Source organism: Alnus glutinosa, chromosome 11 (genome assembly GCF_958979055.1).
Source record: "Alnus glutinosa chromosome 11, dhAlnGlut1.1, whole genome shotgun sequence".
In the NCBI taxonomy this organism is placed as follows: Eukaryota; Viridiplantae; Streptophyta; class Magnoliopsida; order Fagales; family Betulaceae; genus Alnus; species Alnus glutinosa.
Genome location: NC_084896.1, coordinates 23,638,868 through 23,755,831, shown reverse-complemented (window position 1 = coordinate 23,755,831; position 116,964 = coordinate 23,638,868). Strand labels below are relative to the sequence as shown.

Here is a 116,964-nt window from a genome sequence, read left to right as displayed (position 1 = left end):
ATTAGATCGCCGTTTGATAATAGTAGAAGTATGAAAATACTTGGTATTGAGATCCTTGCGAGTTAACCAGGTTTCCGACATTTATTCTTCCAATAAATTTCTTCCATAACAAGCAAATCTTCTAGCTCTAATTTCAACTGGGTTTCCAAAACAGAGGAGTTCAAACTAGCAGGGCCACAATGTACCTTATCAATACTGATGAGAGTGGATTTAATCCGGTTATGAATATTGCCAAAGTAAATAGAATTCCACCGTTGTAGAGCAGCCTTGGTATGTTTAAGTTTTTTGACCAAGCAGAAAGCAGGGTTCCCCGAGACAGCCACTTGCCAGGCAGCATCAATCACTTGACCACAAGTGGGATCCTTCGTCCAAAATTCCTCAAACTTGAAAGGCCTAGGCAAGAAGAGAGGGGAGCCGGAGGTGTTGAGAAATATAGGGTGATGGTTTGATGAAAAAGCAGGAATATGTAAAAGAGAATATTCAGGGAAGAGATGCACCCAGGAGCTGGATGCCAGACCTCTATCTAACCTTTCTTTGATGATGCAATTTCCCTGTCGATTATTAGACCAAGTATACTGATTTCCAGTAAACCCCAAATCAACCATACCAAAAATATCAAAAAAGTTACGGAAGGGACAGTTGGAAGAGCTGACAACAGGCCTACCACCAAATTTCTCAGTTTGATCCAAAACAGAATTGAAATCACCTAAGCAAAGCCAAGAGCCAACAAAATTTTTCCCCACAGAGGAGAAAGAGTCCCAAAAAGCTAATCTATCCCTTCTATCCGGAGGACCATAAACACAAGAAAGAATCCACGGATTATTTGGAGGATCAGAATAACACCAAGCAGAAATATGGTTGTCGTTAGAGGCAAAACATTCCAAATCAATACCCGGTCTCCAGGCAAGTAAAAGGCCTCCTCTGGAACCAGAAGAGGCCACCTGGGAAATGAGATAAAAACCAAGTCTGTGTAAAATATCGGTTGCATGATGAGGAGCAATTTTTGTTTCAGACAAGAAAGTAACATCAGGATGAAAATTGCAAATTAACACCAGTAAACTTCGGATTGCAGAGGGACGAGAAAGCCCTCGACAATTCCAAGAAAGGAATTTCATAATTTCGGATTGCAAAGGGGACTGTTTGGTAGAAGAGAAATCACGAAACTTAGGAAGATGTGAGAGCACGTACAGAGTCGGCTACAACAGGAGTTGTGAATTCGTCAAATTTTTTGATCTGATATGGCATACCAAGGGAGCATTTTTGCGAAGAAAGTTGCAGAATCGGCAAAACCAAATCAGTTGCGTTATCGAGATTTCTGGATCAATGGGTTATAGAGTAGATTAGAAGCTGGAAAACAGGGTAGGGAAAGAAACGTAACTGATATTTGAGTAGAAGGTAAAGGAAAATTTCCAGATGAAGGTGAAATTGCAAAGGGTGAAAAGATAGGTTACAAAGACCTAATATTTTCCTTACTCTTGGTAAGAGAGAAGGAGGAGATTCTCTCTCTAGAAAAGAGAGCAGCGTTTGTTTAGTGGGTGATTTTTGAAGTGGTTTTGGATGGGTTTTTTAATCAACCGATTGGGTTGATTTTTGGTAGGTTGCCGTGGGTTTTTGAAGCTTGAATTTATTTCCCTTGTTTTGGTTCCTGATTTTTAGAATGGGGTTCAGTTTTCGGATTGATTTTGTTTAGTTTTGTTGAGGTAACCGAATTGTTTATTGTTGGATTTGTAAATTTAGGGTTTATGTTAACCAAAATTGAAACTCATTGTGGATTTTGTTGCAGTTTTATGGGATGAATTTTATGGGTTTTTGGGTTGATTTTTGGTGGATGATTCTTGTGTAGGGCTGTATGGAATTGGGTTGGATTTGTGATGGTTGATTTGGATGAGGTGTTGATGGTGTTTATGACGATAGAGTTTTGGCGGCAGATTTAGAGTAATCTTTGATGGGCTTAGAGTTACATCTTGGGGCTGTCTTGAGGTTTGAATGATGGGTGCTTTTGAAGGATGTTTTGCTTGCTTGGTTGGTTAGAAAAGAATTGAAGAGTTTGAAGTTAATGAGTTTAAACCGTTTTTATGTAAATGACAAATACGGTTGAAATAGAAAATAGGTTATTAGGGTGTCTAATAGAATAAATTGAAAATGTAATAGTTAAATAAATGAATAGGTCGAATAAGTAAGTGAATAACTAGTTTTGAAATAAATGCAAGAATTGTATCAAACAAATATAGATAAAGTATTAAACACATTGATAGTTGCATTTAAAGTTACAAACCGAAAGTCTAAGAGTAATATTATCGGGGACAACGATTATAATAAGAATGTCAAAAAATTGTAAATTATTCAAATAACCCTAAACCGATAAGTATAAGTTAGTAAGCTTATAGGAGTACATAAATAGGCTCTAGATTTATTTAGTATCATAATTATATGATTAATGCGTCTCTCTATATATTATGGAATACCTAAGTGTTTAAGGTTGTGCTTAGCTTAATAAGCATCCTATACATATATGTATATATATGTAAATACACATGTATGTATATGGACCGAATACACTTAGCTCGCAGAGAGGTCAATCCAAAACCCTAGAAAACGCAGCACAACACGAAGACGAGAAAGTGAAGGAAAGTTTGTATTTATACAATGTAGAGTTCAAAACCCTAGCTTCTCTAAAGTGCTTTGTTGGGCGAGTCAGAAATAGCTTGGGGCAGGTTCACCTAAATCAAGCCCAGTATCCAGCCCACTTAGTTATTAGAAAAAATTATACTTTTTTTTTTTTCTCTATAAATCACGTCTTGCGTCATTTTTTTTTTTCCCTAAAGTCAACGTTAGTGCTATATATATATATATATGGGTTGGTTCAATCTTGGTGTACTATATAATAAACCATTTTTTAAGTAGGGCTGTTCAGCGGTTCGGAAGTCGGTTAATCGGTCAAGTCGGTTCGGTTAACCGACCAAGTCGGTTAAGTCGGTTAATTACCCGACATTTAACCGACAAGAAAATTTTCCGAAATTTTCGGTTAAGACGGTTTAGGCGGTTAGGGCGGTCGGTTGGCGGTCGGTATACGGTCGGTTACGGTTTCGGTTAACATTCGGTTAAGGCGGTCGGTTAATCGGTTTTGGGCCTCATTTTTTTTTGGGCCTCATTTGTTTTATGGGCCAAAATTCAAAAAGACTCAAAAAAAATCAAAATAAATTTGAAGCCTTTAAGCCTTTAATCTTTATGCAATTATGCTTGAAACTTGATTTGTTTCCGAATTGATTCTGAATTCAATCATTCAAATTTCAGATTTGTTGTCTTGTTGATTTGTTTCCAAATTGAAATATTGGTCTGTCACTGCCAGTGGTTTTTCTTTTTACGTTTTGTGGATCATTTCTAAATTATGACAGAAAATGATATATCATATATGTGCTTAAATGATTAAGAAATTAAGAATGGTCTTAGCATTGGTCTTAGCATTCCCTGTGGCTGTATTAGAGGCTTTAGAGCTGCAAGCCTGCAAGTGAAAAATGGGAAAACCGAAAATGGTCCAGTGGTCCTATTTTCACAGTTCACACAGGCCACAGCAAAATGGTCTTGCAGGCTTATAAATTCATTCAGCAAAATGGTTTATTTTCAATGGGGGAATTGAAGGTACTGCATAAGTACTTCACCTAAAAGTTCTGCCCAAAGGCTCAAGGAATCAAAATCCTGAACAAGGAAAGCATCAAGCATCAATAAAAGCATAAAGAGCCCTACTCCAGTGACCTACATGGACTTTTATAGGACATTGACACAATTATATACATTAGAATAAATTAATAAAACCTAATAGCTGAAAAAAATCCTAAACACAAGCAAGATTTGATAGATAATGCAATCAATCAATGAATAAATCCTAAAAGCTCCAGAATTCCAAACATTACCAGTTCCAAAAACTCCAGAATTTCAAACAAAAGTTACAAAACCATAATTTAATAGTAACAAGCTAAAAATTACAGTTCTAAGTCTCCAACAAAAACTCCAAAAGAGAAGGGAAATAAAAACTTCCTCCAACAGACATGTGATGAGTTTGATGACTTTCAATTTGCTTCCTTGATCAGTTGATCCTTCAATGATCAAACAAATAAAAAAACATAAGTTATAAATATAGACTATATAGTGATCAATAAAAAAGAGTAAAAGACCATTAGATCACAAATAAGTAAATGTCAAGAAATTGAAGAAAATAATAAGATGAAAAAACATACCACTTACTTTCAACGTGACAAAGTACATCCTTCAAGCCTCATTGTCAAATGTAATGGAGTCAGACATAATTTCTACCACAAGAAAATTTAAAAAGAATTAATAAAAATCAATTCAATCGAATAATTAGAACAATGAACAAATATGATTCACAAATATTACCTGAGTCAAGCTTATAGCTATCTTCATCTTCAAAAGAAAGAAGATGTAACTCATCATTCGCACTGACATAAGAAGATCTCAACCAACTCTGAGTACATATAAGAGCCTCCACTGTTTTCGGAGCTAAAGAACTCCGAAAAGGATCTATGACACGACCCCCAGTGCTAAATGCGGACTCGGAAGCAACAGTGGTGATCGGAATTGCCAAGACATCTCGTGCAACATCAGCTAAAACCGGAAACTTTAATGAATTTATCTTCCACCACGTCAAAGCATCAAAACTTTTATTTGGTGGCTCAACATCTTCCGCAAAATATCTTTCTATCTCTGTCCGACACAATGCTAAATTTTTGGATGCTCGAAATGAATGGAAGTCTGTTAAAGCATTTTTTTTACTTCTAGAAGTAGTAGAAGCACCCGCACCCATGCCACCCACTGAGGCTGAATTTCCGCAACTCTGCTCTTCATTTGACTTGTTTGCACTTCCTCCAACGTTCGTTACATTCTTAGCATAGTGATTATACAACTGCTCCAATGTATTCTTCAATTTGGTGATAATCCTCTCTGATTTTTCTTCACCTACGTTACTTCTGAACCAAAATTCTAAAATAATTATCTTGTAACGCGGATCAAGCACAGCAGCAACAAACAACAAAGGGTTAATTTTCTCAAAGTCTCCCCAATACTTGTTGTATTTTATTTTCATCCTGATCGCCATAGAACTCAACAAATCATCATCACTCTCACAATACTCAATCAAAGCATTATAAACATTTTGGAGTACATTGAAATAATTGTTAGAAGTTGAGTATGAGGAACCAGATATCTCAATTGTCACCTCATAAAACACTTGCAAAAATTTAGCAAAGTTCCTAACATTTTTCCAATCTTCATCAATCGGAACCCCCAACCCCCTTCTCCCTCCACCATCCTCACACAAGTAGTTCCCAAAACTAACATCTTCATCTAACATTAGTTCAAATGCACTTTCATACTTTTCTGCCACATCCAACATCATATAAGTGGAGTTCCATCGAGTTGGAACATCAAGAACCAATGAAGCATGATACCCAACTGTCTTCCTTTCCGCACAAGACTTGAAGATGGCCAATCTTTGAGGGGATCCCTTTACATATTTCACCATATTTCGGATCTTTACGATTGAATCATCTACATCTTTCAATCCTTCATGCACAATTAAATTGATAATATGTGCACAACACCTTACATGAATAAACTCATGGCGACAAATAACTCTATTATTGGCCATAGTTCGCTTTTTAAAACAATCAATCGCAGTATCATTTGCACTTGCATTGTCAAGTGATATTGTCAATAACCCTGAAATCCCCCATTCCTCCAAACATTGCTCCAATTCTTTCGCAATCGTTAACCCCTTGTGATCCGACACTTGGCGAAATGCCAATATTCTTTTTTGATATTTCCAACTAGGATCAATGAAATGTCCAGTGATGCACATGTAATTCATATTTTGAATCGAAGTCCATGTGTCAGTGGTTAAACAAACCCTTTGACTAGTTTTCAAAAACTTGGTCCTCATTGTTTCCTTAGTCCGCATATACAACTTGATACAATCCCTCATCAATGTATAGCGAGAAGGAAGCTTAAATCGTGGCTCAAGAACCTTGAACAATTTCTTAAACCCCATCTTATCCACAGTTGAAAAAGGCATTTCATCCACAATAATCATCTCACAAAGCGCCTCCCTAATGATTTTTTCAGAGTACTTCGCAATCATTAGGTTCTTACAACTACTAGTACCACCATCACCCTCACTTGGCACAGACTCAAAAGTGAACTTCGATTGAGATACATCTTGACTAGCTAATAATGCTTTGTACTGTTGGCATGCTTTGATATGGTACAACATGTTAGAGGTTCCATTGCTCTTTCCGTGACATTTATACTCAGCCCCACAATAATTACAACGCGCCACAGGTTTATCTGCAGGACTTTCTGGATCCTTAGTAAAATGTTGCCACGCTATGGATGTTTTCCTAACATTTCGTTTTCTTTTGTTCTTAGGGAGTGGTGGTCGTCCACCACGACCAGCACATCTAATCCCCTGTGTATCTGTCTCTAACTCATCAGAATCACTGTCAACATCAATGCTTTCTTCAATACCTACTGAACTATCAATAGGAGGAGACGGATAACAAGATGCAGCTACTGATGATGCAGGTGTAGGTGCAGGTGCAGGTGCAGGTGTAGAGGTACCAATAACCATAGGTGTAGGTGTAGGTGTATCCATCTGACCATCTAAATTATAAAAAAAAAATAATAATAATAATGATCAAACTTTTCATACTACCATGAAATCATGAGAATGTATAGCACTGCTCCCTAACAATACTCCAAGCAATTCAAACCAGTTTTGGTCTTTTAAAGCTTTTGTCCACAATAAGAATGAATCACTGTTTCATAACAATACTCCAAGCAATTCAAACCAGTTTTGGTCTTTTAAAAATTTAAAGCTTCTGTCCACAATGTTGTCAAACCATCAAGTGGGTATATCAAAAATTTTAAGTACAATTTTTCTAGTTAATAAGCAACATAACCGAGCCTCATAAAGACAAACTCAAATACAGAATTACCCACATACACGTGATACACAAGGAAGAGGGAAATTTTCAACTTTTGAATAACAATTCTTCCAACCCAGACAGATTTTATGCAAGAGGGTTTAATGGGTCAACCTAAAAAGCATCATAAATCTTATGGGTACAACAGAAAAGTAATTTTTTTTTTTGAACCAAAATTTCATCTTACACGTGAGTTTTGAAAGGGAGAGATATTACTGTTTTTCTTCAAATTTTCAACCCAAGCTCATCAAATAAATGAAACCCACTCAGATTCTATACCAAACCTTCAATGGGTAAACTAGAAAGCATCATAAATTAGTTGGGCAGCTAATGGTTTTGCTTAAAAAGATTTATACAACTTATGGGTATCAACTTTATTGAATGGGTCATCAATTTGTGAAAATGAAATCCAGGCATCCAGCAATGAGCTAATCTACCGAAAAAGAGAAAAGGAGAACAGAGATAAACATGAAACTAGAGAAGTTGAAGGAATTACCTGCTGTGAGGAGGGGATGATGGATTCGGTCTTTCTCTCTTAACCGAATGCTTCACTCTGCTTACTAGAGAGGTCACCGACTCATAGGTGGCCAGGTGGGGTCGTAGGGACTCGGGGAGGCACCGCAGGCCCGCAGCAGCCGGCACTCGAAAGGCGGCAGCAAAGAAAATCCCAGATCCAAGATTTCAAATCCCAGGTGGAGAAGAGGTCTGATGAAGAAGAAGAAAGAATGCGATGGTTATATAGTAAGCCTAAAACGGCGTCGTTTTATCTGTAACAAAACGACGCCGTTTTGAATTTATATTTTTTTAAAATGAATTGAAACGTACGACGTCGTTTTTTATCATTAAAACGACGTCGTTTCTGATTAGTCGGTCGGTTAAACGACCGGTTAACCGGTCGGTCAAAAAACGGTTCGGGCCGGTTCGGAAAGTCGGTTAACCGCTTAACCGACCGCCTACCGAACCGACCAGTTTCGGTAAAAAAAATCTATTCCGACTACCGAACCGAATTTTGTCGGTTAAGTCGGTAGGCGGTCAATTTCGGTTCGGTCGCGGTTCGGTAGGCGGTCGGTAGGCGGTAATCGGTTAATCTGCACACCCCTATTTTTAAGTAGGCCGGTTCTTAAATCAGTCCATTTTTTATATGATCTTAGAGCATTCTCAAGTAGCTTACCAAATTTTACTAGTCAAAATAATTAAAAACCATTTTTGGCTATTTTGATGAATCACTTTTTTAATGCACATTTAAGAACCTCATTATTTTAACTATACACTATCATTATTCAATTTAAATAATACTTTTTCAGATTTCTTTTAGACAATCATTCTAGCAAATAACCCACAACTCAAGAATTGTTCCAAGGAGAAACAGTAACGAGGCTTCTTACCGTCGTGCAATAATAATAGACATTTGAATTAAAATGAACATATAGAGATAGGCTGGAAAGTTGCCTACCTGTGAAAGTCGAATATATCTTATTTGAAAGATAACTATGAGCCTTCAAATTTGTTGAAATTCCAAAACTCTGGATGAAGGGACTGCTATTTCAGAATCAATTTTTGTTTGTGAAAGCATGGGCATAGGAATCTTGAAAGCAGGGGAGAAGAAAATGGTACGTGAGAGTTGGGAGAAGAAAATGAGATAAATAAAGGAAAAAAGTGGTGTTGTGCTGTCTGATTTGTGTGAAAAGAAAGGAGAAATAAAAAAAGAAAGAAGAAGAGGGAAATGACCATTTTATAGTTTTTGTAGTGATTTTATAGTGATTTTAGTATGATTTCACCAAATTACAACACCAAAAAACTATTTTGACGAGATTATTAAAAATGCTCTAAAGTTAGGTCCATTGGCAACAAAACACATTTAATGGGCCATAGGTCATCTATATCAGGCCAGCAGACCAAGCCTATCATGAATAAACAGATGCAAGGGCATCAAGAGGATCGGAGCTGCTTCCATAGTATCCCAACTCATATCACCTGGATCACTTTACAACCAGAAAATGACGAAAACATGAGCTCAGGGGATGGAAGCCATAAAATCAAATTTTGTTAGCCACAACCTCTCCCTCAAACAACTATGCACCAGAAACACTTTATAAAAAGGATATGAGTTAGATCATTGAGAGGTGTGCTCACATTATCCTTAAACAAATATTTTTGTTTGGTCTGCTTACTTTCATTTTCAAAGCTCATCATTGACTTAGACACGATGGGTCATTTGACCTTTATTTGTTTCTTATATCTTGTAAGCGTTGGGGATCCGGAGCTCGATGTGCAATCAACCAACATCTTCAAACCTCTTTCTCAAAATCAAAAGATATTGTATTTTTATAGTTAAAAAAAAAAATTATTTAATATAAGCTGATTTAGAAAGAAATATGTTAATTTTGACAATAAAATGATAAAGAGACCTATATAAAATTCAAGAAAAATTTAAGAATATAATTTTTGAAATTAAATATGAATTTTTGTTTACATAAATTTATGGTGATCGAGTTAAATCTTCTTAAACGACGTCGTCTTCAGCTAAACACTAAATAGTCAAACACTTTCTTCTTGTCAGTGGTCTAGTCCCATAGTCCGTCCCTCTTCTCAATGGCGAGTGAAGCTGCTCCGTCTTCGTCTTCTTCCTCTGCTCCACTGGTAAATCGATCGGACGACACTTTTTCTTCTTCTTCTCTTTTGATTATTTGTTTGTTAGGTTAGGGTTCTAATATGAGTTTGTGAATGATTGACGCAGAATGAAGAGGAAGACTTATTGTTATTACACGGATCGGAGTCGGGTTGGGTTGAGGCTCGGACTCGGTGCGATCATCTCGCTTCCCTGTCATTGGATCTGGCTCACATCCCCACCCCCGATACTCCTTGCTACAGGTTGCTTCTTAGATCCATGCTCCATTTCACCCTTCTAATCTTACCATAATTTCCACTCATTGGTGTTGTAACTTAACCCACTCAAACTCAAACGTATCTCTATGTTTATTAGTCATTAAATGCGATCAATTCTAAAGATATCTTTAATGAAGATTTGAGAGCTTTGCTATTTGATGCGACTCATGCAAGTCATATATGATTTTTTTTATCTGTTAAATAATAATTAGATGATTAAATTCATTATTTTTTGTTAAGTTTTTAGAGTAATCACTAATCAGTAATTTATCATGGTGGTTTTGAGTTCTACTTCTTTTATTTTTTGTTTTAAAGAAAAATATTGTTGGTGGAATAAGATGCTCTTTCATTCAAATTTTATTTTGTTGCATTTAACAATTGTACATGGTGCATTGCTGGTTCAGTCCCACTTACATAAGAAAAGTGTTAAAATAAATCATTTACAAATGAAGCTTTGAATATTTAACTGAAATTAAGTAAAATGTGAGATTGTGGTTCAAATTTAAAACCTCTATTATAATAGCAAGTTAAATCATCGGTTATCTCAAAATTTAAACTGATAAAAAATATTGAAATTTAAAATAATTATTGATTGAAGTATATAATCAAGAGAGAGCGAGTGCGATTTTACGGACCTCTCTTCTGAAAATCTTATTTGAGTGGGAGTTTTGCTACCGCTTTACCCCGTGTCTCTAGCTATGTAGATTTTTGTTCTCTTTTCTATTGTTCTTGATTTGTTGGGTGTTTTCACTTGTATACTTTCCATGTACTTGGGTTGCACCCTTTGTGTGTATAGTGAATTTCCTTTACAAAAAGAAAAATTGAATTTATTTGCTCATGTGTGGAATTATTGATATGTGCAAAGGTGCCAACACCCGGATGAGAATTGGTTGTGTTTATGCTGTAAGGACGTGCTCTGCAGCCGTTTTGTGAACAAGCATATGCTCCAGCATCATCAGCAGTCGAATCATTGTCTGGCCCTCAGCTACAGGTATTATGTATTGGCAATTATTTTCTTCAAATTGTGTCTTCTTCGAATTATTCCATTTGACTTTCTCGGCAATGCATTATAAAGTTGTCTTGCTCAATGCTCATGTGGTGGTTACTTTGGGAAACAGTGATCTGTCGGTTTGGTGTTTCTCCTGTGATGCATATTTAGATGCTCAAGTGATTCTGCAACTGCGGCCTGTTTATGAGACAGCCTACCTACTGAAATTTGGTGAGGCACCACCGTTTCGGGCGGATTAATGTTTAAAATTTGTGATAATCAAGTTGAGGGTTGGAGGGCTTGTGGTCATGCCGTTGAGGTTTTTTTATTGTGGTCTTGGCAGTTTCCTTTGATGCAGAGGAGGTGGTGGAGTTTGAACTGACTGTGGACCAAATATGTAGCAAGCTGGATTAGCTATAAAGCTTAAAATCTGTCTTTTTATTTATGTCAAGGGCAAAGTTTTTATCTGAATTGGGTCGGAGAAAATTCTTTAACTCATTCTATTGAACTAATATATGTATTTAGAACATGTGATTCTCGTATGTATTTTTAATAGGATTCTTCCTCCAACCTGTACACAAGCCAAGGTTTCTCGAACTCAATTACATGAAAGGTAGGGAAGAAAGGGTCATCTTAGAATGGACCCAATATCTATTATCTTGCCACTTTCCAGTCAGTTGATTTCACTCGCCAGCTCCTTCTTGGCGATTACAAGAAATTCTCAGTTTTTGTTGCTTCTAGTTCAAAAAAGAAAAGGGGACTATGCAATAAGGCAAAATGGGGTCACCCTAGCTCATTGATGAAAATTTTCCAACGTAGATTATGTTAAAAGACAAACCGGGTCTTGTTGGTGAAGGTTGATTAGTAAGAATTAGTAGTTTGGCTGAATTTGCTGTTCAGTTGATGTTATAAGAGCAACGAGTCAGTAAAAAAAAAGTTTCAAAAAGACCTTGAAGCTTCAGATTCTCCCCAGGGTGATAAGGGAGGAGGCTTGTTAACCATACAATTAACCGTTGTAACCTTCTATTATGTTTCCACCTTTTCATTTGTCTTCACAATAGCCTGCTGAGGGACTTGACAAGTAATTTCAAATTCTCCCTTACAGCCTCATCACTGTGAAATCCCCGAATATCAGAGCGCTTATATTCTGCAATGGTGGGAGGATGGAAAAGAGGAGACAAATTGAGGGGAAAAAAGAAGAAGAAAAAAGCTCATGACTTGTAATCAGCAAAAGATTGTAGGCATTTTGCCAATTAGCATCTCACCTCAACGTTCTTCAAGGCCAAAGCCAGAGTTTGAATGGATTTCTGGATGATTTCAGTGTTCTCAGGGGTCATGAGGGAGGGAGGGAGGGAGTTCACCTCAATTCCTCAGAGGCTTCCATGAGGCTTCTGCTTAATTTCTCAACTTCCCGTAGCACACCACCATCATGAGCTTCAGCCAGTGCTTTAATCTATGTAAGCAATGGGTTTGCGTCTTCAATAACAGAGAAAACACGTTGAGTCAGTGAGGAGCTATGGGCAACGGCAATGTCTGCTGCTTCACATCCGAGACAGGTGAATATCGTCACCAATGCATCCAAACTCACCCCTTGATTTTCCTTCATCTTTTGGCGATCGCACATGATCAGACCTTCTTCGGCACATTCAGGGTCCAGCGGTCCTACTATACTGAAGGCGTCGGAATTGGATCTCACGGTGTAATATCAATTAATGTTTCCAGAGATTGTATTAATTGGGTCAAGTCCAAGAAAGGTGTATTCAGGGTGAAGTTATTTTTTGAGGCTATGATGGATGATGGAGATTCTTGGTTCCCATGGAAGTGTGTGTGGCGGACACAGGCCCCCCCGAGGGCAGCGTTCTTTACTTGGTCTGCAGCCCTAGGCAGAATTCTGACCTTGGACAACCTTAGGAAGAGGAATATGATTATTGTTAATAGATGCTGTCTTTGCAAGCGGGATGGAGAATCAGTGGACCATATTCTTTTGCACTGCGATCTAGCCTCAGCTCTGTGGAATAATATCTTTTCCCGCTTTGGTATTTCATGGGTTATGCCTAGAAGTGTGCTTGACCTGGCTGCCTGTTGGTGGAAGAAGGGGAGAGTAGGAAGTGCTACCTCGTGGAAAATGGTGCCTATTTGCATGTTTTGGAGCATATGGAGAGAAAGAAACCTTAGGACTTTTGAGAATGTAGAAAACTCCCTAGAGGAGGTGATAGAGCTGTTTCTCCATACCTTGTATGGTTGGTCGATGGCTTTTTTGTACCCTTTATCTATCAGCTTTGCTGAATTTCTTACTTCTTTCTCGAATTCTAGCTAGGTGATTCCTGTTGTATACTTCTAGCGTACGGAGGGGCGCCTTACGCTTTCAATAAAAATTTCATTACTTATCAAAAAAAAAAAAAATGTTTCCAGAGAAGACCCAACCGGTTCACCTCGATGACTGAATTTAGAGGTATGATCATTTTGTCATCTTCGATTTGGAAGTGAAATATTTAATTGAAATTGTGATAAATGATAGAGATAAGATTCGAATTTAGAAATATTATGTTAAACTACTATTTATCCCGTAAGCGTAAGCAGATAGAAAGTGAATTAATGATTTAATTAAGGGGAAACTTCACTTAATCTTCCTAAACGTCTATCACTTTTATAACTTCTTCTCAAAATTCAAAAACTCTCAATTTAGTATATCAAAGTTTTATTTTTTTTGCAATTTCACTACTCTCGTTAGGGTTTGAGGTTAGGTCAAACGGTCAAAGGGTAAAATAACCGTTATACTCTTGTAAAATTATAAAATTACCCTTAAATTATAATTAATTTGGTTTTTAAAAAATAAGGGTATTTTGGAAATTCTTACCCTTCCGTTAGAATTTAACGGGAAATCCTAACAGATAGGTGAGATTGCAATTTTTTTTTTTAAAATTCGATGCACTAAATTGAGAGTTTTTAAACTTTGGAGATGAGAGATTGCAAAAGTGATGAAAGTTCAAGAGGGTTAAGTGAATCTTTTCCTTTAATTAATATTCTTACAATACCCTTCGCGTGTGGGTTCAAACTCTTCCTTAATTAGTGAGGCCCGATACGTGGAATATTTAACTGAAATGGGGTTGATTGAGGAATCAGGGTTCAAACTCATAACCTCTAGCTTTAATACCACAAATAATTTCATAATGAGATGGAAAACTATGAAAACTAAGAAGAGTTTCTTGATCTGTTACTTACCTTACAAAGGTGCTGGAAGCACACTTATATACATGGGTGTTGAGGAATAAAATAATACAAGTTGAATCAGTAAATTAATGCAAGGTAATCACATGTAATCTTCTATCTGCGGTCATTGCAGCACTTTGGGATATGCAGCAAGAGTCGGAGTATGGTGCTGTCTTGGGGTTGAAGAATGGCTTGGAGTGTGGTCCATTGGCTGTACAGTATGACCGTTACTTGTGATAGAGTCACCGCATTCTGCAGTTGAGGTTGTAGCAGTACGGGCAATACTGCAATCTGCAGGTAAGGCCCCAGCAGGTGCTGTCATGGCAGCACCTGCAGAGGGAGTTCTTCTAACAAACTAAAGGTAAAACGCGAAAGAAAAATTGAAAATGGAGACAGGATTTTTTGGTCGTTCGATTAGACACCTAGATTTACTTCTAGGTAATTGCCTAAGGGCTACATCATCGATATATCTTACATTATAAATTACACGTGTGTGTATATATAAAAGAGAATTGGAGTAGATGAAGGTAATACAAATACGGTAATCAAATTCTATTGAATTGATTACAATCGAGTAACTATGAAAAATATATAAACCCTATGTTCTAACACATTCAAAATTTCAATGATCCCCTCTAAACGAAAGTAGGGAGCTCATTTGATAGCAAAATGGAGTACATTTCAACCTCTGTTATCAACCAGTTTGTAACAATCTGGACTCCTTGATACAATGAGAGACACCATATTAACGTGGTAACGTTGAGCTGCAATATGAAGAGCTGTCTTTTCCAATATGAAGAGCTGTCGTTTCCTTTGTGTCTTTCATGTATGCATGCCAACAAACATGAAAAAAAAAAAAAAGGAAAAAGAAGAAGAAGAAGAAGCTAGCAAAGGTACGAATACATTGATGAGTTTTATTTACTTATATGATATGGTAAGTTTTGTTTAGTGTAGACACTCAATTATAGATATATAGAAAGCAAATGGTGGAAATAATTAGGGAGAATTGTTAGATCCCATAACCCTTATCTGCAATATTTGATGATGATCATATCCTGAATTTACCCACCTTAACACAAAAAAAACATTCCATAGAATCGCATATAGCTTCGCATTGTTGCTTGCATTCAAAGGCGGTGGTACCTTCAGCATTGCAATTGGTCAAGCACTTTTTGTTGCAACGCTGGTCCACTTTCCATCTAATGGCTTTCTCCAACCACGAAATGAAGGGCCCAAGTCGCAGTACACCACTTTTTAAAAATCCAAGACTTTTTTTTTATATGAAAAGTGAAAAGAAAATACAAATCTTGTAGACAAAGTGATTGTAGTTCCATTGTATTATTTTCTTCATGTATAATGACGAAAAATCATTTGTGTCTCAATTAGAATTAAGTTAGATTACTTAGGCGGTGTTTGGATGTCTTGTACTTTCTAGTCCCTCATATTCTCATATTTTAGTGCTTCTCACGTGAGTTTGATTAAATAATGGATACTAATGTGACGTCTCATATCGCCTAGTAATGCACATTTTTTGACACAACGTGTTTTAAAGTTGTGATTGTCATAAACCTATCAGAACTCCGCAGTTAAGTGTGCTTATGCGAGAGTAGTACCAGGATGGGTGATCTCCTAAGAAGTCTGGTTTAAGAGAACAAAAAGCAGACAATATTGTGTCATTGAGAGTGGGCCATTACAAATGGTATTGCGCAGCTTGAGATGGGGGGAGCGTGCACAAGTCCATGAGGGTTGGCAGTGGGCACTCGCTGGGACGCCAAGAATGGAGTGATACAGTGGAGACGCTTGGTCCTAACATGGGGTGATTATGAGGTCCCATATCGTCTGGGAATGAGGATGTGCTTATATGTATAAACGCATATTTTTTGACACAACGCGTTTTAAAGCCGTGATAGTCATGAACCTATCAGAACTCCACAGTTAAGCGTGTTTATGCGAAAGTAGTACCAAGATAGGTAACCTCCTAGGAAGTCTGGTTTAAAGGAATTAAAAGCGGACAATATTGTGTCATTGGGGGTGGGTCGTTACAAATAGTAATGACCCAGGGAAAAGCGCTAGTCAGATCTGCGCTGTCACCCCAAAAGAATTAGTTGATTTGAAGCTTCTCTATCTTATAAAGCCCAATTTCACCTAGTAACTAGGTAATGTGAGACTTAGCACTCATGACTATTTCTTATAAACCACTTACTCTATGTGAGCTATTTATCTCTTCCCAATATGGGACTAGGGTGTTACAAACTCTCACCCTTAAACCCATGAAGTTCTCGTTAGGGCCACATCATGCGGTGCTCCAGCACTCGATGACTTGGCGTTACTAGGTGGTTCTGATACCATTTGTAATGACATTGGGAAAAGGGCAAGCTAGATTTGTGCTATCACCCCAAAATGATTAGTCAATTTGAAGCTTCCCTATAATTCCTTATAAAACTCAGTTTCACCTAGTAACTAGGCAATGTGGGACTTAGCACTCATGAATATCTCTTATAAACCACTCACTATATGTTAGCTATTTATCTCTTCCCAATATGGGACCAGGGTGTTACAACTAAGTTCATAAACTAGTATATATAATTTATTTTTAGAGTATTAGCGTCGACCTAGTGGGTTATTCAAAATATATTTTAATTTATTTATTTTGTATGTGTAACTCATTAGTGTCCACAATAGTCGATGCTGACGATAGACTATTAGTGTCGACGTATTTGTCGACCACATATATCATTTGCGTCGATATGGTGGGTCATCATCAGCGTTGACCTCTACGTCGATGCTAAAGATAGACCTATCAACGTCGGCATATGATATCTGTGCTACAATCTTTAGTGTCGACCACATATATCATTAGCGTCAACATATGTCGATGATGGTGGGTCATCATTAGCGTCGACCTCTAAGTTGATGCTGATGATTAGCTGATTATCATCACCGTCAGAGCTTTCGGGTCAACCTATTGACGCTAATAGTCAATAGCGTCGACTTGGGGACTTTTAACGTCCACCAAGTGTCGATGCTAATAAGCAACTTTTTTGTAGTGAATTTTACATTAAAACCTCAAAATATGTTAAAGACTAAGAAATCAATGGCATGTAAAAATGGTAGTCTAGAATCAATGGCTTGTAAGAGTTATAAATTAGTAACGATCATAGCTATTACAACTGAATTTTTCTTTCATAAAAACTCATGAACACGTCCTAAGGTCAAGCAGTAAAAACGTTTGAAACGGCTGAAAACAAATCATGTTTGTAACAATACAACATGTCTTAGCAAACAGGACATCAAATATCAATATTATGTAATATGTAATATGTATCATCAATTCGTAACATGCGAAATTAAGTAACAAGAAAACTCATTCAGACAACACTTGTCACTAATTAATATATATGATTCTGAGATATCACATCTGAATAAAACATCCTGGATCTCTTTTTACATGGTTGATATAATGATCAGTAATTCTACAAGTTCTTCATGTGTTCCTTTCAATAATAAAGTGGTTTTTAAAATCACTATTTGATTAAAATTTAATAATAATCAATCACATGCTCATGAATAATAATTTTAAAAGTAACGTCATTGTTAGAGGGACATAAGAGTAACTTTTAGCATTATAATTCTGATTGTATAATTGTATTTACATATTTGTTCTCCGCATAGTAGTAGATAACGAAAACGGTTAATAAGCAAATGATACTGTTAGGAATGGCAAGATCCAAGGAAGGCGCTAAGACAGCATATGTTCCCGTGACAAATGCCAGTACCATTGCTATGAAGGCCATACAAATGAATTTTAAGGCGGCTCGGAAGAGAAGTAGGACATTTTTGTTATCCTTAATATGCCTGTTGATCAAAAATGGCACCAATAGGTGGATAAAGACAGCAGAACTTGAAAATGCCATGGATATTGTATCCGTCATGACAAATACTTTGAAAACAACACTTTTTCTCAGAAGTGCAGAGCCTGAGTCTTCTCCACTTTGCACGAATCCCCCAGGCATTGTGATACATGCTGCAAAGGTTACAGTTGTAATGAGTGCAGCCACTATCAACTGGGGTCCAGCTGTCTCCCGCAAATAAGATAATGTCTCCTCGTCTGCTGGTTCCTTGGTATTGTCTTCGTAAGTTATTACTCGTAGAGGTGGTCGACCCTTTGCAAGCCGAATTTCATTCCTCTGTGTAATATTTATAACGATATTATTAGGGATTTTTATTTCAAATAGGAATTTAACATGATTTTTTTTTCTAAAAAAAAAAATGGGTGTACATATCCCTGCGCGCAATATAAGAATTATAAGAACATTTAGACGAAAAAAGTCTATCAGATATGTAACTATGATCAAATTAAAATGCTCAAATCGTTTAAAGACAGAATTGGAATTTAAAACAAGAAAGAGAAAAATTTTGCTGCTTGTTATGGAAAGAAAAAGGAAAAGGTAAAAAAAAAAAAAAAACATTTATTTATTTATTTTTTATTTTAACACTTTTTCAATATAAAAGTGAAAATATATAATGGCATTATTTATTTATGGCCAGAGTTTTCCTCCAAACTAGGTTCGAGGAACTTTCTCCAACTTAGTCTATAAAAAATGTCATATGTCCATTTTTATATGAAAACCACATGCTTCTTTTAATTGCAAGGAATAAAGCTGTCAGAAATTTTATTAAAAGTGCATTTGCTCTTCCAACTTTTCCCCTACAATTAAAAAAGCATGTGTTTCTCACATACAAAGAAACATATGACATTTTGATAGACTGAATTAAAGGAAGTTTCTCCAACCTAGTTTGGAGGAAAAATTTGTCATTTTAAATCTGTTAGTGGTGGGAGCGGCATCTGAAAATATATATGTTGGGTTAATTCGTATTTGAGGAAAATTTTGAGGTTTCGAAAAGTAGAAGAGGCTTTTTCAAAGTTTTTTTTAAACAGATTCTTTAAATTTTCAAATTGCAAACAAAATTGTGCATTGTCAAAAACCGCATGATTTTAAAAGATAAAATCACAATTTTGAAGGCCGAATCATGATTTAATAAAAAAAAAATTATTTTTTTTCAAATCGCATATTTTGAAACTGCTAAACCAAAAGGACACAAAATTTAATAAAAAGACAAACATCCCATATTTAAAATGAGACAAATATTTAAAAATATTTCTGACATTTACTAATGTTTATTTAATTAAGATCACTAAATAGAAAAATTATATATATATATATATATATCTCCAAAAGAAATTACAAACTATAGCAACAAGCTAGTACAAGAAACGGAAAATAAATACAGGCTTAACAACTTGAAAACCCAAGCTAGACAAACAACATGCAAGAACCTTCAGACACGGAAAGGGAGCCGTAAAGGTTGAAGTCACTTGCAAATGCAGCCAAAAAAAGTTGTGGCATACTATGATGGGTAAAACCATTGAGAGTAAAAGAGCCTCTAAAGACTCATATTTAGACTAGTTTCCAAGGAAAAAAAGTAGACTAAGAGTCGGAACAACGGAAGAGGGATCTTCTTCAAAAACAAAGAGTTTGAAGCCCAATAAAATTGGGTCAAGTAGAAAGCAAAAACACAAAGAGAACAACAATACATATAGAAAAACAGAATAAAGACCAGGAAAAAAACTCTAAGCCCGAAAATTAGCAACACCAGAAGTGGAGGTGGAGGGGACGAGGAGGCGTGTGAGATCCACGCGTTGTCGCGAGAGAACCAGCAAGTTGAGCGGGAGGCGGTGACGGGGAGCAGGGAGGCTAGAGACGACGTCGGAGAGGCGCATTGATTGGCGGGGCTGTCGGAGGGAGGCAGATTAAACTTCAAGGAAGCCAAAACCGAGACCCATGATAGATCCAAACGGAGGAGGCGGAAGGGCATTATTGGTGAAGGCGTTGAGGCTGCGAGTTCTGGAGGAGATTGGATAAATCGCACACAAGACGATGGATAATACCTCATAAGAGATTGAGAAAACTATAGGGAAAACTACCAAGGAGAGGGAAAGCATAATGAGAAAAGGAAGATGAATAAGAGAGGAGGAGGACCCCTCATTCTTCTCTCCTCCTCAAGCTGTGTCTCTTCTTGGTCGTGAGAGAAAAAAGTTTCTAACCCTAGCAGAGCGTTTTTCGCCCATTTAACTTTTAGAGATTTTAAAATACATTAGAACTTGTTTAACAATACAATTGATTTTAATTTTTCATGTATAATATTTCTATATCAACTTAATTAGATATTAGTTTCTTCTTAATTCATAAACAACTAAAATTTAATTTGTGTAAGAAAAAGGAGAAAATTAATAATCAATATAAGTTCAACTTTCTTAGTTTGCCCCCAAAAGATGATAGTTATATGTGCTAAATCAATAAATGAATTTGAACTATCTTTCTGAGAAAGCATTATAGATGAGTGATTTGATTCAGTAATTTTAGATTTTTTTTTTCTTCATATTTTTAGATGTATTTGAATACTTAATACTAAATTTAGAAAGAGAAAAATGAGAGTGATTAGGAGAGAGGAAGAGAGAGGCAATAGGTGGCCCCACCTGAAGACCTGAAAAACGGATAAATAAAGAATGATGGAAATAAATTTTTTCAAATGCAAGATAAAATTATGTGTTACCTCTTTTGTTTTGAAAACTTGAAAATAAGGTGAAAGGCGTTGTTCGAACGCGGTGAGGTTTTCTTTGTTGAAAGCCATCTTGTCGAGTCGAGGGTGACCAAAAAAATTCTCAGCTGGCCAACTTTTTTTCAAATAGTAATGAAGAGGTGTATCCCCATCGGCATTCTTCTCATTCAAAAGGTTGTTGAGACACGAATTTTCTCTAATAATTTCAATGATCCTCTCTAAACATTTGTTCTTCCCTCGTCTTGAAAAAAAGTGAAATTTGTAGACGGGGCAATTGATAGCAAAATGGAGTACATTTCAACCCATGTTATCAACCAATTCGCAACAATCTGGACAACTTGATACAATGCTCTTCACTATATCATCATTACCCCGTTGAGCTGCAATATGAAGAGCTGTCCTACCGTTTTTGTCTTTCACGTATGCTACATATTTATCATCATTCAACAACAGCGCTGCTAAGGCTGAATGGCCCAAGTATGCAGCCAAGTGAAGCGGAGTCTGATCCTCATTGTCAACTATTCTACTTATACCTTCAACTTTTTTCAGAATTCTTGTGGTCATATCTACAATAATTAAAGTAATTTGTTTGTTAAGTATAATGATCATTTTCATATATTTGATGAATTTATTATTTTTTCCAAAATTATTATAAACCTTCAAAAAAAAGTAAACATGCATTACTCATTACTAAATTAACCATGCATGTAGAGCATTGAGAAAATAAATAGAGAGTACCTTTATATTTATCACCCCATGTTACGGCAGCATGCAAAGCTGTCCTACCAAGGGGGCCGCCGCTGCCATGCATTGATGATTTGCATTTGTCTAAAATTTTGATCACCATATCTTTAAACCCTCTCTCGACAGCTATGTAAAGTGGAGTCTCACCAGCATCATTAGCAAAATATGAAAAATTTGGGTCTGTTTCGATCAACAATGTTACAACCTTAAGGTGACGATAACGTACAGCCTCGTGCAAAGCCGTGTCTTTTTCTTTGTTAGTCATCCTGAGCATTTCCTTTACTGGTTCAATCCCACCTTCTTGTGGTCATATCATATCAAATATCCTCAAAGGTTAAACAGAGAAAAAATGATTGATTTAATTATTTAATAAATAATCTAAGATAGACATGGCATAGATTGATCAGATGAAAAAAAAATAAAACTTCTTTGGTTGGCTATAGCTAGGAAACTATAACTATTGTTGATATTACTTAATAACATCGAGTTTGTTCATCTAATTCCAATTCTTCTTGGTCCAAATGTTCCAGGTGTAGCACATACTCCAAATACTACCGTTAGCTTACTCATGCAACTCGTGATGACACAAATTATACATATTAGGAGCCTTGGCATACTTGAATGAAAAATATAACTGAAAAGAACATAATAATATAGAAAGCTTAACACCACCAATAGTTAAGGCCACAACCTATTCGAACTAATATCAAACGTACTCCCGGTATCAGCGCACCCAAAAATAATTTTTAAGAGCACTGAGACCAGCTTTTCTAAATCTTATTCTATTTCCTACATGTAAGAAAAACTCCTAAAAAAACCCACTTGAATTAGATTCTCTTGTTATTCCATAAACTAAGGAAACACGGGAACAAAAAATTGTATCTTACATCCTGAGAAGCAAAAGTAGTTCCCTTACCATTATTTTAATATAAAAAACTTTATATTTCCTCTCTCATTATCTAGCATTTATTTAAAATAATATTTTAATGATTTCTCTTTCATCTCTCTTTTTCTTAGCATTTAATTTAAGAGGAATGCTGAACCTCTTTCTAGTGTTCTTCTGGTATCCATCTAGAAGGACATAAATATAATAAAAAAATTACATCTATGTCATTCTGGATGACATAGATGCAATTTTTTAATTTTTTTTTATTATATTTATGTCATTCTAGATGGATACTAGAAGCATTTCTCATAATTTAAATAATAATTCAATGATATAGAGAAATGATAAGAGAAGCTATTGTGAAATGCATTTAAATAGTGAATCAAAAAGTGGTTTAATTTCTTAAATTGAAGAAAAGTTTAAGAGAAGTTGCTACTGATTCTCCAAAGGTGAGATATGGCGAAATTACCGAGTTGAATCAACCATGAAAATGGCAGCAATGACAGTCGTAAGTAGCGGCTTCCGTCGCAAAAGTTACTTCAAGTCGATATATCAAGATTGAACTACTACGAGAAACAGAAGAATGTGATGAGGGATTGTAATACCCCATATTTTAAGACAAAACGCATTAAATAGATTTTAAGACTTGTGGCGACCAATGCACATTTTTAATCGCTCGATCGATTTTATTTACTAATCAGGATTAAGTCGCTTGATCGACGTTATTCTGATAATTGCATATTTATGCGCCACTTGTTCTTAATTGATTAATAGACACACCTAAATATCTGGTAAAAGTAGTTGGGATAATAATATTCTTAATATTATTGTATGAGAATATTTTGTGGAATAATATTATTGATATATAATATTATTGTGAAATATTTATTGTATACAATATTATTTTGGCCTAATATTATCAGTATAATAATGTTATTAAAAAATTAACATTAATTATGAAACGAACTGGACTCAAAACGAGTTTAAAATTACATCCTAGTGAGTAATTAAATGAGAAAAACCTGATATTAAAATACTTATAATTAATAATAATTAGATTTTATTAAAAAGTAACTAAAGTTAACCTAACTAGATAAAAGTTAACCATGAGTTAACTAGATATTTTTAAAGATTAACTCAGATTAATTTAACTAAGATATAATTTAACCATGGATTAATCTGATATTTTACTTTTAACTCATATTAATTTAACTGAGGTAAAAACTAACCATAGTTTATTATGTTCTATAAATTAAACCACCTTCCTTCAACAGGATTCGCACCACTCAGTTATATTTACTGAGTTTTTCTTTCTTCTTCATTTCTCTCTTCTCCTTATCTTCTTTTTCTTTTCTTTTTTCTTCTTCTTCTTCCTATACGCCTACTTCTTTCTCTTTTTCATTTCTTTTGCCTTTTCTTTTCTTTTTATATTTTGTACAACCATAGACACTAATAAGAGAGAAACGAGAGAGAGTTAAAGAGGGTCCTACCCAAAAGGCTCCTAATTTCCTTCTTGTCAAAGCCAACCCGAAAGAATGTTTCTAACCAAGAGAAAGTGAGGGGAAAGAGATGAGAAACTACAGCTACTGCATCAAACAAAAAGTGATGCAGAGAAAGAGGGGAGAAATAGCTAGAACCGAGAGAATTGAAGGAGTTGTGTGATGAACCTGAAGGGCTGCTTCTCTTTTATAGGAAAATGATCGGTTGGGATGGCTTGGATCAAGGTTGATCCAAGGGCTGAGAATTTTACATGGGGAGCAAGTTTGGGCATGTAGGGGTGAGTAAACTAAAATTATAAACGCTTCTTAATAAATGAATATTTATTTTTATAAATATTTATATTTATTTTTTTACATTATTATTAGGTCATAAATAATATTTTAATATATTTTATTCAATATTTTAATTGATGCAGCATTTACCAAACGAAGTCTTAATTGGCACACGCTGGAATCTAACTTTAAGAGCTAATAGACCAAGTCCTACTAAACGACAAAACATAATAAAACAATAAAACATAAGACATTTATCTCTACTAGATTTCTTCCTGGATGTCAACGCAAGACTTCTTCTTCACTTTGAACTCTTCTTTTGTTGTGCACCAATTAATACCTAGTTTGGTAAATGCTGCACCAATTAAGACCTCAAATCAGTGAATAAAAGAAGAGACATGCTACACATGCCCCCTCATTCCTCCCTCATCCTCCCTTTATAATAAAAAAATTAGTTTTAAAGAAAAAGTTGTCTCTGATGTGACATCAAAGACAACTTTTTCCTTAAAATCAATTTTTTTAAAAGAAAAGGAAAGACAAAGGGGATGAAGGGTGCATTTCTCATCCATAAAGAGGCATGCTACACATGCCCCACTCATCCCTCCTTTTATAATAAAAAAATTGGTTTTAAGGACATCAAAGACAACTTTTTCTTTAAAATCAATTTTTTTAAAAGAAAATGGGAGACAAAAGGGGGATGAGGGGTGCATTTCTAGCATTTCTCATCCATTTCGAGGCATGCTACGCATGCCCCCCTCACCCTCCCTTTATAATAAAAAAATTGGGATGTGACATCAGAGACAACTTTTTTCTTAAAATCAATTTTTTTAAAGGAAAAGGGGAGACAAAAGGGGGATGAGGGGTGCATTTCTAGCATTTCTCATCCATAAAGAGGCATGCTACACATACCTCACTCATGAGTAATGCTACACATAATCCTCTTGTCCACCTTTTGTCCTCCCAAAATTGATGTGGCTCTTAAAATCACCATTAGATCAAAATTCAATAATGATCTATCATAAATTCAATGATGATTTTAAGAGGCACATCAAATTTAGGAGGACAATAGGAGAACAAGAGGATGATGTGTAACATTACTCCCTCACTCATCCCTCCTTTTATAATAAAAAAATTAGTTTTAAGGAAAAAATTGTCTCTGATGTCCTTAAAATCAATTTTTTTAAAGGAAAATGAGAGACAAAGGGAGATGAGGGGTGCATTTCTAGCATTTCTCATCCATTTCGAGGCATGCTACACATGCTCTAGGGGTGTACAAGCGGTTGCGGTAGCGGTTATTTGCTCCTAACCGCTACCGCAACCGGGGTCCTCGGTTATGCCTATTTTAACAACCGCAACCGCAACCGGCCTACCGGTTGCGGTTTCTATTAACCGTCGGTTGTCCGGTTATTTTAAACCGGTTTTCTTTTATTGTTGCAATTTTTAATTTTTTTTTAATAAAAAAACAATATTTAGCTACTTTCCAATAACTCAAATTTTCAATTTGGCAATTTCTATAACAAATTAACAACATAACATGAATGCAATGATAGATGAATAAAAAAAAGAAAATTACAATCCAAGTATCCTGCACCTACAGTGCCAAATACCAATAGCCCAATATGCCATCCTCCATTTCTCACAACACATGTTAGTGAAGTCACAAATCACAAGAAAAAAAAATAATTACAAATCCAACTAGACACTAGACACTTAGACAATAATAGTATATATATATATATATATATATATATATATATATATATATATATATATATATATATAAAATAAAAAACGGTTGCGGTTACCCGGTTATAAACTGGTTTTTCAAAGAGTAATAACCGGTAACCGCAACCGGGTACCCGGTTATCCGGTTATCCGGTTACGGTTATTTTCGGTTTCTCGGTTTTCCGGTTTTCCCAGTTAACGGTTATTGCCGGTTATGGCCGGTTACCGGTTATTCGTGGTTATTAATCGCACCGCTTGTACACCCCTAGCGAGTGGTTATTGTTGCGCAGGGATAAGTTCCGGATTATTTAACTCTCATATTTGCGCCTATATATACACTTCCCCATCTCCCTATCTAACCGATCCATCACCCATATATCAATTATTCCCAATTTTCTCTCAAAACTTGAAGCATAATTAAGTAAGCATGGGTGCCAGTGGAGGTGGAGAGTTCATTGTGAGTGTGAGGAAGAGGGAGGTGGTGGCTGCAGTGTTTCCATTGCAAGAGCATCGACTGCCACAATCCAACCTAGACTTGCTTCTTCCCACTGTCGACGTGGGTGTGTTTTTCTGTTACAAGAAGCCCACCAACCTGACGTTTGAATCCATGGCCGGGGTTCTGAAGAAGGCCTTGGCCCGAGTTCTGGTATCCCATTATGCGTTTGCCGGTGAGGTGGTGCAAAACTCTGTTGGTGAACCTGAGCTTCTCTGCAACAACCGTGGGGTAGACTTTGTCGAAGCTTTTGCAGAGGTTGACCTTAAAGACCTCAACTTGTATAACCCTGATGACACCGTCGAAGGCAAACTTGTGCCGGAGAAGAAGCACGGAATCTTCGCTGTCCAGGTTTGCCACATCTGTTTCATGTGCATGTATGCCCCACAAACACAATTATCTCCCTCTGGTTTTTTGTTTGTTTGTTTTGGTATACCGTACCTATGTTTCACAAATACATCCCGGCCATATGTTTGATGTGACACACAAACACAAATATCCCCCACGTTTGAAAAGTGTTTAATGCAACCTCAGATAAATTAGATAATACGAAAGTAAAGGTAGTTATTTGAATATATCTCCCTCTGGTTTTTTTTTTTTTTTTTTGGTATACCTATGTTTCACAAATACATCCCGGCCATATGTTTGATGTGACACACAAACACAAATATCCCCACGTTTGAAAAGTCTTTAATGCAACCTCAGATAATCCGAAAGTAAAGGTAGCTATTTGAATATATCTCCCTCTGGTTTTTTTTTGTTTTTTTGGTATACCTATGTTTCAGAAATACATCCCGGCCATATGTTTGATGTGACACACAAACACAAATATCCCCCACGTTTGAAAAGTCTTTAATGCAACCTCAGATAATCCGAAAGTAAAGGTAGCTGTTTGAATGTTGGCCTATAGATGTTCACACACAAGAAATCAAAATGACTATAGTGTCCCTAAACTTCGGAGATCCTTTTTACTTCTTGCCATATTTTTTTTTGGAAGAATCAAAATCTTTATAAACCAAACACCAAAAGAATCCCACCCAAAGGTACAAGCGACTCTCAGGAAAATGGGAACAAACAACCCACGAGCCCTATCACAAAACCTTCAAACTGTACAACAGGCAAATAAACGCCCAAATGCCAATAGGCCTCAAACAAAACCACTTAAAGAATACAACTGCAAAATTGCAGAAAAGCAAACAACTACAAACAAACTAGCAGTTGTGACAAAGAATGACTATACACCCAACAGAGCCAAAACTACCACTGCAAAACAACTAAAAAAAAAATGACATGAAGAAAAGAACAAAAAACAAAACAATTAAAAAGAAAAGAAAAGGAGGTGGGGCACATACGTTTTGTTTTGTTTTAAGTTATTTTGTTTTTTCACCCCACATGATTTAGTACTATTATCTATGAAAACGTCTTGCAGGCTACTGAGCTCAGATGTGGTGGGCTGGTGGTGGCGTGCACGTTTGACCACCGAGTAGCAGACGCCTACTCGGCCAACATGTTTCTTGTCTCATGGGCTGAGATGGCTCAGTCTAAACCAATCTCTACTCCACCATCTTTCCGTCGATCTTTACTCAACCCTCGACGCCCCGGCTCCATTCATCTCTCCTTGGACGATATGTACGTCCCCGTAAACAAACTGCCTCCTCCCAAAGATCCACAACCTGATTCCGATTATCTCATCAGCCGCATATACTATATTACGGCTGAACAACTTAGCCGGCTCCAATCACTAGCCAGCACCAATGGGTGCCGGAGGACAAAACTAGAGTCTTTCTGTGCATTACTGTGGAAGATGGTTGCCAAGTGGGCTATTACTAAAAATGTAGACAAAAAGATAACCAAGATGGGCATTGTTGTTGACGGAAGGACAAGGTTGACTGATGATGGAGACGAACATAAAGCTTTACTCATGGGTTCTTACTTTGGAAATGTGCTCTCCATACCCTACGGTGCCAAGCAAGTGGACGAGCTTAATGAAGAACCATTGGACAGGGTAGCAGATGAAGTTCATGAATTCTTGGAAGGTGCGGTGACAAAGGAGCATTTCTTGGAGCTCATAGATTGGGTGGAGGCTCATCGGCCGGTGCCCTGTTTGGCAAAGATATATTGTAGCGGGACTGAAGACGGACCGGCTTTTGTGGTGTCGTCCGGGCAAAGGTTCCCAGTGTGTAAGGTGGATTTCGGGTGGGGTATGCCGGGTTTTGGGTCGTACCATTTTCCATGGGGAGGGGACGCCGGGTATGTGATGCCGATGCCTAGCCCGACGGGGAACGGAGACTGGGTGGTGTACATGCACCTCTTGAAAGGGCAGGTGGAGTTGATTGAGGCTGAGGCTGCCCATGTCTTTAGACCCTTGACATCTACTTATCTCAACTTTGACTAGAAGAGTATACTACTTTATGCTTTGTACATGCCTACGTGACTACGTCGTTCAGTACCGTATATTGCATGCCCTTTGTTCAGTTTAGAATGCTATAAATGTGGTGTATTTCATTTAATTTGTACGTAGTTTACGTTGAACTCATATTTTTTGTCAATCGTGCCTATTATTCGAAATATATATATATATATTTTTTAATTTATTTTTAGGGTGTTAGCGTTGACTGGGTCGACGCTAATGGATTATTCGAAATATATTTTTATTTTCTTATTTATTTATGTTTAACTCATTAGTGTCCACAATAGTCGACGCTAACGATAGACTATTAGCGTCGACGCATGTGTCGACCACATATATCATTTGCGTCGACTTTGTCGATGCTGGTGGGTCATCATCAGCATTGACCTCTATGTCGACGCTAAAGATAGACCTATCAGGGTCGACATTTGATATCTGTGCTACAATCTTTAGTGTCGACCGCATATATCATTAGCTTCAACATATCTCGACGATGGTGGGTCATCATCAACGTCGACCTCTAAGTCGACACTGATGATCATCACCATCAGAGCTTTCGGGTCAACCTATGTTGACGCTAATAGTCAACAACGTCGACTCGGGGACTTTTAGTATCCACCAAGTGTCGATGCTAATGAGTAACTTTTTTGTAGTGAATTTTACATTAAAACTTCAAAATATGTTAAAGACTAAAAAATCAATGACATGTAAAAACGGTCGTCAAGAATCAATGGCTTGTAAGAGTTATAAATTAGTAACGGTCATAACTATTACAACTGAATTTTTCTTTCATAAAAACTCATGAACATGTCCTAAGGTCAAGCAGTAAAAACGTTTGAAACGGCTGAAAACAAATCATGTTGGTAACAATACAACATGTCTTAGCAAACAGTACATCAAATATCAATATTATGTAATAGAGTAATGATTCAATGCCACCCAAATATACAACTTTTCACCACCTTGCATATGTGGCAAGGTGGTCCCCCACTACCTTTTGAATTTTTTTATTTTTTAAAAATAAATTAAGGTGAGGGACCACCTTGCCACATAGGCAAGGTGGTAAAAAGTTGTATATCTAGGTGATAATGAATCATTACTCTATGTAATATGTATCATCAATTCGTAACATGCGAAATTAAGTAACAAGAAAACTCATTCAGACAACACTTGTCACTAATTAATATATATGATGACAAATGCTTTGAAAGCAACACTTTTTTTCTGAAGTACAGAGCCTGGGTGTGAGCCTTCTCCACTTTCCATGAATCCCCCAGGCATGGTAACACATGCTGCAAAAGTCACAGTTGTAATGAGTGTAGCCGCTATCAATTGGGCTCCAGCTGTATTCCGCAAATAAGATAACTCCTACTCGTCTTCGTAAGTTATTACTCGTAGAGGTGGTTGCGGCCTCTTCTCCTGTGTAATATTTATACCGATATTATTAGGGATTTTTATTTCAAATAGGGATTTAACATAAATATTTTATTTTTTAAAAAAAATGGGTGTACATATCCCTGAGCACAATATAAGAATTATAAGAACATTTATATGAAAAAAGTCTATCATATAAGTAACTATGATCAAATTAAAACGCTCAAATTGTTTAAAGATAGAATTGGAATTTAAAACTAGAAAGAGAAATATTTTGTCAGAAATTTTTATATGAGAACCACGTGCTTCTTTCAATTGCAAGGAATAAAGTTGTCAGAAATTTTATAAAAGTGCATTTGCTCTTCCAACTTTTCCCCTATGTACAATTAAAAAAGCATGTGTTTTTCACATGCAAAGAGACACATGACATTTTGATAGACTGAATTAAAGAAAGTTTTTCCAACCTAGTTTGGTGGAAAAATTTGTCCTTTTAAATCTATTAGTGGTGGGAGTGGCATATGAAAATATATATGTTGGGTTAACTCGTATTTGAGAAAAATTTTGAGGTTTCGAAAAGTAAAAGAGGCTTTTTCAAAGTTCTTTTTAAATAGATTCTTTAAAATTTTAAATTGCAAACAAAATGGTGCATTGTCAAAAAATCCCACGATTTTAAAAATAAATCACAATTTTGAAGGCCGAATCATGATTTTTTTTTTTTTTTTTAAAATCGCACATTTTGAAACCACTAAACCAAATGGACACAGAATTTAATAAAAAGACAAACATCCCATATTTAAAATGAGACAAATATTTAAAAATATTTCTGACATTTACTAATGTTTATTTAATTAAGATCAGTAAATAAAAAAAATTATATATATATATATATATATATATATATATATATATATATATATATATATATATATATATATATATATATTTCCAAATGAAATTACAAACGATAACAAGAAGCTAGTACAAGAAACGGAAAATAAACACAGGCTTAACAACTTGAAAACCCAAGCTAGACAAACAACATGCAAGAACCTTCAGACACAGAAAGGGAGCCAGAAAGGTTGAAGTCACTTACGAATGCAGCCAATAAAAGCCGCGGCACACTATGATGGGTAAAACCATCGAGAGTAAAAGAACTTCTAAAGACTCATATCTAGACCAGTTTTCAAGGAAACAGAGTATACTAAGAGTCGAAACAACGGAAGAGGGATCTTCTTCAAAAACAAAGAGTTTGAAGCCCAATAGAATTGGGTTAAGAAGAAAGCAAAAACGCAAAGAGAACAACAATACATATAGAAAAACAGAATAAAGACCAGGACAAAAACTCTAAGCCCGAAAATTAGCAACACCAGAAGTGGAGGTGGAGGGGACGAGGAGGCGCGTGAGATCCACGCGCTGTCGCAAGAGAACCAACAAGTTGAGCCGGAGGCGGTGATGGGGAGCAGGGAGGCTAGAGACGACGTCGGAGAGGTGCGTTAATTGGCGGGGCTGTCCGAGGGAGGCAGATCGAGCTTCAAGGAAGCCAAAACCGAGACCCATGACAGATCCAAATGGAGGAGGCGGAAGGGTGTTGGTGAAGGGGTTGAGGCTGCGAGTTCTGGAGGATAATTCGCACACAAGGCGATGGATAATACCTCATAAGAGATTGAGAAAACTATAGGAAAAACTACCAAGGAGAGGGAAAGCATAATGAGAAAAGGAAGAGGAATAAGAGAGGAGGAGGACCCCTTGTTCTTCTCTCCTCCTCAAGCTGTGTCTCTTCTTAGCCGTGAGAGAAAAAAGTTTCTAACCCTAGCAGAGCGTTTTTTGCCCATTTAACTTTTAGAGATTTTAAAATACATTAGAACTTGTTTAACAATACAATTGATTTTAATTTTTCACGTACAATATTTCTATATCAACTTAATTAGATATTAGTTTCTTCTTAATTCATAAACAACTAAAATTTAATTTGTGTAAGAAAAAGGAGAAAATTAATAATCAATATAAGTTCAACTTTCTTAGTATGCCCCCAAAAGATGATAGTTATGTGTGCTTAATCAATAAATGAATTTGAACTATCTTTCTGAGAAAGCATTATAGATGAGTGATTCGATTCAGTAATTTTAGATTTTTTTTTTCTTCATATTTTTAGATGTATTTGAATACTTAATACTAAATTTAGAAAGAGAAAAAGGAGAGTGATTAGGAGAGAGGAAGAGAGAGGCAATAGGGTGGCCCCACCTGAAGACCTGAAAAATGGATAAATAAATTTTTTTCAAATGCAAGATAAAATTATGTTTTACCTTTTTTCTTCTGAAAATTGGCAAATTATATGAAGCACCTTCGAACGCGGTGAGGTTTTTTTTTGTTGAAAGCCATCTTGTCCAGTCGAGGGTAACAAAAAAAATGCTCAGCTGGCCAACCTTCTTTCAAATAGTAATGAAGAGGTGTATCCCCGTCGGCATTCTTCTCATTCAAAAGGTTGTCGAGACATGAATTTTCTCTGATAATATCAATGATCATCTCTAAACGTTTGCTCTTTTCACTTGGAAAAGAAAGACATTCGGGGATAGCAAAATGGAGTACATTCCAACCTTTGTTATCAACCAGTTCGCAACAATCTGGACAACTTGATACAATGCTCTTCACTATATCATCATTACCCCGTTGAATTGCAATATGAAGAGCTGTCCTACCGTTTTTGTCTTTCATGTATGCTACATATTTATCATCATTCAACAACAGTGTTACTAAGGCTGAATGGCCTAAGTATGCAGCCAAGTGAAGCGGAGTCTAATCCTTATCGTCAACTGTTCTACTTATACCTTCAACTTGTTTCAGAATTCTTGTGGTCATATCTACAATAATTAAAATAATTTGTTTTTTAAGTATAATGATCATTTTCATTTATTTGATGAATTTTTTCTTTTTATCAAAATTATTATAAACCTTGAAAAAAATTTAAACCTGCATTACTCATTACTAAATTAACCATGCAGGTAGAACATTGAGAAAATAAATAGAAAGTACCTTCATATTTATCACCCCATATTACGGCAGCATGCAAAGCCATCCTACCAAGGGGGCCGCCGCCGCCATGCATTGGTGATTTGCATTCGTCTAAAATTTCGATCACCACGTCTTCAAACCCTCTCTCGGCAGCTATGTAAAGAGGAGTCTCACCAGCATCATTAGTAGAATATGAAAATTTTGGGTCTGTTTCAATCAACAATGTTACAACCTTAAGGTGACGAAAACGTACAGCCTCGTGTAAAGCCGTGTCTTTTTCTTTGTTAGTCATCCTAAGCATTTCCTTTACTGGTTCAATCCCACCTTCAAGGTCTTGGTGGGGAGTTTTGGCACAATATTTGATTAGAACTTTCACTATGTCATCATGCCCGTACCTTGCCGCAATGTGCAATGGAGTTTCACCTTTGACATTGGCTTGCCATAACAATGGCGAACACATTTCAAGAATTTCTTCCACAAAGTTGGTTGTTGATTCCGATCCTGTATTGAGGGTTGTTGTTGATTCTAATCTTGCAATAGGTGTTCTTGATTCTAATTGGGAATTGAGGGCTGTGATGTAAATATGGAGGATTGTGTTTTTATTTGCAGTTAGTAGGAGGGCAAGAGACTTATGATCGGCGATATTTTTGAAGACCTCGATTTTGCCTTTTATTGCAGCATTGTAGGAATCACGATCCATGAAAGTAATGCTCTGGTTTTGCTCGGGCTTACTAGCATTAACAGATACTTGAGATTCAGACAAACTGGAGGGATCCATCTTTTTATGACTCCTATAGATATCTCTTCACACAATATGGTCTTTGGGTTAATAGTATTTATGCCTCGCCGTATATCTTTGATCTGCACTTCAAGAATATCATGAATTACGCATTCATAAGGTCATGTGTAACTCAAAACAACAATCCAAGGAATTGTAAAATGGAAAAGTGCATGAAAATTAGCATGTCATTTCCTTGTTGTAAAGGTAGACGGTCAAATCACCGATTATCACAAAAACTTAAATCAATAGAAAATAATTTATTTAATCATTTAATTAATATTCCAACATTCATCGTCACATATGAATTCAAACTCTCACTTTATTTAATTAATGTGGGCTCGAACTTTACATAAATAAGTGAAGCAAAACAAGTAAAATATTTTAATTGAATTAGAAGTGGGTTATAGAAACAAATTTCGAACTTTGGACTTTTTGCTCTAATAACATGTTAAATTATATCGAATATCCTCAAAGGTTAAACAGATAAAAAATGATTGATTTAATTATTTAATAAATAATCTAAGATAGACATGGCATAGATTGACCAGATGAAAAAAAAAAAAAAACAATTCTTTGGTTGGCCATAGCTAGGAAACTATAACTATTGTTGATATTACTTAATAACATCGAGTTTGTTCATCTAATTCCAATCCCTCTTGATCCAAATGTTCCAGGTGTAGCACATACTCCAAATACTACCGTTAGCTTACTCATGACAACTCGTATTGACACAAAGTATGCATATTAGCATATTAGGAGCCTTTGGCATACTTGAATGAAAAATATAACTGAAAAGAACTTAGTAATATAGAAAGCCTAACACCACCACCAATAGTTAAGGCCGCAACCTATTCGAACTAATATCAAATGTACTTCGGTATCAGCATACCCAAAAATAATTCCTAAGAGCACTGAGATTAGCTTTTTTAAATCTCATTTTATTTCCTACAGGTAAGAAATACTCCTAAAAAACCTACTTGAATTAAATTCCCTTGTTTTTTTTTTTTTTTTTTTTGACATATCCACACAAGAGGAGGGGGAAGAGGGGATTCAAACTAGTGACCTCCGCTTCCTGAGGCGTGGTCTCGAGCCGATTGAGCTACCCATTGGGAATTTCCATTGTTGTTCCATAAACTAAGAAAACACTAAGGAAACAAAAAATTGTATCCTACATCTAGGGAAGCACAAGTAATTCCCTTACTATTATTTTAATATAAAAAAATTTATAACTCCTCTCTCATTGTCTAGCATTTATTTAAAACAATATTTTAATGATTTCTCTTTCATCTCTCTTTTTCTTAGCATTTAATTTAAGATGAATGCTATAACTCTTTCTAGTGTTCTTCTTGTGTTCATCTAGAAGGACATAAATGTAATAAAAAAAAATAACATCTATGTCATTTTGGATGACATGGATGCAATTTTTTAATTTTTTTTATTACATTTATGTCCTTTCAAATGTACACTAGAAGGAACTGTAGCATTCCTCATAATTTAAATAATACTTCAATGATAAAAGGAAAGGATAAGAGAAATTATTGTGAAGTGCATTTAAATAGTGAATCAAAAATTGATTTAATTTCTTCAATTGAAAAAAAGTTTAAGAGAAGTTGCTATTAATTGTCTAAAGGTTAGATATGGCGAAATTACCGAGTTGAATCAACCATGAAAATGGCAGCGATGATAGTCGTAAGTAGCAGCTTAATTCCGTTGCAAAAGTCACTTCAAGTCGATATATTCAGATTAAGCTACTATAAGAAACAAAATAATGTAATGGGAGATGAAGATGGAGGAAAAATGGACAAATATGCATCAGAAAGAAAGAGAAAAAGAAAAAAGGCCGAGAGTTGGGTTGTAAGAGGCAACATTGTTTCCAAATATATATATAGGCAAATACCAAGTAATCACTATACAATGACTAGAGCATTAAGATGAAACATTATTGGGACAGAGTACTGAACCATGACCGTAAGATGTAAGATGGTGTACGAAAAGATTCGCCCTGTTTGATATCTCATTTTCCTTCCCCTTCTCCCTTTCCTGATGCCCACCGACAGGACATGATTTTGGCAGGAGGTCGAAAAAATTCAGCTATTTTTGAAGATGGGACAATCCTTTTTTTTTTTTTTTTTTTTCATTTTACCCCTGACATGGAAAAAAATTCAACAGCTTAAACAGTCGTATATAGGGGTAGAATAGGTAAAAAAAAGCCTGTTTTACAAATTCAGGCTTTTTTTTACCCATTCTATCCTTGGCAGGAAAAAAAATTGTGCAATATAAATAGTTATATACAGGGGTAAAACGAAAAAAAAAAAAAAAAATTATCCTATCATGAAAAAGGTGGCTGAATTTTTTCAGCCTCTACCAAAAGCCTGTCTCGTCGGTGCGCGTCAGAAAAGGGGAAGGAGATATCAAACAGGGTAAATTACCACGACGTCCAATAATTTGTGCCATCGACAAAACTTTACGTCTCACCAAACTCCTTCGGCTGGAGACCTAACGACCACATATTGCACTGATTCCACTAAATAATAATTGATCCTTGATTTGTTTTTTTTTTTTTTTTTTTCCTGTCATCCACTACTTTATTGATGTCCTCAGGCCTCAACCCAACTTAATGAGTTGTCGGATAGCATGGGCCATATAGACAAAGACTTGGGAGCTGTTTGGTAAGGAAGTGTGAAATAAAATATTTATTTGAATAGTAGTAAGAAGTGATTGATGTGATATAAAATTTGTAAATGTTTTATGAAAAAATGAAAAAAAAAAAAAAAAAAAAAACTATCCTATCATGAAAAAGGTGGTTGAATTTTTTCAACCTCTGCCAAAAGCCTGTCTCGTTAGTGCGCGTCATAAAAGGTGAAAGGGAAAAGGGAAAAGGGGAAGGAGATATCAAACAAGGTAAATTACCACGACGTCCAATAATTTGTGCCATCGACAAAACTTTACGTCTCACCAAACTCCTTCAGCTGGAGACCTAACGACCACATATTGCACTGATTCCACTAAATAATAATTGATCCTTGATTTGTTTTTTTTTTTCCTGTCATCCTCTACTTTATTGATGTCGGAGCTGTTTGGTAAGTAAGTGTGAAATAAATATTTATTTGAATAGTAGTAAAAAGTGATTGATGTGATATAAAATTGGTGAATATTTTATGGAAAAGTGAAAAAAAAATTGTTTTGTAGTGGGTTTTTTTATTTGAATAGCAATAAAAAAATTATTGATGTGATGTAAAAAGTGTAAAAAAGTTAGAATTTTTTTATTTGATTTTTTTGAAAAAAGTGAAAAGGGAATTGGAAATTTTACAATTGGTTGCCAAACAGCTCCCAATTAATCATTCATATGCTAAGAAAAACTAATAACAATTGTAGAACGTGTTAATATAAAAAAATATAACCAAGAGGCCAAATGGCTATTGAATTGTTTGTATAACTACATTTTTTTTGTATTGAATTGTTTCCTAATACAACAAAAATGCCTATTTGTAGGCCATATACATGTACAATATAAGAAATGCAAACTGCATGTTAATGATAAGATTTTGGCATTATTACACGATTAGATTCTGATATCATATGATAAGAAAATATCTAATTGAAGAATAGAAAGGAAATCCTATGGATTCTAATGTCCCCTCAAATTCCAAGTGGAAGCTTGAGTTTAAATTGCCCAAAGGCCCCTTTTTTCACGTTATGTGTGTGTGTGTTTTTCTTGATCTTCTTCTTTTCTTTTTCTTTTTTATGTAGGACAAAATATACCCATATTTTCGGTAAAAACAAAAATAGAAAAAATGTCAAAAATAATACCACTTCAAAAAACCGGGTATTTAGTGACGTGTCAAATTGGACACGTCACTAATTAGTAACATGTCAAATTCAACAAGTCACTAAAACAATTAGTGATGTGTGCATTTAGACACGTCCTAATTAGAGACGTGTCCAATTTGACACATCACAAATTAATGGCATGTACATTTTTGGCATGTCCCTAATTAGTGACGCACCAAATTGGAATGTCACTAATTAGTGACGTGTCAAATTTGGCACGTCACTAAAGTTTACACGTATTTTTAATTTATAAAAAATCAGAGTGAAATTTAAATAATTAGTGAAGTGCCAAATATGACACGTCACTAATTAAATTGACAGGTAACTAATTAGTGATGTGTTAAATTTGACACTTCACTAAATGTCACACCTATTTTTAATTTTTTTTTTCTTTAAATATATGGAAATTTAAATAATTGGTGACGTGTCAAATTTGGCACGTCACAAAAAAATAATTAGTGACGTCAAATTGGACACATTACGAATTCATAGAATTACATAATGTAGTGATGTGTCCAATTTGACACAACACTACATTTAGTGATGTGTCCAATTTGACACGTCACTAAATTAGTGAAATGTGTGTTCATGTTCGGCTCAATTTTTTAAAACTCGGGCGAGTTCAAGCTCGAGCTCGTTGAGAATGCTATTCAAGTTCATAACCTAACTCGATCTCTAGTTGAGCTGAGCTTGTTGAGTAACCCAGATTAATAGAATCATCAAATCAATCCTGGTGTATTACTTCGATTGATCATAGTGCATTAGTCTAATTGATTATGATACGATCAAATTGACACAATTGAAGGTTTTATCGAATATGTAATTCATCGTAGTGCATCAGTCTGATCTATTGTGATACGAATGTTCGATTGAATGCCCGATTAATCCTAATGTAGTAGTCTGATCGATTCTAGTGCATTAGTCAAATCGATTGTGATAGAGTTCGATCAATTCAACTTGACACAGTGAATGTTCGATCTAACATGCGATTGATCCTAAGTACTAGTCCGATCGATCATGATAGGATCATAGGATCGATAGAATCATCCAATCGATCCTGATATATTATTCCGATCGATCATAGTGCATTAGTCTAATCGATCACGATATGATCAAATAATTGATCAAACTTGACACAATTGAAGGTTTGATCGAATATGTAATTCATCCTAGTGCATCGGTTCGATCTATTATGATACGAATGTTCGATCAATCAAACTTGACACAGTATGACGTACCCCCTCTAACAGTAACTACTATTCTATTGTCAATGTTCAATGCCCTCTCTTAAACTATAAAAAATTAAAAATATCACTCCAATGACAAAAATAATCTTCATAAAAATTTTATATATATTTGCTTTAAAAAAATTTATGTCATTTTTATCTTTTTGCTAGTTTTAGAGGAACAATATTTATTTATTTTTATTTTTTAATTTGGATGGGGCATTAACAATTTGACAGTAGTTTGAGAGAAATATGTGAACTCTTCTTAAATTTTTATATAGCTAGTAAGAAAAAGAACACATAACATTTTTTATTTAAGAAGGGATTTATTATGGATTTTTTATTAGGTTGAATTTTCTAATGATGATTTACTATGGATTTTCATATATATGCCGTATAAGAATTATAAGAACATGTATATACGAAAAAAGTCTATCATATATATATATATATATATAACCGTGATCAAAATTAAATCTCTCAAATGGCTTAAAGACATAATTGGAATCTGAAAAAGAAAAAGAAAAAATATTTGCTGCCTGTTATAGAAAGGAAAAGAAAAAAAAATGGAAAAATATTCATTTTTTATTAAAGTAATTTTTTATATGAAAGTTTAAATATACAATGGGATTATTATTTAACCTTATAACCTTTACAGTTTTACAGTTTTCATGCTGATCGACTCATGTAGGTACATGACATGCGCCTTATGACACAATCAATTATTAAGCGATGGCTCAATCGGAATCCCATCATCGTGGTAAAGGCCATGTCACATTGAACTATCAACTATGGAAGCAAGACAACAAAGTTTTTACTGATATAAATTTTACAGTAAAACTTTAAAAAGGTGAAATGAGGGAATGTTTAGGAAAGTTTAAAGAAGTGTTTTAAGTTTTGAAATAGGTAAAAATTGAGAATTAATTTGGTAGGGTTATATTTGTGAAAAGTTGCGAATTAGTTTGGTAAAGTTTTTGAAAGTGTGTTTTGTAAAATTTTAAAATTGATAAATATTTTTATAAACTAAAAAAGTTCAAATTAAAAATTTAATAAAAAGTATTGGACCATGGTGGCAATGTTGTCAACGTCATGGTGATCTTACAGCCACCATGGGGCTACAATCACAGTCTAGTTGCCATTGTGGGGTCGCCAAACAATAGTCATCGCCATCTGTTGGCCACAGCACTACCCCATTTTTTTTACTTATTATTTTAACTATTTATTTTTCATACTTATCAAAAAATAACTATTTATTTTTCATACATGTAATTAGCAGCCCTTATTCCTGAGAAAAAAATAAAAATAAAAAAAGAAAATTGCATAGACAATTTGAACCTTAAAAAAAATATAATCTTGAGTTATTTTTGAAAAATGTTTTTTGTTTTATTTTTGAGTTAAATACCTAATTATCTCTTGTGTTTTCAAAACTTTATTTTTTGCTTCCTGAGTTTTCATTTTTATCATAGGAAGTACATGTGCTATGGAAAAATAAGAAAATGGTACATCCGTCCATTTTTCTGTCCAAAACTAACAGATTGCCATGTCATCCAACACGTGTCGGGGTAATATTGCGACACCTGTCCCCAGATGCAATGTCTGCGCCACGTTAACACTAACTTGTAGTTTGACATATGTATATGAATTATGTAACTTAGAACCCCATGTAGTTTTATAAATTTCATGATGTACCCTATGTAGTTTCAATAAATATTATAAATGGTACATTGGTTTTTTTATTTTAAGGCTTTTGAAAAAAAATAAAAAATTGTAGTGGCCAAACAACCCCCAAGGGCCATGGGGGTGGTTCGGCCACCCTCAAAATTGGCCTAAGCACCCCCTTGGCCAAAATGGGGGTGACCAGCCACCCCTACAAATATATATATTTATTTAAATCCTTAAAATAAAATAAAAATAATTTGGTAGCCACGTCAGCGCTGACGTGGCACTAACCTTGCATCTGGGGATAGGTATCACAATATTACACTAACACATGTTGGATGACATGACAATCCGTTAGTTTTAGACAGAAAAATGGACGGAAGTACCATTTCCGTGTTTTCTCATAGCATAGGTACCTCCTATAATAAAAATGAAAACTCATGGGGCAAAAAATAAAGTTTCAAAACCATAGAAGTGTGCAAGGCATTTAACCCTTCATTTTTTTTATAAGAGTTTTGTAGTTTGCTTTGAAAAGTTTGATAGTGGTAGGGACCACATATGAAAATCCATTGGGACATGGGTTTGTGGGACCCAATGTAGGTCCCACAAAGAGTAATTCTATCATAAAATGATTCTTGCACAACCCACTTACACAACTCCTACACAACCCAAGACACATTAGTGGGACCCACAGGTATTTGAGAAGAGTTTTTTGCATTTAAAAAGCTAGTGAAAAAGCTTTTCTAAAATTTTACGAAACAAGCCCTCATATTTTCAAACTGCAAACGAAAGGCTATACTTTTTAAAACGCATGATTTAAAAGGTGAACCACAGTTTTAATAATTGCATTTTTTAAAAATTGCATTTTCATTAACAACATTTTTAAATATTACTTTTACAAATAACATGTTTTTTTTTTTTATTATTATTATTATTATTATACAAATAACATGTTTTGAAACCACTAAACTAAATGGGCACTTAATTTAGTGAAAAAGACAAACATGCCATTCAAAGAAGAAAAGTGATTATTTAGAATTAAAACCCAAGTTAGATGGCCCCACCTGAAGACCTTGAAAACGGATAAATAAATAATGATAGATTTTTATTTTATTTTTTTCAAATGCAAAATAAAATTATGTGTTACCTTTTTTTATTTTTTATTTTTTTGGCAATTTTTCAATATTAGCTTGAGCGATGTCTCATACGGTGAGGTTTTTTTTTGTTGAAAGCCATCTTGTCGACTCGAGGGTGACCAACGAAATTCTTTGCTGATCTGAAAGAATTGGAATAGAAATAAAGAGGTGTATCTCCATCGACGTTCTTCTCATTCAAAAGGTTGCTGAGACACGAATTTTCTAAGAAAATTTCAATGATTCCCTCTAAACGAAAGTAGGGAGCTCCTTTGATAGCAAAATGGAGTACATTCCAACATCTGTTATCAACCAGTTCGCAACAATCTGGACACCTTGATACAATGAGAGACACTATATCATCATTACCACGTTGAGCTGCAATATGAAGAGTTGTCCTTCCCTTTGTGTCTTTCGTGTATGCTGCATCTTTATCTTTATATAATAACATCCTTGCTATGCCATCACGTTCGAACAAGTATGCAGCGAAGTGAAGCGGAGTTCAATCGTCATTGTCGACAATTCTACATATACCTTCAATTTTATCCAGAATTCTTCTTATGGTAATTATACCTAAAATAATTAAAATATGTTAAATGTAATGGCACAATTAGCAATAGTACTTGTCGGGAGATTGAAAAAAGCATCCTACTATATGATGATAATTGAATCTCAATCTAATTTATTATTAATATTTAGTTTCTACTTTCTTCATAAAAACCAAATATTTAACAATTATAATCTCATATATAATCACATTGTTGATCAGGCCTTATGCAAATAAATGATATCAACTACAACATACAAATGCAGAGTACAAGGAACACATCAGGTTTCTATTTAATCACTTAGGCCTTAATTTAATTTTTGAAAGGAAAGATAAATCTTTCATTAATCAAGAAAATGGTACATAACAAGCCATCATATAGGTGTACATAAGACACCACCATTAAGGTGTATACCCCACCTAAGCCAAAACAAACTCAAACTCTTACAAATAGTTATTAACAAAAAAACCTAGCCAAATAAAATGATGCCTCTGCGTTGACATAAAACTTTCCTTAAGCCGGAGGTAGGTCACACCATTAATAATATTAATTATGTTCTCTACATCTAACGTGGCTTTCATTGCAACCATGCATGTAGGATTATACTCGATGAGATCAATCAACAACAAATGGTTAGTTTCCTCATTTTTTAGATTGACTTCATTAGATAGGTTTATACTCAAATCACCATCAATCTTAAAATTAAAGGACGATATTTTAGACTGAAACAATAGGAGTGAAATATATGGAAAAAGAAATTCTCATATGTTTTTCACATTTATGATCATCTCCTAACCATACACAAAAGTCCATTATAAAGTACACTAATCTTATTGGGTTACGCTTTTTTTTTTTTTAAAAAAAAAAAAAAAAAAAAAGAAAAAGAAAAGAAAAAAGTTGTAAAAATAATTTAGTTAGAAACTTATAAGAATTGAAGATTGTTAATTGTCATACCACACATATCAAGCATCCTTATTTTCATGAATTTATTATTTTTGGTCATAATTTTGTTAAAAACTTATAATAAACTTTAGGATTTAAGCTGCATTACTCATCACTAAATTAAACCAAAAAAATTAGGTAGTACCTCCATGTATGCTTCCTTATTACGGCAGCATGCAAAGCCGTCCTACCAGGGGGGGCCCCATGCATTGGTGATTTGCATTTGTCTAAAATTTCAATCACCACATCTTCAAACCCTCTCTCGGCAACTATGTAAAGTGGAGTCTCACCAGAATCATTAGCAGAATATGAAAAAATTAATTCTTTTTCGATCAACAATTTTACAATCATAAGGTGATTATAACGTACAGCCTCGTGCAAAGCCGTGTCTTTTTCTTTGTTAGTCATCCTACCTTCAAGGTCTTAATGGAGAGTTTGGGCACAATATTTGATTAGAACTTCCACTGTGTCATCATGCCCGTACCTTGCCGCAATGTGCAATGTAGTTTCACCGTTGACATTGGGTTGTTGTAACAATGGCGAACACATTTCAAGAATTTCTTCAACAAAGTTGGTTGTTGATTCCGATCATGCATTGAGGGTTATTGTCGATTCCAATCTTGCAATGGGGGTTGGTGATTTGGATCCGAAATTGAGGGATCTGATGTAAACATGGGGTAACAATGATCGACACTATAAAAAAACTTGATTTTTAGCCACATGCAATTAGCCACGTGGATGAGGGTCATCCACATTGCTAACTGCTAGCCACGTGGGTCCCACGTGGCTAAACCGGGTGTCACTAAATGCCACTTTAGTGACGTGGCACTTTTATATATGTGGGTATTTAGCGACATGGATTTTAGCCACGTGCCACTCACATGTGGCTAAATGAAATTTTTATTTTTTCAAAAAAAAAAAAAGAAAGAGGAAGAAAAGAAAAGAAAAATAGGCAATTTTAGCCAGATGGAACTAATCCACGTCGCTAAACTCATATTTTATTTTAGGGTTAAACACCTTTTTAGTCCTTGAGTTTTGGAAACTTTATTTTTTAGTCCCTGAGTTTCAATTTGCATCACAGATTATACCTCAGTTTTGGGAAATGACCGAAGAAGTACCTCGATTAACTTCTCCGTCCAAAAACTAATAGACCGCCACGTGTCAACCTCATGCACTATATAAAAAAAATTAAAAATCTTTAAAAATGAATTTTTTTAAAAAATAATATTAAAAAAATTGAAAAAAAAAAAAAACAAGGGGTGGCTGCCACCCCCCTTGGCAACCACCCCCCCCCCCCCCCCCCCCCCCCCCCCCCCCTTGGCCGGTCTGGGGTGGCCGAACCACCCCATGGGGGGTGGTTCGACCACCCCTTGACAAATAAAAAAAAAAATTCAAGATCAGTTTTGGCCCTTGGGGGTGGCCGAACCACCCCACAGACCGGCCAAGGGAGTGGCTCAGCCACCCCTATTTTTTTCAATTTTTTTTTTAAATTTTTGTTAATATTATTATTTTTTAATTCATTTTAATTTTTTTATATAGTACCACCTCTGAGGTTGACACGTGGCGGTCCGTTAGTTTTTGGACGGAGAAGTTTACCGAGGTACTTATTCGGTCATTTTTCAAAACTGAGGTATCATCTGTGATGCAAATTGAAACTCAGGGGCTAAAAAATAAAGTTTCTAAAACTCAAGGACTAGAGGAGTACTTAACCTTTTATTTTATTTTATTTTCTCACCGGTGCGTATTTTCTTTCTGGCCCTTCCCAGAAATTTTTTTTTTCCTCGCCGGAAACTTCTTCAAGGTTGGCGAAATCTTCCCCTTCCTCCCCCATGAAATCCAACCCAAAATTAAAATCCGGCCAACACAGAGTTCCAAAAGAGTTCAAAAGAGAAGAAAAAGTGGAAGATTGGACTCGATCTTCCCGATGGGTGACCCAAAAAATCAGGTCTGAAGCGAAGCTCGACGCCTTGATCTCTGTCACTGAAGATGTCAAAACCAACGCCCCAGCGAGACCTCTATGCCTTCATCTCCGTCACTAACGACAAAAACGAGCTTCTCCGGTGGTGGCGACCGAGTCGTGCGGACTGTGGGGTGAGTCGTCGTCTTTTGAAAAAAAAAATTAAAAAAAAAAAAAGAAAAAAAAAAAGAGAGAGTGAGACATAATTTTTTGTAGTGCGAGTGGCACATTTTAAGAATTTTTTCCATAAAGTTGGTTGTTCATTCCAATCCTGTATTGAGGGTTGTTGTGGATTCCGACCCTGCAATGGGGGTTGTTGATTTGGATTTGGAATTTAGGGGTGTGATGTAAATATGGAGGACTGTATTTTTTTGTTTTTATAAATAACTTGGAACTTCTATACAACCCTATTACCCAGCTCAACCACGATTCCTAATATTTCTAAAAGGCCTAACAAACAATAAGTGAACAATACAAGCAAGTTTAATCCTTTTTAAAAATTATGTCGAACCCATTTTTACTTTACCATCATAGTGTTAACAAACAATAAATCTCATCTTAACTTGTAATAATAGGTTAAACATGTAATAATAATGGGTTAAGTACTCATCCAACCATACCCATGTAATACCCATGCATGATTCAACACAAAATGTTAAGGTAATAAACCTAGATGTTTTAAATCCACATGATACATGCTTAATCATGAAAATAGTATCTTAATAATAATATGAAAGGCTGAAATCAGTACAAGAAGAGATAATTGCACTATTAGTCATTGGGGTTGGCCTAAATTACAAATCACTCATTGTGGTTCAAAAAGTTCATGGAGGGTCCTTGTGGTAAACTATAATTACAAATCAATCCCTGAACACGTTTTTCATCCACCAAGTTAACAAATTCCGTTAGTCAGCCACGTTACACCCAATAGGAAGTCAACACGTGTCCATTACAATAAAAAAAAAAAAATGTAAAATCTAATAAGAATATAAATAAATAAAACAAAAAAAAATGTTTTTTTTTTAAAAAAAAAAAAAATACTAAAGGGGTGGCTGCTGGTTAGGCAACCACCCCTTTGGTGGTGGCCGCGTGCCACCCTCATAGGTGGCCGGGGGTGGCGCGCGGCCACCCCAAAGGCCTTCTAGGGGTGGCCTGAAGGCCACCCCCAAAGGTGGTCGAGGGTGGCTGCCCAACCGGCAGCCACACCTTCAGTATTTTTCTTTTTCTTTTTCTTTTTAAAAAAAAAAACAAATATTTTTGTTTTATTTATTTATATTTTTATGGACACGTGTCGGCTTCCTATTGGGTGTGACGTGGCTGACTAACATAATTTATTAACATGGCAAATGGAAAATGTTGTTCAATGACTGATTTGTAATTATAGTTTACCACAAGGACCTTCCATGAACTTTTTAAACCACATCGAGTGATTTGAAATTTAGGCCAACCCCAGGAACCAATTGTGCAATTATCCCTTACAAGAATAAGATCGTGTCACGCCCCTAAGAATTAACTAACATAAAGTTAACTCGATGCGCCTCCCAATACCTACTTACAACGTAAATAAGTCCTAAGGGATCTATCTAACTAGTTAACTTTTTATAAAATAAATAGCGAAAATAATTGTAACTTAATACAATATAGCATATCTAAATAATTATATTAGTCATTAAAATCCAAAACAAACACTAAATCTCCCAATAGAAATAACTTAAAAACTAAAGCGTTACAATTCCCAAAATAAACTCAAATCATCAATAAGTAAAAAAAAAAAAAAAAAAAAAAAAAAAAAAAAAAAAAAAAAAAAACTCCAAAGATGATAAAAGTCCGAAATAGACATTAAATATCATGGTTGAGTCATAATAAGATAAATCAAATAAAGGATATCGATCATCTCGCTACGCGTGTCATCATCACCATCCCAAATGCCCTGCAACCACTCTGAGTCTAGCTCCTCAAAGATGTTCCTGACTATATCTTCCGCAAGTACAAACTGTCGCTAAGGGCTTCCCATCTAGCTACAAAACACAGTTGTGTTTCAAAGGTGAAAAGGGAAAGCAAGTGTAAGTACACGACTTAGTGAAGTAAAATCACTTGTAAGGCAATTATCCTTTTTGCAGACTCATAGTTTTATAAAAAAGTTATTCCACATTAACACATATCATTGTGTAAGGCAGTTAATATCAATAAGAAGTATCCAATGCAATATAGATATAAGTAAATGATAAATTCTAATCATATCGTCATAGCTCAATTCCATATGGTTTATTCAGACCCTTATCCCTTTTTGATAGGGTTTGCACTTCTCAAAAGAACCTGTGTTATAACATCGGTGCCCCAATTTGCACAAACTAGCAGCTATCATCACACAACCCAATCGATATAATATAGATGACTTTTGCAAAGAGTCACATATCAATTGCATAAAATTCTTGTAAAACCTTTATGCTCATAGCCAAAGACATTAATTGAACGAAAAGTTATTTTACTAGAATATTTTTATATTCCCAAAAGCTACAATTCTTTGAAGATTGTTTTTGAATAAGAAATTTGTATTTTAAGGGTCTCAAATTATTTGATTGTGATAATGATTCAATGATTTAATCCCTATAAATGGCTTCTATATTTGGCGTTCAAATAAGAGGCATTTCTTTTGAACTAATAATTTCTTTTCAAAATACTATTTAAATGGAGGCTTTGATCTAATATCTTGTGAATATTGGATGATATCTTTATATATATATAGTTGACTTCTTTCAAGAGTCGCATATTAATCGCATAAAAAACTATTTTAAAACCGCATGTTTGGATGCAAATAAAATACAAATTCTACTTGCTACAGTGTTCGGGTTTTTTTTTTTTGAAATCTAGATATATAATACAACCAGCATTTAACCAAATACTAATCCGAATTCACTCCGAATTTCAAGCTCGAATTTCCCAATTCCAAGGCAAATTTTCAATTCCAACGCACGTCTTGGAGTGGGCGCCCAGATCACATCGATTGGGAAGTGATAGCTGTACATGGACATCACGCACGAATCACCTGACGCGTGCCCACTTTCTTCGCCACCCAACACCGGTGGAGAGTGCGCGTCGTCGCCCCCTCCGGACCCCAAGTTTTGGACCTCGTCCTCGGCTGGAATCCAGTGTTAGGAGGGGTTGTCGAAGGATGCAGCGATTATGAAGACGGGCCTGGCGGCGACGAGGCTGCTGATGATCTGGCCCTAGGGGCCTGTGAGGGAGATAGAGAAGCCGTTGGGGACAGGGAAGGACGTGGTGCCTAGGAACGAGGTGGTGGAGATGGAGAGGATGTTGAAGCGGCCGTGGAAGGTGACGGTGGCGTCGGGAGTTGGGGAGGACTGACAGAGGGTAACATTGGCAACGGTGCTGGAGCCGATGAGGACGCAGATGCCCATGTTCTTGCGGCAGCAAAAGCGGAAAATAGCCACAACGATGTCGCTTCCCCCGAGGACCTTGAGAACATTTTTTGCTCCAAACCAAAAACATTACTTGAATCAAGAGTTATTTTCCTATAGTATTTTCATGGTCACTAATTTGATAAGTTTGTTCGCCAATGTTCTATTTTTGAATAATTAAACCTTAATCTCAAGAATATTTATTTAGAGAAATTCGGCCCGTTAAAGAACTTTATCATTTTAGCACACAAGATCAACCCATTCACGTGTCACATGATCAAATGAAAAATTAATATATCTTATATGTTAATATGGAGCAACACCATAATGGAGGCTCTTATGGCTATCTAATTGTTACAACTATTATGAATAATCTTTTTTCTTTTTAATGCAAATATTAGCTTTCCCATATGCAGTTTCAAACAAGGTCTTGCATGCATGTTAATCTTTTCTTTAACGATTTTTAATTTTTTAAATAGTGAAGCAACCGTTAGTAGATGTAAAAGAAAAAAAAAATTAAAAATAGGTTGTCAAATTTATTTCATAAAAGATTATGAATTATAAACTATGGGATTCCTTTTTTCAAATGTCTCTTCATAATTGTAATGATTTATTTGTTTATTTTATTTATTAGTTCTCTTTTATTATAGATGCGGCATTTGGACAATTCACTTGCATTTGTAACTTTCAATATCTATAATACATTTGCATAAATAAATAGTATGGTGGTTTACCCTCTAGGCACTCCAGTAATATTACTAGTTTTTTAAACCAATAATTTCTTTTAAAATACTAGTTAAATAGAAGCTTTGATCTAATATGTTGTAAACATTGGATGATACATTGTGTTTTATATTTTATTTAATTTGCTTGAGCTTGGAGGATGATACCTCTTCACTTGTTATTTTACGTAAGTTTTTATAATTGCCTTTTGCCAAGAGTCGCATATTAATTATATAAAAAAGCTTCGCAAAACCTCATCCTCCTGGCTAAAGACATTACTTGAACCAAAAGTTTTACATAAAAAAAAAAAAAAAAAAAAAAAAAAAAAAAAAAAGAAGAAGAATAAGAAGTTTTTATTTTAAGGGTCTCAAGCTATTGATTCAAGGACTTAGTCCCAATAAATAACTTATATATTTGACATTCATATAAGAGAATTTCTAGAGCGAGAGAAATATGATGACTAGAAAATGTACGATAAAACTTATGTTGGTGATGATGAAATTGATTATCCTCGTAATACTTGAAGTGGATGCTAATGACCCTACGACTCTCTTTTATGTTTCCACTCCATTGCCAACCAGCCTTCATCCCTTCAAACTTGATAACGAGGGTATGAATTATATCAATATTTGCCTTGGCCTTAGGACAGTTAAAAAGTGTGGAGAAACACTGGGTATGGAGTTTTGTGTTGCTAAAAAGCTTCTTCAATGCCTTTTTAAGGATCCAAAGCATCCTAAACATCATCCCATTAGCCTTGAAGCTCTTCAAAGAAAGTGCTTTGTTTATTGTATCAATAAATTGAATTTTGGCCGGGATCATGCAAACTGTATAGTACGTTGCTATGAAGATAATATGAAGAAGAAGAACTGATCGAAATTCTATATCTAGAATCGATGAGCTCCAATTTTGGTAAGGTTTCCAACTACTTCTCTATTTTTCTCTTCACGGATATGAATATATACACTTATGAAGATCGAAGATATTGTTCCACAATATTTGTGAATCAATATTTTCTTATATTATAAAAAAAATGCTTAAATATCTTTTTGCCTCCCGTAATTTAACAACTTTATTTTTTATCTCATCTGCTTCATTTTGTATAACAGATAATACCTAATTTATGGCTAAAGGCAAAGATGGTACATTCATCCAACTTCCATCCAAAAATTTACGGAAGTCCACATTAGCACCATTAAGAAACTGACATATGTCCTATACCCCATTAAAAATAAAATAAATTTTTTTAAAAAAAAAAAAAAAAAAAAACTAAAAATATAAAAATATTGAAAACATTAATAAAAAAATAAAAAAATAAAAACTTTTTTAAAAAACATTTTGAGAAAGAAAAAAATAGAGGGGTGGTTCCTTTAGGCAAAATGGGGGTGGACGAACCACCCTCATGGCCCTTGGTGGTGGTTTGGCCACTCCCAAGGGTCAAACCCTAAGGCCGACCAAGTTTATTTTTTCGGCCACCCCTAGGCAGGCCATGGGAGTGGCTCAAGCCACCACTCCTTTTTTTTATTGTTTTTATTTTTTATTTTTTAATAGGGCGTAGGACACGTGTCAGTTTCTTAAGGATACTGATGTGGACTTCCGTCAATTTTTGGATGAAGGTACTATCTCCGTTTTTATTCATAAATGATGTATCATCTATGATATAAAATGAACCACATGGGCAAAAAATAAAATTGTTAAACCACATGGGAGTCAAATGCATTTAACCAAAAAAAAAAAATTACTTTTAACATTTTAATAGATTTTCAGGATAGCAATAGATAGAAGGTTCATTCTCATTTTTTTTTCTTTAAAAAATTATATTTAATCTCCTTAATCTAACACCTTTATGATACTTAGCTCCTTCATATTACCATTTCATTGCGATTGACATACTCCGTTAAATTTGTGTATTAGAGTGGATGAAAAGTTGCATGTGTTATTCGACTTAAAATACTTAAATTACTCTTCTATCACCTTTATCTATTTTTCTTTCTTTTTCTTTTTTTAACAAAATGATAATTTGAGCATTTCAAGTTAAAATTTTGTGTGTGCCATCTTGTACTGAACTTTCTATCAATTTTAATGCTACAATCTAAAAGATGGTGTAAGTATCAACAAATTGTAGTTTTGAATGAGCAAATGTCAAAAATTGAAGTTTGGAAGTATCTTTGCAAAAGAGATGTCAGTTTGGGAGGGTCAAGTGTAATTTTTCTTTCTTTATTTTTATTCTCATCACATTACGACTTGTTGCCCATTCGATCCCCATGTTATCTAATTTATGTACACCAACATTGTCTCACTTCTTGAATTTGTATTGGTGGCTTCAAGGTGGCTAAGATGGCACTATAGGTTGGTGAGCGGAATCTTGAATAGTTGGATTGTATGGATAACAACTCCTAGTTTTATTGCTCGCTTTATCTATGTCTCTCTTAAGTTGTAAGAATTTTGATGTATATAAACTTTTAAATGATTTTGTATTTGAATAATGGTTATGCGCATGATTGACCCCAATAATGTATTATTTTGGAGTTGTCTATGTTATTAGGCTATACGTGGGTTGATAACGACCATGTTAAATTTTTGGTTATTCGTGTTTAGATCTTGGAGATTCGGTAATTTGAATATTTCGACCTATGTTCATCATTTTATAATATGCCCCAACTACTGAAAAAACTTAACAGATGATATAAGCATCATATATTCCTCTTTTATCCGCAATTAGAAGTATTTCCAAAACATTAAAGAAACAAAAGAAAGAAAAACACAAAGAATCTACTTAAAGCCAGCTTTCATGGGCAATAGCTAGGAGTGTACACCGGTTACGGTTATTTCTTCGTAACTGCAACCACAACCGGGGTATCTGGTTATTCCCATTTAAATAACCGCAACCGCAATCAGTCAGTTGCAGTTATTACCAATCACCGGTTATTCGATTATTAAAAACAAATTATTAACCTGATAACCGATTTTCATACACATTGTTGATTTTTTTTTTTTTAGGTTTTTTTTTTATTATTAAAATATATATATATATATATATATATATATATATATATATATATATATATATATATATATATATATATATATATATCTAATTCGAACCATTCAATATTCAATGTTAAATAGTAAACACTATTGGACGTGCATAATTTTATTTACTATTCACCATTCATTCATCTCAATGAGCTTACAATTAAGTCCATAGATTAAATAAAATGATTGCAAAGAAAATCAAACAAACAAATATTATAAAATATAATGATAATTGTATTGTAATTAAAATATGACGACAATTCAAAAAAATACCAAACCTTCATATTAAAAAACTTAAGATGATTCATTCCTTGAATTTAAAGGTTGAGTTTGAGGCCCATCTACAATAAAAATAATGATTTGTATATATATAAACTAGTTACCGGTTTTTTAAAATCTTAAAACCGGTAACTACAACTGAGGTACCTGGTTATCCGGTGATTGTTATTTTGGATTTTATCAGTTTTTCAATTAACGATTGTTAATGGTTATTAACGGTTAATAACCGCACCACCTGTACACCCCTTGTAGCAGTTGTCACCCTTTTACCGAAAGGGGAAGGTGGGTCTCCCCCTTTGCGAGGGAGACATAGCGGGTAGGTTAATTTCTCCCTCTCTTATTTGGTTCAAGTGGTTTAATTTCTTCGGCTGAGTAATTTTTGTATTATTATATGCAATTGTATGATGCAATGGATGCATAGATAATCGTCGGAGGGAGGATTGGAAAACCCACAGAAGGGGGAAGTAAGAAGTTCACTATTTTTTTTTGTCGAGAGCTTCTACACATCCTCCCTTCATCCTCCCCTTATCACCCTTTTATAATAAAAAAATTGATTTTTATTAAAAAGTTGTCTCTGATGTGACATCAGAGACAACTTTTTAATAAAAACCAATTTTTTTAAGGAAAAAGGGGTGACAATGGGGGGATGAGAGTCTTCTCTTTAGCATTTCCCTTTTTTGTCACAAATACTGTAATTACATGTCATTTTTTTTTTTGTTTTTTGGAATTATTTTCATCTTTGGAGTTTGGATGTTGGCATCAACGTAATTAAGGAAAACCTTAGACCCCTCTTGACGTAATTGTTGTTATGTGACAGGCATCAACAACATGCCACGTGTGTATAAAATGTCCCCTCATTGATAAGTATTAACCGAGGTTTTTCATCTATACGAAGATAAAAAATGCATAAAAAAAAAAATAGAGGGCGAAGTGGGTGGCTGCTATGTGCAATATTGCTCTAATGATGCCTAATTCTATCGATTCTTGCAATTCTTGTATTGATCTTCTCTATCAAGATATTTCAACGCCATTTATCAATTAATTGCAAGAATTACGATCGATTCGAACAGCCAATTTAAAAAGAGTTTCAATGGGATTCACATGCCCGAACAAGTAGGCCTTACACCTCATGTTGCCCAAACATCTGTCCAGACAAATGAGCCCCCCATCAAGGCCCTCTCTTGTTTGAGGTTCAAATAGGTACAATTTGTCAACGACTTGCAACCAATCACAAAACTACGAGATGGGGTGTGGATGGTGAGTGATGTAGGGAATTTATGCCCAACAAAACTTTCCATCCGTCTGAGACACACAAAATCAAAACAAATGAAGCATAAAACAACCGTTGAGCAACGCACAAAAGAGTTCTCTCTAGTACTGTCGTTTCCTCCATGTGTGAGCCTTGCAATGTACATCCTCAACAACCCACTATAACATCGATCCTCTCTGCTGCTGCTGATACTAATCTCAATTTAAAATAAATTGAAGCGAAAAAGAATAATCAACTGGCCAAAGAATCCAGTTCAACCATTCAGAAATTTAACAAACAAATTCATCAAAATATGTCAAAGGAAACTGCAATGTTCCAAAAACGCGATTAAAGGGAACACCAGCAAGCCCAGATCCATTACAGATGAAAGTATTTGAATCAATGTGAAAGGCATAAAAATAAAGCAAAAATCTCTTGTTACTTGTTAGCCTTTTCTGCTAGGAATCATTTGACAATTTTCACAGCTCTTGCACGTTCAAACCTGCAAATTAACATGAAGGCGAGGAAAAATCAGCTGATTTGTCACCAAGAATGAACTCATCCCATTGGACCAAACCCGAATTGAAGCGTTGAGAAAAGACTAGAAAAGATGGGTCAATGGGTCATGCATGGGCAGTGGATCTCAGCCAAAAAATAAAAAATAAAAAAAAGATTTTTTTCATACTGACCAGGAGGGAGAGACTGCTTCAACTTGTTAGCCTTCTCTTGGTCGAAGACGCAAAGCGTGTAGAGGTACTTGGAGCAACGGACCTTGAACTTGACAACGCCTTTGCTCTTCTTGATCCTCACAGAGCGCGCATCTTTCCTTCTTGCAGTGACGATGAAATCTTTGATCTCGTGGATTTGCTTAGGCTGTGGGTTAAGCGACAGAGAACAGAAAAACACACTTCTGTAAAAACCAAGAAAAAATGACAACAAAAGAAGAAAGCCAAAAAAAACCAGAATAATGCCGAGAAAGAATAGAGATGGAGATTGGAGAGTAGTACCATGTTGACAGAGAAAGCTAGAGCTCTTCCAAGCAAAACCCTAGCGAAGACAAGAATATATAAACTGGGCTATCTGGGTTTTAAACACCAATGGCGGCCCATTAGCTTTATCACTGAATTTGGCCCATGTTATTTTTGACCCGTCTTTCTGTATTTGGATTGAATTTGAGATTATTTACAAAAAATAAATAAATAAAAGATTTTAGACCTCGGTGAAGGAATTAACAAAGAAATAGATTTTTATTTTTATTTTTTCAAATAAATGTATCTTTTTCTTTTGTAAGTAAAATGTGAGCAAACAAGTAGGGGAGGGGGTCATTTCCATGATCAAGCCAGATAGGCAGGCAGGAATAGAAGGAGATGAGAATGCAACTAAAAAAAAGAATTTGGAGACGGCCCATTTTGTCACATTGTGGATATAAAAATTTGAACTTCTGAGAACTTTTCTAACCTTCCGGGAGGAAGCAGGGATGGTGTTGAAAATGTCATAAATAATAGGAACCGTTTTCTAGTCCACTGTGAAGTTTGGATGATTGAGAGCCAGAATGACAATGAGAGACTCATCCTTAGAATGAAATTGTTGAGGCTCAGCATTTGATCTGCAAGGAGAGCTACTAGCACTTTCCATTTATATATTTGGGTCAAATGGGATACTAAAAAGGAATTTGACTTTGATAATCTTTCACGTGGGTTTGCAGGAGACAATTGCTTGTAAGGAAAATTACTAATTATTTTCACTCATTTTTCGAAGGAAAAATTATTGAATTACTCCCCAAGTATTGTTCTTTTATCAAATCATTCCTTGAATTTATATTTTTATCTTTCTTTTATCTCCATGAATTTGTTCTCATTATCAAATCAATCATTCCATTTGATGATTCTAAGTGTGTTAACGTAATTTTATTTCTTTGGAATATTTGAAACCGGCTCATATTGTAACACATTTGTATAATCGACCACTCATCACTCATACCATATTGACACTAAGAACTAAATATGGCATTCCAGAGTGGAAATACTTTGCTCCTTTTAATAAACAAAATTTACATTACATTAATTTATGTGCCACTATGCATATTCATTGTCAAGCAATTGCGAAAAAAAGAAGGAAATATTCATTTAACTCAAATAATAATAATAATAATGGGGAAGAAAATTTAGTTCCTTTCATCATGGAATCACCCTTCAAGTTCCTTTCAACATGAAGTCAATATTAGTATGTATAACAAAGTTCATTAACTTTAGATTATCTTTCATTTGTTTAATTTAAATAATGCTACTATGTACACTTATCATATTCATTTCACATACGTTAACATGACGTGATTTACTTAAAAAAAAAAAAAAAAAATGACGTGATTTAAGTGTCTTCTCATATTAGCCACTTAAAACACACCGATGTAAAATAGATATAATAAATTAGTATAAGAAGTACTCATTTAATTTTAAAAAAAATATATATAATTGTTCAAAAATAAAAATAAAAAATATATATATTTAAAAAATGATCCTTCTAACTAGTTGCTTCATTTTGCATACTTTATATGTACTTAGGTGCCGTCTTTATTGTTTTAAATAATATTGTCAATTACTAATAAAAAAAATATATTATAAAGAATGGATAATTTACATCAACCAAATGGTGCATCAAAGTATGAAGGCCCGGAAAATCAAAGGGATTTTACTTCCCTGAGAGCTATATTTGTTTTTTATATATATCAAAGTAATTGATTCCAATGAATGGGAGAATAGAAAATTCGAGTTAGTGACCTCCGCTTTATAAGCCGTGGTCCCTAATTGATTGAGTTATCTCTTAGAGTTGAGAGCTATATCTCTCATCAACACGATATCCTATAATTACAAATATATTGAACATGTAGATAGTATCATTAATAATAATAAAAAAAAATCAAAAAAATTGAAAATTATATTTAAAAATATAGTTATATTTTAGTGCATTTGATACCTTCACTTTCTTAACGTGTTTCATCCCCAAATTCTGTCATATTTCCAAGAAGATCACATGCACGCTGCTCACACTCCAGCTTGCCCCACCTTGCATCAACTCGCTCGCATGGGAATATAAGTTTGCCAAGGCTGCAGTAACACCCTTATATTAACATTAACAAGATCAAGAAGATAGCCAAGGTAGTTAAATTCAGGTTTCCAAGCTTAGGCTTTTAAGGTCAAATAGTATCTAAGAAATGACCAGGACAGGTGAACTGGTCAAACAGCCAGCAAGTTCCCTAGTTATCCTTCAGACACTAATATGGGTCATCTAAAAACATATCACCATCTGTTGAATTCCAGTTGTCCATGGAATAAGAAATGGTATCATTTGTATTTTTGTAGAGTATTTATGTGTGTGTTTGTGTGTACATATATCACGGCAATAACCATAAATAAATAAAACCTCCGAAACAATTGTCCCTTTTATAAACTCCTATTGATTCTATTGCATCTATTATGAGACTTCTAACTCTTTAAGATTTAACTCATTCAAGATAATAAATACATCCATTATATTCAATAGAACATTTAAATAGGGCATCCAAATTCTAAGAACAAACTAACTGGCCCTCCCTAGATTTCCACTTCCAAACTATCAATATAGTTACCTTCTGTTAACAACATTATGCACATGACATAGCCATTGGGAGAACTCAGCATGAGATCCAGCCTGTACAGGATTTGCTCTGTCAAACATGTACCAAAGATGCATCCACAAGTTAGGAAGGATATAAACGTAGCATCCCCATCATAGAGGGATTTTTCGGAAAACAACATTTGGCTTAGAATTACACATTTTTAATTCCAGGGTTCTGCTGAATTTGAAAGTTATCACTGGGTAGGTTTCAATACCAAGGCTCAATCCAATTAAGTCCATAGTGTCTACCAATTTCGCTACATCCTCCCCCCCCCTTTTTTTGTTGTTTTAAAATTAGGATCTCATTATGATGCCTTTCCTCCATGAGTTTGTGTTAGGAATTATGTAAACATAGCAATCACATATGAAGGATGATGTGTGAGTCTGTGTATAGAATTAAAAGGCACAAAACCCATTAACACAGTGGAGCTATGCGCAAAGTGGGAAGCAAAATAAAAGATGATAAGCAAATTTGAGATTACCTCTCTTCATAAAATATAAATGTAATATTATAACTATGGAATGGCTCATTTACGTAGTATCAAAAAAAATTATTTCAATTTTAAGCAGCGTGCAGACTAAATTAAATTCCAACTGATCTCAAAGTGGTCCAAAAATCTTTGATCCAAAATAGGAAATAGGAGACATGCCTATCATCTCTCTCTCCCTCTCTATTTTCCTTGTTTTTTCTCCATAAAATGGACAACTTCCACATAGGCTGTGACGCAGGACTGAAGCAGTGGAAAGGGATGGTCAACTTCTACAACCAGTGATTACCCTAGAATCCACCAGGGGCCCTAGAATCTACAAGGAAGAATCTTGAATCCACAAGGTGAAGAGAGAAATTCTGAAAATTTTATTAATAATTCAAAATAAGCATGAGGATCAAGAGGATGTAGAATGGCTAAACAAAGGATATAACATTCAAATTATTCTCACCTAACCAAATCAAATCTTGCTCCCACCACAACCAAGGAGAGAATGTGATGATTTCCACGTGATTGACCTTGATTCCCATTGTTTGATCTTTCCCAAAATACCTAGGTCACTTTTCCTACATGAGGCTGGAAATGGATAACAAAGCCAACAAGGGTGTAGTCAAAGAGATCACTCCGAAGGAGAGTGATTTGGCCCAAGAAGCATAGCAAGCATGAATGACATTGTAATTGAATTATATCATTTATCTTTTGCATAGCATTTATATATCTATAAACATGCACTCCCATAAACAGAGGATTACTTCAAGATTTGGACAAATGACAGGTGCAAGGATGTGTCTCTTGACTATCACCCTAGATATAACTACATTCTTGTTTGCAATATTACAACTCCATTTGTGTCCTAATACACTACGGGAACATAAAGGAGCAACATCCCTTTTAGGGTCACCCAAAGCACCTCATTAAACTTATTTCAGCTAGTCTACAGCAGATGCATAAGCTTAAGTATGGCGGTAGACCAAATAATATAATAGCTGCCAATAGAAAGACAGCAGCTCCTATTGACAAGCAATAGCAGTTTGATGATATGCAGTCTCAGCACCAGAAAGGATTGGCAAGGTAGGAAAGATGAATTGATGACTATGAACGTGATAATAATTGAATATGAATCAGGTATATTGGTCATGAACTTAACTAAAAATAATACAATAATAAAAAATAAAAAATAAAAACACTTGAGATTTGTAATCCAAAATTATTCACAGGTGCAGGGTCTGAAGAAGAGAATAATATACCTCAGAACTTCTTTGAAGTGATCTGCACACTCCTTGCAAGGGTACATTCGAGAAAATATTGCCATCTGCAAGATGAATGCAATCATGTTAGTTGCTTACAATAGCTAAAAAGGGCAACAGCTACGATGGTAACATACAGTTGTTCTCACTCCATGTGTGTACAGGTTTCAAGTATAACCATTTATTTCCAAAAAAAATAGGGATATAACTTTCTGAGCTAAAAAGATTTTGATCGTATTTTCAATTCAGAAAGAGTGACATAATGAACTTTTTAGAGTTAGTGTATGAAAAACATTTTTTCTTTCTCACAAAATGAAAGATAAAACAATCTTTCGAAGTGGGTTTGTAGTCAGTTAAGCACATTAATACAGCCACTCAAGCCCATGCCAAATCTACAATATCCTGGATTGAGGTCCAAATTTTGGTGTTGCTTCATTCTCTGTAGGCATCTAGGTTTCTACTGGAGATAAAATGTACCAGTACTGGATAATCTAGTTTTTTTTTTCCAATTAAGCATAATGATCTTACGAATACAGCACATAGATGAAACAACCCAAAACATCCACACTGCGCTGAACTTTATGCTGTCAAGGAATGAGAATCTTAGTGTATCAATTTTCATAAGAGAATGTGATATCACTTTCAAAACAAATGAAGCTTAAGAAATTGGAGATAAGCATTAGGGTCAGTGGCCCAAGGCTGATACTGGGTTAGGTTAACCCAATGATAGCCTGTTCTACTCTTAAAGCTGCTCATTCTGTGGCCCTGCCTTTTGGTGCACATTAATTAATAGACAACAAAATTGAGCTTCATAGATGAGAAATAATTCTTTCGAGACACTCCGTCCTAGTATCATATCAATCATTATCTTCTCACTACCAGAACTAATACCACCATCATAACCAATGATGATGCATTTCTTAGACCAGCCAGATCTACAAAATGAACAGTTATCATCAATTTCAGCACAGCAATAATCATATTTGGTATATTTGATTAATTTAGTGAATCAAAAAAATTGGATCAGTCTTTTTCATGACTTCTATGACATTCCGTTTAAGCCAACCGATCCTACTTAAACCACACCAATGACTTGAGTAACTGTTTAGTTTCACATATAATGTCCCTATACCTTTATCATTAAAATAATTATTTCTTATGAATATTGCTTTGCCTGAAATCCTCCAAGAAAGTCCATTAAATTCTCATCAACATCATTACCTAGCATCACTCTTGATTTCTTATTTCAGTAAAAGCTACTTCCAACTTATCTTCCCATCATTAACCATGAAGTTGAAAATTAAAAGTGAACAGTGATAACAGGTTTGAAGAGAAATAATAGGTGACTTTCAATATCAAAATAAATAGTCAAATGTGACGAATGGATGGAAATATGAGAAGAGACCACACACAGAGAGATAGACTAACATACCAATTCTTTTACATCCTTCTTCTGTTGCCTTGTTGGATTATCTGGATACTGAGAAGATCAAAAAGGTCTTTTACATTGTTGCATATAACAAAATAAGAAAACGAGACAATAAATTGACATAGATTGTTGCTTCTCTCATCCAAAAGAAGATTAACTTTTCTTCCAACAGGTCATTCTAACCAACATTTAAAAAAAAAAATGAAAAGTAATGAAAAATGAAAAACATGTATTAGAGTTGTGAATTCAAGAAGTATAAGTGTATAACCAACCGGGGGTGGGAGAAGGGGATATAAAACCATCAAAGCAATGGAAATGAGAAAACCTGAGCAGCAAGGGTGTGAAGAAAAGTCCAAGATGCCCTTCCAAGCTCTTCTTTGGTTACAGGTGAAGCAGATTTTCCCTGAAGAGAAGGGAATAATTGTGAGTCATAATGCAATTTTTCACCTAAATTGCTATGTAGATTATGATTCAATTAGTTGGTAATTAATCCAAACTACGTAGTGGAAACACAACTTATGAATAAGTAACCACATTTCTTTTTAAAAAATTTAGGAAAGGAAAGAAACTCACATGCTGGTGGACCTCACTGGATCACCTTCTATACACATGGTGACTTCAGTTAAAACCCTAAATGCAAACCCCTCTTTTGTCACCCATTTAAATAGGCTGTGTTAGGTTGATGAGAAAAACAAGGGCCCAAAAAAATCCTTCGGTGCAACTTAAATGGGCCAGTTCAACACTTGGCACCAGACTGGCACGAAATGGACACATAAACCACTTATATGGCTCAAACAAGGACACTATTCTGACCAGTATTCACCATTAACTGCGTCCGCAGCTGAAAATTTCTAAAATAACAGATATCATTGGCTTAGAGAACCCAATGAAGACCAAGAAACCGCGCTTACAACACATAAAACAATACCCAATCTTCACAATTTTAAGATACGCCAAATAAGCAAAAGATAGAACACAGCAATACCAAAGTGAAAGTTCTTTTGCAATTAGAAGATAAAGACCCTCATGCAATAACATAGAAAAATCAGAGTGCACTATTCACTTCGGACTTTTGTCAAACAGTTACTAAGCTTCAACTCAATGACATTTAAAACAAACAATTAAAAAAGAAACACACAGATATATGGAATACAAATACAGATACGAAGTGAATGAATTGGCCTAGAGGACGAGAAGAAAAATGGGTACCTTGTTGAGAATGTCATTGGGTTGGAGAGGGGCAGCAGAGTCATTGCTTGATGGGTTTACTTTGGATGGGGAAGAGAGAGACAATGGAGGCTTTTTTCTTGTGGGTGATGGGTGGTGAGGTTGGCCTAAGAGATTGGAGAGATGGGTTTGAATGGAGCTTGAGACTTTCTCAAAGGTTTGGCAGAGAGCCTGCAATGGATTTTCAGACATTCTTGAGACTGAACGAGAGAGCGGCAAATAGACATTTGTTACTCTAAACGTCTCAAAATATATGTTTATGACATATTTTAGGAAAAAATATAACCAAAAAAAAAAAAAAAATCTTATTTTAAAATTGTTCTCTGCATTTTGAAGGTAATTAAAGTAACCTATTAAACTACGTGCCAAAAATATAACTTTTATCTAAATATTTCTATTATACTTTTGTCACATGTCTTACATTATATTAAAAATAAATAAATTTAAAAATAAAATAAAAAATTAATTAAAATAATTAAAAATAAACAATAATAAAAAATCTTAATGACTGGGCATCTTATTTTTGCCGAAGTGGCAGAACCATTCCAAGACCCTTGGGGTGGCCAAAACCATCTCAAGGGCCTTGAGGTGGTGCAGCAATTCTTTTTTGGCCTAAAAATAGTTTCAGCCACCCTTACGGTCAATCTGAAAGTAATTAAACCACCCCTGATAGCTGTATTATTTCTCAACCAAGGTGGCTAAGTCTCTCCAGCCATGGCAGTGGCGGGACAGCCTAACCCTGGTTGGTTCGTTCCTAATCACTATGGGAAATATAACATTTTTCTATATTATTTATATGTCCATGTGTTATATTTTAATTATTTTAACATAAATTTTTGAATGAAAAATTTGAAAATTTCATTAATCAAAGATAATGAACAGGTGAGAAGTTTTCATTTTGAAATTAAATCACTTAGAAAGATTTTTTTTTTTTTTTTTTTTTAAAAAAATTTTGTTTCTTTAGACGAGATGAAACAGAAAAGAGTAGAAAAGGTCTCTAGAAGAACGTCATCACGATCGCGTGGCTTACCACTTTTTAGGTACTAACCGGCAATTCTCTTTCCAAATTGGCTCATAATTCAACGTGCGAATCTATCACGCAACCCATGAAAATTGCTTGTCGCTTATTCAGTTATTCCTTCGGAGGCTCCACCTATTGCCACGTGCTTCTGACCGCGCGTTTAATAACGTAAAACCCATCAAAGTCAAGGATTGATTTTTCTTCTCAATGTGATAACAATGGATCTCCCATTTCTGTGCAGAATCAAATGCTTTTGTCCCAGTATTCCACATCCTGAAGGAGTAGGATAAGAGAGAGATATCAAATCTCTCTCTACGAATTTCAGGCTATACCCACTTGTGTAATCCCTCAAAACAGGTAGTTTCTGAAAAACTAGATTCAATCTACCGCTTCATATTAGATTAGTTTGGTTGATGGGTTTTTGCTTCATAACCCAGAAAAGATCTGATATTTAAGCATATCCTAGCTGACTAAATCCTATAAACTAGTTGTAGTTCAAAGTTTCGATCTCTCCATCTCCCTCTTTGTCTGTGGATGGGTGAAGAGGGAATGGTAAGTGATGAAAAGAGCACTACTGTGAAAACAAATCCAAAACTAACATTACTGCCTCTTATAGCTCTAATTTTCTATGAGGTTTCTGGGGGTCCTTTTGGAGTGGAGGATTCAGTCAGGGCTGGAGGAGGCCCTCTTTTGTCTTTGCTTGGTTTCTTGATTTTCCCTTTAGTTTGGAGCATTCCTGAAGCTTTAGTGACAGCGGAGCTTGCCACAAGCTTCCCTGAAAATGGTGGATATGTTATTTGGATATCAACAGCTTTTGGCCCTTTCTGGGGATTTCAGGAAGGGTTCTGGAAATGGTTTAGTGGGGTTATGGACAATGCCCTTTACCCTGTCTTGTTCCTCGATTACTTGAAGCATTCGTTTCCAATCTTTAACAATTTGGCTGCACGAATACCATCTCTATTAGGAATTACAGTTTCATTGACTTATTTGAATTATCGTGGCCTGCATATTGTTGGGTTTTCCGCAGTTACCCTTGCAGCTTTCTCACTTTTCCCATTTCTGGTGATGGCTATCCTTTCAATTCCCCGAATAAGGCCTAAGCAGTGGCTAGTTGTAGATTTTAAGAAGGTGGATTGGAGGGGGTACTTCAATAGCATGTTTTGGAATTTGAATTATTGGGATAAGGCAAGTACTCTTGCTGGTGAGGTTGAAAATCCGAGCAAGACATTTCCAAAGGCGCTTTTTGGGGCTGTGGTTTTGGTGGTTTCATCATATTTGATTCCACTACTTGCAGGAACAGGTGCTACAAAGTCTGCACCTAGTGAGTGGAGTGATGGCTATTTTGCAGAAGTTGGGATGTTGATAGGTGGCTATTGGCTCAAGTGGTGGATTCAAGCAGCTGCTGCAATGTCTAACATGGGGCTGTTTGAAGCAGAAATGAGTGCTGATGCCTTTCAACTTCTTGGGATGAGTGAGATGGGATTGCTTCCAGCTATATTTGCTTCAAGGTCAGTCACTTTGCCTTGTTTGCTTCCTTACTAGGTGCTTTCTTTGAGACACTTTTCTACTTCCCGTTTTATTTGAAGTTTAAGATTTTGGAAGCAACTTTTTTGAAAGAGAAATGCTATTTATTAGACGGTTATACGACTGTTATACAATTAGGATGACGTGATAGTGAAAATTAGCAATTGATTTTTCTTTTCTAGATGCCATTGTTGATTCAAAAGCTGATTTTTATTTCCATGTCATCCCAGTTATAGGGCAGTCGTATAGCAATCTACTAAATAGCATTATTCATTTGGAAATGTTAAAGACATATCTAGCCCTCAGCTAGATATATGTCCGCAAGATAAAAGGCCTACGTCTATGCACACTCAAGATAAAGATAAGAGCTAGTGTAGAGGATCTAAGTGATAAGGTTTATTGTTTAGCATTCAAATAATCAGAATTAGTTATTGTTTAGCATTCAAACACTTAGATCAGATTATAGTCTTTCATTCTCATCACATTTGTACTCTCCTACTCAAATGTAATTTCTTTCTATTCTCTATATATACAAGAGCCTAAACCATTGTTTGGTAAGGTAGCATCAAAGCAAACACAGGTTTCTTTAGATTTTATAGAAAATAACCTCTCATTGCTTTCTAAATTTACTTCTGAAGAAGAAATTAACAGTATGGTCGGTATGGTGCTTATCTCCTGGCCTTTTTAACAAAATACTATGTCAGTATTCAAAATGGACTTATTCTTCCCCTGGTCTACCCAACAACCATATGTTTCATGCTTCTTTTAAGCACAATTCAATCTTATTTGAAGTATTTTTCAATATTTTTGCTTCCAATCTCCAAAATAATTGGCTGTTACATGAATTTTGACTAAAGTTTGGATGAAAAAGAAAGAAAGAAAGAAAACACTGTGGTGAGCTATTATGTGACAATCATTCTCCAAATTTTCCTTGTAGATCGAGGTATGGGACACCAACCATTAGCATTTTGTGCTCTGCCACTGGAGTTATCTTCTTGTCATGGATGAGTTTTCAGGAAATCTTGGAATTTCTTAATTTCTTATATGCTATAGGAATGCTTCTTGAGTTTGCTGCTTTTATAAAATTGAGAATAAAGATGCCAGATCTTCATAGACCTTATAGAGTTCCATTGCAAACATTTGGGGTGATGATGCTTTGCTTGCCTCCTTCATTGATGCTTGTTCTTGTTATGTGCTTGGCTTCTGTGAAGACATTCATAGTTAGTGGTGCAGTAATAGTCACTGGGTTTTTACTGTATCCTACTTTAGTTCATGCCAAGGATAGGAAATGGGCACGATTTGATGCAGAACAACCTCCTTTGTCTCCCAATAACACACCTGTGGAAGGCCATTCAGGTGTGTCACAGCTGCATCAAGAAGTTCAGGATGAGGCTATTGGTCTTCTTTCGAGCTCGTCATCTACAAGACAAGAATCCTCTGAAATGTTGTTGGAAGAAGACTTGAAGTCGGAGTAAGGGGAGACCACCTTGGTATACTTCTTTACTATAGGGATAGGTATCCAGGCTGCCATATTTTATTAACTATTCATTCTTATAATTATTATTGGAGATGGGATTTGACCATTCACATTGACAACACTAGATTAATTCTTCAATTGCTTATTGATATCTTCCATATTTAAGAGCTCATGTTATTATTTGACCACTGAGATTTCTTAATGATTTTTATTATGAAATTTCCACTCATCTGCATTCTGGTTGGAGGCCCATTGTTCACGTTTATCGTCTCCAGTTGAGTTATAACATGAAAACTTTTGTTCCCCTATTAATACTTTGATATATTTCCCTTTGGATATTGAAAGATAAATCATTTGTAAAGCGAAACAACCTGAATTTCAAACATGAATTTTTAAGCTGCATCGTAGCTTGGCTTGTGCTTAAACTTTTATAAAGTCGCTCAAATCAAGCTCAAACAGATCCAAATTCTGCTGGACTTGGCTCCTTAGCAACCCTATTCAAAAAACATGACAATAATAACAATAACAACAATAATAATAATAATAATGAAGAGCTTCACTAATAACTCCTAATCTTTCATCACTTTTAAAGTAAGGCATCCAAACTTTAAAACGTGTTAATTTAAGGTATTCATCTTTCAATTTTTTTCAATATCAACCCTCTATTAGAATTTTTTGTTAAATCATGTCAAAATTCTCAAAATACTTTTTTTTTTTTTAAGAAAAAAGTTGCAAAGATTTTAGTGTTGGTAGAATTTAACAGAATTTGTAAAAATACTCATGCTTGAGTTTTTGAATTTTTTGAATTTTTTTGTTTTTAAAATAATACATAGGGGTATTTTGAAAATTTTGATAGGATTTAACGGAAATTTCTAACTAATGGTTGAAATTGAAAAAAAAAAAAAAAAAAATTAAAATATGGATATCCTAAATTGACACGTTTTAAAGTTTGGATACTTTATTTTAAAAGTAATGAAAGATCATAGATTATAAGTGAAATTTTTCCTCACAATAATAATAATAATTCAAAACTCATTGAAGTGACAATGCACAATAGATTTACAATATTAGTTTAAAAATTTAAAATTTATAATGGAATTTCATAACAGATTTTTGTTTAGTTAACAAAAAAATTATGCAGTCCCTTAAAAAATAAATAAAGAACAAGAAAACCAAACAAAGTTAAAATAAGTTGTAGACAATAGGACAAAGTTTTTCTTCAAATTGGATTAGAAGAATTTCTTTCAATTTAATCTATTAAACTGACATGAATTCAGGGACTGAACCATGATGTTTATCTAAGGGAGTAGGATATAAACATGTGAGAAGCACAAGTTATTAAAACAATATATAATTCTCATATGCTAAGGAACACATGTCAATCATATATGTAGGTTGTATAGAATTTCCTACAAACCGTTTTGTAGGAAATTTGACCTTTTTAGAAAAACTTCCTGAACAGGTACACAGGACAAAATAAAAACAGCAAAAAGCTAATTATTTCAAGTAAATTCAAGCATGAAAAAAAAAAAAAAAAAAAAAAAGAAAAAAAAAAAAGAGGGTGCTCTAGCAAATTTTATTTTCACATACATTTTTAATTATCACTTAAATTTTGAATACAGGTAAATTTTAAATCTGTTTAAAATTGATGTGACTTTTAAAAATATCACATCAATTAAAAAAAAAAAAAAAAAAAAAAAAAAAAAAAAAAAAGGAAAAAAATTTGAGGCTTTCTTTTAAGATTACTTGTTTAATAATGTGTTAAAATAAATTCCTCAACTCATGTCGGAAAAAAACTGTCCCAAACAAACGGGCCCTTACAGAGTCCACAAATATCAAGCTCAAGAGACGTGTGTTTTTTTACACGAAGAGTACTTGGAAAAGTCCATTAACCCTTGAATCTTAATCCCTGTTTGGTCTCTCCCTGTTTACATTACGCAGCATCAGAAGAATTTTACAGGCAAAACATCGATCACCAGAAAAGAAACTATTGATTATTGGAGCGAAAGAGAAAAGGACAAATCAAATTCCATACCCAATTCAACCTCGGCAACGTCCCAATTTAGGTGCGTGATCTCACTCTACCTCGTTTCAATGCTCAATTCGCTTGTTGGGTTTTCGATTCTCATTGAGCTCTCAAATGGGTTTCTTTTGGTTCTGAAAATTTCTGCTAAAATATATCAATTTTTTTTTCGCTTTTGTGTCTGTTACTTTGTTTTCCAGATAATTGAGTTGCTTAATAATTTGATTGTTTGGGTAATTTCTCGTTGTAACCAATATTTAGTTTGTGAATTTTTGATCTGTAGGACGTCCCAATTTGTTTGTTTTAGAAATTTAATATATGTGTTTTGATCGTTTTCTTATTCGTTTTTGGTGAATATTCAGATGGAAACATCGTTGGGGAGTTAGGGTTTTGGGTTTCAAATTGAAGATTGTGTGTTATTTATCATCCGGATTTTGCTGGAGTATTCCGGGATTTTGATGAGAATTTTTGTTTTAGGGCTGTGAGGAATTTTGGTGGTGAAAATGTTGCCCAATCAAAACCATTCTCGAATCAACACTTTAGAGCTTAAAGCTCTGATTTTCAGAAAGATTGGGCAGGAGAGGGCTAACAAATACTTCGATCATCTTAGAAGGTTTTTCAGTTTCAAGATTACCAAATGTCAATTTGATAAGTTCTGCATGCGGACTATTGGGAGAGAAAATATCCCTCTTCACAACCAGCTTATAAAAGCGATTCTCAAGAATGCTTGCCTAGCCAAAGTTCCACCATTGAAAAGTAATAGGAAGGTGGGAAGTACCCTTAATGTTAAAGTTTCAAATGGGTTTCAGGGAAATAATCTCCAATCACTTTATGGGGATGCCTTTCCTCCTTCCCCTCGCAAGGTCAGGTCTCCGGGTAGTAGGGATCGCAAGTTTAGGGACCGCCCAAGTCCTCTGGGGCCACACGGGAAACCTGAAAGTGTTGTGTGTGATGATTTGGTTTCTAAGGAAGAAGAGCAGCAAAGTGCAACAGAGTTGGTTTCTCTTGATAGCAGACCTCCGGTTGAAGTTGCATCTGTTGAAGATGGCGAAGAGGTTGAGCAAATGGCAGGAAGCCCAGGTGTTCAAAGTAGAAGCCCTGTAACAGCTCCACTTGGTATATGCATGAATTTGGCTGGAGCTCGTAAATCTCTTTCTAATGTATCTGTATCTAGTAATTATCATCCAGAGACCTGTCAGAACAGTGGTGAGCTACCTGATACAAGATCATTAAGAAGTCGTCTGGAGAGGAAGTTGGAGGAGGGCATGGGTGTCTCAGTGGACTGTGTTAACCTGTTGAATAACGCATTGGATGTGTATTTGAAGAGATTGATTGAGCCCTGTATGGGTTTAGCTGGGTCAAGGTGTGGAAATAATCACTTTAAACAACTAAACTATCAATTCCAACCTGGTATCGGTGGGATGTTACCTTGTAGATACGCGCAAAGAGAAGCAAGATCTACTAACATTTCCATGTTCGATTTTCGTGTCGCTATGGAATTGCATCCCCAAATACTTGGACCAGATTGGGCAATACAGCTTGAGAAGGTTTGTTTGCGTGATTCTGAAGAATGAACAAAGCCTTCTTATCTTAGCACATGGATTAGAAATTCAGCAGTGGATGAGATCATGGACATGAGTTCATGTCCATATTCTTTTGAAGATTCAGTATTTTGAATTGATTATAGTCTTATATGATTTTGGTCTTCGCCTTTTAAGGAATTTTACAAGCACTTCCAGGGAATAAGTTCTGGATTTTATGGGTAGTTTTGAATCAAGTTGGTTAGGTTACATTTAGATATAGGCATTAATGATTGTAGGGGAGGGGGGAGTTGTTCATACAGTAATTGTTAACTTCTAGACACAATTAAGAGTTCTCACTTTTTGAAGTGTAACACCATTTTTCAATGATATCTCTTTTGTTTTTCTTCTTTGATGTACCAAGTTTGGCATTTAAGAAAGCATTATTTTGTTCAGAATGGTCACAGTAATTTCAGTTTCTCGTTAAAACTTTTACCAAGTTAAGAACTTAATCTGGAATCAGCTTTTTTCTTGACACTGTCTGATTCAAATATATCACTCCTCCCTTATAATCACATCTGCCTGCTCAGATTCTGTATTTGCCTATTTGGTGTTGCACCCATGAAGCAGTTTCAGGAGGAATGAGGGCTTATTTCAATATATCTAATTAAAATATTTAAAAGCCATGAGCTTTTGCCACCTGAACACCCTAAAATTGCAGAGTTTTGCCACCCCGGAATGATTCCACACCCCCCCCCCCCCCCCCCCCCCCCCACTCCCTTTTTAAAAAAACAAAATGTTAATAAGAAGGGAATATATATATATATATATTATTTGATTGAGGGAAAAATGAACAGTAATCTTGGATTTACAATCTTGGTAAACTCGAGTTTTAAATTTACAAAAATTGGAAACAGGGTTTTAAAGTCAAAATGGCGTTGGATCCTTACCTATTGGCATTGACTCCATAAAGCAGCTAATGATCCTTGGCGTGTTTGTTAATGTTTAATTGATTAATCAATCAATATTAGGCTGATGAGTCAATGTGATAAATATGTCATATGTCTACCAGAAAGGCAGACAACCAACGAAAATTTTCATTGTTCATAACATATGGAACTTAAGTCAGCCATGGCCCATGTGATATATATATATATTAAAAAAAAAAAAAAAAAGAAAGAAGAAGAAAAGAAAAAGAAAAAGGCAGCCATGTGATAGAATTCATATTTTATCAGTGTTGGATCCTTCCTTTTAGATAAATGGAAGTTTGATAGCTCTGTACCAATTTAAATCAGATAAAATCATCGTGCAGCCTTGTACTTGACTCAAGAACTTGGTGGATTGACATATGTTGGGGAAATAATTATCGTGACTTCACTCAAACACCCCACTACTTCAAATATAATTACACAAACTCACTACTTTGAGAATAACTCTCATTACATGGCAAATATCCGCACCACTAATCAGACAACTTTAGCTTGCCATGGGAGAAGCATACAGAGGCCATATCCAAGAGCCTCTCATCTTAAGAGGAGTATTCTCGTCAAAGATAAGAGAATGACGCTCAGATACGATTTTTCTCTCTTAACTTTTTCATTATGTTATTTTGTCAAATAATATACTCTTAAGTATCAGAGTGTTCTCGGTTCCCTGGGGATCCAAACAGATTTTCGATAATCATTTTCTCTATTTTGCAGGTAACCCATTGTTGGTCTGGCCGTCGAAAAATATATTCAACAACATGAAATCCAACTCCATGATTGAGTTGGCGTTCCCTATTTTTCACCTTTGACCAGTATTTCATTGATTAAACCACACCTAAGACATAAATCTCTTTTTTATTTTTAGTTGTTTCCTTCTGATTGATTTTTTTTCTTCAAAATTGACTCCTTGCATGGGATCGAAAATTGGCGAACTGATAGTAGAAATGTATATTCATTACCAAGCGATTGCAGGATTGACTCTAGACCATTTTGGCATTAGAAATAAATCATCTCTAATGAGGGGAAGACGTGTACAGGACGCATTGCATGTGCAACAGAGTATATATATTCATGAACAAGTATTTTTGTAATGTTAGCAATATTGTTTATTATTCACCCGTCTATTTCTTTACCGTTTGAGGAGTGTAAAATGAGTTCAACCGCTCGTGAACTTGGCTCAACTCAATTTGGTTAAATTTGATTCGATTTTGATTCAAATAATAAATGAATAGTTCATAAACACAATAATATATATGTTCGAACATTAAATGAAACATACTCATATAAACTCGACTCAACTCGAATAAATTTGTTCAAACTCATATAACTTTTCATTTTTCAATTTTTTTCCTATTATTTTCGCTTTGTAATAAGAAATCTTAAGTAACATGATAGATATACCTTGAATTATTGTTGTGAGTTTAGTTTTATAGATTTTTGTGTACATGAGTGTGTTTGTGAGTATGTATGGTTATATGTGTGTTTATGCACACACATAATTTGTGTATGTGCATAATGAATTTCTATACGTTCATATAAACTCGAGATTATATTATTTAAAATTCAGTTAATTTATTTAATTAACTCAAAGAATTAAATTTTAACAATGCTTAATTTATTAATTATTAGTATGGATTTACGGGAAGGAAAACAATAATGATATTTACTTTATATAAGAAATGAATAAGTTAATTGAGCAGCTCGTGATAAGATCGAGCTCAACTCGTATTCGAAATAAAATAAAATTAAACGAGACAAGTTTGAACAGAATATCTAGCTCGGTGATAAGTTCGAATTCGACTCATGTTCGAAATAAAATTAAATGAGCTAAGCTTGAACATTCAATACTCGACTCGACTCAAATCAGTTCGAATCTAACCCTACCGGTTTGACATTAAGTCATTGTCATGAGTGATTTTATAGCATTGTGAGATCTTTTCTTACTTTATTTTATTATTTTGCATTCTGATTATCTTTCGATAATTAATGTCGGAAGGCTGCACTCGTCATGTGCTAAAACTTGGCAAGTGTAGCTTTCACAATTTCACAATTGCTCTTTTTATGTATCTACAAGTGCAAGTTTCTGCATTTGCTTAGAAGCTTATGATGAGTTTATGATCCATTTCAGTACAGGTTGCTAAATTTTCCCCCTCCAAATTATCTATGTGAGAGAGAATGTAGCTAACTTATTACCTATCCTAGCATGGAATGTCATCATCTGATCTTAAGTATAGTGATTATCCTGATCAATGGCTTTAAATCCTGATTTCTCTCTACAATCTCTTGGGGACTAAAAAGGGCAGTGTGGCTCCTGCACGCATAAACAAGTAAAACAACACACTTACTGTCATGTTCTACAACATTTTATAGATTATATAATAAGCCAGTTCATGCTTGTCAAATATTTGCCAATTTTCCCTTCTGTTGGTAATGTTCATACAAATTCTTTTTGTTTACCATTATTGTATCTGATGTGGCACGGTCCCAAACTGAGAATAGAAGGCATATTTACTCAGCTATAACCTGTGTCGAGCAAATATGGTTCGACAGATTTGCAAACGAGCCAAACTGATGATTGAGGCAGGTTCACTCATTTGCAGACCCTGTTCGGACGACGTTGCAAATGAGCAATTTTGCTTGAGCTAATTTTGGAAGCAGAATCACTCATTTGCAAACCTCGTCTGGACAAGCTTTGCAAACAAGATTCCCTAGAGTCAGATGCAATCTTTCATCAAGAACGAAAATAAGTTCTACACGATTACAACTGAATGAGGATCGTCTACAATTATTTGTCCGTATTGTAGAAAATTCGAACGGATGATTGTGAGAAATCACTCGTGAGACCCACTTGACTAAATAAAAAATTAGATTGTCCAACTATTTATCCGGTCATGTAGGTCATAAAAGTGGTCTCTAACAATCATTTGCATGAATTGTAAACAATTCAAACAAATAATTGTAGCGATTCTGATCCATTACAACCTTTCACACCATAATATTTCTCCAAAACAAATTTCTTTAATTTATATTCTTGATATTTAGTATATCCTTACCTTTAGAAGTATTTTTCTCAGTTCAAGGGATTCTATTTTTCTTTTTGGATTGTTGTCGATGTATTATTTATTCAGCAAGCTCTATTAGAGTTGGTACGTTTGAATTAATTGGAAGAATTTCAGTCTTTTACAGTCAGCATTTGCTTTCTTTTTTCTTTTTCTTTTTTTGAATACCTTCTTTGACTTCTGCTCTCAACAACCTATTTAGACTAAGATTCACATCATAAATTCACATCTAAAGATCTTTGTAGAATAGTTACAAACAAGGATATATAACGAAATGAGATCATTCCTTTATATTCTGCTTCAAAGTCTGTAAAAGAATATAAACTACATCATTCCTTTATAAATGAATTAAAAGTACCACAAAAACGTGAACCAAACATGGTTGCCGCAATTTCATTTATATTCTGCTTCACCACGGTTCTGCTGTGGACATCCGTCTGAATTCCTGGAAAGACACCTAGATAAACCAAACTTGCAACCTCTGCCTAAAGGCTGTGCAGTCAAAAGTAAGATCTGTATCTTCGGATGAGTAAAATGAATCGACACTATTGAGTCAATCTGCTAGGATTTGGGCTTGCTTTCTCTAGGTTTGCCATGTATGTCATATACACAGTCCACAGATATGAAAACGAATTGCTCACCAATGGCTGTCAAAATTAAAACACCAAGGACCACATTCACAAGTTAATAACCAGATGTATGTGATAGCATCATATGTGCAAAATGATCAGATTATAAGTCACCAACTCTAACCTAGGTGATGCCATTCATGTCGTAGGCAGACATACATGCAAAACACACAAAAGAGGGGAAAGGAAAAAGAAGAAAATGAAAAGAAACACGTACTTGTAAATGGACGGGGGTGAATCTGAATGTGATAAAATCGCATATGGGCCAATACATGATGCCGTTGATAAATGTAGGCAGCAAGTCTCGCTTTAATCGGGCAACAATCTCTGTCGTGTTTTCACCTGCGTTTGGTCATCCAAGAAACCACTTAAGACACTATATGCTCTTAAATTAAAAAAAGAAAATGATGTCGACACATGAAATTTTTGGGCACAATATCAACTGTTAGTCTAAAAAAGGATAGATCTTTATCTTGATCGGTGGTGAAGAATTTTCTTGAATAAGACAAACTTATATGCAAAATGTCTTATTACAAACAGGATACATTCCACTATCAAAAGTTCTAACCCAAACATCAAAATGCAACACGACAAAACTTGGATCTTTTCCACCATCAACTTCCTCTAATTAAGTCTCACTCATACTCAGAGGAGTGGGTCTTGAGTTCAACTGATTTTTGTTCTTTGCTAATCAGATAGTTTATATCAACTTTGGAACATAAAGCCATATAAACAATGAAGTAATTTTCACTGAAATCATGAGAATAGTGCACATACAATAATGAAAAGCAATATTCATCAGAAAGATTTTAACGAGTAAAGAATCATGTATACCTTGTAAAAATGCATTTGTAGAGAAGAAAACGACAGTCATTGCAGGTCCATATATTGTCTGCCCCATGACCATTTTCTTCAATGTTGAGAATAGATCTCGCTTTGGAAAGAGCTTTGACACGAAGTTGAACCAAAAATGCAGCGATGGTCCTAAAATTAGCATCCCATATCCAGCCATGCGTAATGCCCTTACAAAATCATAAGATTCTGAAGATGACAATGCAATTGTCTGAAGAAAAGTTGATAGGAAAACCCCATATAAAGATAGTAGAAGAAAACAACTCATAAAAGCATTTAACTCATAATAGACAAGCACGACTAAGTATACACACACATAATAGACCTGCTACAAACACATATGAGCACTCACCAATTCAGACTAAAAGCAGATGACATTGTATTATGTAAATAACTGGTTGAATCAAACATATAAAGAAAATATATTCACCCACAAAACACATAAGTAAGAATAATGGAAAAGAAATAGAAGCTGGAAACCATCAAGATAGCAATTCATTTCAACCAGCAATATCTAATTAATATTGGCTGTATAGCAATAGTCTCTTTTGTATTTTACTTGAAGCAAGACGGTGTTGTTCAAGAGAAGCAGGAATGGCAAGAATTGGAATTACAAAGGTTTTATTTGGTATGCATAGCTTGACAAAATTGAAAGACAAAACCAACTCAACAAAACGAAAATTATAAATGAAGAAAGAAAACAAACAAACAAAAAATGAAAATTGTTCATAAGACCTTCTGAAAAGAGAAGCTTGATGCTCATAGCTAATGGCCAAGAGCTAGACAACAGTTTGCCAAGGTCAATCTTGAAAAGAGAGAGACAGAGACAGAGATGGCAGAGAGCTAAACCTAATAACCCAAATTCATTTAGATGCCTGCAAGACATGCATGCTATTTAACATTATTAAGAAAGAGATATTTGGAAGCAACCTACGAGTGCAAGCAAGCTGCTAGGGTATTAAAATATAAATAGTATGTATGCATATAATAGTTAAAGGTCAGAGCATCCTCTATGATAGAGAATCTGCCTCCAAGTTTCTCTACTAAAAAATCTTAAGAGAAGCTGTATATAAAGCATCTCCATTTGCTTAAAAGTTTCATGCAAAGAAACACAACTGACATTACACAATACACACATTACTTCTACCCTTTTTTTCCTTTCATTTCACAAGGGAAAACCAGGAGACAAATACAAAGAACCAGAAGCAGCAGTGCTCCAAGGTGAGGATTTTACGACTCAAATTCTCACAATTTAGGTATGGTAGAAACACAAATTGCCCGAATGAACAGATATTTGACTAGTCAAGTTCAAATATTTACATTTTCAAGGCTTTGACCTTCTTGGCGAATAATCCATTTCAGAAACAATAACAATCTCAATAAAATAAATACTCTTTAAGGTTCATTTTGATGCTAAAATGATACATTTTCTATAACATGAAATTACTAGAAAACAATCTGACCAACATGCTTTCCCCCCCAACACATTCTCCAGCCCCACCAACAAACTGACCGAAAAGTATTTTCTTTCATTTTCCTTCCATTTTCTCGACAACCAAACAGATACTACACTTCCCAAAACAAACATGAAAAAAAAAAAAAAATACCCACGGTTTTTCCGTTAACTACCTGAGAGGAGAGGTCAGCGGCTGTGTAAATAAGCCCCGAGGTTACACTCTTTGTCAAGACCGGCCAGGTCTTCACCATCCCCAAGTACCACCCCACGAACCCGACCTTCGAAAACGACGAAGTCGAAGAAGAGAACAGAGACGGCGAGATCTCGTACTCTCGCGCTCTCCTGAGGACATCGGATAGCCGGAAATAGGCTCTTGACGGCGTCGTTTTGGTGCGCAAGATCGGAGCTCGGATCGGGTCGGTGATGTGGGTGGTCGAGTGCCTCTGTAACAGGCGGGGAATGCCGTTTCTCCGGAAAGCGGCGCTCATTATGGTGGGTCGGGTCTTTGCGAGAGAGTTGGGGGTTTTAGTTAGGAGGAAAGGAATTCACGAGAGACGTACTATGAGCTCTCTATATATATATACTGGAAGGATCCGTTGGTGGGAAATTTGTTAAGTGTTTTTATGAAGTGCTTTTCCTCGACTATGAAATGGACTTGCTACTCGCTTCCCACTACTTAGAAAATTTTGGTGGTTTTTTTTTAAAGGCAATTGTTTGTCATGATGATTGATGAGCGAAGAAAGTGAGGAATTTTTTTGTTCTTTTATCTTTATTATCTTTATAAATAATTCAAACACAAAATACTCTTAAATACACAAAAACAATTTTCACCGTTAGGTTATATCTGGACATTTTTTCAAACTCAAAAATAAAAAAAACCTCTAAAACACATTAACAAACAGAGCTTTCTATTGAAAAATCAATACTTATAATACTTAGAATTTTATGAATTTAATATTGCATATATTTTTTATTTGAAAGCAACTTATAATGTAGGGGTTTAATCAATTTTTTTTCTTCCTTTCTTTTTTGAGTAGAGATAGTTTTACATTTTTTATTAATTATTGATCAAGAGTGTTGTAATAGGTACAACAACTTTTACTATAAGTCCATTATAAATTGATGTAGCAATCCACGTAACATTTGTCATGTCAGCCACTAAAATGTGGACTGCAACTAAACTTGAGCTAAAAAAAATCATTAATTACTAATTTGGATCGCTCAATGAGTACTACAAGTTTCTTACAAAATTGACACGGTGGTTCACATGTTAGCTACTAAATATGGACTACCACGTGCTAATCTATATGACATTTATTATGTTTATAAATTGTTATGTCAGTTTATATAACACTTACCACATCAATTATTAAAATGTAAACTGACACATACTCATTTCCATCAAATGTAGATTGTTATATAAGTTTTGTGAAGAGGTTTATAGTAAAAACTGTAATATTCCAAACCTTTTCAATAATTTGACAAAAAAAAAAAAAAGTGTTATGAATAGAAAGATGGATATACTAATAAAATATAGATATTATCCTTATGCAAAAGCGTCATTTCATACTGCTTATTTTATCCTTGCTCTATATTATACTTTATGGAATATATTTTAATTTAAAGTTTATTATCGTGGAATAGGAAAAGAGAGAGAAAAAAATATAAAGTAAAAGAAAAAGAAACACGTGTAAGAAGCAGCGAGCGAGTATGCTATCTCTGGTAATGCAGCGATTACGAGTACATGTGGCGTCTCGTACATGCCGTCCGCTTTGAAAAGTCCTTGCCTCCGTGCCCAATGACATCAAAAATAAAAATTGTCCAGGAGTTCATCTCTACCGTCGCTTTCTTTACACGTGTTCGGCAGGCCGCAGGACCTTCCTTTTCACTCCACGTGCACCTTTTCCACACGTTGCGTTGAAACTTGAAACAACTAAGCGGAAACATTCAGAAGCCTCTTAAGGCTTTTGATGAATTTCTTCTGGCTTCTGATGAATTTCTTCTGGCTTCTCCGATGTTGTGGTCTTAAATGGTGAAAACACGTGGAATCAGTAGCAAATCTTGAAAGTACTGGATTTTTTAAGGTTAATTGGGACGCCTCTCTTAATAAAAGGACCGGTTTCATTGGATTGTGGTGTGTTATTAGAAATTTCGAGGGTCAAGTTCTAAGTGTGAAAGCAGGCTTTAAAAATATCATTTTTGAAGTTAATGCTTTACAGGTGATCCAAGAAATACATGCTCATCATCCTCTTCATGCACGTATTGGTCACTTTGTGGATGCTATTAAGCAAGAGCTGAGGTGCTTTTCTTCTTGTTCTTGGGCTCATTGCTGCAGATAATCTAACTGTGTTGCCCATGTGATTGCTAAGGAGACTTTTATCTAAGTGCTTTTTCTAGGACTTGGTTAGAGGAGATGCCTTTATTCATTTCTGATGTTGTTTGTACAGACCTTGCTGTCTCTAGACTGTAATTTGGTGAATAGATTTGATATGCGTTCAAAAAAAAAGATAGCTATAATTTAAAAGGTTAAATGCTTTTTTAGTATATGTGGTAAGGGGCCTAAAGGCAATTATAAAACGACTATCTCAATTTCAAAAAGTATCACATGTAGTACCTCTCGTAAATCGAAATATTGACTTAGTCCTTCCGTTCAATTTCTATTCATTTTTTTTAACGGAGATCTCCGATAGTGTTCTTAAAAACTTGACATTTGTCCCATATGTAACATATTTAAGCCAACTCAACATATCCTATGACTTGGCATTGTATCGCATGTGATACTTATGCTATTTACGCAACGTAGGATGCTGAAAATATTAAAAAAGACAAAGCACCAGACTGTTGAAGAAGTAAAAGCTTTGCAAATTCAGAAGTATACTTATGATCCAACCAGCTGATTTAAAAACTTGTCATATATACAGAGATATATCTTATGTTTATGTTTATCAAGGAGGCACAAGGCTGGAAATTGTTCAAAAAGAACCAAGGTATTTTATGAAAAAAATAAATAAATAAATTATGGCATATACTCCTGAAGACACCCAGAGTATGATTTCTTCTGACCAAAAATATACAACACAACTAAGATTTATTTACAGCAACAAGAGAAAAATATTGATCAAAATAAAATATAAGAAAATTTCACTTATAACTCATAACATTTTATCACGGTTGCAAATTAAGTACTCAAACCTTAAAAAGTGTTAATTTAAGGTATTTATCTTTCAATTTTTTTCAAAAATTTATACCATCCGTTAGAATTTTCCGTTAAATCATTTCAAAATTCTCAAAATACTCGTGTTATATATATGTATTTTAAAGATTCAAGCATGAGTATTTGTGCAAATTCCGTTAAAGTCTGACCAACATCTAAATTCTTAAATTTCTTTTTTTTTCTTTTTTTTTTTTTTCCAAGAAAATGAGTATTTTGAAAATTTTGAAAGGATTTAACAAAGATTATAACAGAAGTTGCAATTGAAAAAAAAATTGAAAGATGAATACTCTAAATTGACACTTTTTAAAATTTGAGTACTTAATTGTAAAAGTGATGAAAGATCGACGGTTAAAAGTGAAATTTTCCTTAAAATTTTCTCCATAGCTGCTCAGAAATATATACATGCAATCTAATTTCTGAAAGAAATGTCAAGAAATCTAGTTAGAATAAATTGTACTAACTTCTGAAAGAAATGTCAAGGAATCTAGTTAGAATAAATTATACTAGCTATTAGTGTGGTTTTGATACGGCTATAATGGCTATAAGAGTGGAAGTTAATATGGATCGCACAAAAGCAAATATTACTGTCGAGCGTCAGGGCAGCAATTGGGTTAGATGATGGTTTTTTAATGGGAACAACTTTATGGCTCAGAAGCATAATGGAGGATTGGGATTGGGGACATCATCAAATGCTCAGGCAAGTAAAGCTGTAAGCCACATCTCCAAAAAACAATCAAAGACAGTAAAGAATCACAAGAAAAAGGTAACCCCTAGCTGCTACTAATTTCAGTTTCTTCATCAACTAGGTTTATCATGTACAATTGCTGAACCCTTTGCAATCCATGCTCAAAATATTAGCTTCCATGGATTATCAATATCCTATTGCATGGGTAGCAATAGATGAGGTTGATTGGTATCTGTTTGAAAACCTGATTGACCATAGATACAGAAGTACTTGATCATTGCTCTCTTCATCTGTGTTAGGACTTAGGGACCAAAGACCCATTCCTGGGAAAGTCATGTCTATTGTCTAATGCCAACCTTCTTATACCGTTTGCGTGAGGAAATCTATCCAACTATGAGGGAGGGAGATCTTGATCGTATGCATAAGAATCAGCTAATTCAGAAGTTGAATGAGTCTTTCAATTGCACAATCATCTTATTTGCTTGCTTTCATTAATCTTCAACCAACACATTAACTGTGTGCCGTTCTCAAATACATGATATAGTAATGCATTCTACGCAGCTACTTCATCATACAATAAAGTTCTAGTATTACAGTCTGCAGAGGAGGATCGGCGTGCTAGCTTAGCTTGCTTCAGCATCCGAAGTCATAGGGCACCAGTCCCTTCAGCTCCGGGCCATTGAGTCTGTTGTGCTCAAAACTGTAACAATACCAGGAGCCATATACAGTTAAAGCATCTTTCACAGAAGATTAATGTGAATCCAACTCTACATTCTGGACTATGACATGCTTTTTTCAGTAAATTTCTTTGCATGATCTTTTGTTGAGTAAGATTGGTAAAACTTTGAAATGACAGAAAAAGAAAGTAAAGATTGCTGGGATGCATAAAATTTCCAAAATTCTTTTTCAAAGTCCATAATTGGTTGCCAAATTTGGTAAATATAACTGACAGGGCCAAATAAACTAATAAAGGGAGTGATAGGAGGTACCTTTCCATTGGGAAGGTCGAGAAAGGGCCATCGACCGGAATTGTTCCGCAGAGGTTATTGTTCGAGACATCCCTGCAAGATTATAATACCATCAGAAACAAATTTTCAAGAATGAAAATGAACTCTTTTCTTCAATCTTTTTCCAGAATCAAACTTACAAAACTTTGAGGTTAGAGAGGCCGGTGAGTTCCCTTGGGATTGATCCTGCTAGCTTGTTGTTGTTTAGCCGTCTGAATCATAGGTTCGACCACATCAAATCCAAAATTCCATGCCAAATGTAACTTGTGGAAGTTCAAAATCTTCCAGCTAGTCAATGAAAAGATACAAATACTTACAGAAATCTGAGTGACTTCAATTTGGCCAAAGATTTTGGGATCTCTCCTTCAAATCTGTTTTCATACAAATCCATACTAACAAGGTTTTTCAAATTACCCAACTCTTTTGGGATTTTCCCTGTTATGTCATTCCTATAAAGCTCCCTGCAACCCATTAAAGAATTTGACACCCAATTAGGCAATCACTTCATAATTATATTAAGCCAAGGAAAAATTGGTATGATATTCTAAATATGTTCTTTTTGCTAATCTGGTTCCAACAATCTTAATCATGTGAGGTGAGCTAACACCCTCAAAAAGCAAAATAATATGATACATAAGATTCAAAAATCTGAATTTCTTCTGTTTTTTGTTCGTTTTTCTCGATGACCAAAAACAGCACAAACGGAAAATGTAAAACAACTTGTGTAAATGCTGAAAGAAAAGAGCAATACAAGTACTGCAGATGCTTGAGCTCGCCGAGTTCAGAACCTAAAGTCCCAGAGATATTAGAATTGCCCAAATCCCTGAAATTCAAAGCAAAGGAAATCAATTGTAGGAATGAACAAGAAAACATTAAATCAAGAAAAATCATAAGAATAAAAATAAAGACCCAAAAAAAGGGTAAATAAATAATTTGTAGAACTCAAAATTAACTTTAAAAGAGGGAATCTTACAGGCGAATCACATGGTTGTTGGAGTCGCAGGTGACATGAAACCAGGTGCAGGGATTAACCAGCGTCGGGTCCCAGCTCTGCAGCACGTTGGTGGGGTCAGAAAGCCTGCTTCTCAAAGCATGCAAAGCATTTCCTGAACGCAGAAACCATTAGCAACTATGAAACACAACCCTAGAAAATTTATAGAAATTGAAATTTGAAGCTCAGAGTCAGCATATTCTTTTCCGTAAGAGAAAAAATGGAAACCCCAAACAGAAAATCCAAAGATTTCAAAGGATTTTTCTTCCTCTTTTTCCTGGGGTTTCCAAGCAACCAAACAGGAACCCATACGGAACAAAAAGGAAGGAAACTTGAAACCCTAAAGAGAAGAAAAAAAAAAAAAAGTACCTTCAGAGTTGGTTGAGAAGGCGGGCGCGAGAGAGAGAAGAAAGGTAAAAAGGACAGAGAAAAGAGGAAGAGAAGCCATTTCAGACCACGGAGCGCTATGTGTTTGAGGGTATGCTTGTGAAGAAACAACAAAAATTTGTTGAGTTTTTGTGTTTGTGTTTTGCTTTTGTCTTGTGTATGTGAAGCGAAAGGAAGATTGTGGAGAGGGGGGTGAGTGAGTCAAGTCAAATGCATATGATGTTTCAAAGCTTTACTGTTTCAGACCAGTGCAGCTGTGCAGGCCAATGGAAGGGGAGGGGGAAAAGTCACGCGTCGGTCGTGAGTGAGTGCCACGCTTTCCGCGTTGCTGGCGTGGGCTCCCACATGGGGAAAACTGGCCTGACTTTTTTGGGAACCGGTGGACAGGAAACTGGAAACTGGAAACCTATGCTTCTGAATGAGTGCATTTTACCAACCGCAATGATTTTCCACGCCTCACAGATTCCGCCAGAAAATAATAATAATAATAATAAAAAACAAAATAGAGGGCTAGGCTTTAATTAATTATAATAGCCTTAATAGGGTTGGAAAGATTAAAAAAGAAAAAAGAAGAAGTGTGAATTGAGTATTATTCTGTTTAATCTGCGTAATCTACATAATTAAATAACAAATTATGATTATCATATTAATTTTGTTACAAATTTAATTGTAAATGTGTGTAATTGATATAATTTATGCTTATAAGATGTCAAATTGTGTTAATTAGATTAGATCAAGTATTTGCATAAACTCAATATATTAACAAATAATGTTAGATATACTACATTTTTAAGTAGGTTGGAAATAGGCTTAAACATGTTGTATTCATGTCAACCCAACACAATTTGTTTATTGAAACAGTTATGAGATGTGTTGTGTCACCCATTTAGTTAAACACGATGTGTCAGGGTTGAGGGGTTTCGTTTGACGAGTAATTATAGACATCATACTCATCTCTCTCTTGTATCCCTCTAATAATGATGCGACTTTTAAAATCACCGCTGGACTTGTAATTAATTATTATTGAATTTTAATTAAATTATGATTTTAAAAGCCACATCATTATTAGATTGACACAAAATGAACATAGATATAAAAAATGCTAGAGGTATTAAATATTTTACTAAGAGATAAGTACTAAAATAATGTGAAACTTATTTATTAGCACCCGTAATATTTATTTTTATTAATTATTTTAATCATCTCTAATAAATAAACTACACATAATCTAAATATTCATCTCTTAATAACAAATTTAATATCTCTTGCCTTTCTTATTTGGGATTTGATTCTTACACTACACCATCACAATAACTGCACAACAACCACTCACATGAAGGTGGGTTCCAGTGTGTGAGGTCCATTCTCATGTGAGAGATTATTGTACAATTGTTATATTGGTGTTGTAAATTTAACATTTTCCTTTCTTATTTTATTAACACAAAGTGATGAAGAAGGAAAGTGTGCAAAATGATTTGCAGTAATTGTCAAAGAAAGGCAGCGTGGGGTGGGGGGCTAATAGGTAAAGTCCACTTGTATTTTAATATAGAAATCTTTTCAAAAGGATATTCAAAGTTTGACCCCAACATTGGCGGCGACCGTAATTAGATTAGATTGGACTAAGTGTAAGAGACTTGTTGATTTGATTTCTTTCTTCTTTTTCTTTCTTTTTTTAATTCAAGTAAAAAGGAACTTAAAAACTATATAATTCCCTTAGCAACACGCCAACACTGCCAAGCTTTTATGGATGGCTTTTATTTTATTTATTTATTTTTTTACTAAGCAAGTACAAGGGCAAAGGTGAAGGAGAAGAGTAAATCAAGTAAAATATACAAAAAAAAAAAAAAAAAAAAAAAAAAAAAAGGAAAAAAGGTGGAACTGCCTAACAAAAATTCAAAATACAATTAATACAATGCAACCTAAAATTTATTGAAAATTGGCAAAATAAATGGCCCAACCCATTACCCACCCATTAGGTTCTTGTCCCACAAGCAGGTAACATCCATATCAAAAAAATTCAAACCTCAGTGAATTCAGCATAGGCCCCACACTGAAAATATCTCAAGCTAATTAAAAAAATGAAGGTGAAGTAGGAAGAGAGCTGAAGAACGAAAGATTCCCAGACAAAAAAATTATGCAGTATATCAAAAATAAACTTTGTTTAATATTCAATTGAAGATTGTGTATCCTAAAGTGGTATAATTGTTACACAAAAAATATAATAAAACTAATTTCCCAATCTAAAACCCTTAAAGAATTAGCTCAGTCAGCCAAAAAAGAATCCAAGTCTGCCTCCTATCTAACATCCATTATCCCCTCAACTCAAAATGAGAAATCTGATAAATCATCTAATAATTCTAATACTCCTCTGCCTATTTATAACTCAAAACCTATCAACTCTTGAAGGTGTCTGCTGCCATATCATTCAGAATCTCAATGGCAGAGAACCAAAGCTGACCAGCATCATTAGCCAACACCGATTCAATATCAGGGAGAGGACTAGTGTCAAAGAGGCGTCAACTTCCTCCAAAGAAAACATTTCATTCATAGAATACTCTTGTCTGTCATCCCAAAAACACTTTGAAATGCCATCAATTCTTCTTCAACAGCTTCAATGACTGCAGCATGCAAACTATTATTTCTCACATTTATATCCGCAGCTACAGAGGCTCTAGAACAGTTTGATGTAGTGACAGAATCAAAAAATGCCGTAGTTGCTGTCAAATAGATGCTTGATGCGGTCGTTACTGAACAATCATCCGAAAAGTTAAGGCGGGCACAAGAACTGTACATTGCTCTTGCAACTTTATCATAAGACAAGGCAGCATCAACAGCATTTTCAAAAGTACCAAGCCATAGCATTTTTCCCTTTGGCTCACGAATTTTAGCAACCATGTCCTCTGCCTAATAATTGTGTACTTAAATGATGAGTTCTCAGGACCTCCATTTCCTTTCATACATCCCTTCTTCGACTCAACACATGGAGCTTTATGAACTGATTTAGTTTGACTATTACAAGAGTCGAGTTGGGCATCATGCTTTTCCCACTTGGCGAGAGTCTCAACAACTGATAGAGTTGCATCTTGTCTACTTCGGGACTTCCTCTTCCTGCAACAAATAAATGGCAGAGACATCAAGTTAGCACCTGGATCTTTGAAAATTTCTACACAGATTGTTCGATACTATTGCACAGGGAAAAAAAAAGAAAAAAAGCAACAATCAATTGCAACAAAAGCCTAAGCCCAACCCCACAACCGCACAATACAGAGCACAATAGCAGAATCATAGAAGCTACCCAAATGTTTGATTTAACTGTAGCTGGGAATAATTCAAAGAAGTTATCTCGAATAGAATGGGCAAGCTTAACCCAGCCTATTCCAAAGCCAAAGATTAGAGGCTAGAGAATGGAAGAGCGTAGATCGGAGAAGGCGGTGGAGAGGCATGTGGATGATGGTGGGTAGCAGTAGATCTGACCTCCAAACACCCAAACAAAAAAGCAACCAGAGCAGGGAAGCTGGTGGGGGCACCAGGCACTTAAGGGGGTGGAGAGGAACAATTGTATGAAAGGAAAGAAAGGTCCTGAGAACTCATCATTTAAGTACAGAGGTGTTAGGCAGAGGACATGGGGTAAATGGGTTGTTGAAATTTGTGAGCCAACGGGGAAAAAGGCTCTGGCTTGGTAATTTTGAAAATGCTGTTGATGTTGCCTTGTCTTATGATAAAGTTGCAAGAGAAATGTACGGTTCTTGTGCCCGCCTCAACTTTCCGGATGATTGTTTAGCCACGACCTCATCAAGCATCTGTTTGACAGAAACTCCTGCATATTCTGATTCTGCCACTACATCAAACTATTCTGAAGCCTTTGTAGCTGAGGATATAAACGTAATGGTTGGAAACGTGATGGCTGTGTCAACAGCTTCAATGACTGCAGCATGCAAGCTATTACTTCACACATTTATATCCTCAGCTACAGAGGCTCTAGAACAGTTTGATGTAGTGGCAAAATCAAAAAATGCCGGAGTTGCTGTCAAACAAATGCTTGATGCGGTCGTGACTGAACAATCATCTGAAAAGTTAAGGCAGGCACGAGAACTGTACATTGCTCTTGCAGCTTTATCATAAGACAAGGCACCATCAACATCATTTTCAAAAGTACCAAGCCATAGCCTTTTTTCCTTTAGCTCACGAATTTCAGAAACCCCCATGTTCTTTGCCTAATACCTTTGTACTTAAATGATGAGTTCTCAGGACCTCCCTATCCTTTCATGCATCCCTTCTTCAACCCAACACATGGAGCTTTACAAACTGATTTAGTCTCACTATTGCAAGAGTCGAGCTGGGCATCATGCTCTTCTCACTTGGCGAGGGTCTTAGCAACTGATAGAGTTGCATCTTGTCTACTTCGAGACTTCCTCTTCCTACAACAACTAAGGCAGAGACATCAAGTCAGCACCTGGACCTTTGAAAATTTCTACACAGATTGTTCAATACTATTGTACAAGGGAAAAAAAAAAAAAGCAACAATCAATTGCAACAAAAGCCTAAGCCCAACCCCACAACCGCACAATACAGAGCACAATAGCAGAATCATAGAAGCTACCCAAATGTTTGATTTAACTGATAGCTGGGAATAATTCAAAGAAGTTATCTCGAATAGAATGGGCAAGCTTAACCCAGCCTGTTCCAAAGCCAAAGATTAGCGGCTAGAGAATGGAAGAGCGTAAATCGGAGAAGGTGGTGGAGAGGCGTGTGAATGATGGTGGGTAGCAGTAGATTTGACCTCCAAACACCCAAACAAAAAAGCAACCAGAGCAGGGAAGCTGGTGGGGGCACCAGGCACTTAAGGGTGGGCAGAAGGGGGCGGAGAGGAACAATTGTATGAAAGGAAAGAGGGGTTATGAGAACTCATCATTTAAGTACAGAGGTGTTAGGCAGAGGACATGGGGTAAATGGGTTGTTGAAATTCGTGAGCCAAAGGGAAAAAGGCTCTAGCTTGGTAATTTTGAAAATGTTGTTGATGTTACCTTGTCTTATGATAAAGCTGCAAGAGCAATGTATGGTTCTTGTGTCCGCCTCAACTTTCCAGATGATTGTTTAGCCACGACCTCATCAATCATCTGTTTGACAGAAACTCCGGCATATTCTGATTCTGCCACTACATCAAACTATTTTGAAGCCTTTGTAGCTGGGGATATAAACGTGATGGTTGGAAACTTGGAGCAGAAGTTTCGAAAGTTTATACGGCCTTAATTCCAGAGGAAAACCCTGGAAACTTGAAGCGGAAGTTTCTAATTAATAATAAAAATAATAATTAATTAATTAATTAATTAGTGTAATAATTAAATAAGTTTCATTTTCTTGATTTATTGACAAGGTCCGAGTGTCCGAGTCGGCTCGGTACGGCTTGGATGCAGACCATGTAGAGGCGCTTGTAGCCTCTGAGGGCCAAAACGACGGGTCTTACGGAGGAAGGGGGTGGGGAGGCGGTGTAGAGAGGAAGAAAGAGTGTATTTTTATCAATCACACACAATCCAAAATGATCACCCACACAAATCACAAACCCTTTTCCGCCAAAACCCAGAATCATGAGACACAAATCAAGAATTTACAACATTCAAAAGAAAAATGATGAAAAATTCACCCAACCTCGAAACCACAGCCTCCGACGAAATGGCTTTCGACGAACCCAGCCAGTGATTGTGAAATTGTAATCGTTTTTAGACGATGGGTGACAACAGCGATTCCGATGAACACCGATAGTGAAATGCGGTTTTGTTTATGCACGGGAAGAAGAATGTTGTAGAACTTCTCAAAAGCGCAAAATACGGAGCAAATTAGAAATACAGAGTGATTGTTGCTCCCAGCCTGCTACGCGCATTTGTAGAGCATTCGGCTTGGGCTGGAGATTATGACACGTGTTCCATGCTTTTTGTTAGGTATTAATTTTTTTTTTAAAAAAAAGGATATTTTTTTTTTGTAATTTCAAAATACTAATTAAATAAAGGGAAAAAATATACATATCCCCCTCAAACTACTACTCAATTGTCAATATACCCCCAAACAACCAATTGTGTCAATTGTCCCCCTTAAACTATCAAAAAATGTTAATATCCCCCGTAATACCAACAAAAAGACAAAAATAACTCTAAATTTTTTTATAAGACAAAAATGTCCTTATAAATTCGAAAAAAAAATAAAAACTAAAAAATTATTTTTTAAAAAAACAAATTAAATAAATTAAATAAAAAACGAAAAAAAATTTAAAAAAAATGAAAAAGAAAGTTTTTTTTTTTAAAAAAAAAAAACGAAAAGAAAAAGGAAAAACCAGTTTTTTATTAAATTAAAAAAATGAAAAAGAATGATTTTTTTTTTTTAAAAAAAAAAAAACCAAACGAAAAAATAACTGAAACTTACAAAAATAATTTGTTTTAACAAAAAAAAAAGGAAAAAAAAAACCAGTTTTTAATTTTTTATTATTATTTTTGTATAAATTTTGGTTATTTTATATTTTTTAAATTATTTTTTTAGTTTTTATTTTATTTTAATAATTTTATGAAGGGTATTTTTGTCATTAGGGGGACATTGACAGTTTTTGGTACTTTAGGAGGGGACATTGACACAATTGGTGGTTTGGGGGGACATTGATAATGAGGTGGTAGTTTGAAGGGGTTATGTGTATTTACGGTCACTCTCACACTCTCTAGGTCTTAAGTGCATACTTTTTAAAGTGATAGTAAAAATAATTATTAAATTTTATATGAATTACTTTTGAATTTTGAATTAGAAATGTACATTTGCCAGTACAAGAGTAGCAATGTATCTGACATTTCTCTTAAGCATATATCTCTCCTATCATAAAAGGTTATATTAATAAATTTAGGTTTTGTTAAATTCTTTTTTTCCTGTCTTTTGTTTTGGGTTCTTTTTTTTTTTTAAAAAAAAAACAAAATACTATTAAAAACATAAAAATAAAACAATATTAGGAGGACCATCAAATTGGGTCACTAGTGTAAGGTCATCTTTGTTGAGTTTTTTTTTTTTTCTTTTTTTTGGCGTATTGGAGGTCGGTAACTTTTAAAATTACCATAAGATTAATCTCAAATTTAATAATAATTTTAAAATCCATTTAAAAGAATGTAAAACCAAACGTGAAAAATTAATAGATAGTAGGTGAGATAGTAATAATTAATAGAATAAGTTCACTTCAAAAAAACTGAATTGCTAAAATAAAAAAATAAAAAATAAAAAATAGCCACGAAAAAAATTGTCAGCGTTTTTTTATTGACATGTAGGCGTCGCAATCGCAATAGATAAATGTTTGTGTTTTGGTTGACCATCAACGGAAAATGTTAAAAATAACGGCATTCTTTTTTCTATTTTGTTCTTTTGAGGGATGCTTTTCAAAAAACGCCGTCAGAATTCAAAAATAGAAGCGTTTTTCTCTCTCTCTTCAACTTAGTGGCATTTATACAAAGAGTAATGTAATCTAGTTATACTCTTATACAACTGTGTGATGAGATAGTAAAAATCAATAATTATTATTTTATTTTTACAAATATTGATTTAATTCATGAATCGAGAAATTAATTTGATTACCAGGTAATGAAACCAACAGTCATGATGAAAAATGCTTAATCAATTTAATAGACATTTAATTAATGGATAAAAGTAGCAAAAACTTTTTATTTTTATTTTTATTTTTGTTAAAAGAAAGAGAAAAGAAAGGAAAATCACAATGTGTCCTAAGGTGGTAATTCGTGTTATCTTTTCCTATAGGTTATATTTTTTTAAAAATGTCATATGCGTCCGAGCAGAGAATCGTCCAAGCTGAAAAACGAAAATGAATGTTTGCTTTTTGGGTGTGAAAAGGAAATAAATAAAATGAAGAAGATATTTTATTATTTTTTATTCTTTTGGTGGGAGAACGGTACTCGCCAAACAAAAATCACTATTTAGCTGAGGATATGGGGGATATTTTTTGTGATTTTTAGTAATTTGGCTCACCAAAACAATTTTATAGTTATTTTGGTGAGTTTACTAGGATGCTCTAAGCAATGTTAGAAACTATATTTTTATTTCACAATTATCTCACAATGTTAACATTGCAAATTGTCCCCAAATGGTAGCTCAATCGACTGAGAATCATACCTCATAAAGCGAAGGTCATTAGTTCGAATCTCCTTCCCCCTTCTTGTGTGGACATGTCCAAAATATATATATATTAACATGGCAAATCAACTAATTCTTAGATTAGTCATTGTGAAAAAAAATAAATTAATTGGGATGACCACCTCAACATTGTAAAATAAAATTGTGGCATGTAATAGTACCCAATTGTGTCATGTGCCACATACAATTGGCATATAACATATTAAATGAGAGTTGTGTAGCATTAATTAATTGGTTTGACATGGTATACTATTAATTAAACAATAGGTTGACAAAATAACCTTTTTTTTTGTATATTTTTTTTTTTGAAGAAACAAAATAACCTATTTGAAACCCAAAGACCACCTAAAAACCTAATTGTTAAAATTAAAAATATAGAGACTAAATATATTGCATGAAGAAAACACTAAATTTAATTTTTTTTCTAAAAAAAATTAAGACCAAAAAAAGAAAAAGAAAAGAAAAAGACAAAAAAAAAAGGGTGCTAACATAACAATAGTGGTACAAACTCCAAAGTGTGTGAGCTACGAATATAAAAGCCTCTTTTAGGCTTTGCCAAATTTGTACAGAATTATATGCACTTTTTTTTTCTTACTTTAAATAACCTATATATAGGCTTTTCTTTTAAGGAGACTCCCACTTTTTAAGCTATTTTTTTATCCCCACCTCTATGGGGTAATTGCCCACACTTCCAAGGCGAAGTTGGACACTGGTGAGAAAAATTACCGTTAAAGAGATTAGGTCAACACATTTCCAAAACGAAAGGAAAAAAGGATTGTTGCACAAGGCGGTGCCGGTAAATCTGCGGGCCAATAAAAATTGGCCCAAGTCCGTACGTAGCTGGCAAAACTTGCGAGGCAGGTTTCGGCTTGTTTCCTTAACACATTCATTCCTTCTTCACTTTTCACTCCTCACTCTTCACTCGATCTTTACCCTTCTCCGTTCAAATTTTCATGGGGTGGATCAAACGGCGCGTTCTTGGCAGGGGAACGTACGGCACGGTGTTTTTGGCCGAACCCACAGACCCCACGGCTCCACCCATCGCCGTTAAGACGTGTCCTCTTGCGAAGTCCTTCTCCCTCCGGTTGGAGGAAAGAGTGTTGGCGCAACTGCGCGGTTGTCCGGAGATTGTTTCCTGCCTTGGGAGTACACTCACCTTCGAAGACGATAACGGACCCAATTATAATCTGCTTCTTGAATATGCTGCGGGAGGTACGCTTGAAGATTTGATCAAGAAAGATTCGGGTTTGGGCGAGTGGGATATTCGCCGCTACGTGCGTATGATCCTCCGGGGTCTCTGTTCTGTGCATGAAATGGGTATGGTTCACTGTGATCTCAAACCCAGTAATATCTTGGTCTTTCCTGGTGAAGGAGAGCTAAATGATGATCGGCTTAAGATCGCCGACTTTGGGCTTGTCAAGGAAGTTCGACACTATAATGAAGACATGGGATTTTTGAGGTTTAATTTTCGGGGCACCCCTTTCTACATGTCGCCGGAGTCAGTTGCTCATGGTGAGATTGGGGCACCGTTAGACATATGGTCGCTCGGTTGCATTCTGGTTGAGATGGTTACTGGGAAGCCTGCTCTGTGGAAGTATCGGAATCTGACCGCCCTGAAACTTCGGCTTGCGGTTGTCCAACAATCGCCTGGAATACCTGAAGGGCTCTCCGAGGATGGGAAGGACTTCTTGAGAAAGTGTTTTGCAATAGACCCCAGTGAGAGGTGGACGGCCGAGATGCTTCTGAATCATCCTTTTGTTTCTAAGCCTGTGTATGGGACGACTCCTGACCCACCGGTATCTCCGAAAAGCCCTTGGGATTTCAGTCCATCGTCCTTGAACCATTCCTTGGGCCTGCGTCCGCCGGGTTGGTGCTCCTTTACGCCTAGTGATCAGAATTCAGAGCAATCGCAGGCTCCATCTGCTTCCTTGCCTCCGCCGGGTTGGTGCTCATTTACACCTAGTGATCAGAATTCAGAGCAATCGCTGGGTCCATCTGCTTCCTTACCTCCGCCGGGTTGGTGCTCCTTTACGCCTTGTGATCAGAATTCAGAGCAATCGCTAGACCCATCTGCTTCCTTGCCACCGCCTGGCTGGTGTTCGTTCTCCTCGACAGATTCGGCGTCATCCTCCTGTGGCTCTCCTCAGTTGCATCAGTTTGGAGGCAGCAGTGCCGTAATGTATTTTCTGGGTATGGCAGAGGACAGCAAGTATTTTGTTGGTTAAGTCTAGTCTTTGGTTTATTGCTCTCTAAAATGTATATTAAATAATTGAGAGAGACAAATATATAAATGTGTTTCATCAATTAAGTTTTGCTTCTTATCATACTGCAAAAGGAAAGTTCATGATTACTATTAGCCTCACACATGGCTTTCTCCTGGCATGAAGTTCCCTTGATATCAGTAATTTACTGGTTCAACACAAATAGAACCATCTTTTAAAGGACAAATTGAGAGAGGAGGGACGGCATTGAAATGTCCATTAAGATAAACTGGCAACAAATACAAATCTTTAACACACTAATCCCAAAAAATACACAGTTCTACATCATAAACAACCACCTGAAGCAAATAATGGGTCATAGAACTCCAAGAGACCCTGGAAAAAATATGCATTGTAACACTAAAATCTCAGAACAATAATAGAAACGCAAATAACCGTTCAAATTAGCAATCAAAACCGGTTTCCTGAATCAGTATCACCATTTTAACCAAAATAGGCCACAGAAAGTTGGTGTGACCAATGCCGTTGTGATTCTTGTGAATGTGAATGACCTTGCTGGTCTTTCATTCACAACTTGTAAAAAAGACAGAGAGACTCATAATTTCTAATCATAACAGTGAAAGTATCACATGCATATGTCTCTTATGAAGCAAATCACCCTGCCTATATCTTACCATAGAAAGGGTGACTTAAGAGGCAAAACACTCATAATTTCAAGCAAGGGTTCTCTTCCAGCTCCATATCCTATCCGTTCTTATAAAACAGTTCTGAACAGATATTGTAATACAATCATTAGCAGTTTCAACACAGATCATTGAAAATAAATTCAAAAACAAAAAAGAAATCCTATTTTTACAAGTTGATCACTGAAGAATGAATGTAATGAAGAGAGCACCGACTAATATGAAATTGATTAAAAAAAGCTACATGTCCTTGATAGCTCTCCTTTCCTCGTCCTCAGCTTTTCTCCAAGCAGCCTACACAAAATGGAAAAAAAAAAAAAAACACTACTTAAAAGGAGGAACCAAGAAGAATTAGAAAATAAATACAAATGTGACTTAATGCAAGTATGCTTTGAAACTTGCAGGAACAGAGTGAAATGAAAATCCCAGAAGCAAAAATTATGCGAAGAATTGCAAGCATTTCGTTGAGCAAGAATGAAAGAACCTACCTTATCTTGTTCCAGTTTCGAGAGATGGGGCTTCATGGAGTTCCCTAAACTTAAGCCACCCCATGCTTCTTGTAACTCTCTCTCCCTTGCTTGTCTACGAGACACAGAGAGCCTTATCTGGCCATCTGGCTGCGGAGCTGCAGTTAGCTTTTCCAGACCACCTTCTTGATTCATGTGCGATTGCACTTTCGTTTCACTTGACGTCACATTCACTTCTTCCAGTTTCGAGAGATGGGGCTTCATGGAGTTCCCTAAACTTAAGCCTCCCCATGCTTCTTGTAACTCTCTCTCCCTTCCTTCTCTACGAGCCGCAGGGAGCCTAATCTGGTCATCTGGTTGCTGAGCTGCAGTTAGCTTTTCTCTCTCAAGTCTTGATTTATGTTTAACCAAAATTTGGTCCAGACCACCTTCTTGATTCATGTGCGATTGCGCTTTCGTTTCACTTGACTTCACCTTCACTACGTCGTCCTTTGAGCTGAACCTCATTTTCTCTTTCTCCAGTCTGGAAACATGCTTTACTAAAATTTTGTCCAAGCTCTCACAGTCTGTAACACTGTTTCCTGCCTGTTTCTTTTGGTGGCGATGACTTCCATAATTGCTTCCCAATGACAAGGTCTGTATTTTTTCCCCTTCCAACTTGTGCAATGACTTGACCAAGATCTTGTCTAGGCTATCTTCTTCTCTCTCTTCAGTTTCAGTCTTCACATCTTGAAGCCGAAGTGATTCTCCAGCATTCAAATTCACCTGTCCAATCTGCAATGGAGACTCACCTGTATCTCCAGTACATTCCTTTTGCTCCATCTTGGAAACTGCAGACATTTTATTATTTGAGTCGATGTTTTCTTTTTGCTCTACTCCTCCATCAGAATATGCAATTTTGTCCAGTTGTGCATCTGAAGCAATTGAATCAAATTTTGTCTTCATGTTAGTGACCCTGCCCCCTTTACGTGGTTCATTTTTTCTTCTGTTCTTTGCTTCTTGGACCTCCTTTTCAAGTCTCGAGACACGTTTCACTAGGAACTTATCTAAGCTGGGGACTTCCGGAACGTCTTCTTCTGTGTGACCAACGGCCCCATTTTGCACTCTTCCCAATTTTTTGCCATTCATCTCAAATGCTTTCCCATTATTCCTTTTGGTCTCTTTAATTTCCTTTTCAAGTCTTGAACAGTGCTTAATTAGTATCGTTCCTAGATCAGGAACAGCTTCAGATGAAGTTCTATCATTGTGCAACTTCTTATAATCAGTTTCAAAATCTCTTCCTGACTTCTTCTTTGCGTCTTCAATCTCTTTCTCAAACTTACTAGAATGCTTTAAAAGAATACTCCCCAAGTCTGGAATGGTCTCTGATGAAGCTACATCATTATCTAAATTGACCTCGCCAACAGCAGTTCTATCAGAATTCTTCCCAGTTCCTTCTCCGGACTCATTCTTTCTGCTATTTTTTGCTTCCCATACCTCTTTTTCAAGTTTCGTCATGCGCTTAACCAAAAACTTGTCAAGACTTGGGAGTTCTGACTCAACTTGCTTCCTTTTATGGGCATCCATGGAAATCTCAAGGTTTCCTGCTCCCATAGAAGAAATTCTTCGTGAAAAATTAGGTGCTGGATTGGAGCTATAATCACTTGGATCGTGCGCCTTGCTATTTGTAACTTCAGCCAAGGCAGCATTTAAACCACAAGTTGCAACTATAGTGGCAAGAGCAGAAAGTTCATCTTCTTGCAAACATCTGAGCCTCTCAAGCATCATCTCCACGAGCTTTGTTTTATTATACCTTTCAAAGGAGAGCCTTTTCCTGTTTTTCCTCTGTCTCGTCTCTGGACCTTGCAGCTTACAGTCAAAGTCTACAGATGAAGTTTCAAGTTCTGACCCAGACTCTGATTCACATTCCGAAGAAAACTCCGATAATTCCTGATTATTTTCACCTGTATCTGGGTTCTGATTGATTTTTCGCAGCAGTTCTTCAAATTCGTCTTTATTAAAAGTAGCACAATTTGCAAGCCTAATTAATGCAGTTTTGACTGCTGCAGCTACTTCTATATCTACCTCAAATGCAGTTTCAAAAGATGCTGTAACTTTATGTGTAGCAGATCCTCCTCCATTAACAGAGGATGTCTCTATTTGACAAGGCTTCTTAGGGCAATTTGGTATGTCATACATGGTAACTCCTATGGATGTGGCTGCTTCAAAAGCTGCAGCTGCTGACTTCTCTGCTTTCATCAACTGGTCTTCTGCCTCTTTGCTCTGGATCCTGAAATGATAAGAAAACAAAGATTATGTGCTATGGAAAACCAAGTATCAAAATATACACATCCATTGTATGCAAAGATTACCTGGCTGCTCGTAGTATTCGACACCAAGATGCTTCCACCAGAGCAGCCTTTCGAGCCTCCATTGCCTTGTGTGCAGCTTCTCTTGCTGCCATCTTTTCTCTCAGAACTCTTGAGTAATGTGGATTAGCATCACCTAAAGTCTCATCAAGTGTCAAATTCATGCCGTCCACTTCCTGAAAATAAGTAGATACATAAGTATTTTGGTAAAAACAAAATTAATCCAGCCAGAAGATTAAATCATACGTGCACAACCTGCAGCATTTTTATTTTTCTTTTTAAGTACGAGTCCACTTTTTTGCGCGGGAACCAGTTGAGAGGAGAACTTTTGCGGTGAGAAGGCTTCTTGATTTGTGATGTAAATTTGTTAAGAATATTCGATGTTGATTGCGCAGTCTCTTTTGGCGATTTATTCTGCACCATTCAAACACAAAAAGAGGAAACTCAAAAAGTTTTATTTTTTTGTAAAAGAAACTTATTAGACTCAACCAAAATGGATAAACAAATAAAATTAGCAAATAATCTCGACTAAGACAAGGCATTTCATGCAATTACAAAATCATGCATACAAGATCAACCAATACCGGCTCAATTTTCAAAGGCCTGAAATTTGCACTATGAGTCTAGTGTAAAGGCCATCATAAAAATTATGGCGTTGACCGGCATGAATGATGAATCATTTTATGCATTAAGCTGCTTTCCACTTAGCTTTCCCCTTTCACCATAACCACCACCACCCTAGTACTAGCCTATTGGGAAGAACTCGATGGTATATGTCAACCACAAATATCCAAAAGATGGATCACTAGAGTGACAAATGGCAAGAAACTCTTCAAGTGAATATAACATCCACAAGTAGAGATTTATCCTAACCGGTAGAAGATTGACCATTTTTGAACATCCAAGATATATAGATCATGGGACAGCCCAGGGGTGTTCCTTGATTTAGTGAACCTTAATATGACCAATATGAATCATCATTCTGTTAAAGAGACAATTAATATTCCTCACTCTCAAATTACTTTAGGACTCTAGATACGGTGTTACCATATTGTTAGAACATAAATTAAATGATTAAATTCATTCATTTTTATCGATTTAAACTTTTAGGATAAATGATGATTCACATAGTATCAGAGCAAAAGTCCTAAGATCAAATCTTGTCTCCCTCACTCACCTCCCATTTTTATTAAATATTCCTCATAGTATGGCTCACTTATTATGAAGGAATTTGAGCCCAACGTGAGGGAAAATGTTAGAATATAAATTAAATGATTAAATTCATCCATGCCAATCGACTTCAATTTTTAGAATAAGCGGTGATTAAACACATATTACTATGTACTTCCTTAAGAAAACAGGGGATCCATTGAATTCCAAGTATTGAGTTTCACCAATAAAATAAGAAGACTTTAAGATACCCAATTATTTTGGAGATCTGCCAACATAAGTAACTTACTGTCAATCCCCATGTATAGATGAAACAATGGAAATGACTAAGGAGGCAGTCCTTTTCTTTATTCAGAGGCTATATCCAAGCAGAAATGGTCTTGTAAACACTAATTTGTAACATATAAAACAACTAATAAACCAGGAAAGCCAATTCAAAAAGACATCATCTTACAACATTCATGGAGTACGTATAGACTATAATGATGTAGACTTGTCCATATCTGTTCCATAATACACCTTTTTCCTCAAGGCAATTGACAATCTTGAATTCATTAGCATTCAAAAGAAAACAAAAAGTTAACCCATATCCAATATAAAATATGGAAAAAAACACCAACTACATTGGAATTCACCCATCAACCATGCCATTGATGCAATATTGAAATTCAGTTAAACAACCAAAAAATAAATAAATAAATAAAAATCAAATGGAAATGAATTGTATTCCGTGAATTCCATACAGAAAAAGTAAAGATAAACCAACACAGTCCAAAACTGTTATTTCTGGTGAAAATTTTAAATTCACTAAATTTCAGCCTATATAAATATTATGAATATATATTTGTGTATGTATATATGTATATATCTGAATTCACTCTAAGTCCAAACGGAACCGCAAGTGAAACTAAAGATATAGAAAAAGAAATCAAAACCTAGAAAGAAATAAAGATTTAAATTTTCTTGATATTGAAAATGAGAAAAAAAGAAAAGAAAAAAGCTCTTACCTTGCCGATCTTCGAGCTCGCCGTGGAGTTCTCGCTCATACTGTCTTCTCTGCTCTCCGAACTGCAAAGGGTAGCCTCAGTGCCTTGCTTGTCTGACACAGAGACGCAGCACAAGTCCAAGCAGCCGAGATCCATGTTCCGATCTGGTATGAAATAAACGAAATATCCGATACGCAAAGAAGTTTAGAGGAAAATTTCGGAGATAGATGTCGAAGAAATTGTGGGATGTAGAATTCGAGAGAGGGATTTCGGAAGGAGGTTTTGAGTTATGGATGCTTTTGTTGGGTTTTTCTTTATTTCGTTTTTTTTTTTAAATGGAAAGTAGCCGTTACAAGGCATCTATGCCGAAACGGTCCTTAAGGGAGGGCACTGATCCTGTGCGTCGACGTATAGCCTGTAGAGCTAAAGACGAGAACGACCGGTGGACTTAACCGCTTATGGTCTGCGGTATAAATTTAGCCCCGTCCCACGTGGAGGGATGGGACCCATTAGAATCCTATAAGGAAAAGGAAAATATTACAAATTTATTCTCAATTCAACTCTTACCTATTTCATTTTTAAATTTACTATTAAATTTATAGGACCTGATGTAGGTCCCACAAATTCAATATTAAATTTGAAACTTAATTGTATAGAGATGGATAAAAATGATTAGGAGATGAATGTCTTAACACGTTTCATATGATAATTAGACTAAACTGATTTTTTTTTTTTTTTTTAATTTATAGAAACACACTAAAATGATTCTTTTAAGTTGAGTTTTGACAGAAATAATATTTTAAAAATAATGCTAGAAATTACATTTTTATCCTACAACGATGATATCAACAGTTTCAATCAATTTAGTCATTTTTTTAAAAAAAAAAAATAAAAATTCAAAGATTTGTTTGGACCGTCGTGTCAATATTATGAAATAGTTGGAAAATAAAAATGTGAATATATATATATATATATATATATATATATATATATATATATATATATATATATATATATATATATATATATATATATCATTATTCATATTTTAAAGTACCAAAAAATGGAAACATTTATTTATTTTTTTAAAAAAAAAATAATAATTGGTTGAGATTTTAAGAACTTTATGATAATATTTAATAAATTTTTATTCCAAATTGGGTGGGAGAAATTTTCTCCAACCCAATTCTTAAAGCATATGATTTCACTTGCATAGTTGCATACATGTGATAATTAAAAATGCATATAAAAACCATATGCTCTAAAAACAAATATCAGTTTAATAGATTGAGTTAAAAAAAAAAAAAAAAAAAACCCCAATTTGAAGAAAAAACCATGTCCAATAATATTACTCTTGAAAATTCAGAGAATAATAACATTCTTTCCACTTCATTTCATACAATTCCTTAAATTTACAAGAAATAATAACGGAGGAAATTGAGGTCTCGTATAATTGGAATACTCAAATTTTACTAAAATTTTGGCAACCCATAAAAAGGAAGTGTAAGGCCCACCTGCCCAGAGTAAATAGCGCCACACCTTAAGCTACCTGAGACCACCCCCCCCCCCCCCCCCCCCCCCCCTCCCCCCCTCCCCCCTATTTCTAATGGATTATAATCGTTTACAATTATTTATCTGAATCTAAGAGAATTCAGACAAATTATTAAAGATCACCTACAATTCCACATAACCCCCAATTTTTATTTGGTTAAATAAGTCCCATAAATAATGACACACAATCATCTACCCAAATTCTCTAAAATTTAAGCAAATAATTATAGACAATTCCAATATTATTCTAATGGAGTAGGGTTGAATCCCACTAAATGCAAGCAAGGAACATTGTGGATCAATTTGACAGCGAGTTACAATACTGGGGCCTTGATTTTGGGCTCGAGCCGCTACGATTTGCCAAAGTTTCCAAGCAAAATCGGTTTTAAGTTTTTTGGGTCAGGAAATTATCTTCGTTCTGCCTCTTTTTGAGAATGTATTTTGACATTAACCCTGAGAGATAAACATTCCTTAAAGACCACATGTTATTTAATGAATGAGACCCATGACAAGAGTCGATACTCGTGCTTAAAGAAACTGCCCAACCACAAGAGTAGAATGCCTAAGAAAATACAGCAGGACATTTGAAAGTCTTGTTTCTTTCTTCAGAGGCATGTCCCCATTTTGACATCTGTAGTCATCTAAACTGTACACCAATGGGCAATGGGCAATGGGCAATGGGCAATGGAATTGTTGCTTTCTAAAAGAAAATAGTTTACCAGGTTGTATAAATAAAAGTCCTCTTGATTTTGATGATGATAAAATCATCATCAAAATGGGCATTATGATGATAGACAGTCTGAGCAAAAATGAATGCTGCACAAAATAATGCCTAGTCCTCTTGTTCTTGATCTCTAATCCACTTTGTAGCCACCCATTTCTCTCCTTTGATCACTGGACAGCTTCCATGAAGAGATGTCTGCATATATTTTCAAATACAAAAGATAAGCAAATAAACCACAAAAAGGAAGATAAGTCTGAAGGCCTTGTTTGATCACCAATAAGATGGAGAAAAAGAAACCAGTTCCCAGAACTTGGCTCATGCAGTAGACGTGCAGGGCGGGTTGGGGTAGGTCTTAGGTTCATATTTTACAAATCAAAGAAAGGAAAAGGAAAAGGAAAAGGAGAAAAAGGGAAGATCGTAGGTGTTGCAATGACCATTCCAGCATCTTGGCAAAAACTAACATAAATAAAAGGCCTATCCCAGCCCCAAATGGTTCTTCAATTCCAAACAGACCATCATTACTATCCTATAGCTTCCTCGTGTGAAAATGAGCCCTTAAAGAAGCAAGAAACCAGAGTCTATTACTATATCGTTACAAGTGAGCTAAGGAAATAGCTTTGGATTAACTTTCCTGAAGAAAATAATTCTATGATGGCTTGAGTTTGCTGAGGATGGATTATGAGGCAGGAAACTCGAAACTCACCAGTCAAGTTGGGTTACATTAAGTGAAACAATATAATAAAAAGGTACTTTTGAGTTCTATAATACAATCAAGCTTCACTTGCAAAGTTTAAATCGACTGATGGGCTAGTAATTCTGAAGAGCTAGCAATTGCTAGCTAGGGAGAGAGAAAAGGTAAGAGGGAAAGAGAACTTTTACAATGTGCAAAAAAAAGTTTTAAGAGATCCAAAAGTGTTATGAGTCCTTCTGATCAATTTTTGAAAACTCGAGTCTTCGTGTTTAGGGGAACATGCAGGAAACAGACATGCATTGAGTGCAATTTTAAAAGAAGAATTACCCGATCAATTGTACCATTTGGAAACACTGAATAAAATAGAAGTCCATCCCCTTGCCGTGGCTTCACTTTCAAACCTATGCACTTTTTGTAATCATAGCTCGTACCTATATTCGAGCCATTCTGCAATCCAAAAAGCAGGATGACCATATTACAACAGAATTATTGGTTTTATAAAAGAATAATAAGATAAAAACATGAAATTTCCTTATCTACCTCAAAAGGAAACATGGTTTCTCCACCTTCTTCTACAGTGGATAAATACAACAAGAAGGAAGCAACCTGCAAAATTGAGTACGAGAACATGAATCATGAGCCTGCTGAAACTTTCACCTGGAAGAGTATATTCATCACATGTAGATAATGATGAAATAATGAAAACAATCTGCAGTTTTGCAAATCCTACCATTTTGTGAGTTTCACAGATAAAGCTAGTTATGAATGTAAAAGCATACAAAGAAGGATCTACAAATAATTTCTGAAAATACAAATCCTATCGTATAATCCATAAAAATAAAAAAGGCTTGTAAAAAGATGCATCTGGCCATCAGACAACGCCAGAGAGTCCAAAGTGATGACGAGAAGAAACTTGTTGGCCACTAAAATACTAAAGAGAAGTAAGGGATGAGTAAGAAATACATTTCAATCAAATCTTTTAAATCATACACTACCAGATGCTGATGAAAACATTTTTCGAGATCAAAATAAACTGAAAGAACATTTTGGGATGCCTGCTTAAAACTAATTTTTCATAAGACAGATCTACCATGAGATTAGCTAGCAGAGACATCATAAGAAATGATGTCTCTAGCTTCCTCTGTCACTTGAACCCTTGACTGGAACATTTGCTCGATGATGGTCTATCCGGAGTATAGGTCCGGACGGGAGATTGCACTTACTAATGATGGGCAAGCACACTTGCTCACATTCCCGCAACTATCACTGATTTTTCTGTTGCATATTTCTACGATTCATTTCCTAGATCAAGTGAATAAATGTAAAATGAAAAATAGGGCATTTAATCCCAATGCATTTACTCCATAGATGCTAAGAGAAGGTGAAAGAAAGCACAAGCATAACAGATGATTCTAAAACTATACATTGACAACCATCTTTGCAAATAAGTTTCACAGATTATGAACATGACGTGTCATTTGACTACAATCATGAACCATTGAATCCTACTTCAAATTGTTTAATAGAATTCTACAATTGATAAGCGACTAATCCAATGGGTAGCATTAAAAAAGAAAGGGCCTTTTTAAAAAAAAAATATTTGGTATACCTTTGGGTGCTGGGCTGTTTATTTAGGCCTAAAAGTAGGGAAATGACAATTTCTAATCAAAGATATGAAAGTGTGGGCTCAAGATCCCAATGTGAAGCAATGAAAGGATGGCAATAAAACTTGCCATTGTTCTTCCAATCAGACAAGCAGTAATACGGGAGCCAGAAAGCAGTGAAAAAATAAACAACACCATGATGGAGATTTACCCTTTGGCTCTGTTGTGGGCCATATTCAGTCGGGTTGAATGCATCATAATGAGAATCATACTTCTGCCCAAGTTCATACCGCAATATATTGAATGACTGCAACATTAAGATATGCCCTTATTACTCTGAATAATTTAAAATTTACTAGTAATGAAAGGTTAACTATTTTAAATTCAAAGCAAGGAGATAAAGAGTAGTAAAACACTATTGTGAAAACTGAGATAGTTTACACTTTATTCTGATACACCACAAAGGCAGAAAATAGTATAATATAAGATCTACATGAGAACTATTAAAGCATTTTGATTCCCGTTAGGTCTAAAATTCTTTTGCTAGATCCACAAAACTTTGATCCTTCCACTTATTTTACAATCTTTCGTCTATTTGACACAGAAGAGTGAAGAAAAAGGGTGAATCTGGAGAAACATGAAGCAATGATGGTCATGGAACGAATTCTTTTACCTCTCCCTCTCTCTTCCTCCCTCCCCCCCTCTCTCTCCCTCCCTTGTCAGCGCATGTAGGCGCATCCCAACATTCAAACTTGTGCGTTGGTTTTCGGGGAAAGGCGTCATCTTGGTTCTCCTTTTAGAGTGTTTTGCTATGGGTTATTCGAGTAGGTTCTGTGGAATCAAAGGTATTTGAACTTTCGGCAACTGATGGGTCTTCTGTATTAAGTATCGTCGAGAGGAGTAGGGGTGTTTCTTGAGAAGTTTTCTAGGTAAGGTTAGTGTGGGGTGGCTGTTGGGAACGGTGGAAGCTCTGTTACACAGGAAGGGGAAGTAGGAATTCGTGAAATCTTCCAAAGTATGGAGAAGAGCTTTTATAGCTCAACGATGTACCAATTGCCAAGGCCCGTATCTGGCTCTTGTGGAATACAGAGGTGGCGTCCGAAGAGCCTTCATTATCATACCAGAAAGACACGAGGGGAAGGGCTGGAATAGCTATGATGATCTCGTGTTGCGAAAGTCACTCTCCTTCTAGTTGTCCCTACAATCTCAGAGTTTTGCCTACTCGTGGGCTTCTTGAGAGTGGAGTGGGTGGTAGCATAATGACAGCACAGGTTTGAGCCCCAGCGGAGGTTGCAGAGAAAAGGATGTATGTGGAGGTTCTAGAAAGGGTCAAGGCAGTCTCTGGTAATTCCCATAGCATGCAAGGGCAATACAAGTATTTCAAAGTATAGAGAAAGAAGATAACGGGGTGGCAATGGTAGGGGCGCCTGGGGTGGTCTCAAGATACACCAGGTTTCACACTGACATTGCCAAGTTTAAAGCTTCCAAAGACATCCTGGGTGACAATGTGGAATTTCGTTCGATCAGGACATAAGCAGAAATTAAATGTTGTATTGCAAGACTACAGGTGGGCCAAAGTTTTAATGGGTTCCGGAGTGGAGCAAATTGTGAGAAGGGTCAATACGTGGAACCTAAGCCCAAGTAGTGTTCCTGAGCCAATATCCTCTAGTAAGGCTCGATTCAAGAGCTTGGGCGATGGAGACTCTTCTTTGGGCTAGAGTGCTAGTGCGGGCCTAACATTTTCTCAGCCTGCAAGCTATTCTGTCTTGAAGCCCACTCCAATTAGTAAGGCCTAGTCTTCTCTTACCGCAAGCCCAGATGTGCGCAATCCAGTTTCTAATTTTGGATTGGTCCATTATGCCAGGGAGCGAGTTATAGCCTCATGTTTCAAGTTCTCAGCCCAGGCCTAAATCTCTTGTTAAGTGGAGAGTTAGATCGGGTAAATGGGATGGAATCCGGTCTTGGGTGCAGTAGTGGTTTTGGGTCAACTTGTCACTTAGCCTGTGGGCTCTTTTTGGCAACTTTGTCGCTCCCTCCTGCAACGAACGCCACCAGTCCTGGAAGGGAGGTTAGGAGAACCGGATGCCGTAGGCTCCAAGAGCCTCGCATGTGGCCCTTTCTCTGAGGCGTCACACGCAATGGCCCAACCGTTGTCACCAACACTCATCGGAGACTTTGTCATTTGGTTAAAACCCGCTAGCAATGGCCTTGGAGCCAGATTTTCAGAGTTTAGGGCGCGTGTGGGGGGCCACTGGAAATGGGTGGTCAAGCAAACATAGGCATCGTCAAGGACGTGGCTGTTGTTCCTCACTTCGACGCAGCAGAGGCTGCGGGTGTTCCTGAAGTTATAGAGTGGGCTCTTGACATCAGAGAACGGAAGAGGGTTTCTGTTAATGGTTTAAATTCTGGGGCTATCTTTTCTCCACTGGTGAAGAGTTTGGGTGAGGGCAGTAACATAGGTCATGAGCGAGGGTGTGTGTAGGCAACCCTTTCGGAAGGAATTGGTGCTGAAACAAGCTTGTTTAGACGTTGTGGGGATTAGGGGGGACCTTCGACTTCTTCAAAATTGGTGCTCTATCTTGGGGATGAGCCCAAGGATAGTGAGCCTTTAACTGTCCCACCCCTTGTGGTTGACAATCCAGCTATACCTAAATCTTTTTCCTCAAATTAAGTGGTTCATAAAGTGAAGAATTTCTACCATGTTGTGGGGATGCCGTTTGAGGGGTTTGAGGATGAGTTAATGGCTTTGTTTATTTCCATTGAAGCAAGTCGTCATCAGATGGTCCGGCTAATTCTCGTAACTATCTCCAAATCAAGGAACAGAGGGCATCATGAACTAAAGAGATTAGCTCGTTCCATCAACTATGACCTTAAGGGAGGTCATTCTAGCAGACGTAAAGGTAAAGAGAGGGATCCAACCTGTTATTCATGAAGCCTAAGATTTTATCCTGGATTGTGAGGGCTAGATTTTGAAGGCAGCTTTTTCAGAGTTGATAGTGTTGCTAGTCGCTAGATGTAAGGAGGCTTCGATGGCGGATCGTGTGCATTTTTCGGATGATATTCTTCAGTGGAACATTTCTTTTACCAAACCAATGCATGAGTGGGAGGTGGAGTCGATTACTTCGTTCTTTAGTCTTTTGTACTCTCTCAGGTTGAGACGAGGTGGCGGGACAAAATAGGTTGAACCCCTTCCAAAAGGCAAACATTCCAGGTTAGATCTTTCAATCATGCGCTTTGCCCCTCCCCCCCTCTCTCTTGGAGCTTCATTTTCTTAAAAGAGCATTTGGAGAAATAAGGCTCCTTCGAGAATGGCGCTTTTTGTGTGGACGGTGGCATTAGGGAAGATCTTTAACTTTGGATAACCTAAGAAAAAGCCACGTCATAGTGATGGATTGGTGTTGTATGTGCAAGAAAAGTAAGGAGACCATAAATCTTCTACTCCACTGTGAAGTGCCTAGAGCTTTGTGGGTTTCAATTTACCTATTTTTTTTGTTTAGAATGCGTCATGCCCCAAAGGGTGGTGGATTTGTTTGCTAGCTGGAGATGTCAGTTTGGAAGCCACTTAAAAGTGTGGATGTTGGCTCCTCTGTGTTTAATGTGGTGTATTTGGAAGGAGCTTTTTGCTCGGAATTTCAAAGATTGTGAGAGATCGGTGTTGGAGTTAAAAGCTATTTTGTTCAAATCTCTTTATGGAAAGCGGCTAACAACAGTCCTCATTATTCTAGTCTCTTATGGCTCATTTGGGTGTGCAATTTTTCAAAAAATTGCGAATACCGAAAGAATTTATTTTTTGAAATTATGTTTGAATGGTTTAGAAAACCTGAGATAAAATTAGAAAAAAGTTGGATAAAATCTGAATAAAATTTGATATTTGAAATATAGTATTTGAAAAATTGCAACTTACCTAAACATGCCATTAGATTTTTTGGATTCATATTCTTCTATTTCTCCCTAATTGGGGGTGTTTCTTGTGTACTTAAGTTGTGCCCTCTGCGTTTTCTAATAAGATGAATTACTTATCAAAAAAAAAAAAAGAAGAAGACATATATGATCTCCTAGGAGCAAAACAACCAGACAACCCAAAACATGCTCAACCAGTCCGTAGAAACCTTCAAGAGAAAATGTTGTTGATACGGCTTGCTATGCTAGCTGGCTTCATTAAGTTACCAGCTTAATGTTATTAAGTGATTGTCAGTATGACCAAGGTGCTCCAGGCCAAAAGACACCCCCAAGGCAACCAGACCCCAAATAGCTTAGGTGCTAGGGAAGGAATAGTATAAGAAAGAGGAAAACAGGGAAAATACAATTTCACAGAGAGAGAGAGAGAGAGAGAGAGAGAGAGAGAGAAAACATTTGAGGATTTGACTACAGGTCTCCTGGGCTCAGCTAGCAATCATGTTTGAGGTCTAGCCAATTGCTTCCCCCAAAACCCAAAATAATGAAAAAAATTGAGTTCTCTCTCTCTCTCTCCTTTTTCTTTTTTTCCAGTAAAGACTTAAGTCAAAATAAAACTCAACAAAAAACCCTTTGTTTAACTGAGTAAAAGGGCTGCCAATATTTAGATCATAAAGTAAATCAAAGAGAAGTATTTGAGAGGGGCACTTGCCTCATAGCCTTGTCTTAGCCAAGGTGCTTGACAGTTGCCAAAGGCAAGTGCCTCAAATAAACGATGACAGCAATGCAATTGCCTTTGGCAACTGTCATGGTTTAAGGTGCTTGACACCATGGCTAGCTGAGGCAACTGTACAAACAATAATTTGCTAACAAAACATACCTCTCCATGAATTTGAGGAAGCATAGTGGCCCGAGCAATTTTTTTCTCAATGAGATCCAAGACTCCAGTTTCGTCTTCTGAAGCACTAACAAATGTTCCTGAGCTGCAGCCAGGTTGTTGAAATAACAAAATTGAGGTAGTCGATTTATACATAAATCTTTGATGCAAAGACAGGCTAACTTCTGGAAATTAATTCATGCAGATACAAATCTTACAATACCTAATGCAGGTAAAGATACTATGCAAATACACTTGAAATTGTTATTTAAGAAGAATGATTCCATACAAACAAAGACCGAGTATGGAAGATGTAAAGGGTGGATCCAAGCCAGTGAAACAAAAGATACTAGCTTACAAAAGCTTCTTTGAAGCCATGTCCCACCCATATCCGAATTAATCATTTTTAGGGAACTCAAAAGAGTAGTAGACCCATTCATCTAACATGTTATAATGTATAGTGAATAAAATAGGATCTGCAATTTACAGTGATACCTTGTCCTAGTGCCCTTGGTGCTCTCAGCAGTTTCCCCCTTTCGCAAAGCCAAAAGTGATGGTTTAAGGTTTGACTTTGCAATTTTAATTATGGTTTCACATTGTTCTGCTGTTGCAAAATTTGGGAAGTAGAGAGCTCGTGGTGTCCAACTTAAAACCTGCATCAAATAATAGAAAGACCAACAATGAAATTACGGGGAGAAGAAGACGCATAATAAAAAATCAATTAGTTGATCCCATAAACAATATTGCCAGACCAATTTGCATAATTGATCACCGCTTCATGAGATGTTGTCCCCAATCGATTAAGCTACCCCTTAAGGTCATAGAAAAATCTCCTATTTGATGTCTTCATTTTCAGCATATCCCAATTCGGCTTGCTATTTTGAGTCGTGCTCTATTTCTATTCTTTTTAACTTCTACTTTCACCACCAAAATCGAAATACAACCAAGCGCAACCCAACCCTTTATTACCTGAGCCAAGGCTTAGGGCCATATTTGACCTCTCTCTCTATGCAACTTACAACACCATTTGCAAATTTGATCTACTTTACCCCAGCCCTCTACCACCTGAGCCAGCCCTCCTCTTTGCCTTACATTCTTACCAAGAACTCAGAATTATGGATTAACTACATTATAGTTAAGCTAAGGTTCAAAAGCCTTTCGTTAAAGATGTTTCTTCTTAATTTCCAAAGATCTTTTGCAGGATGATGATCCCACACAAAGAATTGCTTGGTCATATCCAGGAGCCTCAGATGAGAAAGAATAAGAGCGAGATTGAAAACTTCTATATGTACTTGCCTATGAACTGAGGTGAATCAATGATCGAAAAGGTGAAACCTGGAATTGCATGTTTCTAGAGAAGAAAAGAAAAAAAAACTGCATATCACTAAATCTTAAGAAAATATGCAACATACAACCATTAAAGTACATCAGTGGGAAGACAACTTGTGCCTGCATAGTTACCTAACACCCCCCCCCCCCCCCTGGTTTCTTCTTTTGATTCTTTCTTTCCCTTGAGAAGAAAAAACATATGTTGTATAGACAAACATTAATGATGTGCAATTTACATATCTAGATGTCAAAGCCAACAATCAAGATCTGTAAACAGAAAAGATTCTCAAGTATTAAATAGTATAACCCTAAAGAAAAATCTAACAGAACCTGTCAAGTGTATCTGAAAGGCCACAAGGAGGATATATCAATCCTGACAGTTTGAAAGAAAAAAAATTTCCATATAGAGGGGAGAAAAGAGAAAGGGGTTAAGTTATAAAACCACAAAAGAACAAGAATCCATAAAATTTGACTTTACATGCAACCAAGGTCAGAATCTAAGCAAGCAAAATACTGTGATCCACACAAACTTTCTTTGTGATCCACAAAAACTTGACGGAAACAAAGAAACCCCCCATATGGAAAATGATAAGCCAAATAAAACTATCTCAAATGATTAAAATCCATATATTCATAGGCTCTTCTTATAACAATGAAATAAGCACGACACTTTAAAAAATCCCTAATCTGCAATGACGGAAGCTTGGCATGCTCGATTCCATGCCAAAATGATAAGTGTGAAAATCCCCAACATCAGGCCAAGGCTTTCGCCTAAAGTAAATTGAACATGTCTTTAAAAAATCAACAACTCATCCAAATATACCAGTTTCAACAGTCAACACCATTTCACCTCAAATAAAGAGAGAAAAACAGGAAAGAGGCTTGTAAGTCTACTGTATCTTATAAGATGCCAACTGCATTAAAAGTGCTAACTGCCCCAAATTAGAGACTTTGGAGGTGTTGAGGGTTTTAGGTACAAATTCATGAGGTTTGCTGAGGCCCACATGTAGAAGTTTTGTTATGCACTTTGGTGAACCTTATTTTGTGTTGGTTTCGATGCACAAAGTCAGTGCATTCATCATCACTCTCTCGAAGAATTTTATGATAATGTCAATGCTTTAAGGTGAATGTAGCAAAGAATGGCTTATTTTAGTTTCAACTATGGAGTACCAATATTGGCATATTTTGGCTTACTTTTCATAATGTGTTAGATATGTTGGTTATTGACATTGTTTGATGGAAGGGGAAATGTGCTGAGAATATTATGTGGGTATTAGTAGCTCTAGCTCGTTTTATAATAATTTTGTATGAACGAATTTGTGTTTTTTTTTTTTTTTTTTTTTTTTTAACGAGGAACCCCTACAATGCAGGCCACTTCATTTACCACCCTATTGGTGATATTAATACAATGCTAACCTCCAACACAAAGTAACACATTTGCGTAAAGAGACCCCTCACAAGACTACCAACTTGTGCTTGGCAGTCCAATAAGTGAATGCCCAGAAAATGATTCACATCAAACTAAATAATTACCCCAACAACTCAACAAAATATTAAACCTCTCACATCAAATTGAACCCATTCATTTAATCAAATCCCATCATTCCACGATCATAATCGAAACCCGTGTTAGAAACTCTTTAAAAAGAAAAAAAGAAAAAAAGAAAAAAAATTATACAATTCAACACTAACCCAAAATTAATCGCAAGCATCAAATATTAATAAATCAGACTTCCATAAAAGCAATAGAAAAAGCGGGCAATCCCTAGACGAGCATACCTGAAAAGGAATCGATTTAACAAAAGCCTCTCCAGTTTCGCCGTGCGGCATCGAACCCTGCGTCACCTCACCTTCCACCCCGTCGACCAATTCAAGCCGTCTCAACCTTGGTCTAACCCTAGGCACATCCTGTCAACGCGGTCAAACCCATCCCTCAACCCCAGAAACAATCCACACAAATATGATTAGATAAGCACACAAACATATACCTGAGAGAGAAGATTGGAGCCGAAGAAACCAGCGAGGAAGAAGAGGAAGCACAAGACGACGACGATTGGAAGCCCAAAGTTTGCTTTGGATCTCTTCGCTTTGCCTTTCATCTCCTTCTTCGATCACGTACGGTAGGCTACTGATCGAGATGACTGCGGAGGGTCTCTCTCTTTTTTTATTTATTTTGATTTCTCTTACTACTTGTCGGATCACTGTATTTTGTGTCGGCCTGTCTGCGTTTGCTGGTTCAACGGGTGGCGTGACGCGTCCTTGGCGGGAGTTTTTTTCTTCGCTTTGACGTGAGATGAATTGTTATGTCCCTCTCCACTCAGATTCGAACAAGAGTGACGAGGACCCCACTCAACCTTGAATCTTGATGTCCAAGAATGATTATCTTCTTGTCAAATAATTTGAAATTTTAAATAAAATTTTATTATTATATACACACTATTAAATGTAATAAAATAAAATTTTATACAAAACTTAAGTGAGATAAAAAAAAATATATATATATATTGAGAGAGACATGAGGGAGAAAAAAAGATAAAATATGTACTAATAACTAATTTCTATATTTGAAACCATGACGATCTATTCGATCGTTGCTTCTGAAGAGAATGAATTATCCTTTTTAAATGGATTAGGATTCTCTCTATTTTGAGAATTAATTTTATATATCTAATATTGTGCATATATGTTGTTATCTCATTTAAAATTTTAAATAACGTCACACCATGTTCACCGTTAGATGGGCAAAACAAAATCTTGCAATTAAATGGATCATATTGCTTTAAAAATATGAATGAGTATTTTAAAAGACAAATTTTAGTCATGTAAGATCACAAGGTATAGTCATTTTTCTTAAAAATAATTGAAAATATATATTTGTAAATCGCACATTTTGGGAAAAAAAAAATAAAAAAATAAAGGTACAACATCAATCTTACTAAAATCTGAATTTATTAAATTACGAAACTAAAAACAATAGATAGATAAATTATGGGTTAATAAAGGACAAAGTGTTGTTTTCTTAAAAGTTATGTCCAACCTATAAATACATAAGCTTTTATCCTCCTCAAACAAACAAAAAATAATAATAATAAAAAGATAAAAATAAAAAGAGTTGTGAAGGATATCCCCTTTCCACAAATACCTTGAAATGAACAGAAACTATTACATGGTCAAGATTTTGGATTGTCTTATTAAATGGTGTAAGTGTCATGTTATTTAAAAATTTTAAATGATACGACAACATAAATTTACTATGTATCAACATGTGCATACACCATTAAATTTGTGATAAGAAACCGTCTATCAAAATAATTGTGACGTTCATTCATTCACCGATCAAGAGTCTAAATTGAATCAAATACGTGCCTCTTTCACATGTTTAGGTTATATATGGCCGACTCCGACTTTGTTTGATAACATTGTTTTGTTCTCTCTAAACGAAAAACATTAACAAACAAGTAAAATATAAAACACTCAAAACTACTTTCACTTCAAGATTGGTATCATCAAAACATTTTCAAACCTCTAAAAAGCATTAACGAACAGCTTAATTTCTCTCTTTCACTAGACTCAGCCCTAAGCCCCCACTTGATCATATGCAGCTAAACAGTTCTGAGTCCAGTGTGACTAATGCTCCAACCAAAGAAGTTTGCCACGTATATATCACCACTATTTACAGAAAAGAACAACCATGTATTCTGCAAGTAGGTAAAGGAAGAAGAAGATAATATAAAAGAGTATCATAATCCTTTCTTTAATCCAATTTTATAGAGTATCCTGCAGTGATATCTAAGCAGAGTCTTTGGAGCCACAAATTGGTGGAAAAAGGTTCTGAGGTACTTAATGGGTAGAACAGTTTAGTATTTGGTAATGCTCCCTTGACTCCCTTCTCATATATCCCCATTAAGATCTCTTAGTTGTTGTTTGCTTTTTATTTAGCTAATTGTTAAATTACCAAATGTATCAAAAGTGTAAGTAGATAAGAAAGTATATGAATTTAATCATTTAATTTAGATAAATGCTATATACTATATTTTTATCTCACATTTTATTGATTTGGTATTGTCAATCAACCACGGAATCAACCTATGTTTCAAAAGAAAATGATCAAAGGGCACACTTTTATGGATTATAAAAGTGTGGTGTATATAACATTATTTTTTAACTAATATTCTAATTAATATTTTCCCACGCTTGCAAGCGTAGAGTTTAGTTTGCATTCATTTAAAATTGCTATTTTTAAATTGTACTTTTTGAAATCTCAAATTCTAACGGACCATAAGTCTGTCATCAATCACTCATATATCTCATTTGGTTTATCTTTCCTTGTTTACCATACTTTAATTCCTCTATAAATACCACATATTATAATACAGTTTTATATATATATAATTTAATAGTAAAGATGTAGCCCCAATTCTTTCATTCTCTCTCTCTCTTTCTTTTCTTTTTTTTTTTTTTTTTTTTTTTTTTTTTCTGATTCTGCTTTCTTTATTATATTTTATTATATATCTTTACAATTAACAAAAAATTTAAAAAATTTTGGAAATATATTTATATATTTCTTTATTACATTTTTTTTATTATTTCTCTGCTTCCACTTTCTATATGTATTTTTTAAAAAATAAAATAAAAAATTCTAATCTTTTCAAATGTAAATTTACAAAATAAAAAATACTTTCTCAGATCAAAAGTTGGTCAAAAATCTTTTTCGAACTTAAAATAACAAAAAAAAAAATAAAAAAATTCAAAACTATTTTCATCCAAATATTTGGTAATAATCTCTATGTCACACTTTTCCTCTTCTGTCTTCACGAACAAAAGCATTCGAAGAGAGAGAGGGCAAGGGATCAAGAAGTCGAGAAGAGCGAAAGCACATTAGGCAACTCGTCTCGGCCATGTTTGTTCATATCACATTGTCTACAGACTACTCCAACAACTGATTATTTATTAGGGTTTGTAATTTTTTACACAATTGGTAAATTTGATATTAACCAATATAAAATTAAAGGGTTAGAGTTGATAAATCTAATCCATTTAATTAAATAGATCAGGTTAGGGTTACTCTATATAGCCTTATACTTATACTTCAACACGACCCGAACCTGATAATTAAGCGACATAATAGTAGACAATTTTTGATATGATCATCGAATCCGACACGAATCCAATACAAAATTAAAAGGTTAAAGTCGAGGGGTTTTACCCATTTAATTAAATGGGTCGGGTTATGGTTAACCTATATAGTCTTATATGAAAGAATTGATAATCATATGTTAGAAGATATATTCTCCATATACTTGTCATTGGATATGATAGGAGGATATATGATATCGTACGGTTTGATTATAATTTATTATAATCAAATCAGAATTGATCTTATTCCATACATTTTTTTATTCTCCTTACACCCTTATAAATATGGATAATTTATTATAAATTCAACAAAAGAAATAAGAACATATTGTAGTCTTTTAGACTTTATATTATAGACGTAGGTCATAGATCGAACCATATAAAATCTCTTGTTTTTATTTTATTATTATGCACTTTTTTTTAGGAAAAACTTTATTTATATTCCCTAATATTTTATCTATTTTTTTAAAAAAACACCTAAACTTTATATGATGGTTCTATTTGCATGTGTTGAACCAGTAAATTAATTACTGATATCAAGGGAACTTCATGGCAGGTCCAGGCAGGAGAAAGCCATGTATGAGCTGAGGCTAATAGTAATCATGGAGTTTCCTTTTGCAGTATGATAAGAAACAAAATTTAATTGATGATTCGAAAGAAAAATACATTTACATATTTGTATCTCTCAATTTAATATACGTTTTAGACAGCAATAAACCACAGACTAGACTTAACCAACAAAATACTTGCTGTCCTCTGCCATACCCAGAAAATACATTACGGCACTGATGCCTCCAAACCGATACGACTGAGGAGAGCCACAGGCGGATGACGCCGAATCTGTCGAGGAGAACGAACACCAGCCAGGCGGTGGCAAGGAAGCAGATAGGTCCGGTGATTGCTCTGAATTCTGATCACTAGGCGTAAAGGAGCACCAACCCGGCGGAGGCAAGGAAGGAGATGGAGCCTGCGATTGCTCTGAATTCTGATCACTAGGCGTAAATGAGCACCAACCCGGCGGAGGCAAGGAAGCAGATGGAGCCTGCGATTGCTCTGATTTCTGATCACTAGGCGTAAATGAGCACCAACCAGGCGGAGGCAGGGAAGCAGAAGGAGCCTGCGATTGCTCTGAATTCTGATCACTAGGCATAAAGGAGCACCAACCCGGCGGAGGCAGGCCCAAGGAATGGTACAAGGACGATGAACTGAAATCCCAAGGGCTTTTCGGAGATACCGGTGGGTCAGGAGTCGTCCCATACACAGGCTTAGAAACAAAAGGATGATTCAGAAGCATCTCGGCCGTCCACCTCTCACTGGGGTCTATTGCAAAACACTTTCTCAAGAAGTCCTTCCCATCCTCGGAGAGCCCTTCAGGTATTCCCGGCGATTGTTGGTCAACCGCAAGCCGAAGTTTCAGGGCGGTCAGATTCCGATACTTCCACAGAGCAGGCTTCCCAGTAACCATCTCAACCAGAATGCAACCCAGTGACCATATGTCTAACGGTGCCCCAATCTCACCATGAGCAACTGACTCCGGCGACATGTAGAAAGGGGTGCCCCGAAAATTAAACCTTGAAAATCCCATTTCTACATTGTAGTCTCGGCCTTCCTTGACAAGCCCAAAGTCGGCAATCTTAAGCCGATCATCATTTACCCCTCCTTCACCAGGAAAGACCAAGATATTACTGGGTTTGAGATCACAATGAATCATGCCCTTTTCATGCACAGAACAGAGACCCCGGAGGATCATACGCACATAGCGGCGAATATCCCACTCGCACAAACCCGAATCTTTCTTGATCAAATCTTCAAGCGTACCTCCCGCAGCATATTCAAGAAGCAGATTATAATTGGGTCCGTTACCGTCTTCGAAGGTGTGTGTACTCCCAAGGCAGGAAACAATCTCCGGACAACCGCGCAGTTGCGCCAACACTCTTTTCTCCAACTGGAGGGAGAAGGACTTCGCAAGAGGACACGTCTTAACGGCGATGGGTGGAGCCGTGGGATCTGTGGGTTCGGCCAAAAACACTGTGCCGTACGTTCCCTTGCCAAGAACGCGCCGCTTGATCCACCCCATGAAATCCGAACGGAGAATGGAAAAGATCGAGTGAAGAGTGAGGAGTGAGGAGTGAAAAGTGAATGAATGTGTCAAGGAACCTGGCGCGCAAGTTTTGCCAGCTACGACGTCCGTGCTTGAGCCTATTTTTATTGGCCCGCGGCCTTACCGGCACCGCCTTGTGCAACAATCCTATTTCGTTTAGGAGTAATGCTACATGTCATATCTATGTCCCTCTTGTGTCCCTCTAAAAATGAGGTGACTTTTAAAATTACCATTGAACTT

The 116,964-nt window shown here is 35.6% G+C and overlaps 13 protein-coding genes, 1 long non-coding RNA gene and 2 pseudogenes across 19 annotated transcripts; 5 read left to right on the top strand and 11 right to left on the bottom strand.

Annotated features, from left to right (window-relative positions):
- Positions 1-9,499: 9,499 nt before the first annotated feature.
- LOC133882781 (uncharacterized) lies at positions 9,500-13,263 on the top strand. 4 transcript variants are annotated; one of them, XM_062321994.1, is made up of 5 exons: positions 9,500-9,638; positions 9,736-9,869; positions 10,750-10,875; positions 11,003-11,103; positions 11,216-11,532. In XM_062321994.1, the coding sequence occupies exons 1-5, from the start codon at positions 9,591-9,593 to the stop codon at positions 11,284-11,286; spliced, it is 480 nt and encodes a 159-aa protein (XP_062177978.1). In that variant the 5' UTR covers positions 9,500-9,590; the 3' UTR covers positions 11,287-11,532. The 4 variants fall into 4 exon arrangements, with proteins under 4 accessions (XP_062177978.1, XP_062177980.1, XP_062177979.1 ...); XM_062321996.1 differs by lacking the exons at positions 11,003-11,103; positions 11,216-11,532 and adding an exon at positions 11,978-13,231; XM_062321995.1 differs by having other exon boundaries at positions 9,501-9,638; positions 11,003-11,532.
- A 943-nt stretch (positions 13,264-14,206) lies between these two features.
- Positions 14,207-22,943, bottom strand: LOC133881244 (uncharacterized; annotated as a pseudogene).
- A 3,307-nt stretch (positions 22,944-26,250) lies between these two features.
- On the top strand, positions 26,251-28,727 carry LOC133880998 (coniferyl alcohol acyltransferase-like). The gene is made up of 2 exons (XM_062319968.1): positions 26,251-26,674; positions 27,753-28,727. Exons 1-2 carry the CDS (start codon positions 26,258-26,260, stop codon positions 28,716-28,718), a joined length of 1,383 nt encoding a protein of 460 aa, XP_062175952.1. The 5' UTR covers positions 26,251-26,257; the 3' UTR covers positions 28,719-28,727.
- A 3,746-nt stretch (positions 28,728-32,473) lies between these two features.
- On the bottom strand, positions 32,474-34,181 carry LOC133880999 (ankyrin repeat-containing protein At5g02620-like). The gene is made up of 2 exons (XM_062319969.1): positions 33,138-34,181; positions 32,474-32,965 (listed from the first exon to the last, which is right to left on the bottom strand). Exons 1-2 carry the CDS (start codon positions 33,892-33,894, stop codon positions 32,901-32,903), a joined length of 822 nt encoding a protein of 273 aa, XP_062175953.1. The 5' UTR covers positions 33,895-34,181; the 3' UTR covers positions 32,474-32,900.
- Positions 34,182-47,963: 13,782 nt separating this feature from the next.
- Positions 47,964-48,693, bottom strand: LOC133881243 (AT-hook motif nuclear-localized protein 17-like; annotated as a pseudogene).
- A 5,450-nt stretch (positions 48,694-54,143) lies between these two features.
- Positions 54,144-57,002, bottom strand: LOC133881009 (large ribosomal subunit protein eL38z/eL38y-like). Of its 2 annotated transcripts, none has more exons than XM_062319978.1 (3): positions 56,870-57,002; positions 54,586-54,769; positions 54,144-54,398 (listed from the first exon to the last, which is right to left on the bottom strand). In XM_062319978.1, exons 1-3 carry the CDS (start codon positions 56,891-56,893, stop codon positions 54,376-54,378), a joined length of 231 nt encoding a protein of 76 aa, XP_062175962.1. In that variant the 5' UTR covers positions 56,894-57,002; the 3' UTR covers positions 54,144-54,375. The 2 variants fall into 2 exon arrangements, with proteins under 2 accessions (XP_062175962.1, XP_062175963.1); XM_062319979.1 differs by lacking the exon at positions 56,870-57,002 and adding an exon at positions 54,904-55,041.
- On the bottom strand, positions 56,559-62,246 carry LOC133881008 (FAD-linked sulfhydryl oxidase ERV1). The gene is made up of 7 exons (XM_062319977.1): positions 61,924-62,246; positions 61,040-61,117; positions 60,718-60,765; positions 59,286-59,350; positions 57,522-57,599; positions 56,870-57,000; positions 56,559-56,754 (listed from the first exon to the last, which is right to left on the bottom strand). Exons 1-6 carry the CDS (start codon positions 62,131-62,133, stop codon positions 56,880-56,882), a joined length of 600 nt encoding a protein of 199 aa, XP_062175961.1. The 5' UTR covers positions 62,134-62,246; the 3' UTR covers positions 56,559-56,754; positions 56,870-56,879.
- An 824-nt stretch (positions 62,247-63,070) lies between these two features.
- Positions 63,071-66,151, top strand: LOC133882214 (probable polyamine transporter At3g19553). Its single transcript, XM_062321331.1, has 2 exons — positions 63,071-64,470; positions 65,424-66,151. The coding sequence occupies exons 1-2, from the start codon at positions 63,497-63,499 to the stop codon at positions 65,959-65,961; spliced, it is 1,512 nt and encodes a 503-aa protein (XP_062177315.1). The 5' UTR covers positions 63,071-63,496; the 3' UTR covers positions 65,962-66,151.
- A 1,633-nt stretch (positions 66,152-67,784) lies between these two features.
- LOC133880891 (uncharacterized) lies at positions 67,785-69,912 on the top strand. Of its 2 annotated transcripts, none has more exons than XM_062319847.1 (2): positions 67,785-68,029; positions 68,464-69,912. In XM_062319847.1, exon 2 carries the CDS (start codon positions 68,490-68,492, stop codon positions 69,558-69,560), a length of 1,071 nt encoding a protein of 356 aa, XP_062175831.1. In that variant the 5' UTR covers positions 67,785-68,029; positions 68,464-68,489; the 3' UTR covers positions 69,561-69,912. The 2 variants fall into 2 exon arrangements, with proteins under 2 accessions (XP_062175831.1, XP_062175830.1); XM_062319846.1 differs by having other exon boundaries at positions 67,786-68,029; positions 68,349-69,912.
- Positions 69,913-73,818: 3,906 nt separating this feature from the next.
- Positions 73,819-77,046, bottom strand: LOC133880871 (uncharacterized). Its single transcript, XM_062319828.1, has 4 exons — positions 76,662-77,046; positions 75,015-75,243; positions 74,398-74,522; positions 73,819-74,198 (listed from the first exon to the last, which is right to left on the bottom strand). Exons 1-4 carry the CDS (start codon positions 76,974-76,976, stop codon positions 74,097-74,099), a joined length of 771 nt encoding a protein of 256 aa, XP_062175812.1. The 5' UTR covers positions 76,977-77,046; the 3' UTR covers positions 73,819-74,096.
- A 3,802-nt stretch (positions 77,047-80,848) lies between these two features.
- LOC133882477 (leucine-rich repeat protein 2-like) lies at positions 80,849-83,110 on the bottom strand. Its single transcript, XM_062321665.1, has 7 exons — positions 82,755-83,110; positions 82,368-82,500; positions 82,146-82,217; positions 81,712-81,855; positions 81,535-81,606; positions 81,377-81,448; positions 80,849-81,087 (listed from the first exon to the last, which is right to left on the bottom strand). The coding sequence occupies exons 1-7, from the start codon at positions 82,831-82,833 to the stop codon at positions 81,021-81,023; spliced, it is 639 nt and encodes a 212-aa protein (XP_062177649.1). The 5' UTR covers positions 82,834-83,110; the 3' UTR covers positions 80,849-81,020.
- Positions 83,111-84,916: 1,806 nt separating this feature from the next.
- On the bottom strand, positions 84,917-88,606 carry LOC133882188 (uncharacterized). Its single transcript, XR_009902639.1, has 3 exons — positions 88,419-88,606; positions 86,068-87,199; positions 84,917-85,880 (listed from the first exon to the last, which is right to left on the bottom strand). It is a non-coding gene; the product is annotated as an uncharacterized LOC133882188 (long non-coding RNA).
- A 3,098-nt stretch (positions 88,607-91,704) lies between these two features.
- Positions 91,705-93,248, top strand: LOC133882430 (mitogen-activated protein kinase kinase kinase 20-like). Its single transcript, XM_062321608.1, has one exon. The coding sequence runs from the start codon at positions 91,895-91,897 to the stop codon at positions 93,164-93,166; it is 1,272 nt and encodes a 423-aa protein (XP_062177592.1). The 5' UTR covers positions 91,705-91,894; the 3' UTR covers positions 93,167-93,248.
- A 515-nt stretch (positions 93,249-93,763) lies between these two features.
- On the bottom strand, positions 93,764-99,102 carry LOC133882303 (uncharacterized). Its single transcript, XM_062321442.1, has 6 exons — positions 98,839-99,102; positions 96,917-97,075; positions 96,665-96,837; positions 94,335-96,582; positions 94,091-94,140; positions 93,764-93,930 (listed from the first exon to the last, which is right to left on the bottom strand). Exons 1-6 carry the CDS (start codon positions 98,971-98,973, stop codon positions 93,918-93,920), a joined length of 2,778 nt encoding a protein of 925 aa, XP_062177426.1. The 5' UTR covers positions 98,974-99,102; the 3' UTR covers positions 93,764-93,917.
- Positions 99,103-100,835: 1,733 nt separating this feature from the next.
- LOC133881879 (probable prolyl 4-hydroxylase 9) lies at positions 100,836-111,789 on the bottom strand. Its single transcript, XM_062320938.1, has 8 exons — positions 111,476-111,789; positions 111,267-111,395; positions 108,654-108,811; positions 108,162-108,264; positions 103,599-103,694; positions 102,324-102,389; positions 102,111-102,230; positions 100,836-101,287 (listed from the first exon to the last, which is right to left on the bottom strand). Exons 1-8 carry the CDS (start codon positions 111,584-111,586, stop codon positions 101,201-101,203), a joined length of 870 nt encoding a protein of 289 aa, XP_062176922.1. The 5' UTR covers positions 111,587-111,789; the 3' UTR covers positions 100,836-101,200.
- Positions 111,790-115,353: 3,564 nt separating this feature from the next.
- Positions 115,354-116,700, bottom strand: LOC133881241 (mitogen-activated protein kinase kinase kinase 20-like). Its single transcript, XM_062320175.1, has one exon. The coding sequence runs from the start codon at positions 116,698-116,700 to the stop codon at positions 115,354-115,356; it is 1,347 nt and encodes a 448-aa protein (XP_062176159.1).
- Between the last annotated feature and the right edge of the window lie 264 nt (positions 116,701-116,964).

Coding starts and splice junctions, on each gene's coding strand:
- LOC133882781 (XM_062321993.1), top strand. CDS start 12,389: ATGGGCAACGGCAATGTCTGCTGCTTCACATCCGAGACAGGTGAATAT.
- LOC133880998 (XM_062319968.1), top strand. CDS start 26,258: ATGGGTGCCAGTGGAGGTGGAGAGTTCATTGTGAGTGTGAGGAAGAGG. Junction 26,675..27,752: donor ACGGAATCTTCGCTGTCCAG/GTTTGCCACATC, acceptor AACGTCTTGCAG/GCTACTGAGCTCAGATGTGG.
- LOC133880999 (XM_062319969.1), bottom strand. CDS start 33,894: ATGGATCCCTCCAGTTTGTCTGAATCTCAAGTATCTGTTAATGCTAGT. Junction 32,966..33,137: donor ATGGGGTGATAAATATGAAG/GTACTTTCTATT, acceptor TAATTATTGTAG/ATATGACCACAAGAATTCTG.
- LOC133881009 (XM_062319978.1), bottom strand. CDS start 56,893: ATGAAACACGTTAAGAAAGTGAAG. Junction 54,770..56,869: donor AACACGTTAAGAAAGTGAAG/GTATCAAATGCA, acceptor CTTAACCCACAG/CCTAAGCAAATCCACGAGAT. Junction 54,399..54,585: donor GAAGCAGTCTCTCCCTCCTG/GTCAGTATGAAA, acceptor GTTAATTTGCAG/GTTTGAACGTGCAAGAGCTG.
- LOC133881008 (XM_062319977.1), bottom strand. CDS start 62,133: ATGTCTGAAAATCCATTGCAGGCTCTCTGCCAAACCTTTGAGAAAGTC. Junction 60,766..61,039: donor TTCACACCCTTGCTGCTCAG/GTTTTCTCATTT, acceptor TGATCTTCTCAG/TATCCAGATAATCCAACAAG. Junction 57,600..59,285: donor CACTTCAAAGAAGTTCTGAG/GTATATTATTCT, acceptor CATGTTTGACAG/AGCAAATCCTGTACAGGCTG.
- LOC133882214 (XM_062321331.1), top strand. CDS start 63,497: ATGGGTGAAGAGGGAATGGTAAGTGATGAAAAGAGCACTACTGTGAAA. Junction 64,471..65,423: donor CCAGCTATATTTGCTTCAAG/GTCAGTCACTTT, acceptor TTTTCCTTGTAG/ATCGAGGTATGGGACACCAA.
- LOC133880891 (XM_062319847.1), top strand. CDS start 68,490: ATGTTGCCCAATCAAAACCATTCTCGAATCAACACTTTAGAGCTTAAA.
- LOC133880871 (XM_062319828.1), bottom strand. CDS start 76,976: ATGAGCGCCGCTTTCCGGAGAAACGGCATTCCCCGCCTGTTACAGAGG. Junction 75,244..76,661: donor CCGCTGACCTCTCCTCTCAG/GTAGTTAACGGA, acceptor ACTTTTCTTCAG/ACAATTGCATTGTCATCTTC. Junction 74,523..75,014: donor TACAAATGCATTTTTACAAG/GTATACATGATT, acceptor GACCAAACGCAG/GTGAAAACACGACAGAGATT.
- LOC133882477 (XM_062321665.1), bottom strand. CDS start 82,833: ATGGCTTCTCTTCCTCTTTTCTCTGTCCTTTTTACCTTTCTTCTCTCT. Junction 82,218..82,367: donor AACAACCATGTGATTCGCCT/GTAAGATTCCCT, acceptor TTTGAATTTCAG/GGATTTGGGCAATTCTAATA. Junction 81,449..81,534: donor CTCTCTAACCTCAAAGTTTT/GTAAGTTTGATT, acceptor ATAATCTTGCAG/GGATGTCTCGAACAATAACC.
- LOC133882430 (XM_062321608.1), top strand. CDS start 91,895: ATGGGGTGGATCAAACGGCGCGTTCTTGGCAGGGGAACGTACGGCACG.
- LOC133882303 (XM_062321442.1), bottom strand. CDS start 98,973: ATGGATCTCGGCTGCTTGGACTTGTGCTGCGTCTCTGTGTCAGACAAG. Junction 96,583..96,664: donor CGAATACTACGAGCAGCCAG/GTAATCTTTGCA, acceptor TTATCATTTCAG/GATCCAGAGCAAAGAGGCAG. Junction 94,141..94,334: donor CGAAACTGGAACAAGATAAG/GTAGGTTCTTTC, acceptor CATTTTGTGTAG/GCTGCTTGGAGAAAAGCTGA.
- LOC133881879 (XM_062320938.1), bottom strand. CDS start 111,586: ATGAAAGGCAAAGCGAAGAGATCCAAAGCAAACTTTGGGCTTCCAATC. Junction 103,695..108,161: donor TTCCTCAAATTCATGGAGAG/GTATGTTTTGTT, acceptor TTAATGTTGCAG/TCATTCAATATATTGCGGTA. Junction 102,390..103,598: donor GCCCACAACAGAGCCAAAGG/GTAAATCTCCAT, acceptor TCAATTTTGCAG/GTTGCTTCCTTCTTGTTGTA.
- LOC133881241 (XM_062320175.1), bottom strand. CDS start 116,700: ATGGGGTGGATCAAGCGGCGCGTTCTTGGCAAGGGAACGTACGGCACA.